We start from the raw sequence: 142,019 nt of genomic DNA, 5'->3' as shown, positions 1-142,019 counted from the left end.
AGGGTGCATTAGTCAGGGGTAAGTATAGGGTAGGGGGAATGGCTCTGGGTGGGTTACGTACTGTTCGGAGGGTCAGTGTGGAATTGTTGGGCCAAATGGCCTGTTTCCATACTGTTGGAAATCTACTCTAAAACTATGGAAATATTTGCTGCGAAAGCAGAGAATGTATTTTACATTGATGTGTTCAGACATATGCAGAGTTTATAAATTTGCAGAAGACATGAACTAGAGGATAACAGAGCACATTGTTTATTCAAACTGAAAATGGAGTAATATTTATTTTAATTAATATACTTGCATGATTATAGCAATGCACCAATCTGAAGGAGACTGCTCGCATTAGTTAAGTGTGACAATCATTTAGATGAGATTTCCTGCACTATGGAAATGGGCCATTTGGCCGAACAAGTCCACACCACTCCTCTGTAGAGTAACCCACCCAGACCCATTCCCCTACCCTATATTTATCCCTGAGTAATGCACCTAACATTATGGACAATTTAGCATGACCAATTCACCTAACCTGCACATCTTTGAGCTGTGGGAGGACACCAAAGCACCCGGAAGAAGCCCACACAGACTGTCGCCCAAGACTGGAATCAAACCTGGGTCCATGGTGCTGTGAGGCAGCAGTACTAACCACTGAGCTACTCCATGCCACCCACATTTATTTAGACATCAGTTAAAGCGGGCACCTCTGGACAGAAACATGTTTTCAATTCATACCTTTACTAACATTTTTGTTCATTACAAAGCAGCGAACAAGAAAATGAACTTGCCTTTGTGAAGCAAACCTGACAGGAAATACTTGCCCTAATTTCTTCAACAGAAATGCATTTCCACACTGGAATGCAGTATTGGCTTTATGCTGTGCATGCAAAATCTCCAAAGTTCAAGACATGTTTTAAGAATATGCAAAGATAATTTAGAGAATAATCCATTTCCTCCAGAGTTGTGCTTAAATTGGCAATATGTCCCACCTCAATAATTTTGTTGATTGCAGTGACTTACTCAGTTTATTAAGTCGGTGGTTATCTATGTTCATTGTGAACACATTCTCGTTCACATTAATGGCTATCCTCTGGTTAGTTCCTATGATGAATGTTAAATTACAGTGAATATATTTGACGTGAGGAATTGAGCAGATGTATCTGCTGGGATCAAGACTGTTGTCCAGTTTGTTTCAGTGCTATCTCCGACTAACTTGTCAACCGGTCCTGACCATTTTCACATTGTCCGGTTCAGATACCTGAATCTCAGGCAGTTCAATTTCATCTCATGCTTCAAAACCACTTATATCTGCCAGAAATGCAATATTTGATTAGGTGCCCCAGCATTGAGAGCCCTGACTAAGTTGTTCCAATCAGAACGAACACTTCAGTAACAAAAGGCAGATTGCAAGAGTTTTGAAATTGCTTGCTGGCAACAAGAGATATGTGATTGAGCGAGGCAAAGGGAAATATGTTGCTTATTTTCTTTGTGGCTGGGATGTGTTTAGTGGCACAGTGTAGAATCAGAAATTATTTTGCATCTTATTATTTGAAAACCTACCGTGAGCTTTTAATGTCACTGGCAACGGTCATGATACACTTCAAAACATTTTAATTATTTCAAACTAAGTAGACCATCTGGTGCAGCAACATTCACAGGGGTAAGAGGAAGGGAGTTCTAGGTTGAAATCCAGTGACAGTGAATTTATGGTAACACAATTCCTAGTTTTATTCCTCCGTAGTTCCCAGAGACTTTGAACAATTCAGAGATGCTGCCAAAGTATTCTTGGATAATTGTTGCAGTGCTACTTTGATTATGTAATCATTCTGGAACAATCTCGATTGTTGGAAGGTGTTAATGATTAACATGGTTTATGCACTGTCAAACAGGTGGGCTGTGTTCTCCAAGATAGTGTGGAGCTCATTGTGTTCAGATCTGTTGTGATGTTATAGTAATGTCCCTCACTCTGAGCCAGGTGGCCTGTATTCATTTACAACCTGTTAGAGAGATATGTAATACCATCTCTTATCAGGTTAATTCGTGAAAAAAAGAATATTGATTTATGTTGGGTGTTGTTAGAATTCCACTTTCAGAGGCTGGTGAAATCTATTCAATCACTGTTCTGACTTGTGTCTCTTAGATATTAAACAGAATTTTGGTGGTTAGCAGCTTTTTCCAAATCAATATTTGTTCACAAGCTTTTGGGCATCGCTAGCTGGGGTTAATGGAGTAAGTCCTCAAAAAAATCCCAGCTTTTTGACTTGCTGTTCAAACAATATAATTTATAACTAATCCACAATGAATTGTTTTCGAAGCATATTTGACGAGATTAGTCCTAGGCTGTGTTACATTATATTAAACCAGTGCTGTGGCTGAATGTGATTGTTCAGTACGGTGGGGTTTCCGCTGAATCCAATACTTGCAGCAGATGGTGATAGCTTTTCAAATGGTCTTCAATCGCTATCTCAGATCATCTAGTACCTCTGCTAAGAATCCTTTTCCAACAGGAGTCAAGCAAACGCAATCGCTGTCTAACTCAACAGGTGTGAGTTCTTGTGCTAAAAACATGAAAACAATTTGCTGAAGAGGGGGTCTCCAGGTGTGAAACGTTAACCTTGCTTTCTCTCCACAGGAGCCGCCAGACATGCTGAGTTTCTTCAGAAATTGCTGTCTTTATTTTCAGTTTTCTAGCATTCAAAGTTTATTGTTTCATTTTAAAAAAATGTTCTGTTCAATGAAACAAGTTGTTCAGAGAGAAAATGCATTTGAATAAATTGAGAATGTTCAGAAATATTTAATATCAGAGAATCGTTGAATGTGAGCGCACAGATCTCAAGCTGTAGTTTTACAAGAAACTAGCATGAAGGAACAACACGCTCCAGAGAGCAGTGGCTGCTGTAATTGGGTGGGAGTTATTATGATCACTCAAGTAGAGAATGTCAATACTCCCATTCCAAATACCTGTAATCAACAGAAGGTTTTTAAAGAATGTGTGAAACAATTAATTTGCTAAAATATTTTAATAAAAAGGGTTCACTGCCAGTGCTAGCCTAACGAATGACACAATGATAGGAAGGGGCAGGAGAAGGGCACTCAGTCCCTTGAGCTGTTCCACCACTTACTGAGATCATGGTGCCTCTGCGCGCTAACTCCACAGGCCTCCCTTTGGCTAAAACTCTTTACCACCTTTGATTAACAAGCACAAACTATTCCAGATTTAATGATTCGACTGCCCATAACAAAGGGAGACACCGTTTTTGAAAGACATTTCAGTGAGAAGCAAAAGTGACACAATGAGGCTGAAATTAATTGGTCATGAAAATAAGCTTTAAATGTCTGATAATTTCCCATTTAAACATCTCAGTCATCACATTCCAATAATTTAGCATTATAACTGCCTGGAATAAAGAAATATAATTTGTGTTGCCGTGCTAAAAATGAGGGAAGGTTCATTCCCATTATATGATTAAGAATTCCCGCTCTGTGTGGAGTTTGCACATTCTCCCCGTGTCTGTGTGGGTTTCCTCTGGGTGCTCTGGTTTCCTCCCACAATCCAAAAATGTGGGTGAATTGGCCATGCTAAATTGCCCATAGTGTTAGGTGAAGGGGTGAACATAGGGAATGGGTCTGGGTGGGTTGCGCTTTGGCGGGTCGGTGTGGACTTGTTGGGCCGAAGGGCCTGTTTCCACACTGTAAGTAGTCTAATCAAGTAGCACTGTTTGTTCAGTGAAAACACAGTCAAACCGCACAGAAGGAAACCATTCACAAGTCCCTCAAATAATTTTCAATTCTTCCAGTGATTATCTGCATCTCTAGACAGGTGTGGAAGTGCCGGACTTTTTATATCTCCTTGAGAAACCAGTCGTCATCAGCCAACTTGAATTGCTGAAGTTTGTGTGGTATGAGGACATTCACAGCACTGTTAGAAAGTGAGTCCCATGGCTGTGAGTAAGGAAGAGCAAAGGGGAAGGGAAATAGTTGCAAGTCAAGATGGAGTCTAATTTGGAAGAAAGCTCTCATTTACATGCATGCACGCCCTTATCCTCCAAGATCACAGTTTTGGAACATGCTGCCGAAGGGACATGTCAGCATACAAATTAGAAGCTGAAGAAGGCACCTCAGTCCCTCCAGAATGCTATTCCATTCATGGGACCATCCTAAATCTTGCTGCCCACCAGTCTTTCCAACACCTGATAAAATTGAAGACGATTGTTCAATGAAAGAATGGTGAACCTTTGGAGTTCTCCGCCACAGAAATTGATTGAGGTCAAAACATTAAATGATTTCAAGAAGGAGATAGGTTCCTTCAATCCTTAAAAAAAAAAGTTACAGATATGTGGGGAAAAAGGCAAGCAGGGTACAATATTGGTTAAAAGTCTTGAAAACATTGAATGGGGCATGATTTGTAAGTTTGCACATGACACCAAAATTGGTGGTATAATTGGCAGTGAAAGTTATCTAAAAGTACAACAAGATCTTGATCTGCTGGGCCAGTGGGTTGAGGAGTTGCAGATGGAGTTTAATTTAAATGAATATGACGTGTTGCTTTTTGAGAAGATAAATCAGGTCACAACTTACAGATTTAATGGTAGGGCACTGGGTAGTTTTGTCGAACAGAGACCTGGGGGTTCAGTTACACGATTCTTACAGAGTTAATGGTAGGGCACTGGGTAGTGATGTTGAACAGAGGGAAGTGGGGGATCAGATTCATAGATTCATGAAAGCATTGTCTCAAGTAGCTAGCATATTGAAGGTGTTTGGCACATGTGCCTTCATTGGTCAGAGCATTGAGTGCAGCGGTGAGGGCTTCATGTTGTAACTGTACCAGACATTGGAATGAACTGCCAGGAGAAGTGGTAAATGCAGAGATAGGTACAACATGTAGAAGACATTTGGACAGGTGCAGGAGCTGGATAGGTTTGGATGGATATGGGCCAAAGGGAGACAAATGGAATTAGTTTAATTTGGCTACTCTGGTCAGCATGAATGGGCTGGACCCAAAGTAGGCTCAAAGTTGGAAGCTGGTGAGCTAGTGAGGGGATAGATTGGGAATGTGGGAGGGTTTGGGCTGGTAGGTTGTGAGGTGTTGGGTGGCTGCTGGGTAAGCTTGCATGCACCATGTCTGGCAGGGTGGCATCAAGGCAAATGGTAATGGTCACAAGGATAATTTGGTCACATTGTGCTTGGTAGGTGAGGGATATTTGAGCTGAAATGTAGGAGGTCTGTCTTTGCAAAGCTTGTTAGTGGTGAGATTGGCAGGGTGCCAGGCTGGTTAGTGGAGAGATGGGCAGGGTGCCAGGCTGTTTCAGGGGGTAGAAGGTCACTGTAATGAAGTAGTAGGTGGACGTGATTTCAAAATGCAAAGCTCAGAGTCTGGCAAAATGGCAGGTGGTAAAGGACAGATGTGAAAGGAGCTAGGATGCAAAGTGCTCAGGTTGACTTGGGTAAGTTGAGATGTCAGTGACCAAGGGCTGAGGTCATGTCTGGGGGAGTGGGGTTCTGTCAGAAGTTGTGAAAATAATGGTGCCAGGTCCAGTAAGGGCCAGATTCAACCTGGACCAGGTGCAGGGTGGCAGGAGTGGAATTGAGTGAAAGGAATTGAGATTATATGTCCACCTGGATTATAGAACGTAGAATGTTCCAGTGCAGTATAGGCCCTTCGGCCCTCGATGTTGTGCCGACCTGTGGAACCAATCTGAAGCCTATCGATCCTGCACTATTCCATTTTCATCCATATGTTTATCCAATGACATTTTAAATGCCCTTAAAGTTGCGAGGATACTATTGTTGCAGACAGTGCATTCCACGTCCCTACTACTCTGAGTAAAGAAACAACCTCTGACATTTATCTACCAGCCCTCAATTTAAAGTTATGTCCTCTCCTGCTAGCCATCACCATCCAAGGAAAAAGAGCCTCACTGTTCTCCCCATCTAACCCTCTGATTATCTTATATGTCTCAATTAAGTCACCTCTCAACCTTCTTCTCTCAAACAAAAACAGCCTCAAGTCCCTCATCCTTTCCTCATAAGACCTTCCCTCCATACCAGGCAACATCCTGGTAAACCTCCTCTGAACTCTTTCCAAAGCTTCCACATTCTTCCTATAATGTGGTGACCAGAAGTGTACTCAAGACTCCAACTGCGGCCACACCAGAGTTTTGTACAGCTGCAGCATGACCTCATGGTTTTGAAATGCAGTCCTTCTACCAATGAAAGCCAACTCAAAGTATGCCTTCTTAACAACCCTATCAACCTGACTGGCAACTTTTCGGGATCTCTCTGCTCATCTACACTACCAATATGGATTGCCTTGGATGTGTTTCTTGTGATAGGGGATGGTGTATTCAGGACATGAATGGGTGAGTAACAGAGTAGGGTTTGTCAATGTGGGTGGGAATTTAGGTCGAGACAAACAGGGAATGGTTAGTCTGAGAGATGAGAGTTTTGGTGGTGAACTGCGTGTCAGTTTGATAGTTATTAAAGTTAAAGAATACTTGTTAATTTCTCAAATCATATTGACGTAAATAGTCAGCTCAGTTAGCTGTAATGCTTCAAAGTCTCTGACCTTAATGGTCCTCCATTTTTCAGAGACCTCCAGAATCAAGATAATTATAAATTAGAAGTTTCAACTTCCAGCCAATTGGCATGAGGTCAGTTGTGAGAGCCATCCTCCCAGTCCCAGTGCCCAGCTCCTGCCTGTGCTGCTGCTGCTGCTGCTGCTGCTGCAGTGACCTTCCTCCCAGAGAGAACATTCTGCCTTGTATTGCTACATGAGGAAGGCTCACTGGATCTGAACTGTTCACTCTGATTTCTGTCCAGAGATACTGCCAGCTGTTGGGGTTTTCCAGCAATTTCTGTTTTTGTTTCTGATTTCCAGCAGCACGGTGCCTAGTGGGGCGGCACGCTGGTTCCATGGTTAGCATTGCTGCCTCACAGCGCTAGGGACTCTGGTTCGATTCCAGCCTCGGGTGACTATCTGTATCGAGTTTGCACATTCTCCCCATGTCTGTGTGGGTTTCCTCCCAAAGTCCAAAGATATGCAATCTGGGTGAATTGGCCATGTTGTGTTCAGGGATTGGGAGGTTAGGTCCATTAGTCAGGGTTAAATGTAGAGTAATAGGGTAGGGGAATGGGTCTGGATGGGTTACTTTTCAGAGGGTGGGTGTGGATTTGTTGGGCCAAATGGCCTTTTTGCACACACTGTAGAATTTCAATGAATCAGCATTTCCTTGGTTTGTATTTTGTGAAACCTCTCTGCTCTTCACTTGCAATCCAGTGAAAGTGTCAGTTGGAGCGATTTTCAAACAATTACTGGTGGTGGATTCAGATGTTCTTCTTCCCAAATTATATGGTCATGGCCAAGGTAGAGGGAATGTTTCTGAAGAGGGAACCAATAGATCATGATCAGCACCTGGTAAGAAACAAAAATAACCGCCAGTTATACTGTAGACTTCAGCAGGAGCGTACTGCCAAACGTTTACAGCTGAGGATACATTTGAGTAACTGATAAGGTCAAATTAACAGGAACTAATGTTCTCAATTGGTCATTCTATCCTAGAGACATTGTCTTCCCCCATGCTTTATGGTCTGGTCTCCTCCTGTCAAGACCACAGCACCGGTTCTGTGATCTTTGGTTGTTTGGCGATGGACTATTCCCCTGCCGTAACCAAGGTAACCTGGAAGAAAGGTGGGGAGCTAATCACGACTGGATTGAGGACTTACACATCAGTGAGAAACAAGAAGGAAACCTACATCCAGAGCAGCTAGTTAACCCTGCCCGGGTCAGCGGTACATTGCCCCAGCAAAATCTACTGTGAGGTTCAACACAGCGGGTCACACGAGAGCAAAGAAATGTCATGTCCAGGTAAGTGTTGTGGGAACTGAGATAACAGAACATCTGTGATTAACATGAATAAGGCATTATTTATAACAGTTTTCACAGAATCACCTTATAGAGCACAGGAAAAGGCCCTTTGGTCACGGTGGTTAGTACTGCTGCCTCACAGTGCCAGAGATGCCTCATTATGATCCTCTATCTTATGATCTTGTGGTCTCAAAATGACATGGTAAAAATATGCAGTGACCTTTTACTTGAAAATAAATCAAAATTTATTCAATACTTCATTCCCTGCTCAGGAATGACTTGTTAGCCTTGGGCATTGTATGACACAGATTTTTTTTAATATCTGGTACTGAGCTCTTTAACTTCATTTATGGGATCAGACCACAGACCAAGTGGGTTTCACATTTGATTAACTGGGATAAACATGCTCTCACTGAGCTACTTTAAGACGCTCTCTGTAATTAGTGAGTGAGGCAGGAGAATAAATTCTGGTGGGAATGCTACACTTGGGATAAATGAACTAGGAATTCGAGACATGCTGATTCAGCCTGATTTGGGATGGAGATGTTTACACAGTGAGTATTGGACATCTGAATAAAACCTGTGCACATTTCCATCGAGTCTGTAGATTAATTTAAGATGCTTCTGCTTGTTTTTTTTGTTCAATGAAGAAAGTAAAAAATGCAACTTGGTAAAGAAAGTGAATGTACAGACCAGTTATGACCTCATTGAATGGAGGGAAAGACTTGAGGGGATGGGTGTCCTTCATGATGTCCAGTGCTGCACTCAGTGTCTTGTTTTCAGATCTCCTCCAAATTCAGCCCACGAGGAATAACCTCATAAATTAGAGAATGATCTCACACCAATAATGCCAAGTTTTTTGATCACATTAAATATAATGAACAGAATTTCCATGGCCATTCACCGCTCCTGTAACACTTTGGAACCTCTGCAAATGCAGGAAGACAAAGACAATAATTAGGATTAATTACAATTTGTCCGAAATTCGGGATCTGATTTGGCACTCAGCGTGACCAGCAGCATTTGCACGTAACGTTCATGAACATAGAAATGAACTCATTATATACAGATGACTCTTGTCCCAAGTATCAATAGATGGTCTTAAGTGAGAGACCAACTCTGAAAGAAAGGTAACTTCATGGATTACATTGTGGTATCTTCAATGATTTTACTTTATTCACAGGTTTCACTTGTTACAAAGCCAGTGTTCTTTAGGAATAATTACACAGGTTATGTTATAGGTAATCATGAATGCTTTCACAGATCAAAATACATAAACAATAGTAAGCATCATTTCAGCAATAGTTGGAAGTTGCCATTTCGAAGGTGGTTACTTCACCTTGTGAGGAAATAACCTGAAGAGTGGGTGTTTTCATCCTAAAGAGGCATTTTCCATTGATTTTGATTTCTGTTTCATAGGAGGTTCTGTGTGCCATGATTACACAGTTAAAATCCTCCCGCCGCCAGGAGAACAGGTCTTAGTGGAGGCGACGGTGACGGTAACCAGCATTGTGTCCAATCTTCCTTCTGGAGTCAGCGTCACCTGGATACAAGAAAAGAAGCCTCTGAAATTAGAAATTGCTGACCAGCCTGGACAGAATCCCGACAGCGTGTTCAGCAAATTAGACTTTTTTCTGAAGCCTGGCTAAGTGGCGTACCACAGAATCTACCGACTCCGCTGAGAGACTCCATCCACAAGGAGAAAGGTGAGCAGTGAGATTAAAACACAAAGAATCCCATGTATGATCCAGATCCAGTTACATCAATGGCAGGCTTTGATTGGTAATGAGCAAATACCGTTGGGAGCATTAATGATGCGTCTGATGGCAGGATAGCGAAGTAGCTGATTAAGAAAGAGACAGACCAAAGGATACTCTATTCTGGTTAAGTCAGACAAGGTGGGTAGAAGCCTGGGTTGTGAAGTCACCATCAGCAATGACAAATGGCCAGAGTGTCCTCGTTGTGGGCTGGAAACATGGAGGTGACTTTCAAATTAAACTTTTTACATCTTTTACTGAACATCATGGATACCATTCTGCTCCTTTTAGATAATGAAAGTGAATAAATCCCAAATTAAAAATGGCATATTTTAATATTTAGTGAAATCGCGATATTGATTCTGGATTTTTATAGTTGATTTATATTTGTCTCAAATATTTTGCAGTGATTAATCCACGGGAGCCATCAGTGTCTGTGCTCCTGCCACCAACAGAAGAAATCTCCGCTGAAAGGGTTCTCTCCCTCACCTGTTTAGTGAGAGGTTTCTCCCCCCGAGAGATCTTCGTCAAGTGGACAAACAATGGCGAGCCTGTAAATCCCAGTAACTACAAGAACACCGAGGTAATAGTGGAGAGCGACATCACCTCCTTCTCCATGTCCAGCCTGTTATCCATTACAGCGGAAGACTGGGCCAGCGGTGCTTCTTACTCCTGTGTGGTGGGACATGAAGTGATTCCGTTGAAGATCATCAACAGAACAGTCAATAAATCCAGCGGTAAACCGAGTTTTGTAAACATTTCGCTTGCACTGATGGACACTGTTAATTCATGTCAATAAAAATCTCAGTTTCATTTAATAATTCAACAAAAGTAATAAAGTTTTTTTTCGTCCAGTTTTGAGTTAAATACACAACCGCTGAATTAATTGTTTCCTACTCTTCTATTCCATCTGTGCAGTTGAGATGAGATTAGATTCCCTACAGTGTGGAAACAGGCCCTTCGGCCCAACAAGTCCACACCTGCCTCCGAAGAGCAACCCACCCAGACCCATTCCCCTACATTTACCCCTGACTAATGCACCTAACACTACGGGCAATTTAGCTTGGCCAATTCACCTAACCTGCACATCCTTGGACTGTGGGAGGAAACCAGAGCACCCGGAGGAAACCCACACAGACACGGGGAGAATGTGCAAACTCCACACAGTTAAATTGGATTATTAACAGGTCTGGGAAGTAATGTCTTGTGCAGTTAATGTTGCTGCTCAGATACACCCTGGGTGAGAAACAGAGTAAAGCTCACTCATTGCAGGATTTCACCAAGTACCTTATCCAACCTGCCACCTCGTGCTCCCGCGAGGAGGTTGAGCAATTCATCAACTTCACCAACACATTCCACCCTGACCTTAAATTTACCTGGACCATCTCTGACACCTCCCTCCCCTTCCTGGACCTCTCCATCTCCATTAATGACGACCGACTTGACACTGACGTTTTTTACAAAAACGCCGACTCCCACAGCTACCTGGATTACACCTCTTCCCACCCTACCTCTTGCAGAAATGCCATCCCGTATTCCCAATTCCTCCGCCTCCGCCGTATCTGCTCCCAGGAGGAGCAGTTCCACCACAGAACACTCCAGATGGCCTCCTTCTTTATAGACCGCAATTTCCCTTCCCACGTGGTTAAAGATGCCCTCCAACGCATCTCGTCCACATCCCGCACCTCCACCCTCAGACCCACCCCTCCAACCGTAACAAGGACAGAACGCCCCTGGTGCTCACTGTCCACACTACCAACCTTCGCATAAACCAAATCATCCGCCGACATTTCCGCCACCTCCAAACCAACCCCACCACCAGGAATATATTTCCCTCCCCATCCCATTCCTCCTTCCGCAAAGACCGTTCCCTCCGTGACTACCTGGTCAGGTCCACGCCCCCCTACAACTCATCGTCCCATCTTGGAACCTTCACCTGCCACCGCAGGAACTGTAAAACCTGTGCCCACACCTCCTCCCTCACCTCCATCCAAGGCCCTAAAGGAGCCTTCCACATCCATCAAAGTTTTACCTGCACATCCACTGATATCATTTATTGTATCTGTTGCTCCCGATGCGGTCTCCTCTATATTGGGGAGACTGGGCACCTCCTAGCAGAGCGCTTGAGGGTACATCTCCGGAACATCCGCACCAATCAACCACACCGCCCCGTGGCCCAACATTTCAACTCCCCCTCCCACTCTGCCGAGGACATGGAGGTCCTGGGCCTCCTTCACCGCCGCTCCCTCACCACAAGACGCCTGGAGGAAGAACGCCTCATCTTCCGCCTCGGAACACTTCAACCCCAGGGCATCAATGTGGACTTCAACAATTTCTTCATTTCCCCTTCCCCCACCTCATCCTAGTTCCAAACTTCCAGCTCAGCACTGTCCCCATGACTTGTCCAGACTTGTCCTACCTGCCTATCTCCTTTACCACCTATCCACTCCACCCTCTCCTCCCTGACCTATCACCTTCATCCCCTCCCCCACTCACCCATTATACTCTATGCTACTTTCTCCCCACCCCCACCCTCCTCTAGCTTATCTATCCATGCTTCAGGCTGTTTGCCTTTATTCCTGATGAAAGGCTTTTGCCCGAAACATCGATTTTGAAACTCCTTGGATGCTGTCTGAACTGTTGTGCTCTTCCAGCACCACTGATCCGGAATCTGGTTTCCAGCATCTGCAGTCATTGTTTTTACCTCTGAAATCGGACAATGTCCATTCTACGTTAAGGGTAGACCATGAGTTTTGAACTTCGTGTTCCTGATTCCCCGATTGGCCATTCTTACAAAATTTAGGCTAGAGTGTTGCTGGAAAAGCATAGCAGTTCAGGCAGCATCCGAGGAGTAGGAAAATCGACGTTTCGGGCAAAAGCCCTTGATGAAATGTCGATTTTCCTGCTCCTCGGATGCTGCCTGAACTGCCAGGCTTTTCCAGTACCACTCTAATCTAGAATCAGGTTTCCAGCATCTGCAGTCCTTGTTTTTATCCATTCTTACAAAATTCACGTCAGTTTTAAACTGCCACATTGCACCAATTGAAAACATAAATTTAAGAGACTTTTAATCTCTTAAAGAGATACCAATTGTAAAGAGTGCAGAGCAATTTGAATGTAAACTTTGTTTCTGGGAAACTGCCAGGATCTTGCCCCAGTGCATGAGTTGACAGAATGTATCTTCACTTTCACACCAAAGAGAACCAACAGATAAGTTGTTGTGGAGCACAGGGAAGAGGAGAGTGGAACGATGAACGGTCTGTACTCTTACTCCCAGTCCAGAGTTTTCACAGTAGAGGTCCTCTGTAATGTAACCCAGTTACTAACAGGAACATTCAGCTCCTTGCTTACTATTTGAAGATGTAAAATTTCCAAGCAAAATAATACCTTTGAAGCATGTTGGACATGCTTGGCCCTGTTAACAAATGATTAACAGTGACTCCCACAATCCGAAACTGTGTTTGCATCATCCCGATTTGTATCCCATAGTCTTGTCTCCATTTTCTGGAGGACATGGGATCAATTGTAGTATTCGAACACCCGATGTTGCATTGTTTAAAATACAGAACACGAGTCACTATTTTCTAATAAACATATTCAGAAATGTTATCTCTGGGGCAGTGGGGATTTGAACTCAGGACTTTTGTCTCAGAGACAGAAATTCTCTCACTGCAACAGAAGAGTTGCTCATAAAACGCTTATCTCTTCACGACGATGGGAAATGTTTCCTACAACACCAAGGTCAGATCCAATTGTGGGCAATCCATTAAAATTAGAACAATAAAATTAGAATAATAAAAATTGCAGTCTGGTATAAGAGCAGAAACACGCACAGATACAGAGAGATGCTCACAAATGACACACGTAAAGACACATATGCAGGCTCTCACCGAAAGACACATTTATGTACACACACACACACACACACACACACAGATGTGCATTCAATAAGACGTCACATACGCATACACGCACAGAGCCACACATGCAAATGGTACTTGAACATTCAGCTAAGCTCTTACAAAAACTGACATGCACTGAAAGAAAAGCTCATACACAAATGAACAGGGGTACTCACACATAACCATGAAAAACATAGACACACGGTAACACACAAATGGACACAAATACATATGCATTCATACAGCACAATGCATACAGACATAGATACATGAACACAGATACAACATGCCCTCCTGCATGTCGACTCACACAGGCACATAAATGCACAGAGATAAACATTAATATCATTATTCTCCCATTTTCATAATCACAAGCAAATGATGACAGAGGCACCTCAATTATTTATTTTTAAACCACTTTGATCAGCATGTATACGCGGTCACACATATACACATATTCAGACACGCAAGTGCACAGATCAACAAAACGTGGGGCATTTATTAAACAAGGATAATGGCACAAGCATCAGCAACCATCCACACACAATAACACAAACAAGCTTATCAGGATATGGTTTAGGATAGATTGCCACACAGGCAGACATCATCACATAAATATAAACATCCATCAAAACATGACGCTGCACGCTAACGTTTATTAATAACAAACATGAAAATAACCGAGTGTAGGTAGGATATGAAATAGACACATAAACACACATTTTAGATAGCACTAACGAAAAGTGAACAGTCACAAAGACGTTACCAGATAAACATAGGCATCAACAAAGTGGCATATTAGCATGATGATGCTTATAATTGTGAACTGAACAAAATGCACGTGCACAAACATGTGAGCACACCAGCAGTAAAGGAGCATGAATATGTTTATTCATGCACAGACTCCAACATGGGCAAGAGTGAAGTCAGAGTACCTCATAACCACATACACAAACATTAAAGGAAAACCATACACATCAAGTATAGATCAAATAAATTAAGGGACACATGAACAAAAACGTATTCCTAAATGTAGAGACCCGACAAACAAATATTTGAAGCAATGTCCTTACTGTGGATGTAACTTATATTCATGATCTTCTAGGAGAAAGTAAGGACTGCAGATGCTGGAGATCAGAGCTGAAAATGTGTTGCTGGAAAAGCGCAGCAGGTCAGGCAGCATCCAAAGCATCCTGAAGAAGGGTTCATGCCTGAAACGTCGATTCTCCTGCTCCTTGGATGCTGCCTGACATGCTGTGCTTCTCCAGCAACACATTTCCAGCTATATTCATGATCTGCCAAGCAATTAGCCACCAATAACTAAAGATGAAAATCACATTTGAATTTTTATCCAATGATGGCCACAATTTTCAACTAATTTGCTGTCACAGCCTATATTTAAAATATAATGATATAATTAAAATATTCGTTCCTAATAAGCATTCCTCAAATAATAATATCCTTCAATAATAGATTAAAAGAAAAAAATAATTTAAGATGTTCTGACAAGCACAATGAAGAAATAAAATGTGCAGTTAGTATTTGCAAGTTCTTGCTGAGAGTCAATAATGCACTGATACAGATAGTCACATTTGAGAAACATCTGACTGCGTTATGAAGATGTAATGGTCTCTAACTACATGACTTGGATGCAGATAGATCGGACTGGATCAATAAAGTATTTAAGTGCGTCCTCTCGGCTTTATATTTGTAGATTCAATAGATCGCACCTGGATTGAAGATTATGAGGATGATAATGGCAACTGCTTCCACATTCATCACCCTGGTTTTCCTGAGTGTTTTCTACAGCGCTGCTGTCACCCTGGTGAAAGTGAGAATAATCACATCTTTCACACGCCAAGCAGCCCAATATGTTTTGTGAAATCTCTAAGTATGAATAAAAATTAAAACGGGAATGCCCCTGACCATAAACATCTACGTCATTGCTTTCTCTCTCTTTTCCAGGTTAAGTGAATGAGTTGTGGACCCCGTCGGTTTTCCTGATCTGCTTATCAAGGTCTCTGAATTCCCAATCTACAATCTGTCCTGTTGCTGACTCTAACAGTGAGATCACTTCAGTTTAACAGCGTGTAACTGAGACAATTTTTGATGGATTGTCCTTTTTACTTTGATATCGTTGAGATGGTTGTGGTTGGAAGAATTTGTAGTTTTCCAGTTGTTTGAAACCTATTTATTTTGTTTTTATTTGTTCCTTATCCAGAATGGTTGCCTACCCTTTATGATGAGCCTTTGTATTCCCTTTCTGTTGACTGTTACAGATGTACAGAAAACTCAGCTCACAGCACACACGATCTCGTCTCAATGTGGCATCCAGTCTTTGTATTCACTTCTGTTAACTTTAACATAAATTGTTGGATAAAAATGCTCTCTGAGCATTTTTATCAAGATTTCTTCAAGGTTAATAAATCTTGAATGAATGTGCACTAACCTTGAGTTTGCCTAATTCTTTCTTCAAGGCCAGTCAGTAATAATACATTTTCCCACGTCCCACTCCTTTCCCAGCCAAGTACTTTCACTTGTTCTGTTTGGTTGTGTTTCATCCAGTCATGTAGGCTAATACTGCGTCACCATGCGGCTCACTAATGTCAATGTATCTTTCACACGGTACGCCTTCTGATACACTCCAGAGGCAGAATGATCAGTCAGCATTTCATCTTATGCACCAAAGGTACTGACTGGCCTTGGGTCACGTAATGGTACAAATGAGGAGCTTTGCTCCACCAGAAGCCTATAAAAGGCAGGCAACGGAGTTTGAAAGTTTACTCTGCTCTGTCGAAACGAAAAGTCCTCCCAATGTGGGGACAGCCTGGGTTAGTAAGGCAGAAATTGCCACCTAAAGCGCCCAACGAAACATTCATCAGCAAAACGACAACCTTCAGTCAGGTATTCAGGCACAACACGTGCACAATCCCAGGGTGGATTCTCAGAACTGGAGTGTTTCCTCATACGTAAATCTCATGGAGCACAAATCCTGGAACTTATTTGATACAGCACACCTGTCAAGTCCCAGGAAATGAGGCTGAGTTATATCTGATAGAGGGATATTACTGAACAGCAACCCTCAAAAAGAATAAATCAGAGGTCGATGTCGATCAGGCAAGGCAGAGCTCAGAAGTACTGGAAATATTCAACCAGTGGATTCTATATGATGCAAGACGGAATTGAGAACCAATCGTAGCAACTGCTCACAGAGTCTGGAAACTATCAGCAGAGGAGAAAAGTCCATTTCTCAAAGTCAGTGAAGTCCATCATCCCGGGAACAGTGTTGTGAAGCGGTTGCGCAGCCTGTCTCATAGATTTACATTTTTTCAATACTGTGGCACCTGAAACTGGATGCAATATTCCAGGTGAGACAAGTGACTGTTTTATTTCAGTTTAACATAATTGCTTTGTGTTTGTTCTCTACAGCGTTATTGATGAAGTTGTGTTGATTTGCTCTTCTGTCCACATTCCCTGATTAGTGCACATATACATGGAGGATCCTCTGCTCCTGCACCCCTTTGGGTTTACACCCTTACTATTCGATGTTCCCCTGAGCTCATCACAAAACAAAGAAGCACGTCACCCCTCCCTGAGACTGAGATCTATCTGACACACCAATATTAATGAATAACAACCCTCAAACATTATAAATCACAGGTCGATTTCAATCAGGGAAGGCTGTGATCCGAAGTACTGGAAACTTTGCTGCTTTCCATGTCCTTTCCCACAAACCCTCAATAAGACTTTGAAGCTCTTAGCTGTTCTTCCAATATCCTAATATTTTACTTTAAATTGTTAATATTTTTCTGTAATTTTGCCTTATAGACCAAAGCACAGGTTGAAACAATAAGAACTCCAAACACTGAACTCCAAGAACATACACAATAAAACAACCTACATTCTGAAACGGCTAACACCCATGAACAGATGGTTGACAAGTATAAAACAGCCATGGTCTTAATAGCTTGGATGCTGACGAATTTGTTAAGTGTTCAAGAAAAGTTTCCTCATTAATATGTCGATGTAACTACCACAGAAGGAGCAAAACCTGACCTACTCTTGTGACCTATGGCGGGGCAAATGACTGAAGTGTCAGTAGCGGAACAGTTTGGTGCCAGGGATAATAATTTGATTAGTTGTAAAGTATCTATGGAAAGGATTGGCATTGTTTACAAGATAAAGTTCTTAATTGGACTCAGGCAAATGTTGATAGTATGATACACAAACTTTCAAGGGTTGCTTGAAGTAGACTGTTTGCAGCTAAAGTGTTGGCCAGCAAGTGGGAAGCTTTCAGAAATAAGATAACGAGAGTTCACAGGCATTATGTTCCCGTTAAAGTGAAGGTAAGGCTTGAAAGAGGTGGGAACACTGGAGGAATAAAGATATTGAGGCTCTGGTTAAGAATAAGAAGCAGTCATATGTAAGACATAGATAACTGAGATCAAGTGAATCTCTTGAAGAGTACAAGAGGTGTAGGGACATTCTAAAGAGGGAAATGAGGAGGGAAGAAGAGGAGTATTGGATAGCCTTGGTAGATAATGTAAAGAACAATCCAAAGAGCAAAGGAATAGAGTCATAGAGATGTACAATACGGAAACAGACCCTTTGGTCTCACTCGTCCATGCTGACCAGATATCCTAAACTAATCTCGTCCCATTGCCAGGACTTGGCCCATATCCCTCTAAATCCTTCCTATTCATATACCATTCCAGATGTCTTCTAAATGTTGTAATTGCACCAGTCTCTGCCACTTCCTCTGGCAGTTCATTCCATACACACCACCCTCTCCATGAAAAGTTGCCCCTTAGGTCCATTCAACTTTTTCCCTTCTCCCCATAAACCTATACTCTCTAGTTCTGGACTTGCTCATCTCAGGGAAAAGATCTTGTCTGTTTACCATATCTATGCTCCTCATGATTTTATAAACCTTTATAAAGTCACCCCTCAGCCTCCAGGGAAATCAACCCCAGCCTATTCAGCCTCTTCCCATATTACTGTACGTGGCTGTGAATATGTAACAGCCAAGAGGGATGGCTTCACAGATCATGCTGCGTTTTATACAAATGCTGGGGGTTTTTCGTAGCAGTTGGTTTAAAATCGTGGATGGGTGCCTTTTTAATTTGATACCAGGAGCACAGAAAGACATGGGGAAATAAACTACAACAAGAAAGGAAATGGTCAAAAAGTAATTGCACTATGGATAACCTCACCATATGATTCATGTAAAATAAAATTCCTGCTTTGACCTTGCAGCTAATTGAGCCTATTAATTATTCCTGTGTTTGTAATAATTTTCATCTATCCATCATTCTACATTTAATTGTCATCGTTACCATGAGGATTACTGCACCTCCCTAAGGACTTAACTAAAAATTCAAAATAAACTAAAAATGTAAATTAAATATTGTCTCTCATTATTACAAAAAAAGCAATACAATGACATCAAATTGGAAGAGAAATGTGATAAGATAGTCAACTTTGAGGACTGCAAGAAGTTGCAAGAGGTCATTAATCAATTTACAGGATGGTCGAATAATTAGCAAATGAAGTTCCACACAGATAAATATAAGGTGTTACATCTTGGTAGGAATAATGTGCAGGCCACTTATTCGAAGATGCACATCTAAGTGGGGGAGACGAATTAAGGGATCGTCTTTGTGGTAAAAAGGTAATTCCATCAGTCACTAACAATTTCACCACAAGTTCTGCAGGCCATAAAAAACGCAGACAAAGCTCAAAGGTTTATCTCTAAAAGGTTACATTTGAAAGTAGGGTCCCTATAAAAATGTGGTCAACAATAATTTAGAATATTGCCTGCAGTTCCAGTTGGCATGCTATAGATTGGATACGGTAGCATGAGAGAGAGTGAAGAGAAGGTTTCTAAGAATGATACACAAGTTTCTGGCTGTGTATGTCCAGGAAGAAATGTCATGCTGTTCAGTTCTCTCTTGAAAAGAAGGCTGACGTTTCTAAAATTATGAAATGTTTTGATAAGAGAAGGTACAGAGAAAACATTTCCATTCATTCTTTAGCTACCTTTTCATTGTTCAAGACTAACGATGACTTTTGGATTCCCGTTTAATGTTAGTTGCCAGTTTCATTTACTTCTTCACTTCCCCTCTGAACTGCCTATATTTAGTTCGGTTCCCACTGACATTATCAATAATCCTCATCCTTTGTTACATCGTGCAGGGAATTAGGGTTTTGTTTTTGCCACCATTTCCTGCTTGTGGAAACACTAAGACTGTAGCTGAACAATCTCCTCTTGGAGGACAGACTATTATTTCATTGTAGTTTTGCCCAAACTTATGCTCAAATGTACTTGCTGCAAATGTCCTCTTGCCACATTGAAATCGGCCCTCCTCCAATTCAGAATTCTTCTGGATTGTTCCTTGAGCATTTTATACCCAAGCTAAAATCTTATGATACAATGATCAATGGTTCCTTAAATGATCCCAATCAGGTATTTAATATATTTTACACATATTGTGTGTGCATGCAAATTATGAAGGTGGGAGTGTAGGTTGAAGAAATTATTAGGATTCTGAACTTTATATATAGGACCTTCACATGCAAAATATGGAAGTTATGATAAATGGTTATAAAATGTCCCGCTTTTCCCTCATGCCCACTATTTATGCAGCATGCTTCAGGAAGGGATTTGAGAGGATGCAGAAAAGATTCTTGAGATGAGCAACTGGATAAACGTGTGGAAAGATTGAAGAAGCAAGGGCTGCTCTTTATGGAGAAGGGAAGACAAAGAAGACATTTTACGTGTGTTCAAAATCATGAGGGAGTTGGATAGAGCAGGTAAGAACAAACAAACAATCGGTGGCCCAGTGGTTAGCACGACTGCCTCACAGTGCCTGGGCCCTGGGATTGATACCAATATCAGGTGGCCGTCTGTGTGGAGTTTGCACATTCTCCCTGCGTCTGCATGGCTTTCCTCCGGTTGTGTAGGCCATGCTAACTTGCCCACAGTTCATGGATGTGTAGGTTAGGTGCATTAGTCAGGGGTAAATGTAGGGGAATGCATCTGGATGGGTTACTCTTTGGAGGGTCGGTGTGGACTTGTTGAGCCAAATGACCTGTTTCCACACTGTAGGGCTTCTATTTAAAAAAAGCCTTGAGAAGAAAAGGGCACTGATTTAAGATGATCAGCAAAAGAAAAACAACAGTTTGGTTGGTTTTTGTTTAAAATAACATAGTTCCGAACTGGAATGCTCTGCTTAATAGAGTAGTGGTGGAGACAGCTTCAACTGAGGTCTTCAAAAGGGAGCTACCATTTTCTGAAGGAGACGTTTTGCAGTAGTACTTAGTAGAGAGACTTGGGAGTGAATGGAGGCAAGTTCCTATTTGAGAGCTGGTACAAACACAATCAAACCATTGCCTCCGAGCTGTTACCATTGATAGTTGTATAACATTGTACAAACTGCCAGCTCTCCAGCTATTTCCTAAAGGTTTGCTATATTCTGAAATATGACAAACTTAGTCATGCATGGAACTAAAGTTACTTTGTAAACACTTCACTTGATCCTGGAGAAACTGCATTCCCATTTTCCTCACCGTTTGCACTGAAAATGTTTCCAGAAAAGCAATTGATCAAAGAGCACAAATTAAGTCATTTAACATTAGTAAACTTATCCAGAATTAAGTCCAAAGCAATTTAACAACAAAAAATCACAGACTTGAGATTCAGTATTTCAAACCTGGTCAACTAGTTTTCTTAAGTTAGTCAATGACTGTGTAAAGATTAGAGTAATGCTGAAAAAGCACAGCAAGTCAGGCAGCATCCGAAGAGCAGGAAAATCGATGTTTCAGGCAAGAGCCCTTCATCAGGAATGGTTGTGTAAGATGGTCATGTTGGTATAGGGTTCCTTTGACTTCCACAGGATGTCTACAGGACATGACGATGAGGCAATGCCTGGGGTTGGGGCGTGGAATAGACAGTACAGAATAAAAAGAAGAGAAAACAATTTCTTCAGTACGTCACCCTTGTTTATAGCTGTTTGTGGGCTATGCAAGACCTTCACACTGAAAGACAAGCAACATTCAACTGACCATTGAAAAACTTTGGATGTTTTATGCTGATTCAACATTGTCTACTCTCTCAAAATAAGCCAAACATTTCAGAACCAGTCAAGTAGTTGTTTTCTGAAATTGCTGTAGCCTGGATTGATGCCTCCCTGAGGCAATCCTGGCATAATCTTACAAGAACTGCCAGCAGTTCCCTTTCATATTATTGGATCCCAAATACACATCAAGTTTAATCTGATATCAGACCAAACTTATTTGCCACTTAGTTTCCTTTAGTTTCTGACAATCTTCGGTTTCCACCTACTTCACAGGGTGAGCTATCGACATTTTCACAGCTGCAACTGGTCATAAAGTACCAGTTACAACATTTTAAATATGTGCATGATCACAAAGTTAATATTCGGTACTTCTTATCAACATCCAGATTTTTGGCTGAGGGCAGTAGCTGGTGGCTGGGGAGTAAAGAGGTCAAACGAAGAACCTCTGTACTGAGACGGAGGGAAAACATCCCAAATGCAAGGATTTAAGTTTCATTTCCTTATCTTGGAAAAAGAAACTCAAGTTCTTTATAAACTATTGCTAATTTAACCCTGAACTTGTAACTCAATGTTTGATTCAGAATGTAATATAGTAATTTCTCATTGCTCAAATTCATTGATGGTGCATGTCATATTAGTCAGTATTGGCTGTTCTGCTGAAAGGAGAATTTTATTCCTTTTACTTTTCTGCTGCTTTAATAATTCTACGTTTAGTGAAAGATCTGGCCATAATAAACCCAGGAGTAATTACAGGTCTCTGACCCAGAGCAGTGTAATGACCTCAGTATTTAGGCTTCTATTAATTGATGACATCAGTGAAACGGTGTGGATGTGATGTTCCCTCTATTAAATTCACCATGAAAGCACTTTATAAGCTTGATTCAAACAAATAGCCATTAACTGGGAAAATGCCTGACTCCATGGATACACAAGACAGCTGGCCAGCACAGATTATAAAAAATACAAAGTATTCAATGGAGATATTCCAAAGCTCGGAGACCAGGAGCAGGTCACACTCGTTTTGTTTTATATCATATATTTTTATTAAGAAAAAATAGATTTTTAAATATTGCAACAACTACAAAACAATGCAATTCAAAACAGTACAAAAATAGTACAAAACTAAACCCAAATAATAAAAAAGAAATTCCCCAACCCACCCTCCTATACGAATGTATAAACACATATAGAGAAGTATAAAATTTAAAAGAAACCTAAACTAGCTATTTAACTAACTAAATAAATACCTAAGAACAAACAAATAAATAGTAATAACTCAGCCCAGCCAAACAAAACACTCATACATTCACAGTTCCTCCTCCCTGGATATTGGACTCATGAAACACAATCGTTACGGCTATATAAAAGCCCTTGTTAGTGTGGCAGATAAACCTGTGTCCAGGTATTTCAAAAGGGGTTGCCATGTCTTGTAAAAATTCTCAGTTTTGTGGTGTACCATATTTGTGAGAAAATCCAGGGGAATGTGCTCTATAACAATCTTCCACCAACCTGACAGGCCTGGGGGGTTTTCTGATATCCAACCGAGCAAGATATTCTTTCTTGCACAGAACGTAAGAATATTGAAAACTTTTCCTTATGTGAGTTTGCAGGAAATGCAATGGGTAGGCCCAAAAGGAGCGAAATAGGGTCTTTCTCCACCCCTACACCTAAAATCCTCTCCATTGCACCCACCACAGCGCTCCAATATGTTTGAAGCCTGTCACAAGACCAAAGACAAAGGGTAAGAGTACCCGTCCAGACCTTGCACTTGGGACATGCTGAAGATACCCCTGGTTTAAATTTTGACAAACGGTCTGGGGCTAAGTGGACCCTGTGGAGAATTTTCAACTGTAAAGCATGGGTCCTATTGCAAATTGATATCTTCCTTGCATTCTCCCAAATATCCTCCCATGCCTCTGAAGAAACTTCAACACCCAGCTCTCTTTCCCACATCTTGCAGAGTCGATCAGACTCATCTGAGGTGGCACCCACCAATTGGTGATATAGAGTACTGACAGAGAGTGTACTCTTAGCCCTTAGTACCCCTCTTTCTATGTCAGATTTGTAGGGATCAGTCAAAAGTGTGGTCTTTTTTTGAATAAAATCCCTAACTTGAAAAAAACGAAAGAGGTCTCTATTAGGTAACTCGTATTTCCGTACTAACTGATCGAAGGACATCATTACATCTCCCTCAAGTAAATCACCCATGCAAGATGTACCCCTAGCTGCCCAACGTTTAAATCCTGAATCTATCATACCCGGTTGAAAACTCGGCATACCCACTAAAGGTGTAAACAAAGATGTTTTGCCAATATTACCTTCCCTCTGCCGAATTGCCCTCCATGCTTTAACAGTATTGATGACTATTGGGTTATGGCAATATTCCCTAACTGTCCTCACTTTGTCCAAAAACAGCAAACTGGTAAGGGGGCACCTTGCCTGGGAGACTTCGCTATCTAGCCATATTGAAAGAGGGTCCCCACAAACCCAATCACTTACCTAGGTCAAAAGCGAGCTTAATTGGTAATTTTTAATGTCTGGAAGGTCTACTCCCCCCAATCTGTGAGGCAACTGCAGTTTGGCTAATTTAATGAGGGGCCGTTTACAGTGCCGGATAAAGGAGCTGAACCAACCGTTCAGTCTCCTGAGTATTTGTTTATTGAAAATCAGGGGGAGCATCCGTATAGGTATAGCAAACGAGGAAGAATATTCATCTTAATAAGTACAATCCGACCCAACTATGAGACTGGAAGTGCCTCCCATCTTTGGAGATCTTGTTTAATTTTTTCAAATAATTGAGTAAAATTGGCTTTGAACAGCCAATCCAGAACTGGAGTAATGAATATGCCCAAATACACAAACCCCCCCTGTGACCACCTAAATGGGAATCTATAGTCACTCTCAAGAGCCAACTCTTTCGTAAGACCACCCATAGGCATAGCCTCTGATTTAGCAAAATTAATCTTATACCCTCAAAAGGTGCCAAACATGTGAATGCATTGTATCAGGCAAGGCGCTGAGACTGCTGGATCTGTCAAGAAAATTAGAACATCATCTGCATACAGCGAGATCTTATGTAATTTTGACCCCACTTCTGGAGCTGATATATTGAGATCCCCACGAATGGCCTCTGCCAACGGTTCAATCACCAACGTAAAAAGTAATGGTCAAAGGGGACAGCCCTGCTGGATGCCTCTAGAAATATTAAAATTGCTTGATCGTAAAAAAGGATTCCATTTTGGCCTGCCCCTCCTCACACTTCTCAGACTGATATAACTTAGAGTAGAATCTCTGGAACGCCACATTAATCTTTTTAGAATCACATGTTAGGTTCCCAGACCCTTCCCTAATTGCTGTAATGGTTTGTGGGGTACTTCTCTTTCTGGCAAGGTATGCTAAGTATTTGCCTGGCTTGTCACCATGCTCGTATAACCTTTGCTTTGCAAAAGCCAGCTCCTTCTTTGCCGTCTGCGTGAGCACGGAATTTAGTGTAGACCGCAGTGCTGTAATCCTCTGCAGTTTGACCAACGAGGATCTGTCTAAATAGGCCTTCTCGGCTGCCGTCAGCCATGCTTCAAGGAGACGTTGCTGCTCACCCTTCTGCCGCTTCCAACTGGTGGAATATGAAATAACTAACCCTCTGGCAGAAGCTTTGGCAGTTTCCCAGAGAACAGATGAGCTATCAACCCAGCCTATGTTAATGTGTAGGAATGCCCGAAATTCCCGAGAGAAATACTCCACAAGCTTGCTGTCCACGAGAATAAAGGGGTCCATTCACCAGTACCTTGAACCCAATGTAACATCCTTAATTTTAACCATGAGGTACACTGGAGCATGATCAGAGATGGAAATATTACCAATCGTACAGGATGCCACCAGATCCAGGGTTACCGTAGGGGTCAGAAAAAAATCAATCCTCGTGTGACATCTATGTGGATTGGAGAAAAATGTGAAATCCCTACCTGAAGGGTGGAGACGCCTCCAGACGTCCACCAACCCTAATTCCCCACACAGACCCAATAACTGTTTAGTTTGTGCAGAGGGTATTGAGGGACCTTTAGGCAACCTGTCTACTGTGGGGTCCATGAGGCAGTTAAAATCTCCCCCCATAATGATGTGCCAAGGCTTGAGACTTATCAGTTTAGAAAAAGCATCTAACAAGAATTTAAGAGGATGAGCTAGGGGACAATAAACATTAAAAGTGCCATATTCTTCCCCATTTATCAAGGCTTTAAGAATTACAAACCTCCCGTATGTGTCTTTAACACATTCCAACAATTTAAATGAGAGATTTTTCCTTACCAATATAGCCACTCCCCTACTTCTGGTATTAAATTATGAAAAATAAACTCGGTCAAAGCCATTCTGCTGTAATTTCAGATGCTCCTTGTCATCCAAATGTGTCTCCTGTAACAGAGCAATATCCACCTGCTCCTTTCTAAGACTCAAGAGTACCTTCTTCCTCTTAATTGGTGAGTGACTTCCCTTGATATTCCAGGTACATCATTTCATAAAATCATTAACCATAATCTTCTGCAATTACATTTAAATTCCAGAGAGGAGGAACCCGAACCACAAATTGCTGAGCCTTAGTGTTGCATGGTCCACAAAATATAAAAACTACATAAACTAAAACCACTACATTTAACAAACATACAAAATTATTAAAAATAAAAAACAACAAAAACTAGAAGACAAACCAACATACAAAGCGCCAATAGCGCTGAGTAGGGGAACTCACCCCCTGCCCGGAGGGGGCAACTACCCCTCCCAAACTGCATATAAATAGGCATCTAGCCATCTCAACCACCTTCACTTCTCCCAGCTAGAGCCACATTGCAAGCACAAGCTAAAAAGTATAAACACCCCGTAGAATATCAATATGAATAAAAAAACATTCTTTCATAAACAAAAAGGGGGAATAAATACCCAACCCATCCTTTGGTACGTTCTAACTTAGAAATTTAAAATGTTCATCTTGACCACCGCCAGACATAGTTTGAACCAAATTATAATCAATAGAGGAAAAAAAGGGGAAAAACAAAGCTCCAACCGGATTTCCTCCATTTCTTTTACAGGATGATAAATGCATACCCAAGCAACAATATTTATACATACTACAATTGTTTAAATTAGGTTAGTTTGTCCACAAAGTCTCTTGCCTTCTCCAAAGAGTGCATGGATCCATCTAAGGTGATCCGAAGCACTGCCGGATATCTCAGGGAGTACTGAATCCCAAGCTCCTTCAATCTTCTCTTGACACCATCATACAATTTTCGTTTCTGGATCACCACCACTGAAAAGTGCTGAAAAAACATGATCTTAGGGCCCTCGTAAATTAGGGCCTTTGGATCATTCCCCTGGAGTCAGGAAGCCTCCATGATTCTCTCCTTATCCTGGTAATGATGGAACTGCACCAGGAAAGGACGAGGGCGTTGACCCAGACCTGACCTCCGTGCTGTGACCCGGTGAGCCCTCTCTATCTTCAATCCTCTCATGCCAGTCTCCAAGTCAAGGAATTTCGGAAGCCAATCTTCAACAAATTCCGCAGGCTGCTCACCTTCCTTACCCTCAGGCAGACCGATGATCCGAATGTTTTTTCTCCTGCCCCTGTTTTCAAGATCATCCACTTGGTCACGCAAATTACGAACCTGCGTCTTCAGGGCTTGGATCTCTTCCTTGAATGAACTGGCATCAGCTTCCACCACTGTGACCCTGTGCTCCACCTCATCCGTCCTCTTCTCCAGGTCTCCCAGCTGCTGCTCATGCTTCTGCAGCATGAGAGAGACTGGAGCCAGCTTCTCTTCAATCTGTTTCCCCAACACCTCACAAGATTTCGAGAGCTGGTTCACCAGGTCCTGGAGAGTAATCGGCTCCGAGGCTGCTGCAGGCTGAGCTGCAGGCCCGGTCTCAGATGCTCCTCCTCCCTTTTTAGGCATTTCTGGACAGCTGAAAATACAGGTAAGTCAATTTTTAAATGTTTCTTGGGGCTTCACAATCTTTCCAACACCCCAAGAAATCCTGATGACCTGGGTTGGGTGGGTTAAAGGACCGTCCTGCTCCTGCTGCGATGTGAAGCTCTGCAGTGTGATCTTCTCAGATCGACGCCATCTTCGATCCCCAGGTCACACTCTTAATTGTAGCCATACTTCTTCAAATTTCACCAAACTCTGGAGACCACGGCAATGAATTTGGAGGAACTTTGGGGTTAGGGAGGTGGTGAGGACAAGTGGAAAGAGGAACAAAGAGAAGCGATGAGGTGGGGTGAAGGAGAGGAGCCATTTCTTCAGTTTTTTCACTTTGGCAGCATTGTCCAGAAATAGAACCTCAATATTGATCAGCAAGTAATTTCCCATCTCAGCGTTTTGGATGCTTCAATGTTGGTGCTATTGTTTAAGACAACTCTGTCTCTAATATTAAACTCTTAGGGAGGCAGTCCAGCAGCCTCCTTAATGTGGCTGCTGTTGTCTGGGGACTGGTGTTCATTGTATTGCGCGGAACATTTTGAAGGAATCAATGGTTCTCCAACATTCCCTTTTCACACAGCTGTATTGCAAACGAAGCATAATTAAACCACATCAAAATCCGATCAAACCAAACTTGCTTCCTCATGGTTGGACTCAGGTCTGGCAAACTTTGATTCCCATCCTCCTGACAATTAAAATGTCCCCAGCCACAAGTCCTCATGGAGCACAAATTAAACAAAGCAGTTACACCAATAAATGACTTGCATCTTATGAAAATATGAAAATCAAAAGGCTCTATTGAGTTGATACAGCATTTTTTAAAAATCACTCGAAATCACCAGGAATAATGCAAATATTGGGAGACGCTGTGATCTGGAATGGTGGTGTTTGGGAGACACTGTGATCTGGAATGGTGGTGTTTGGGAGACGCTGTGATCTGGAATGGTGGTGTTTGGGAGACGCTGTGATCTGGAATGGTGGTGTTTGGGAGACACTGTGATCTGGAATGGTGGTGTTTGGGAGACACTGTGATCTGGAATGGTGGTGTTTGGGAGAAGCTGTGATCTGGAATGGTGGTGTTTGGGAGACGCTGTGATCTGGAATGGTGGTGTTTGGGAGACACTGTGATCTGGAATGGTGGTGTTTGGGAGACGCTGTGATCTGGAATGGTGGTGTTTGGGAGACGCTGTGATCTGGAATGGTGGTGTTTGGGAGGCGCTGTGACCTGGAATGGTGGTGTTTGGGAGACGCTGTGATCTGGAATGGTGGTGTTTGGGAGACACTGTGATCTGGAATGGTGGTGTTTGGGAGACGCTGTGATCTGGAATGGTGGTGTTTGGGAGACACTGTGATCTGGAATGGTGGTGTTTGGGAGACGCTGTGATCTGGAATGGTGGTGTTTGGGAGACGCTGTGATCTGGAATGGTGGTGTTTGGGAGACACTGTGATCTGGAATGGTGGTGTATGGGAGACGCTGTGATCTGGAATGGTGGTGTTTGGGAGACACTGTGATCTGGAATGGTGGTGTTTGGGAGACGCTGTGATCTGGAATGGTGTTTGTTATAGCACTGGGAGATGTTTTCAAGAGGAAGTTCCTACAGAAATCTTACAAGAAACTGCTTGCTCTCCCTAAATTCCTTTAACATCACTTTTTGTTAAAAAAGTCATTTTCTAATGATATAACTGCAGTATATGCTGATTTTTTTCAACTTTCACACAGGTTTGCAGGACACCATGGTCTGTTCTTTTTTTGAGGAATAGGGTGAGGGGAGGTGGGCCATGCAATAGCATTGGCAAACAAAGAGTTAAGTAGTCAATGTCTTCCATATGCCTACCCTCATTGTTTAGAAATGAACAACTGAAGACCTGAACATTGATGGGCAAGAAATATTGAATTAAAGACTATGTGTTAATGCATGGTCAATTATTCACTGGCAAATAACTGGGAGGTGGGAGAATTGGTAAAATGACAGGGAGGGAGTCTGGCACCTTCCCATTGCTAAGCCATGCTGACATAGACCAGTTCTCTTTGACATCTTGACACTCCATGAGCCCTCATTTCCCTGATTGCGCCCACCTTTGCAGTCTCAGCGATGGTCAGTATGATTAGAAGGGCTCACTAATGTGCTGATCTGTCCTCCCTCTTACTGGACTAGCAGATCTTGAAACTCAGCCGTACCATCAACTGATGAGTAACCCTGGCAAGAATCTCTTCATTGGTCACTGTTGGCAACATACCATCCTTGGCACAGGCCAAAGCCTCCAGGTTTCAGTCCCAGCATCAGGTCTGCCGCATTAACTGCAAGCTTCCACCTAAAATGTCATTTTACAACACTAACGATAGAGCAAAGATTATATGCCAGTCAATAATTTATTTACTGTAAAAGAACAAACTGTGGAAGTTGACAATCTGAAAGAAATGCAGAGGTTGCTGGTGAAACTCAACATATTTTGCATTATCTATGGAGAGAAAGCAGAGTTCACGTTGAGTCGTGACCCTTCTGCAGAGAGACCTGAAGTTCTGAACATGAGTCATTCAACTAAAAACATTAACTCTGCTTTCTCTCCACAGATGCAGCCAGACCTGCTAGCTTTTAGTAGACAGTCACACATTGTGTTCAGCTTACTTTTCAATGACCTCCTCAGTTTCTGGAGAAGCAGAATCACCAGCTCCCTTGCACTTTCAACAGTTTATGTTTTAAGAGATGCAAATTGTCATCAAGTGCTATTAAGTCAATTTAAGCAAACATTAACGTGCAGAATAAAAACATTTTTATAAACTTGAATCGGAGTGTCAGGATGTCAAGCCACTGACAGTCAGGCTGGAACATGGAAACGAAGGATGTGACAAACCCATTTCTTCAATACTTTACACGTATTGCATAGTCTATAAAAGTCTCAGATAAAGAGCTTAGGGCAATTATAGAATGGCAACTAACTGTCCAATTTCTCCAGTGAAGAGCTTTGGATACTGGATCTACACACAGGATTGAACTTTCCTCATCAATGGATATTGGCTCAGCAATTGCAAACAGTAATGGTGGCACAGAAAGGTTTGCCATTCTGTTATTGTTCCAATTACACCATTACCTCTTTAGATTGGGCCATTTCTTTCTTAGAATAGTGACCCAGCAACAGCTTCTTGATCAGGCCACATCAGCAGCATGCCAACATTAATGGTGCCATCATTCACAGCAGCACGGCTCCAGCTCTCAGTCCATTTTGCTGCAAAAGTCTTGTTTGAAAAAAACACCACAATCCAACTTCTAGGAAAAACACACACTTGGGAGGCAGAGCCCAGCAGGTTCTGTAATCTGCTAACTATGGCCTGGAATAGCGTATTTGACATTATTCCTGCATGTATGCAGAAGGAAATGCCTACATAACTTCACAGGAATTGCTGGTTCTCCAGCAATAACCTTTATTCCAAATACAATATTAATCAGTAATTAAATTGTACTTTGGATCAAACTGACACTTCAATTTCTTCAGTTGTTCCTGACAGACTATCAGTTTTATTTCCATCGCAGTTTGGATTTTCACACTTAAAATGCCTGCAATTGGTCATAATAGATAAATGTAGTTATTTAAATGAGTATTTGCCTCCATCCCACAATTAGAACATAGAACATAGAACATAGAACAATACAGCACAGAACAGGCCCTTCGGCCCACGATGTTGTGCCGAACTTCTAACCTAGATTAAGTACCCATCCATGTACCTATCCAAATGCCGCTTAAAGGTCGCCAATGATTCCGACTCTACCACTCCCACGGGCAGCGCATTCCATGCCCCCACCACTCTCTGGGTAAAGAACCCACCCCTGACATCTCCCCTATACCTTCCACCCTTCACCTTAAATTTATGTCCCCTTGTAACACTCTGTTGTACCCGGGGAAAAAGTTTCTGACTGTCTACTCTATCTATTCCTCTGATCATCTTATAAACCTCTATCAAGTCACCCCTCATCCTTCGCCGTTCCAACGAGAAAAGGCCGAGAACTCTCAACCTATCCTCGTATGACTTCCTCTCCATTCCCGGCAACATCCTGGTAAATCTTCTCTGCACCCTCTCCAAAGCTTCCACATCTTTCCTAAAGTGCGGCGACCAGAACTGCACACAGTACTCCAACTGTGGCCTAACCAAAGTCCTGTACAGCTGCAACATCACTTCACGACTCTTGAATTCAATCCCTCTGCTAATGAACGATAATACTCCATAGGCCTTCTTACAAACTCTATCCACCTGAGTGGCAACCTTCAAAGATCTATGTACATAGACCCCAAGATCCCTCTGTTCCTCCACCTGACTAAGAACCCTACCATTAACCCTGTATTCCGCATTCTTATTTGTTCTTCCAAAATGGACAACCTCACACTTGGCAGGGTTGAACTCCATCTGCCACTCCTCAGCCCAGCTCTGCATCTTATCTAAGTCCCTCTGCAGCCGACAACAGCCCTCCTCACTGTCCACAACTCCACCTATCTTCATATCATCTGCAAATTTACTGACCCACCCTTCGACTCCCTCATCTAAGTCATTAATAAAAATTACAAACAGCAGAGGACCCAGAACTGATCCCTGCGGAACTCCACTTGTAACTGGGCTCCAGGCTGAATATTTACCATCTACCACCACTCTCTGCCTTCGACCGGTTAGCCAGTTTTCTATCCAATTGGCCAAATTTCCCTCTATCCCATGCCTCCTGACTTACCGCATAAGCCTACCATGGGGAACCTTATCAAATGCCTTACTAAAATCCATGTACACTCCATCCACTGCTCTACCCTCATCCACATGCTTGGTCACCTCCTCGAAGAATTCAATAAGACTTGTAAGGCAAGACCTACCCTTCACAAATCCGTGCTGGCTGTCCCTAATCAAGCAGTGTCTTTCCAGATACTCATAAATCCTATCCCTCAGTACCCTTTCCATTACTTTGCCTACCACAGAAGTAAGACTAACAGGCCTGTAATTCCCGGGGTTATCCCTATTGTGTGCCAGCTGTTTGAAAGACTGAAGATTCTGGATTCCGGACTGCAGCCTGCATTCAGCCGTTTGTGTGAAACTGGCCACACTCCAGATGGGGGACTGCAATAGATGGTGAATGTGTTCTTCAAAACATTTCAAGGATTTGAAGAGCACTGTTGCTGGTGATAACAATTAGAGACAGAAATGGGATCTCAAGTTCTTGGATATAGTCATATTCAGAATTTAGAAACGTAAACAACAAAATGCAAGCAAACTTCCAATGAAGTGTCTTTGATGTTCTCTCCTCATACAATATTTTTGAAAAATAATTCTGAAGCCCTCATAATGATACAGATAACAGAGAGACAGTGATACAAACACTAGCCTGGAGTGATGTTCCCTGCCTGCTGTGTGATGTTTCCTGAAAAGTCCCGACGATATCTTACAGTAACTGCCAGCTCACCAGTAACTCCCTTTCTATTTTTTGTACTCTGAAGGAAGCCAAACGTTTATCACATATTGTTTTCAAACTTACTTTTTCATGATAGATTTTGAATTGTAGAGTTTTCCATCGACCTTGTACTTTGGACTGTCAGGTGATCTGCAAATGGTCAGAAAAGTGCTATTCCGTCATTTTAAGCAAACATCCGCATGCACAATAAAATCATTATAAATATGAAAAATTGAGTAAGTATTTCAAGCCATTGACAGCCATTGTAAAACCACTTCAAGACACAATTACAGTAGATGGTGATTTATTTCCCCAAAAGCTTCATTCGCTGTTTGAAAGACAAGATGTTGTGGTTCTGTTCGCCGAGCTGGGAATTTGTCTTGCAAACGTTTCGTCCCCTGTCTAGGTGACATCCTCAGTGCTTGGGAGCCTCCTGTGAAGCGCTTCTGTGATGTTTCCTCCGGCATTTATAGTGGCCTGTCCCTGCCGCTTCCGGTTGTCAGTTCCAGCTGTCCGCTGTAGTGGCCAGTATATTGGGTCCAGGTCGATGTGTTTGTTGATAGAGTCTGTGGATGAGTGCCATGCCTCTAGGAATTCCCTGGCTGTTCTCTGTTTGGCTTGCCCTATAATGGTAGTGTTGTCCCAGTCGAATTCATGTTGCTTGTCATCTGCGTGTGTGGCTACTAAGGATAGCTGGTTGTGTCGTTTCGTGACTAGTTGGTGTTCATGGATACGGATCGTTAGCTGTCTTCCTGTTTGTCCTATGTAGTGTTTTGTGCAGTCCTTGCATGGGATTTTGTACACTACATTGGTTTTGCTCATGTTGAGTATCGGGTCCTTCGTTCTGGTGAGTTGTTGTCTGAGAGTGGCTGTTGGTTTGTGTGCTGTTATGAGTCCTAGTGGTCGCAGTAGTCTGGCTGTCAGTTCGGAAATGCTCCTGATGTATGGTAGTGTGGCTAGTCCTTTGGGTTGCGGCATGTCCTCGTTCCGTTGTCTTTCCCTTAGGCATCTGTTGATGAAATTGCGAGGGTATCCGTTTTTGGTAAATACATTATATAGGTGTTCCTCTTCCTCTTTTTGCAGATCTGGTGTGCTGCAGTGTGTTGTGGCCATTTTGAATAGTGTCTTGATGCAACTTTGTTTGTGTGTGTTGAGGTGGTTGCTTTCGTAGTTCAGGACTTGGTCTGTGTGTGTGGCTTTCCTGTGCACCTTTGTGGTGAATTCTCTGTTCGGTGTTCTCTGTACCATCACGTCTAGGAATGGGAGATGGTTGTCCTTTTCTTCCTCTCTAGTGAATCGGATTCCTGTGAGTGTGGCGTTGATGATCCGGTGTGTGTTCTCTATTTCTGTGTTTTTAATTATTACAAAGGTATCGTCAACAAGACGACAAGATAGTGAGGCTGGAGTGTGGAAGCAAAGAAAGGGAGATACGATGCAACAAATTCATTTCTTCAATGCTTTATACTTGTTGCAACGTCTTGAAATATTTCAACTAAAGAGCTCTAGGCTCAAATAGAGAGCAGGCAACCAATTTTCCAATGTCTCCAATGAAGACCTTTGGCACTGTCTGTACATACAGGGTTGAATTTTCCAAGTCAACTGGCATTTGCCAAGATTGCCATGAGTCAGGCCAAGTGGAGGGGAGTTCAGGAGGAAAGCCCAACTCCCTTCTGCACCATTATATTATCTTATCAGTGGGGGGCAAATTAAGTCACCAACTGAGAGCCACTCATGTCAGTCTGAGTTGTGAATAATAGAACTCCTCAACTCCCACAGTGGGTTTTGGCCGGCAAATCTCTTTAGGACAGGCTCAGCAGTACCCACCACTAATGGCAGCAAAGAAAAGGTCGCTGCTCTGTCTTCACTCTGTTGATTCCTGATGAAGGGCTTTTGCCCGAAACGTCGATTTTCCTCTCCTTAGATGCTGCCTGACCTGCTGTGCTTTTCCAGCACCACTCTAATCTAGACTGTTTCTGTTGGCTCCTGGGATCATGCCATTTCAATAATGGTTTGTGAGCACGCAGCAACTTCTGTATTAGCTACTGTCAGTAGCATGCCACCTTTGGTGCTGCCAACCGTCACGTTTGACTCCAACTCTCGGTTCAAGCAGCAGGGCTTCACGAGAATTCATGAAATTATGACTGCAAATGTCGCTGTGTGAGAAAGAACACCACCTTCCAACTTCTGGATGTAATACATATTTTATGGGTTAAACTTACTGGGGTAACTAGTGCCTGGAATGAGGTTTGCGACATGGTTCCTGGATGCAGAAGGAAATATCCACATAACTTCACAGGAACTCTGTGTTCTCCAGTAACTGCCTTTGAGAATATCTTCTCAAATGAAATACGAATTATACAAAAGATCAAACATATTTTCTAGTTATTGCAAACAATCATGGAGAAATATTTTCCATATTCCTTGCAGTTTGGATTGTTAACCTTACCATGTCTGCAACTAGTTAGACAAGATAAATTAAGTCCTTAAGTTAGCATTTGCCACCAGATACTACTGAGTGCCAGCTGCTTGAATGGCTGAAGACTCTGGATTCAGTATTGAGTTCAGCTTGAGCTCATCTGCTTTTGTTAAACTTCTCGCAATCCAGATGGATACTGCAATCAGTACTGATTTTGTTCTTCAACCCGTTTCGTAGGTTTAATGGACACAATAGCTGGTGATAAGGGTAAGAGAGTGATGGGATGCACATTTCTTGAATATATTCATTTTAAGCAACTAAAATGATCAGGGACAAGTAACCCAATTTGAATTCTGAAAGGCAAGCAATTTTGAATTCAGGCTTTTTTGATGTTCTCTTCTAAAACTGTCTGTTTTGAAAAAAACTCTCTGACCCGAAGAATAATGTAGATAATAGAGAGGCATGCTATGGTCGGGAATGGTATTCTCCGCATTGCTGTGTGATGTTTTCATGAGGAGTCCCTACGTTATCTTACAATAACTGCTAGCCCACCAGCAATTTACTTTCACTTTCTTGTACTCGGAATGAAGCAACATCATGGTCACATATTGTATTAAATATCCTTTTTTGTGACCGCCTTAGATTTGGATGGCACGGTTTGCCATCTCCACCGCAGTTTAGGCTGTAAAGCTTACCAGGCCTGCAATGGAACAGACAGGTTTAGTCACTGACATCAGCATTTGCCTCCATCTACAATTATGTACCAGCTGTTGGAATGGCTGAAGGATCGGGATTCAATATTGCAGCTCTGTTTCAGCTGCTTTTGTTAAACTGCTCACACTGCAGAAGGATGACTGCATGAGTTGGTGATTTTTTGTGTCAAACGTACATAACTGGTTTGCAAGAAAGCAGAGTACAGGTAGGGGGCGGGGCAGAGAATGTCTGGGAGAAGGGATTTTTCCTTGCAGTATAGACGAGAGAGGACAATGGGAGGTAAACCGTTCAGGGCCAGGCTGGGGAAGGGGAAATATTTCACTGAAGAGATTTGGATGCTTTCCAGCAATGGCTTTTCCAGCAACTCTGTTTTTCTTTCTGATTTTCAGCATTTGCAGTTCTTTCGGGTTTTATTCGGATTCTTTCTGTTGTTTTAGTTAAATAAGAGCTTCAATAGGAACAAAGCAAGCATTAGAGATTGCTGTGGTCTAGTCTGTAAAGGTGTTTGTTGCACTGCTGTCACATGCTTTCAAGAGGAAGCCCCTGAACAATCTAAACAACAGCTCTTTAGCAATACCCTTTCACGTCTTTGAATTCTGAATCAAGGATCATTTGTACACAAATTGGAGCAAACTTACTTTGTGATCACTGCAACTGTCCCTGGAGACATTAGGTTTCCAGGTCCTTGACAGTGTCCACAGCTGAAATTAGTCATGAAAAAACACTAGGTCTTGTGTCCACAATTGGCTGACGGCTGGTATGAAATTGCTGGATACTCAGGGATTCAGTATCACATTCTTTGATCAACCCTTTTAGTGAAATAGATCAACTTCCAGACGTAGCGGGACAATGGAAAACAATAGGGTTCTCTTTAAAACTTTCAAAGGGGATTTGAAAGACGCCACAGGCACAATGAAGGGAGCGGAGGAGATTGGAACCCTAATTGTTCAATATATTTGTCCTTGTTTCAGCGTTCAGCAATCTAAATGTTCAACTACAAATTGAGATCTGAACATTGAATGGACAAGCAATTTTCCACTGACCACTTTTGAATGTTTTGAATTGATGCAGTTATTTTTTTAAGCAAACAAAATCTCTAATCTCTCAGAAAAATGCAAACATTATAGACATATTAAAGCAACTTTGTTAATGTGACTGCTGTGGGCTAGTGTTTGTTGCATTGCTCTGGCATGTCCTCACACAGAAGCCCCACCAGAGAACTTCCAGGGAGTGGCACGAATTTTCTTTCACATTGCTGTGTTCTGGATGAAGCTTAATTAAGTCACACATTGGACTAAAACTTGTGATCACCTCATTCATTACTGGAATCTCTTCTGCCGTGGAAATGTCACAGTTTTCATATCTGCAATTGGTGTCACAGCGCAAATTCATTGATTTTAAACAAACACTTGAAAAATTCAACCACTGGAAAAATCCCTGAAGATTGAGGATTTCAGCATTAGAAACGTGTTTGTTGAAACTTCATCTTGAAACTCCAGTGTGGCATTTTAATCAACCTACCACATCCCGTACAAACCGGGATGATTTAGATATTCAACACGAGTATGTCTCATCGAATTGTAACTTTAAATCCACATTCCTGCCTCCTCTGAAAACCTTCCACCACCCCTCTCTCAACAAGAATCTATTTATCTTTGCCTTTAAAATATCCCATAGCTCTGCTTTAATGACTTTTCAGATATTCCACATTTTGAGAGAACAAAAAATCACCTCATCTGTTTTAAAAGGACAACCACTGACGTTTAGACAGTAACCCTTCATTCTCGTCTCTTCTGTCAGAGGAAACATCTTATTTCAATCAAGTTTCCTCTTCCTCCCCTAAACACAAACTGACCCAAGCCGAGCCTATCCAAATTTCCTTTGGGCGACAAGTCGCTCAGTCAGTATCATTCTGGTCAACATTTTTCCGAACTGCCTCCAATGTATTTACTTCCTTCCTTAAACAGGGGGACCAATAGGAATTAGAGCATTCAAGATATAGGCTCACCAGTGCTCTCCACATTTGTGTTTAAATTCCCCATGATAAAATGAAAACATTTATTCGCTTTACTAATTACTTACTGTACCTATATTCTAGCACCTTGTGATTCATGTGCTGTTACACTGATCTCACGGCATTACAGTGGGAGATTTTTTAAAATGAAATCTCCCCCATTAAAAAAAACTTTGCTTTTCTTCCTGTCAAATGGACAACTTCACATTTATCCCCGTAAAACTCTATTTGTCAGGTCTTTGACTAGTCACTTAACCTATATTTCTCTATAGCATCCCAATGTCCTCTTAGGTTAATTTTTTAACCCTTCTTTGTCTCATCAGCAAATCTGTCAGTTGCATATTCATTCCTTTGTAAGTCATGGACTGTTAGTCAATACCTGAAAAATTTGAGCAGAAACAGATTTTTTAAAAATGGCTGCTCAAGTTGTATGTTCCTAATCATTCTGAACTCCGGTTAATTCTCAGTTCCAAATAAGCAGCAAAGTAAATGTGAACATTCGTGTAAAACAGGATGAATTCCCTGGAACTAATTAGCGAATAACAAAGTAACAACAACATCCTAGTAAGCCTCTCTCTCTCTCACCATGGATAAGGGAAAATCTTGAAATGTAAGATGCCTGTCAGGCAAATGGATACTATAAACTCACACTGTACCATGGTAACCCTTTTAGTGAAACTACACTGGCTGACTCAAACACCAATGTTAAACACAGCACCCCTCTGGTTGGAAAAGGCATTTGAAGTTTTGAATGTCACTTGACAAGGAAACTATTTAGTTGTTGACTTCGTAAAAATGCCAAGGTGCTACTTGCAGATGGAGAATTCTATCAAAAGCCAATAAACCAGTCAAGGATCCAAGAATCCAAAGTAATAAACAGCTACATCATGAAACGAAGCCACAGTAAATGCAAGAAATGATTGTCTTAACCTTAGCCACCATTGAGTTTAGTGAGAACCACCCTCCTGAAATTTGAACAAACCTCCATTTGCTGAGATTCCTTGGTTTTACAAGATTTTCACTTCACCTTTACAGGAGTACCACCATCTAAGACGACTACAAGCTGAACACAAAAGTGAGTGAGAAAGTAATAACCAGCACTGTGTTTTTTAATCCACTATCTAACTGTTGAGAGATAATGTGAGATACATGAGTAAGCTGTCATGTTTAAAAATCAGGTCCTCCGTCAATCTTCTTTTTTCTAATGAAAGCAATCCGAATGTACTCAATCTCTCTTCATAGCTAGCACCTTCCATATCAGGCAACATCCTCGTAAACCCTCTCTGCACCCTCTCCCAAGTGTCCACATCCTTTTGGTAATGTGGTGACCAGAACCATAAACACTAAATGCGGTCAAACCAATGTCCAATTTTAACATGACCTGCCACCTCTTATACTGAATACACCGTCTGATGAAGGCAAGCATCCCATATGCCTTCTTGACCACTCTATCCACCTGTGCAGCAACCTTCAGGGTACAATGGACGTGAACACCCAGATCTCTCTGCCCATCAACTTATCCCAAGGCTCTAGAATTAGACTTCCCAAAATGCATCACCTCACATTTGTCTGGATTGAATTCCATAACTTCACTTTCCACTGGCAGCTTAATGTTCCAGGATACAAATGGTACAGGAAGGATAGAAAGGGAGGCAAGAGAGGAGGGGGAGTGGCATTTTTGATAAGTGATAGCATTACAGCTGTTCTGAGGGAGGATATTCCCGGAAATACATCCAGGGAAGTTATTTGGGTGGAACTGAGAAATAAGAAAGGGATGATCACCTTATTGGGATTGTATTATAGACCCCCAATAATCAGAGGGAAATTGAGAAACAAACTTGTAAGGAGATATCAGCTATCTGTAAGAATAATAGGGTAGTTATGGTAGGGGATTTTAACTTTCCAAACATCGACTGGGATTGCCATAGTGTTAAAGGTTTAGATGGAGAGGAATTTGTTAAGACAATAGACAATAGGTGCAGGAGTAGGCCATTCTGCCCTTCGAGCCTGCACCACCATTCAATATGATCATGGCTGATCATCCTTAATCAGTATCCTGTTCCTGCCTTATCTCCATTACCCTTGATTCCACTATCCTTGACAGATCTATCCAACTCTTTCTTAAATGAATGCAGAGACTGGGCCTCCACTGTCCTCTGGAGCAGAGCATTCCACACAGCCACCACTCTCTGGGTGAAGAAGTTTCTCCTCATCTCTGTCCTAAATGGTCTATCCCGTATTTTTAAGCTGTGTCCTTTGGTTCGGCACTCACTCATCAGCTGAAACATGTTTCCTGCCTCCAGAGTGTCCAATCCTTTAATAATCTTATATGTCTCAATCAGATCCCCTCTCAGTCTTCTAAACTCAATGCGTACAAGACAATTTTCTGATTCAGTATGTGGATGTACCTATGGGAGAAGGTGCAAAACTTGACCTACTCTTGGGAAATAAGGCAGGGCAGGTGACTGAGATGTCAGTGGGGGAACACTTTGGAGCCAGCAACCATAATTCTATTCATTTTAAAATAGTGATGGAAAAGGATAGACCAGATCTAAAAGTTAAAGTTCTAAATTGGAGAAAGGCTAATTTTGACGGTATTAGGCAAGAACTTTCAAAAGCTGATTGGGGCAGATGTTCGCAGGTAAAGGGACGGCTGGAAAATGGGAAGCCTTGAGAAATGAGATAACAAGAATCCAGAGAAAGTATATTCCTATCAGGGTGAAAGGGAAGGCTGGAAGGTATAGGAAATGTTGGATGACTAAAGATATTGAGGGTTTGGTTCAGAAAAAGAAGGAAGCATATGTCAGGTATAGACAGGATAGATCGAGTGAATCCTTAGAAGAGTATAAAGGAAGTAGGAGTATACTTAAGAGAAAAATCAGGAGGGCAAAAAGAGCTCATGAGATAGCATTGGCAAATAGAATTAAGGAGAATCCAAAGGGTTTTTACAAAGCCCCTCAAAGATCAGTAAGGCGGCCTTTATGTGGAGCCACAGAAAATGGATGAGGTACTAAATAAATATTTTGCATCAGTATTTACTGTGGAAAAGGATATGGAAGATATAGACTGTAGGGAAATAGATGGTGACATCTTGCAAAATGTCCAGATTACAGAGGAGGAAGTGCTGGATGTCTTGAAATGCTTAAAGATGGATAAATCGTCAGGACCTGATCAGGTGTACCCGAGAACTCTGTGGGAAGCTAGAGAAGTGATTGCTGGGCCTCTTGCTGAGACATTTGTATCATCGATAGTCACTGGTGAGGTGCTGGAAGACTGGAGGTTGGCTAACGTGGTGCCATTATTTAAGAAGGGCGGTAAAGACAAGCCAGGGAACTATAGACCGGTGAGCCTGACCTCAGTGGTGGGCAAGTTGCTGGAGGGAATCCTGAGGGACAGAATGTATATGTATTTGGAAAGGCAAGGACTGATTCGGGATAGTCAACATGGCTTTGTGCGTGGGAAATCATGTCTTACAAACTTGATTGAGTTGTTTGAAGAAGTAACAAAGAAGATTGATGAAGGCAGAGCAGTAGATGTGATCTATATGGACTTCAGTAAGGCGTTTGACAAGGTTCCCCATGGGAGACTGATTAGTAAGGTTAGATCTCATGGAATAGAGGGAGAACTAGCCATTTGGATACAGAACTGGCTCAAAGGTAGAAGGCAGAGGGTGGTGGTGGGGGGTTGTTTTTCAGACTGGAGGCCTGTGACTAGTGGAGTGCCACAAGGATTGGTGCTGGGCCTCCATGTTTTGTCATTTACATAAATGATTTGGATGCGAGCATAAGAGGTACAGTTAGTAAGTTGACAGATGACACCAAAATTGGAGGAGTAGTGACAGCGAAGAGGGTTACCTCAGATTACAATAGGATCTGGACCAGATGGGCCAATGGGCTGAGAAGTGGCAGATGGAGTTTAATTCAGATAAATGCGAGGTGCTGCATTTTGGGAAAGCAAATCTTAGCAGGACTTATAGACTTAATGGTAAGGTCCTAGGGAGTGTTGCTGAACAAAGAGACCTTGGAGTGCAGATTCATAGCTCCTTGAAAGTGGAGTCGAAGGTAGGTAGGATAGTGAAGAAGGCGTTTGGTATGCTTTCCTTTATTGGTCAGAGTATTGAGTACAGGAGTTGAGAGGTCATGTTGCGGCTGTACAGAACATTGGTTAAGCCACTGTTGGAATATTGTGTGCAATTCTGGTCTCCTTCCCAGCGGAAAAATGTTGTGAAACTTGAAAGGGTTCAGAAAAGATTTACAAGGATGTTGCCAGGGTTGGAGGATTTGAGCTGTAGGGAGAGGCTGAACAGGCTGGGGCTGTTTTCCCTGGAGCATCGGAGGCTGAGGGTAACCTTATAGAGGTTTACAAAATTATGAGGGGCATGAATAGGATAAATAGACAAAGTCTTTTCCCTGGGGTCGGGGAGTGCAGAACTAGAGGGCATAGGTTTAGGGTGAGAGGGGAAAGATATAAAAGAGACCTAAGGGGCAACTTTTTCACGCAGAGGGTGGTACATGTATGGAATGAGCTGCCAGAGGATGTGGTGGAGGTTGGTACAATTGCAACATTTAAGAGGCATTTGGATGGGTATATGAATAGGAAGGGGTTGGTGGAAAATGGGCCAGGTGCTGGCACGTGGGACTAGATTGGGTTGGGATATCTGGTCGGCATGGACAGGTTGGACCGAAGGGTCTGTTTCCATGCTGTACATCTCTATGACTCTATGACTTGAACCTCCAATTTGGTGTCATTCGCAAACTTACTAACTGTACCTCCTGTGTTCACATCCAAATCATTTATACAAATGACAAAATGTAGTGGACCCAGCACCCATCCTTGTGGCACTCCACTGGTCACAGACTTCCAGTCTGAAAAACAACCTCCACCACTACCCTCTGTCTTCTTCCTTCAAGCCAGTTCTGTATCCAAATGGCTAGTAGTTCCTGTATTCCATGTGTTCAAACCTTGCTAACCATCTACCATGAGGGAATTTGTCAAACACCTTACTGAAGTCCACATAGATCATGTTCACCGCTCTGACCTTATCAATCCTCTCTGTTACTTCTTCAAAAAAAATTTAGTCAAGGAATTGAGACAAAGCCATGTTGACTATTCCTGATCAGTCCTGGCATATAGAACACAGAACATTACAGTGCAGTACAGGCCCTTTGGCTCTTGATGTTGCTCTGACCCGTGGAACCAATCTGAAGGCTATCTCTCCTGCACTATTCCATTTTCATCCACTTTTTATCCAATGACTATTTAAATGCCCTTAAAGTTGGCAAATCTACTTCAGTTGCAGGCAGTGCATTCCACACTCCTACTACACTCTGAGTAAAGAAACTACCACTGACATCTGTCCTATATCTGTCACTCCCCAATTTATAATGCCTTTCCAAATATATATAAATCTTCTTCCTCAGGATTTCCTCCAACAACTTGCTCATCACCAATGTCAGGCTCACTGGTTTATAGTCCCTTGGCTTGTCCTTGCCACGTTTCTTAAATAGTGGCACCATGTAAGGTATCCCACAGTCTTCTGGCACTTCACCTAGAACATAGAACATAGAAGAATACAGCGCAGTACAGGCCCTTTGGCCCTCGATGTTGCGCCGATCCAAGCCCACCTAACCTATACTAACCCACTATCCTCCATATACCTATCCAATGCCCGCTTAAATGCCCATAAAGAGGGAGAGTCCACCACCTGTGACTATTGATGATACAACTATCTCAGCAGGGGCCCAGCAATCACTTCCCTAGCTTCCCACAGAGGTCTAGGTTACTCCTGATCAAGTCCCAGAGATTTATCCGACTTCATGCATTTTTAAGATATCCAGCACCTCCTCCTCTGTCATGTGGACATTTTTCAAGATGCCGTTATTTATTCCCCAAGCTCTTTATCTTCCATGTCCTTCTCCACAGTAAATACCAATGCAAAATACACATTTAGTATGTCCCCATCTCCTGCGGTTCTACACATAGGCTGCCTTGCTGATCTTTAAGGGGTCCTGTTGTCTTACCCTTTTGTTCTTAATATATTTGTGGAATCTCTTTGAATTCTCCTTAACCCTATTTTCCAAAGCTATCTCATGTCCCCTTTTTGCCCTCCTGATTTCCCTCTTAAGTATACTCCGATTGCCATTATACTCTTGTAAGGATTCACTCGATCGCTCCTGTCTGTACCTTAGGTATGCTTCCTCCTTTTCCTTGACCAAAACCTCAATTTCTCTAGTCATTCATGATTTCATACACCTACCAGTCTTGCCCTTCACCCTAACAGGAATATACTGTCTATAGACTCCCATTATCTCATTTCTGAAGGCTTCCCATTTTCCAGCCGTCCCTTTACCTGTGAACATCTGCCCCCAATCAGCTTTTGAAAGTTCTTGCCCGAATACCATCAAAATTACCCTTCCTCCAATTTAGAGTTTTAACTTTTAGATCCGGTCTATTCTTTTCCATCACTATTTTAAAACAAATAGAATTATGGTCACTGGCCCAAAGTGCTCTCTTATTGATACCTCAGTCACCTGCTCTACCTTATTTCTCAAGAATAAGTCAGAGTTTGCACCTTCTCTCGTACTTATATCCACATACTGAGTCAGGAAATTTTCTTCTCCACGCTTTGAAAGTTCCTCTTTAAGGAGAAAGTGAGGTCTGCAGATGCTGGAGATCAAAGTTGAAACTTTATTGCTGGAACAGCACAGCAGGTCAGGCAGCATCTAGGGAACAGGAGATTCGACGTTTCGGGCACAGGCCCTTCCTCAGGAATGAGCAGAGAGTGTTCAGCAGGAGAAGATAAAAGGTAGGGAGGAGGGACTTGGAGGAGGGGAGTTGGAAATGTGATAGGTGGAAAGAGGTCAAGGTGAGGGTGATAGGTCAGAGTAGGGTGGAGGCGGAGAGGTCAAGAAGAAGACTGCAGGTCAGGAAGGCGGTGCCGGGCTGGAAGGATCCGGCTGAGACAAGGTGGGGGGAGGGGGGATGAAGAAACTGGTGAAGTCCTCTCTTTATCCAAGCCTTAACTCTATAGCAGACCCAGTCTATGTTTGGAAACTAAAAGCCCCGACCATAACCACCCTATTATTCTTACAGGTAACTGAGATCTTCTTGCAAATTTGTTTCTCAATTTCCTGCTGACTATTGGGGGTCTAAAGTACAATCCATCTAATGTGATTATCCCTTTTTTAATTTCTCAGCTCCATCAAATAGCTTCCCTGGATATATTCCCAGGGGATATCCTCCCTAAGTATATCAGCAATGTTATCCCTAATTTATGGAAAGAAATGAATAAAGAAAGGGAGTGATATTATCTATCAGGCCAGAGTGAATGGAGAAACAAAGTAAAGTGTTTCTAAATATATATTTGTAATCCAAAGACACAGATCTTTTTTCCAGTATATTATTCAGCCTTCATAACAGGAAACCTCTCAGGTTTTTTGCTTTTGCCCAGATGTATGGATCAGACAATTTTGTGAGTCACAGTGCACAGGAGTGCGTCATAGCAGGCCAGAGAGGGAACAGCAGTGAACGATGATGCTTTCCTCCAGATCATTTATTTTTGTATCCAGTCACTTCGAGAATGGATTGCTTGGGATGAATTCTTTTTCCCCACGTCTGATTCCTCTTTCAGTTATTCTTTTGTTGTTCCACTTCCGACTAATTGTTGCTGATTGCTAACAGCACTTTACACTGGCTTTACACCTCCAGTCTCTGTCATTTTGCTCCTCAGATGGAGTCAGTCCTTGCCCATGAGGAAAGGAGTGTTATCATGTTGCTGCTCCTCCTTCTCCTTTCGGTCCATTCCTCACGTGGACTCCTCGTTCCGTTATCTGCTGCATCCAACGTTGGCTCTGAGTTACTTGGATTTATTCATCAATTGAATAAATTTTATCAGTGATATTTCACTGCATAATTTAACTGGTCTCTGAAACTATTCTTTGTCACCACATAAATAAATGCATTTCATAGAATCCCTACTGTGTAGAAACAGGCCCTTTAGCCCAACAAGGCCACACTGACCCTCTGAACAGTACCTCACCCAGACTGATTCCCCAACCCTATTATCATACATTTACCCTGCTTAATGCACCTGGCTGATGCATTCCTGAACACTATAGGCAATTTAGCATGACCAATTCACCTAACCTGCACATCTTGGATTGTGGGAGGAAAACAGAGAACTCGGAGGAAACCCACACAATATTGGGAGAATGTGCAAACTCCACACAGACACCCACCCAAGGCTGGAATCAAACCCAGGTCCCTGGTGCTATGAGGCAGCAGTGCTAACCACTGCATTTGTGCAGCAACTTAGGTTCCGCAGCAAAAAAATCAACTTGTACAAAGAGATAATTAGCCGTGGAACCCAAGGCATAACCAGCATTACAGAAATATAAAATATACCAGCATGAAGCTGGCAGATATGGCAAAGAGTAACATCACAGATTTCTTTCTGCTTTCTGTCTGTCTGTCTGTCATTCAGAAGCTTTAACCTCTGTGTTACTGGACAGAATTGCTTCAAGGTGCTTTACATTATTAAACTAATGACCTTGCTTTGTACAGACTGCATTCTGTTAATTATTTGACCAATCCCAAACCAAAAGACCCCTGAAGAAGGGTCCATATCTTCATTGCCTCCAGGCATATACACCCAAAATGTATTATATACAGTACAGGTCAATGAATCACTCCACAGTGCCTTTGAATGGAGGCCCTCAACAATATGAATGAACAAATGCTAGGGTATTGAGTCCCTCCCTTGCAATGTCCTGACCATCTGAATTAAGAAAATATTCAGCAGTGTCCCAGTTTGGATACTCACTGCAATCAGAAGAACTTCAACATTTAGCATGGACTCCTCACCTCCACACCTGTTCAAGACTAAACCACAGCCTCAACCCAAACAAAACCTGAATCCATGAAACGTTGGTGATTATGACTTCCAGTTTAGAAATTCATACTTTATCGGGGATTCAGCAAAGCTTCCTGCCTGATGTCCAGGCTCCCACCCCAAGCTCCTCTCCTTGGCCTCCTACTTGTGAACAGAGTGCCTCCTCCGAGATTTGGAGAACACACTGGGGCTAGAAATCTCCACAGTTTAACCAGCACTTTCCAAAGAAACCACCAGAATTGTGTGCAGCTTGTACGAGGAGACCCAAACATTGTACCATTGCTTAGTATCATAGATTGCTTCTATAAATACAGGTCAAAACTAAAGATTTGAAGACAATGGCCTCACAGTCTTATCACGAGACTATTAATTCAGGAACCTGGGCACCTGGGTTCGATGTCTACCATGGCAGATGTGGAACTTAATTCAATAATAATCTGGAATTCTGATGTCGAATAATGATGATTGTAACGATATTGTCACTTTACGAGGTTATTTTGACCAGGATTTTCTTCTGAAGAGCAGTTGCAAGAGAGAGGTACAGAGCTGTCTCTAAGAAAGTAAACAATTTGTGAGGCCTTGAGGTGATTTGTAAAATTGGGACAATGGAAACATGGGTGTGGCCAGCTCTCACAGATCAGGATTTCTGTGTTTTATAGTTTTTAGGTTTAGTTTTAAGCAGAAGCATTGGGTTGTCAAAAGAGTGGCCCCAAAAATAGAGTTTCAGTGAATGTCTCTGAACTGCTACTTTCTCTGATTTTCTCTTGATGTTTCTTTCCTCCTGGATTAGAGAACTGCATGCAATAATCTGTGTTTGAATTTGCTTTTTTGCCAAGAGAGATGTTTGTGGAATACTATATTGGAACAGTTAATTAGTAACAGGCACTGTATCAATTATTTCATCAAGATTTCCAATCATTAAGTTTTTTTTCCCAAATTCACCTTTCCTTGTTTTACTTAAACACCATTGTTAAAATACAATTGTGTTTTGCTTCACATTGAGTCGTTTGACCAGTTGCATTGCATCTGGAGTATGGCACTTCACATTTGGGGGTGGCATGGTGGCTCAGTGGTTAGCACTGCTGCCTCACAGCACCAGGGTCCCAGGTTTGATTCCAGCCTTGGGCAACTGTCTGGAGTTTGCACATTCTCCCAGTGTCTGCAGGGGTTTCCTCCGGGTGCTCCGGTTCCCTCCAGTCCAAAGATGTACAGGTCAGGTGATATTGCCCATGCTAAATTGCCTAATATGTTAGGTGCATTAGTCAGAGGGAAATGAGTCTGGGTGGGTTACTCTTTGGAGGGTTGGGTTGGGCTGAAGGGCCTGTTTCCACACTGTTAGGGAATCTAATCTAATCTAATTCACCTTTAAAATAAGAAAAGATTAGTGTCTAGGCGACCTTCTTGAAATATTTTGAAGAGTTCTGGTCAAGTCCATGAAAAATTAGGGGCTCTTGTCGAGGTTGAAATCTATAATTCCAAGTTGGGTTTAGGATCGTTGCACTCAAAGGCAGCAAGTGGTAGTTGTTTGTGTCTTTAGTTTCGGGTATTGAATTGGGTTGGTTTAAATAGGGTGTGCTTTGTGTAATTATGACTCTTTCAGTCACTGCGTGTTTTCTGGGGTGGACAAAGTGCCTTTGAGAGTTTTACAAAAAGTGAGCAAGGTAAAGCCATTGAAATTGGCAAGCAAGATGGAGTTGGGGATGCATGGGTCTATGATACAACAGCATTTAAGATTGTAGGACATGCACTTAGAATCTTTGAAAATGGCTAAAATGTAATTAGAGGCACAAGGAAAGCAAAGGATAGCCCTGGCAGAACAACAAGAATGAGAAAAGAAAATGAAACAGTTCAAATTCCAATTAAAGGCCAGGAAAAAAGAAAAGGAGAGGAAAGCCCTAGCAGAAGAAAGAGAGAGAAGGAGAGCAGAAAGGGAACGAATTTGAACTTCCAAAGTTGGCAATTAAAGAGGAAAGTCAACTTAAAAGGGCAATTAAAATAGATCAAATATGACGCTCTTCGACGATTATTTTGGAGGAGTTCAAAAATTCATTTCCTCAGGTATTGAGAACTCACGTGGAAGAGCAGACACTTAAAATGGCAAGATTAGCAGCTGAAATGGCCAATCATTATAAGTTGACTCATGAATCTGAGCTTGGCTTCCGACATCAATTTCAGTCTGTGAGGAAGAGAGATTGGGAAAAAGAGAAATACTCAGGTGTTAAGGGAAAAGCAGATCTCGGTGAATATCATAAAGACGATTTATCAGAGGGTAAAAAGGAAACCCATGAAAAGGAAAGAGAAGTTAAAAGACTCAGGTGTTTTCACTGCCACATTAAATCGCAGTACTGGTGCTTTAGAAAAAGCACTGGGGAGACAGATGGAGGAAAACAGGAGAAGCCAGTGAATTTTGTTTGAGTGGGAAAGAAAAACCCAGTGGAAACTAAAAAGCTGCACCAGAATGTGTAGCCCAGTCAGGGGTTGGTTGAGAAGAAAGTGTCAGATCTTCTTAAATCATCTATTTGTGAGGGTATGTCAGGAGCAGCAGGTAAAGAAATTGCAATTTTAAAAGATACGGGATCACGTCAATCTTTGATTTTGAGAAATGAGGAGATATGTAATTCAGGAAGACTATTGCCTGAAGTAGTGGTACTATGTGGAAGTCATGGTGAGATGAGAAGTGTTCCATTATGTAAAGTAAGATTGGAGTGTCAGGTGAAAAGTGAAGTGGTGGTAGGAATACTGGAGAAACTCTCAGCTCCAGGAATACCGCTTGACCTTGATGATGTAGCTGGATCATGGTTGGGTGTGCTGCCTACTGTGGTTGAAAAGCCAATACAAAATCAAGAAACAGAGATATTACAGGAAGTGTATCCTGAGATGTTTCCTGACTGTGTGATAACAGGGTCACATAGCCACAGTTGGAAGCAGGAATAAACAAAGAATAAGCAAAATGAAGTTGAAGTACTGAATTGAGTTGAATCTGAATTTAATTTATTATCACGTGTACCGAGACACAGTGAAAAGCTTTGCGCTTGTGAGCAATACAGGCAGATCACATAGTTAAATAGCATTGATAAGCAAATAATAGGTAAACAGTGGCAAAAACAAACACACAGGTACAGGCGAATGCTAAGAGTTTGTGAGTCCATTCAGTATTCTAATAACAGCAGGGTAGAAGCTTTTTCGAAACCGGCTGGTGCATGTGTTCAGGTTTTTGCACCTTCTCCCCGATGGTAGAGGTTGTAGGAAAACATTGCCAGGGTGGGATAGATCTTTGAGAATGCTGGCGGCCTTTCCTTGACATCGGGCCTGGTAGATGGATTCTATAGATGGGAGGTTGGCCTTTGTGATTGTCTGGGCTGAGTTCACCACTCTCTGTAACTGTCTCCGATCTTGAATGATACAGTCACCATACCAGGTAGTGATACATCCAGACAGAATGCTCTTGATGGTGCACTTATAAAAGTTGGTAAGGGTATTCATCATCATGCCAAATTTTCTCAGCTACCTGAGGAAGAAGAGACATTGTTGGGCCTTTGTAACTAGTGCGTCCATACATGAAGAGTCCAAGATAGTTTGTTGTGGTTGACTACTCCCAGGAGCTTGACACTGTCCACTCATTCCACCTCTGTGCTGTTAATGTGTCGGGGAGCATGAGTAACATCCCGTCGAAAGTCAATAATGAGCTCCTTGGTTTTGCCAGCATTGAGAGCGAGGTTGTTCTCAGTACACCATTTTTCCAGGTCTTCGACCTACCATCTGTAGTTTGTTTCATCACCATCTGAGATTTGACCGACGGTGGTGTCATCAGCGAACTTGTAAATGGCATTAGTCTGGTATTTGGCGACATAGTTGCAGCTTTACAATGATTACAGTAGGGGGCTGAGTATGCACTGCTGGCAGGCTCCAGTGTTGAGTGTTAGCGAGGATGAAATATTGTCCCCAGTCTTCACTGATAGTGACCTGTGGGTCAGGAAACTGAGGATCCAGTTGCAGAGAGGGGGGCTCAGTCCGAGATCACTAAGTTTAGTAATCAGTCTTGAGGGGATAATAGCGTTGAAGACTGAACTGTAGTCAATGTGTAAGATTCTTACGTTAGCTGTCCTTGGTGTCAAGATGTTCTGGGGAGAAGTGAAGGGCAAGTGATATGGCATCTGATGTGGATCTGTTGGTCCAACAGGCAAATTGGAGTGGGTCAAGAGTAGTGGGGAGGCTGAAGTTGACTAATGCCATGACCAGACTTTCAAAGCAGCTCCTGACCACTGAGGTTAGGGCCACTGGGTGGTAGTCATTGAGACATGCTGCACGAGCCTTCTTAGGCAGAGGGATGATGCTGGCCCTCTTGAACAGGCAGGGACAGTGGCCTGGTGCAGGGAGAGGTTGAAGATGTCCAAGAAGACCTCTACCAATTGATCTGCACATGTTCTGAGTGCACGGCCTGGTACCCTGTCTGGTACCATAGCTTTCCTTGGATTCACACGAAGGAAAACTGATCTGACCTCCGATGCAGTGACTGCTGGGATAGGTTTGTCATGACTTGTCTGAATAGGTGTTACCTCTCTGCCAAAAGTCTGCTCAAAGCAAGCATAGGAGGCATTAAGACGATCTGGGAGGGACATGTCATCGTCTGCTATCTTGCACCGTCTCTTTTTAGAATCTGTGATGTCATTCCATCCTTGCCATAATTGCCAGGTGTCTGTCTGGGTCTCTGGATTGGTCCTTGACTGTCTTAATGGCTCTATGAAGGTCAGACTTGGATTCCTTATGTTTGAGTGGGCCTCCTGATCTGAAGGCCTCACGCCTGGTTTTTAGCAGGTTCCGTATGTCCTGATTCATCCAGGGTTTCCTGTTGGCGAACACCCAGATTGACTTCCTCAGTATACAGTCCACCACACACTTGCTGATAAAGTCTGTGACGGTGGTGGCGTCGTCATCCAAGGTACCTGCGGCCTGTTTGAACATGGCTCCATCAGCTGATTCCAGACAGCACTGGAGTTGATCCTCTGCCTCCTCCGACCAGCACTGGACCTGTACCCGTGAGGGGGTCTTCTGTTTGAGCTTTTGCCTTTTGGCCGGAAGATGAAACACCGCAATGTGGTCGGAGTTTCTGAAATGAGGGCGGGGTTGGAGCAGTAGGTACCTTTCACAGGGGTGTAGCAGTGGTCTAAATTGTTCAGGCCCCTGGTGGGACAGGTAATGTTCTGGTGGTACTTGGGCAACACCTTCCTTAGATTGGCTTGATTGAAGTCACCAGTTACAATAAACAGGGCCTCGGGCTGTTCCGTCTCCAGGGTGGTAGTGGGGGAGTACAGCACATGCAGAGCTTCCTCAACCTTTGCTTGTGGTGGTATGTACACAGCAGTTAGTATCGCAGCAGGAAATCCCCATGGGAGAATTATCAGATTGTTTTAAAAAAAAACAAGGGCAGATCGAGGTCAAAGTGGATTTTTTTAGTTCAGAGAAATTAATTGACTTAAACATAAAGATGAAAAACTGAGGTATTTGTTTTAAAAAGTGTACATAGCAGAAGAATCTGAGTATATGCCCAAATGTTATTCTCTTAAAAATGATGCCTTGGTGAGAAAATGGAGACCATGATATATTCAGGTGGATGAGAAATGGACAGAATTTCATCAAGTCGTATTACCGGTGGGTTATAGAAAGGTGTTGAGGGAAGCATGTGAATTACCAAGAGGAGGTCACTTGGGAGCAAGGAAAACTCAAGCCAAAATACAAAAACATTTTTACTGACCTGGACTACACAAGGATGTAGTTGAGTTTTGACAGACATATCATATGTGTCAGGTTATTGGAAAATCTCAGGCAGTGATAAAACAAGCACCTTTAATACACATTCACGTATTTGAGAAACCTTTCATAAGGGTCTTAATTGATTGCATAGGATCCCTACCAAAAACAAAAAGTGGGAATTAGTATTTGTTTACCATATTGGATGTGTGCCCTAGATTTCCAGAGGCCAGTCTATTATGCAATATCATAACAAAAAGAATTGTGGAAGTGTTACTCAATTTTTTTACTTGCTCTGGTTTCCTCTTATAATCTAAAAATGTGCAAGTTAGTTGAATTGGCCTTGCTAAATTGCCCCATAGTGTTCAGGGATGTGTAGGTTAGGTGTATTAGGCAGGATTAAATGTAGGGTAGGGGAATGGGTCTGGGTGGGGTAAACTTCAGAGGATTGCTGTTGGATGGAAGGACCTGGTTCCACACTGTCGGATTTCTAAAAAAGAAATCTGGCATTTGATTATCTGAATATTGGACTATCCAGCAATATCACCAAACTATATTATCTGGCATTCCATTATCCAGAATTCGATTAACCAAATGAAATACTCCCTGCCCGTGCCCTTCCGATAATCGAGGTTCCTCTGTAACAAGATGATGTAAATACTAACAATGGCAACAATACAGCCTCCTATTAAACACATCCTGGCCCATTAACACAAGGTTATGAGAATAATCCTGTAAGATGCTTAGGTGAACAATATGGTATTTGCAACAGGATGGCAGCAATAATTAGTCATGGAAGGTTGGGAAATACTGTTTAATGATGTACTAGCGATTAACCATGTGATGTTAAGAAATTTGTATTGGTCACCCCCATAAGGAATATAACGTATACTGCTTGCATGTAATGTTCAGAGATCTGTGGAGGAGTGCCATCCCAAGGAGGCTCTGAGGCTCCTTTGATGTTACTCGGATCTCTCGCTGGCTGACGAGGAATAAAGTGTGTTTCAAAACTGAACTTTGTGTGGTCTAGAATCAAGAGTCAACCCTAGTGGAGAGCCTGTCGCTAACTGACACTAATGGTAAACCATCATCCCAATGGAGGCCGTGACATTAGCAGGGACCATTACACTAATGGAGCCCCTGCTTAACAAATCTCTTTAAGAAAGGACACTTGCAAAGAAGCATCACTTAAATAATCCTGCTCTTAGCCCAAAAAGGCCCGTTTTTTTAATGTGCCAACGTTATTGACAGTGATTTCACTTTGACTATCTCCTGCTCCTTTGTCATGTCAGGTGGGTGGATAGGGTCGACCTGTCAGTGTCCAGTGGAGAGATTAAAGGGTCTTTCCAGGCCATTGCTATCATCCACGAAACATGAGTTTGTTGAGTTAAGAAAGGGAAAAAAGTGGGAGTAATGTGTGCATTTTAGTCAGACATCTTCATGCTGGAATCTCCCACTCAGCTTCCTCCTGGACAGGCCACATTGCCCTGAGTGAAGATGAGTTGGTGTTGAAAGGTAAAGGATCGAAGGGAATAACTCAGGAGAGAACGCTGAGAACCTTTCGATCTTTATGTGTAGAAAATTTCAAATTCACAGCAACGTATTCATTTTGCTCTCATTGAAGTAGTCGGATTCTAGTTCAAAAAGTAAAATTTTGTGAATATGTTATTCTTAGTCATATATTCTGCAGTTTTGATTGGGTAAGTGAATAATCACATTTACAGAGCAAGTTACAGCCACAGAGCAGCCCCAGACTACAAGAGAGTGTGAGGGAGACAGGGACAGAGAGATAAACAAAGAAAGAGAAAACACAGTGTTAGACACACCAGCAGGGAGAGAGAGAAATAAAAAAACAGATAGCGAAGTAGACTGATCGACAGAGAGGTGTTGGGGGAAGACAGAAAGACAGAGAGAGAGAGGTACACATGGAAAAATGAAGTGTTGCAGACAGACTGCTGGAGAGACAGAGAGCTACAGAGAGACAGAGTGAGAGATAGACGTAACGACAGGTAGGGAAAAAGTCTTGACCACATACAATTTAATGACTGAATGGCCAGAACGAAAGGATGAACAATTAGCAGTAAAATTGTGTTGTTTTTGAATGAATCATTTGATTCAACAGCATTAATGTCATCAGGATCCAACTCCCAAATTTCATTGGCCAATTAGCATAATGGGATTGTACTTTGGAGTTTCAGCCCAAAATAATTTTAATCACAAAAGGGAATTGACTCACTATCGTCATCTCTTTGTTCATTACAAAATAAGCCGAAGAGTGGCGATGATGTGACCTGAATGTGACCGCACAAGTTATAACAGAAAAGATCTGTGAATTCATCACCTCAGAGAAAATTGGCAAGACACCGGTGACGGCGGGAATAAACTCCTCAAAACAAATGAACATGGTTGAAACATTCAACAGTGTCAGGAAATTATATGACCTGATCCTGGCCATCATTGGTGTACCAGGTAGGAGAATCAATGAATGTCTCTGATTATTTTTGGGCACTGGTCTGGAGGCGGTGACTGACAATGTGACCTGGTAACCTATTGGTCACCTTTCAACAGTCATCTACTCAACACAACACTTTCTAATGTCAAATATCCGGAATTAACTTGGAGGATTCATTTTAATGTTAGAACAAAATCATTTTATGTTTAAATTTGCAATATCATTGAAACGTTATAAAAATTGATCTATTTGGAATTGTGTGCATTTGAATGGGACATGAGCGTAGAAACACTCAGAAATAGTGCAGAACAGGTACAATCCATCGGTGTTGAAATGAACTGCGAGGGAGCGCGATCTACCTGCAATACTTTGTCCAAATGAACAAGTATGTCTGGAAGTATTTGTGAGTTTTGGTTTGAATCTAGCGTTGGTCAACAGCCGCAGGCGAAACCCTGGTTCCACTGTCCCTGTACAACGGTGAATATCTTTCTTTTCCTATTGAATGTAGGTGCGGAGCTGGAGTTAAATTAGTTATTCCATTTTGAAATCGCCCTTTCCATTGGAGCTGATCCTCTGTTTTACCAGATGTGGGCGGCACGGTGGCACAGTGGTTAGCACTGCTGCCTCGCAGCGCCTGAGACCCGGGTTCAATTACGCCTCAGGCGGCTGACTGTGTGGAGTTTGCACGTTCTCCCCTTTTGTGCGTGGGTTTCCTCCGGGTGCTCCGGTTTCCTCCCACAGTCCAAAGATGTGCAGGGCCAGGTGAATTGGCCATGCTAAATTGTCCGTAGTGTTAGGTAAGGGGTAAATGTAGGGGTATGGGTGGGTTGCGCTTCGGCGGTTCGGTGTGGACTTGTTGGGCCGAAGGGCCTGTTTCCACACTGTAATCTAATCTAAAAAAATCTAATCTAATCTAATGAGGCACTTAACAGAAGAAGACTTTTACTTTACACATGCCCGATAGTTAATGAGGGTATATGGGGATATGCCTCAGTATTTCTCACCTTTCTGTTGAACTGTGCTATAGGGAACAGGCATGAATTCATTCCTGACTTTTAGAGAACCGAGCTGTCCTCAAACTATTCAAATCTCCGGTAGAATGTCTGTGCAGTCACTGCAAACACGCTCTCTCTATATATACATTCTTTACCTGTCAATCCCCTAACACTGAGGGGATTCTAACTCTCCTTTTCTTTTCTTTTACACCAGCCAACAGAGTCAGTGTTCGAAACTGTGGAGACTCGAAATCCCCTGTTTACGTATTTTATTCTTACCGCCACAGTCCCGCCTAACTGCGGTAGTGCTTATATTTTCCCCAGCCCCATGTTGTGTGTGTGCAGGTGTGAGACACAGAGAAAGACACAAGGTGCACGAATCTTTATTCAATTTCCACCACCAGGAAGAAAGGAAACTCCAGGGTGTCCAGTGACAAGCAGTGCCTTCTCAGAGGGCTGTATGATCAAACAGTGAGAGGGGAGGGCAGGGATCAAATAAAAATAGAGTGAGAAGGGGGAATAATATACTCCACTTCCTGCGACGCCCATCTCTCCCTGAACAACTCCAGGGTGTCGGTGGAGACCGCGTGCTCCTTCTCCAGAGACACACGGGCTCTAACGTAACAACGGAAGAGGGGCAGGCAGTCAGCCCTAATTACCCCCTCCACGGCCCGCTGCCTGGACCTGTTTATGGCCAGGCCCAGGAGCAGACCCATGAGGAGGTCTGCAAACCCTCCATTGGTTTAATTACTGATTGAGTCCCTTCCCCTGCACGGAGCTGCGAGTCCAAGGGCGATGAGAGCTCAATTGTTCATGATTAATACTGAGTTCGATTTACTAAATTGTGCTCCCTTTTCTGACTCAGATTTTAAAGTTCAGTTCTTACCAAAGATTCAGAACGGTGGTATCGCCCATCCCAATATCTGGCCTTAGTTCGAATGTTGTGACCTTTTGAAAAGAGTCACCTAAAACTGAAGAACAGGTAAAATGGGTTATCGTAATAGTGATCACAACGAGAGCAGTAAATAAGAAACTATTTAATACACTAAACCCGACGGAGAGAAATGGATCACAAATTTCAATTTGAATGAGTCACATTTGATTGGAGACATTAATTCTGTTTCTGTCAACAGTCGCTGCCTGAGATGACTATTTAAACACTTTTAAAGAAAAAAATTAGATTTGGAGCATTTGCAGTAATTTGCTGATATTTCTTACCTTAAACGATCGTATGAACATATTCTTAATGACAAAATCGAGGTTTCATTCCTCCCACTCTGGGCAACATTGTTTGTGTTGGTAACACCCTGCGTGGTGCATCGCTAAACTCCAAACACTCTCAACACACAAATCAGTTTGTAAATCTGATATTCTGTGTTGATCAGTTTCAGATCTTTCACTGTTAGTGTTCCATTCCTTGGGGGAAAAAACACTCAGAATTTGTTTGGTGTTTGGTGTTTTGGTGTCTCGTTACCATGTGTAGCTATATTCAATCCATGATAAATCTGCTCCAACAAACCCTCGAATCCCTCAGCATCATCGAAGTTCCTAATGTCTCTTTAGGAAACTTAGAATTCCCACTGAAATGCAGCAGCTGCTGCTCAACAATAATAAAATGTTGTGCAGGTGCCATTGTTGGACAGAGGTGGACAAAGTTAAAAATCACACAACACCAGGTTATAGTCCAACAGGTTTATTTGGAAGCACGAGCTTCCGGAGCGCCACTCCTTCATCAGGTGGTTGTGGGAAGTGCACCCAATTCCAGCTCCTTGAAAACTGTTAGTGAACTAGAGCTGGAGCTGCATGAGTTTCGGATCTTTCGGGAGGCAGAGGGCATATTGCGAGGGAAGACAGTTACATCTCAGGTACAAGAGAAAGGTAGCTGGGTTACAGTCAGGGATAGAAAGGGAACTGGCAGACAATGCAGGAATCCCTTGTGGCCATTCCCCTCAATAACAAGTACACCATTTTGGATACTGTTGGGGGGAGGTACGACTTACAAGGGATAATCCATGGGGTACAGATCTCTGGCACAATGTCTGTCCCTGTTGCTCAGAAAGGAAGGGGCAAGAGGAGCAGAGCATTAGTCACTGGGGCCTCCATAGTTCAGGGGTCAGACGTGAGGTTCTCTGGGAATGAAAGAGATTCATGGTTGGTGTGTTTACTCCCAGGTGCTAGGGTTCGTGATATCTGTGATCGTGTTTTGGGATCCTTGATGGGGAGGGGGATCAGCCCCAAGTGGTGGTCCACATAGGCGCTAACGACATCGGTAGGAAAAGGGATGGGGATTTAAGGCAGATAGTCATGACGTTAGGGTGGAAGTTTAGTGCTCGAACAAACATAGTTGTTATCTCTGGTTTGTTATCTGTGCCACAGGCGTGGAATAGGGAGAGAGAGGAGCTGAATAAGTGGCTACAGGGATGGTGCAGGAGGGAGGGATTCAGATATCTGGACTATTGGGGCTCATTATGGGGTAGGTGTGATCTCTATAAACAGGATGGTCTTCACTTGAACCAAAGGGATACCAATATCTTGGGGGGAAAATTTGCAAATGGTCTTCGGTAGGATTTAACCTAATTCAACTGGGGAATGAGACCTAAAATGTAGTTCCAGTGTCCAGGATGTTGAGAGTAGTGAGGTCAGAAATGAGGTTTCAAGGTTGCAAGAGTGCACTGGCAAGTAGGAAGTTGGTTTGAATTGTGTCTACTTCAATTCCAGGAGCATCCGGAATAAGGTGGGTGAACTTGCAGCATTGGTTGGTACCTGGGACTTCAATGTTGTGGCCATTTCAGAGACATGGATAGGGACAGGAATGGTTGTTGCAGTTTCCAGGATTCAGATGTTTCAGTAAGAAGAGAGAAGATGGTAAAAGAGGGGGAGGTGTGGCATGTTAGTCAAGGACAATATTACAGTTGCAGAAAGGACGTTTGCGGATTCGTCTACTTATGTAGTTTGGGCTGAGGTTAGAAACAGGAAAGGAGAGGTCACCCTGTTGGGAGCTTTGTATCCTCCGAATAGTTCCAGGGATGTAGAGGAAAGGACAACAAAGATTATTCTGGACAGGAGTGAGAGTAACAGGGTAGTTGTTATGGGGGACTTTAATTTTCAAAACATTGACTAGAAATATTATCGTTTGAGTACTTTAGATGGGTCAGTTTTTGTCCAATATGCACAGGATGGTTTCGTGACACAATATGTAGATAGGCCAACAAGAGGCAAGGTCCCATTGGATTTGGCACTGGGTAATGAACCTGGCCATTTGTTAGATTTGGAGGTAGGTGAGCACTTTGGTGATAGTGACCACAATTTGGTTACGTTTACTTGAGCAATGGAAAGGGATAGGTATATACCGCAGGGCAAGAGTTATTGCTTGGGGAAAGACAATTATGATGCAATTAGGCAAGATTGAGGATGCAAAGGAAGCTCCAAGGTATGGGCAGAATAGAACTGTGGAGCTTATTCAAGGAAAAGCTACTGTGCGTCCTTGATAAGTATGTACCTGTCAGGCAGGGAGGAAGTAGTTGAGCAAGGGAGCCGTGGTTTACTAAATAAATTGAATCTCTTGTCAAGAGGAAGATGAAGGCTGATGTTAGGATGAGACGTGAAGGCTAGTTAGGGCGTGTGAAAGTTACAAGTTAGACAAGAAAGACCAAAAGAGAGAGCTAAGGAGAACCAGGAGGGGACATGAGAAGTCATTGGCAGATAGGATCAAGGAAAACCCAAAAGCTTTCGATAGATATATGAGGAATGATCTCGAGAAAAATTAGTGCCAATCAAGTATAATAGTGGGAAGTTCTGTGTGGAGTCTGAGGAGATCAGCGAAGTGCTAATTTAATATTTTTCATCAGTATTCACACAGGAAAAAGACAATGCGGTCGAGGAGAATACTGAGATACAGGCGACTAGGCTAGATGGGATTGAGGTGCACAAGGAGGGGGTGTTAGCACTTCTGGAAAGTGTGAAAATAGATAATCCCCTGGGCCGAATGGAATTTATTCTAGGATTCTCTGGGAAGCCAGGGAGGAGATTGCAGAGCCTTTGGCTTTGATCTTTATGTTGTTATTGTCGGCAGGAATAGTGCCAGAAGATTAGAGGATAGCAAATGTTGTCCCCTTGTTCAAGAAGGGGAGTAGAGACAACCCTGGAAATTATAGACCAGTGAGCCTTACTTCAGTTGTGGGTAAACTTTTGGAAATGGTTATAAGAGATAGGATTTATAATTATCTAGAAAAGAATAAGTTGATTAGGGACAGTCAACGCGGTTTTGTGATGGGTAGGTTGTACCTCACAAACCTTATTGAGTTCTTTAAGACGGTGACCAAACAGGTGGATGGAGTTAAAGCAGTTGATGTTGTGTACAGGGGAACCTCAATTATATGAACAGCAATTATCCGAAATTTGGATTATCCGAAGGAGATCTCGAGGTCCCAATAGAAAAATTACATCAAAGACGTGTTTCCAACTGTGATCGTGTCTTTTGTTTACAGTGATTAAACAGACACCGTCTCCAAATGACTGACCTCCCACCCTCTCTCTCTCCGCATACATTCCCTGGAGTTCTACAGAGGGGTGTACCCTAAACCGCTCCCCCCTCTTCACCAGATAATCTGAACAATATTGTCCTGTCCAGGGCAAAGGTGGAACCTGTCAAAAAGGTGCAGTATAAAGGTGTGTGTGTGTGTGTGTGTGTGTGTGTGTATGTGTGTGTGTGTGTGTGTGTGTGTGTTTGTGTATGGGTCTGTGTGTGTGTGGCTGTGGCTGCGTGTGTGTGCATGTGTATGTGTGTGTGTAGCTCTGTGTGTGTGTGTATGTGGCTGTGGCTGTGTGTGTGCGTGTGCGTGTGTGTGGCTGTGGCTGTGTGTGTGTGCATGTGCGTGTGTGCATCCGTGTGGCTATAGCTGTGTGCGTGTGTGTGTGTCTGTGTGTGTCTCTGTGCATATGTTTGTGTATCTGTGTGTATGTGGCTGTGTGTGTGTGCATGTGTATGTGTGTGTAGCGCTGTGTGTGTGTGTGTGTATGTGGCTGTGTGTGTATGCGTGTGTCTGTGTGTGTAGCTGTGTGCATGTGGCTGTAGCTGTGTGTGTGCACGTGTGTGAGTGTCTGTGTGTGTGCATGTGTGTGTATGTGTGTGTGCGTGTGTGTGTCTCTGTGTGTGTGAATCTGTGTGTCTGTGTGTGTGCGTGTCTGTGTGAGTGTGTCTGTGTGTGTATGTGTGTGTGTCTGTGTGTGTGTCTGTATGTGCGCGTGTGTGTGTGTCTGCATGTCTGTGTGTGTGTGTCTGTGTGTATGTGTGTGTGCGTGTGTGTGTCTCTGTGTGTGTGAATCTGTGTGTCTGTGTGTGTGCGTGTCTGTGTGAGTGTGTCTGTGTGTGTATGTGTGTGTGTCTGTGTGTGTGTCTGTGTGTGCGCGTGTGTGTATGTCTGCGTGTCTGTGTGTGTCTGTGTCTGTGTGTATGTGTGTATGCGTGTGTGTGTCTGTGTCTCTGTGTGTGTGCCTGAGTGTGTATGTCTGCGTGCGTGTGTCTATGTGTATGTGTGTGTGTCTGCGTGCACGTGTGTGTCTGTGTGTGTGTGTCTGTGTGCATGTGTGTGTGTGCCTGTGTGTGTGTGTTTGTGTATGTGTGTCTGTGAGTGGGTGCATGTGTCTGTGCGTGTGTGTCTGTGCATGTGTGTCTGTGTGTGTGTGTCTGTGTGGCTGTGTGTCTGTGTAGCTGTGTGTGTGTCTGTGTGCATGTGTGTGTGTGTCTGTGTGCGTGTCTGTGTGAGTTTGTGTGTTTGAGTGAGTGTGTGCGTGTCTGTGTGTGCGTCTGTGTGCGTGTGTGTGTATGTGTGTGGGACTGTGTGTGTGTCTGTGTGTGCGTGCATGTGTATGTCTGTGTGTGTATCTGTGTGTGTGTGTGCATGTGTGTTTTTGTGTGTGTGTGTCTGTGTGCGTGTGTGTGTGTGTGTCTGTGTGTGTGTCTGTGTGTGTGTGTCTGTGTGTGTGTCGGTGTGTGTGTTTCTGTGTGTGTGTGTGTGTGTCTGTATGTGTCTCTGTGTGTGTGTCTGTGTGTGTCTGTGTGTGTGTCTGTGTGTGTGTGTCGGTGTATCTGTGTTGTTGTTGGTGTCCGGTCCAGCTGCCCCGGAGAGAGTGTCAGGGGTGAACTGGGGGGCACACGGGATGGGAGGTGGGGGGATGCAGTGTTGGATGGAATTGGGGTGGGAGCAGTGATGGACGGGGGCGGGGGGCAGGGGACGGTGTTGGGGGCTAGGGGTCATGCGTTGTGTGCTGCTACAGTCTCCTGAATGGGGAGCAGACTTTAAAAACTCCAAGCCCCAGTGGAAAGGCATTTAATCGATGAACCGAATAATCGATTATCCGAACGAAATAGTGCCCGCCCATCTTGTTCCGATAATCGAGGTTCCCCTGCATATGGATTTCAGTAAGATGTTTGATAAGGTTCCCCATGGTCGGCTATTGCACAAAATGCGGAGGTATGGGATTGAGGGTGATTTAGCAGTTTGATCAGAAATTGGCTCGCTGATAGAAGACAAGAGGGTAGTGGTTGATGGGAAATGTTCATCCTGGAGTTCAGCTACTAGTGGTGTTTTGCAAGGATCTGTTTTGGGGCCACTGCTTTTTGTCATTTTTACAAATGACCTGGATGAGAGAGTATAAGGATGGGTTAATAAATTTGCAGAAGATACTAAGGTCAGTGGAATTGTGGATACTGCTGAAGGAAGCTGCAGGTTACAGAGGAACGTAAGTAAGCTGCAGAGCTGGGCTGACAGGTGGCAAATAGAGTTTAATGTGGAAAAGTGTGAGGTGATTCACTTTGGAAGGAGCAACAGGAATAAAGAACACTGGGCTAATGGTAAGATACTTGGTAGTGCAGATGAACAGAGAGGTCTCGGTGTCCGTGTACATAGATCCCTGAAAGTTGCCACCCAGGTTGACAGGGTTGTTAAGAAGGCATACAGTGTGTGAGCTCTTATTGGTAGAAGTTTAGGGTGTAGATTTGCTCGCTGAGCTGTAGGTTTGATATCCAGACATTTCATTACCTGGCTAGGTAACATCATCAGTGGCGACCTCCAAGTGAAGCGAAGCTGTTGTCTCCTGCTTTCTATTTATATCTTTCTCCTGGATGGGGTTCCTGGAGTTTGTGGTGATGTCATTTCCTGTTTGTTTTCTGAGGGGTTGATAGATGGCATCTAGATCGATGTGTTTATTTATGGCATTGTGGTTGGAGTGCCAGGCCTCAAGGAATTCTCTGGCATATCTTTGCTTAGCACGTCCCAGGATAAATGTGTTGTCCCAGTCGAAATGGTGGATTTTTTTTCATCCGTGTGTAAGGCTACGAGGGAGAGAGGGTCGTGTCTTTTTGTGGCTAGCTGGTGTTCATGTATCCTGGTGGCTAACTTTCTTCCTCTTTGTCCTATGTAGTGTTTGTGGCAGTCCTTGCATGGAATTTTGTAGATGACGTTGGTTTTGTCCATGGGTTGTACTGGGTCTTTTAAGTTTGTTAGTTTTTGTTTGAGAGTGTTGGTGGGTTTGTGTGCTACTAGGATTCCGAAGCGTCTTAGTAGTCTGGCTGTCATTTCTGAAACTTCTTTAATGTATGGTAAGGTGGTTAGGGTTTCTGGCTGTGTTTCTGACCAACAGCTTCACTTCACTTGGAAGTCACCACTGATGATGTTACCGAGCCAGGTAATGAAACGCCTGGATATCAAACCTACAGCTCAGCGAGCAAACCTACACCCTAAACCTCAACCTGAACTACAAACCTTCACAAACCTTGCATTGGTGGAAGTATTGAGTTTCGGAGACATGAAGCCATGCTGCAGCTGTACAAAACTCTGGTACAGCCGCACTTAGAGTATTATGTACAGTTCTGGTAATTGCATTATAGAAAAAACGTGTAAGCATTGAAAAAGCTCAGAGGAAATTTACGAGGATGTTGCCTCGTATGGATGGAAGGTCTTATGATGAAAGGCTGAGGGGCTTGAGGCTGTTTTCATGCGAGAGAAAATGGTTGAGAGATTACTTAATTGAAACTTATAAGATAATCAGAGGGTTAGATAGTGTGGACATTGACAGCTTTTTTCCTAGGATGGTGATGGCTTGCAGGAGGGGTCATAGCTTGAAGTTGAGGGTGATAGATATAGCTGAAAATGTGTTGCTGGAAAAGTGTAGCAGGTCAGGCAGCATCCAAGGAGCAGGAGAATCGATGTTTCGGGCATAAGCCCTTCTTCAGGAATGAGGAAAGTGTGTCCAGCAGGCTAAGATAAAAGGTAGGGAGGAGGGACTTGGGGCAGGGGCATTGGAAATGTGATAGGTGGAAGGAGGTCAAGGTGAGGGTGATAGGCCGGAGTGGGGGTGGGGGCGGAGAGATCAGGAAAAAGATTGCAGGTTAGGAAGGTGGTGCTGAGTTTGAGGGATTTGACTGAGACAAGGTGGGGGGAGGGGAAATGAGGAAACTGGAGAAATCTGAGTTCATCCCTTGTGGTTGGAGGGTTCCTAGGCAGAAGATGAGGCGCTCTTCCTCCAACCGACGTGTTGCTATGGTCTGGCAATGGAGGAGGCCAAGGACCTGCATGTCCTTGGTGGAGTGGGAGTGGGAGTTGAAGTGTTGAGCCACGAGGTGGTTGGGTTGGTTGGTCCGGGTGTCCCAGATACAGGACAGCTGTCAAAAGTAGTTTCTTTACTCAGAGAGTAGTAGGGGTCTGGAACACACTGCCTGCAAAAGTAGTAAACTCACCAACTTTGAGGGCATTTAAATGGTCATTGGATAATCATATGGATAAAAATGGAATAGTGTAGGAGGGATAGGCTTCAGATTGGTTTCACAGGCTGGTGCAACATCGAGGGCCAAAGGGCCTGTACTGCTCTGTAATGTTCTATGTTCTGCGTCCATACATCTTCTGTCTTTACACTCTTCTAAGGACTCACTCGATCTCTGCTATCCATACCTGACATGTGCTTCCCTTTTTTCTTGACCAAAACCTCAATTTCTCTAGTCTTCCAGCATTCCCTGCATCTACCAGCCTTTACTTTTGCCCTAACAGGAATATACTGTCTCTGGACTCTTATTATCTCATTTTTAAATTTTTCAGCCATCCCTTTATCTGTGAACATCCGCACCCAATCAACTTTTGAAAGTTTTAGATTAGATTAGATTCGATTACAGTGTGGAAACAGGCCCTTCGGCCCAACAAGTCCACACCGACCCGCCGAAGCGAAACCCACCCGTACCCCTACATTTACCCCTTACCTAACACTACAGGCAATTTAGCATGGCCAATTCACCTGACCCTGCACATCTTTGGATGGTGGGAGGAAACCGGAGCACCCGGAGGAAACCCACGCAGACACGGGAGAACATGCAAACTCCACACAGTCAGTCGCCTGAGGCGGGAATTGAACCCGGGTCTCTGGCGCTGTGAGGCAGCAGTGCTAACCACTGTGCCACCGTGCCGCCCACTGTTCTTCCCTGATACTGTCAAAATTGGCCTTTCACCAATTTAGAACTTTAACGAGAACTTTAGATCTTCTCTATCCTTTTCCATCACTATTTTAAAACTACTATAATTATGGTCGCTGGCCCCAAAGTGCTCCTCTACTGACACCTCAGTCACCTGCCCTTACTTCCCAAGAGTAGGTCAAGCTCTGCACCTTCTCCAATAGGTACATCCACATACTGAATCAGAAAAATCTCTTTTACATACTTCAGAAATTCCTCTCCATCGAAACCCTGAATACTATGGTATTCCCAGTCAATGTTTCGAAAGTTAAAATCCCCTACTATAACCACCCTATTATTCTCACAGATCACTGAAATCTCCTTACAAATTTGTTTCTCAATTTCCCACAGACTATTTGGGGGTCCATAATCCAATCCTTATAACGTGATCATCCCTTTCTTATTTCTCAGTTCCACTCAAAGATTTTCCCAAGGTTGGAGAGCCTGTATTTGTTTCTACTGGAGTTGAGAAGAGTGAGGTGTGGATGTGGGAACAATATTTATCCTTGTGGGGGAACCCAGAATTTGGGTACACTATTTTGAAAATAAGATGGAGATGAGGAGAATATTTCGAAGAGTGAGAAGGGTCCCCATTGAAGTATTGTCGTGAATTGTCTTGCCAACATGAAGGTTGAAAAGGTGTTCGCTTGTGTAGTGAATCCAGAACTAAGTGGCAGAGTTTAGAAATCAGGGCTCCCATTTTCAGCACAGGGATGCTGAAAATTATTCTCCCTTGGAGTGGTGTGAGAGGTCGGAACTCCCTGCCTCAGAAGGTAGTAAAGATGGGGAGACTTTCATCAGATAGCAGAGGATAGTTTTGTGTTGGACATAATAAATGGGATTAGTGGAAAGTCAAATTTGAAGGTTAAATGGAACAGCTCCAAACTTTTAAAATTATAGGTAAATTCATGGACATCAGTGGCATAATTCTGCTTCTCATCTATATGCGTGTTTGTGTGTTTGTCTCTGAGATTAATCAGGAGATTGTTATCTTATAAATTATTCAATTCCTTAACAAAACCAAACTATAATTTTGAACAGTTATTCCATAATTCAATAGTTAATAAAGTTTGCTATTTAGATTTATGATGTCAGTTCTTTATTTTACTTTGTATTTCTAGGCATTTTCATTCCATAAAGCCAACTTATGTTAATGTATAAAAACTCACATCAGCTGTCTTTTATTTCATTGATGATGTTTAAATGATTATTGATGAACAAATAAATCTCTCTTTGTCTCTCCCTACTGTGTTCTTTAAATGCTTTGCTGCCATCCAATCACTTTTTGACCTGGTCTTTGATTACTTCATCAAGTATCTATCTTAAAAGTATGGAGGCTTTTGGTTTAAACTTATTCATATTGATTTGAGTTTTGTTCCTCCTGAAGAGATCTCCCTTCCTTCTTCAGTCTCGGAATCTGCAACCATTGCTTCGTTCCACCTCCACTGTCCCATAATACAATCCACTTTCTGAGCCTGAAGCTGTGCTCAAGGATCAAACAGTTTTCACAGAGCAGGAGGAAGGCCTTCAGGCCATAGATTCTGTGCCAGCTTGCTGAATGATGTGATGATAAGACATGTGTTCTATCCTGTTTCTCTTGCAGAGGTGTGTTGTCTCCTTCAGACAGGGAGTTGGTAAACAGCTTTTGAGTTCTCCCTGGCTGGTTTTCTTTGAAATGTGAGTGGGTGAGGCCAGGGCTCACACAGAACCAAGAAGATCCATAGTTTGGCTTTCTGTTAGTTTAGTAAGTTTTTGCTGCCTGCTGGAGCTGAAGGCTTGAGTTCTCTGCAGCTCGAGTGAAGTCTTAGACAGCAAGGGTGCCCCTTAAAATTCAAAAAGTGCAAATGCTTTCCTCTAGACTGGAGACAGACAGCGTGTGAGAATTATAACTGATTGGCTGAATTGCATTTTACCCAAAGGGTTTGTTTACAGGATGCTGCCTATTGTCCCGATGCAGAGGTCCAACCCCTGTGCTAATTAAAATTTAAAAGCCCAGAAAAGCTCATCTCCCATTGTTGAGTTGTGTTGCCATAGTCTTCCCAGACCATAGGGGCTGCTCTCTCATTAGAGAGAAGTGACCGGTGGAGATTTAACCTGAGGGTCACCAACCCTGAGGCGAGGGAAGAGGTTGAGAAGGAGAGTCCCTCAAATCGGTGATGGGAATTGAACCCATACTGTTGGCATTTGCTAAAAGTGTAAATGAGTGAAAGAAAACCCTGACTTTCCACCTTTTAATGAAAAATAAAATTTATTTTCCGAACTCTAATAATAAAAACCAAACAAAAACTATAAACAAATCCAAGCCCCCTAGGGCAGTATGGTGGCTTAGTGGTTAGCACCATTGCCTCTCAGCACCAGGGACCTGGGTTCGATTCCAGCCTCAGGCGACTGTCTGTGTGGAGTTTGCACATTCTCTCCGTGTCTGTGTGGGCTTTCTCCGGGTGCTCCGGTTCCCTCCCACAATCCAAAGATGTACAGGTTAGGTGAATTGGCCATGCGAAATTGCCCGGAGTGTTCAGGGATGTGTAGGTTAAGTGCATTAGTCAGGGGTAAATATGGGATAGTACGGGAGGGGAATCGGTCTGGGTGGGTTACTCTTCGAAGGGTGGGCATGGACTTGTTAGCGGAAGGGCCTGTTTCACAACTGTCGGGATTCTGTGATTCTTACCTAATCACTATCTGACCCCATCTCTATTAAAATGCTGCTCCAGTAACACAATCATTAAATATTACATTAACTTAATCTCTCAAAGTCCATACTGGCTCTTACACTGTCTTCCTTCTGTCCTTCTGAATCTACTGTTTCCTTCTGTCCTTCCGAATCTGCTGTTTCCTTCTGTCCTTCCGAATCTGCTGTTTCCTTCTGTACTTCCGAATCTGTTGTTTCCTTCTGTCATTCCGAATCTGCTGCTTCCTTCTGTCCTTCCGAATCTGCTGTTTCCTTCTGTCCTTCCGAATCTGCTGTTTCATTCTGTCCTTCCGAATCTGCTGTTTCCTTCTGTCCTTCTGAATCTGCAGCTTCCTTCCGAATCTGCTGTTTCCTTCTGTCCTTCTGAATCTGCTGTTTCCTTCTGTCCTTCCGAATCTGCTGTTTCCTTCTGTCCTTCCGAATCTGCTGCTTCCTTCTGTCCTTCCAAATCTGCTGTTTCCTTCTGTCCTTCTGAATCTGCTGTTTCCTTCTGTCCTTCCGAATCTGCTGTTTCCTTCTGTCCTTCTGAATCTGCTGTTTCCTTCAGTCCTTCCGAATCTGCTGCTTCCTTCTGTCCTTCCGAATCTGCTGTTTCCTTCTGTCCTTCCGAATCTGCTGTTTCCTTCTGTCCTTCCGAATCTGCTGCTTCGTTCTGTCCTTCCGAATCTGCTGTTTCCTTCTGTCCTTCTGAATCTGCTGTTTCCTTCTGTCCTTCCGATTCTGCTGTTTCCTTCTGTCCTTCCGAATCTGCTGTTTCCTTCTGTCCTTCTGAATCTGCTGTTTCCTTCTGTCCTTCCGAATCTGCTGCTTCCTTCTGTCCTTCCGAATATGCTGTTTCCTTCTGTCCTTCTGAATCTGCTGCTTCCTTCTGTCCTTCCGAATCTGCTGTTTCCTTCTGTCCTTCCGAATCTGCTGTTACCTTCTGTCCTTCCGAAACTGCTGTTTCCTTCTGTGCTTCTGAATCTGCTGCTTCCTTCTGTCCTTCCGAATCTGCTGCTTCCTTCTGTCCTTCCGAATCGGCTGTTTCCTTCTGTCCTTCCGAATCTGCTGTTTCCTTCTGTCCTTCCGAATCTGCTGTTTCCTTCTGTCCTTCTGAATCTGCTGCTTCCTTCTGTCCTTCCGAATCTGCTGCTACCTTCTGTCCTTCTGAATCTGCTGTTTCCTTCTGTCCTTCCGAATCTGTTGTTTCCTTCTGTCCTTCTGAATCTGCTGCTTCCTTCTGTCCTTCCGAATCTGCTGTTTCCTTCTGTCCTTCCGAATCTGCTGCTTCCTTCTGTCCTTCCGAATCTGCTGCTTCCTTCTGTCCTTCCGAATCTGCTGTTTCCTTCTGTCCTTCCGAATCTGCTGCTTCCTTCTGTCCTTCCGAATCTGCTGTTTCCTTCTGTCCTTCCGAATCTGCTATTTCCTTCAGTCCTTCTGAATCTGCTGTTTCCTTCTGTCCTTCTGAATCTGCTGCTTCCTTCTGTCCTTCCGAATCTGCTGCTTCCTTCTGTCCTTCTGAATCTGCTGTTTCCTTCTGTCCTTCCGAATCTGCTGCTTCCTTCTGTCCTTCTGAATCTGCTGCTTCCGTCTGTCCTTCTGAATCTGCTGTTTCCTTCTGTCCTTCCGAATCTGCTGCTTCCTTCTGTCCATCCGAATCTGCTGCTTCCTTCTGTCCTTCTGAATCTGCTGTTTCCTTCTGTCCTTCCGAATCTGCTGTTTCCTTCTATCCTTCCGAATCTGCTGCTTCCTTCTGTCCTTCCGAATCTGCTGTTTCCTTCTGTCCTTCCGAATCTGCTGTTTCCTTCTGTCCTTCTGAATCAGCTGTTTCCTTCTGTCCTTCTGAATCTGCTGCTTCCTTCTGTCCTTCTGAATCTGCTGTTTCCTTCTGTCCTTCCGAATCTGCTGTTTCCTTCTGTCCTTCCGAATCTGCTGTTCCCTTCTGTCCTTCTGAATCTGCTGCTTCCTTCTGTCCTTCCGAATCTGCTGCTTCCTTCTGTCCTTCCGAATGTGCTGTTTCCTTCTGTCCTTCTGAATCTGCCGTTTCCTTCTGTCCTTCCGAATCTGCTGCTTCCTTCTGTCATTCCGAATCTGCTGTTTCCTTCTGTCCTTCTGAATCTGCTGTTTCCTTCTGTCCTTCTGAATCTGCTGCTTCCTTCTGTCCTTCCGAATCTGCTGCTACATTCTGTCCTTCTGAATCTGCTGTTTCCTTCTGTCCTTCCGAATCTGCTGTTTCCTTCTGTCCTTTTGAATCTGCTGCTTCCATCTGTCCTTCCGAATCTGCTGTTTCATTCTGTCCATCTGAATCTGCTGCTTCCTTCTGTCCTTCCGAATCTGCTGCTTCCTTCTGTCCTTCCGAATCTGCTGTTTCCTTCAGTCCTTCTGAATCTGCTGTTTCCTTCTGTCCTTCTGAATCTGCTGCTTCCTTCTGTCCTTCCGAATCTGCTGCTTCCTTCTGTCCTTCTGAATCTGCTGTTTCCTTCTGTCCTTCCGAATCTGCAGTTTCCTTCTGTCCTTCTGAATCTGCTGCTTCCGTCTGTCCTTCTGAATCTGCTGTTTCCTTCTGTCCTTCCGAATCTGCTGCTTCCTTCTGTCCATCCGAATCTGCTGCTTCCTTCTGTCCTTCTGAATCTGCTGTTTCCTTCTGTCCTTCCGAATCTGCTGTTTCCTTCTATCCTTCCGAATCTGCTGCTTCCTTCTGTCCTTCCGAATCTGCTGTTTCCTTCTGTCCTTCCGAATCTGCTGTTTCCTTCTGTCCTTCTGAATCAGCTGTTTCCTTCTGTCCTTCTGAATCTGCTGCTTCCTTCTGTCCTTCTGAATCTGCTGTTTCCTTCTGTCCTTCCGAATCTGCTGTTTCCTTCTGTCCTTCTGAATCTGCTGCTTCCTTCTGTCCTTCCGAATCTGCTGCTTCCTTCTGTCCTTCCGAATCTGCTGTTTCCTTCTGTCCTTCTGAATCTGCCGTTTCCTTCTGTCCTTCCGAATCTGCTGCTTCCTTCTGTCATTCCGAATCTGCTGTTTCCTTCTGTCCTTCTGAATCTGCTGTTTCCTTCTGTCCTTCTGAATCTGCTGCTTCCTTCTGTCCTTCCGAATCTGCTGCTACATTCTGTCCTTCTGAATCTGCTGTTTCCTTCTGTCCTTCCGAATCTGCTGTTTCCTTCTGTCCTTTTGAATCTGCTGCTTCCATCTGTCCTTCCGAATCTGCTGTTTCATTCTGTCCATCTGAATCTGCTGCTTCCTTCTGTCCTTCCGAATCTGCTGCTTCCTTCTGTCCTTCCGAATCTGCTGTTTCCTTCTGTCCTTCTGAATCTGCTGCTTCCTTCTGTCCTTCCGAATCTGCTGTTTCCTTCTGTCCTTCTGAATCTGCTGCTTCCTCCTGTCCTTCCGAATCTGCTGTTTCCTTCTGTCCTTCTGAATCTGCTGCTTCCTTCTGTCCTTCCGAATCTGCTGCTTCCTTCTGTCCTTCTGAATCTGCTGTTTCCTTCTGTCCTTCCGAATCTGCTGTTTCCTTCTGTCCTTCTGAATCTGCTGCTTCCTTCTGTCCTTCTGAATCTGCTGTTTCCTTCTGTCCTTCCGAATCTGCTGCTTCCTTCTGTCCTTCCGAATCTGCTGCTTCCTTCTGTCCTTCTGAATCTGCTGCTTCCTTCTGTCCTTCCAAATCTGCTGTTTCCTTCTGTCCTTCCGAATCTGCTGCTTCCTTCTGTCCTTCCGAATCTGCTGTTTCCTTCTGTCCTTGCGAATCTGCTGTTTCCTTCTGTCCTTCTGAATTAGCTGTTTCCTTCTGTCCTTCTGAATCTGCTGCTTCCTTCTGTCCTTCTGAATCTGCTGTTTCCTTCTGTCCTTCCGAATCTGCTGTTTCCTTCTGTCCTTCTGAATCTGCTGTTTCCTTCTGTCTTTCCGAATCTGCTGGTTCCTTCTGTCCTTCTGAATCTGCTGCTTCCGTCTGTCCTTCTGAATCTGCTGTTACCTTCTGTCCTTCTGAATCTGCTGTTACCTTCTGTCCTTCCGAATCTGCCGTTTCCTTCTGTCCTTCTGAATCTGCTGCTTCCTTCTGTCCTTCCGAATCTGCTGTTTCCATCTGTCCTTCTGAATCTGCTGTTACCTTCTGTCCTTCCGAATCTGCTGTTTCCTTCTGTCCTTCCGAATCTGCTGCTTCCTTCTGTCCTTTCGAATCTGCTGTTTCCTTCTGTCCTTCTGAATCTGCTGTTACCTTCTGTCCTTCCGAATCTGCTGTTTCCTTCTGTCCTTCTGAATCTGCTGTTACCTTCTGTCCTTCCGAAACTGCTGCTTCCTTCGGTCCTTCTGAATCTGCTGTTTCCTTCTGTCCTTCTGAATCTGCTGCTTCCTTCTGTCCTTCCGAATCTGGTGTTTCCTTCTGAATCTGCTGTTACCTTCTGTCCTTCCGAATCTGCTGTTTCCTTCTGTCCTTCTGAATCTGCTGTTACCTTCTGTCCTTCTGAATCTGCTGTTTCCTTCTGTCCTTCCGAATCTGCTGCTTCCTTCTGTCCTTCTGAATCTGCTGCTTCCTTCTGTCCTTCCGAATCTGGTGTTTCCTTCTGAATCTGCTGTTACCTTCTGTCCTTCCGAATCTGCTGTTTCCTTCTGTCCTTCTGAATCTGCTGGTACCTTCTGTCCTTCTGAATCTGCTGTTACCTTCTGTCCTTCCGAATCTGCTGCTTCCTTCTGTCCTTCTGAATCTGCTGTTACCTTCTGTCCTTCCGAATCTGCTGTTTCCTTCTGTCCTTCTGAATCTGCTGTTACCTTCTGTCCTTCCGAATCTGCTGTTTCCTTCTGTCCTTCCGAATCTGCTGTTTCCTTCTGTCCTTCTGAATCTGCTGCTTCCATCTGTACTTCCGAATCTGCTGTTTCCTTCTGTCCTTCCGAATCTGCTGTTTCCTTCTGTCCTTCTGAATCTGCTGTTACCTTCTGTCCTTCCGAATCTGCTGTTTCCTTCTGTCCTTCCGAATCTGCTGTTTCCTTCTGTCCTTCCGAATCTGCTGTTTCCTTCTGCCCTTCTGAATCTGCTGTTTCCTTCTGTCCTTCCGAATCTGCTGCTTCCTTCTGTCCTTCTGAATCTGCTGTTTCCTTCTGTCCTTCCGAATCTGCTGTTTCCTTCTGTCCTTCCGAATCTGCTGCTTCCTTCCGTCCTTCGGAATCTGCTGTTTCCTTCTGTCCTTCCGAATCTGCTGCTTCCTTCTGTCCTTCCGAATCTGCTGCTTCCTTCCGTCCTTCCGAATCTGCTGCTTCCTTCTGTCCATCCAAATCTGCTGATTCCTTCTGTCCTTCCGAATCTGCTGCTTCCTTCTGTCCTTCCGAATCTGCTGTTTCCTTCTGTCCTTCCGAATCTGCAGCTTCCTTCTGAATCTGCCGTTTCCTTCTGTCCTTCTGAATCTGCTGTTTCCTTCTGTCCTTCCGAATCTGCTGTTTCCATCTGTCCTTCTGAATCTGCTGTTTCCTTCTGTCCTTCCGAATCTGCTGCTTCCTTCTGTCCTTCTGAATCTGCTGTTTCCTTCTGTCCTTCCGAATCTGCTGCTTCCTTCTGTCCTTCTGAATCTGCTGTTTCCTTCTGTCCTTCTGAATCTGCTGCTTCCTTCTGTCCTTCTGAATCTGCTGTTTCCTTCTGTCCTTCCGAATCTGCTGTTTCCTTCTGTCCTTCCGAATCTGCTGCTTCCTTCTGTCCTTCCGAATCTGCTGCTTCCTTCCGTCCTTCCGAATCTGCTGCTTCCTTCTGTCCATCCAAATCTGCTGATTCCTTCTGTCCTTCCGAATCTGCTGCTTCCTTCTGTCCTTCCGAATCTGCTGTTTCCTTCTGTCCTTCCGAATCTGCAGCTTCCTTCTGAATCTGCCGTTTCCTTCTGTCCTTCTGAATCTGCTGTTTCCTTCTGTCCTTCCGAATCTGCTGTTTCCATCTGTCCTTCTGAATCTGCTGTTTCCTTCTGTCCTTCCGAATCTGCTGCTTCCTTCTGTCCTTCTGAATCTGCTGTTTCCTTCTGTCCTTCCGAATCTGCTGCTTCCTTCTGTCCTTCTGAATCTGCTGTTTCCTTCTGTCCTTCCGAATCTGCTGTTTCCTTCTGTCCTTCTGAATCTGCTGCTTCCTTCTGTCCTTCTGAATCTGCTGTTTCCTTCTGTCCTTCCGAATCTGCTGCTTCCTTCTGTCCTTCCGAATCTGCTGTTTCCTTCTGTCCTTCCGAATCTGCTGCTTCCTTCTGTCCTTCCGAATCTGCTGCTTCCTTCTGTCCTTCCGAATCTGCTGTTTCCTTCTGTCCTTCTGAATCTGCTGTTTCCTTCTGTCCTTCCGAATCTGCTGCTTCCTCCTGTCCTTCCGAATCTGCTGTTTCCTTCTGTCCTTCGGAATCTGCTGTTTCCTTCTGTCCTTCCGAATCTGCTGCTTCATTCTGTCCTTCTGAATCTGCTGTTACCTTCTGTCCTTCCGAATCTGCTGTTTCCTTCTGTCCTTCCGAATAAGCTGCTTCCTTCTGTCCTTCCGAATCTGCTGTTACCTTCTGTACTTCCGAATCTGCTGTTTCCTTCTGTCCTTCTGAATCTGCTGTTACCTTCTGTCCTTCCGAATCTGCTGCTTCCTTCTGTCCTTCCGAATCTGCTGCTTCCTTCTGTCCTTCCAAATCTGCTGTTTCCTTCTGTCCTTCCTAATCTGCTGCTTCCTTCTGTCCTTCCGAATCTGCTGTTTCCTTCTGTCCTTGCGAATCTGCTGTTTCCTTCTGTCCTTCTGAATCAGCTGTTTCCTTCTGTCCTTCTGAATCTGCTGCTTCCTTCTGTCCTTCTGAATCTGCTGTTTCCTTCTGTCCTTCCGAATCTGCTGTTTCCTTCTGTCCTTCTGAATCTGCTGTTTCCTTCTGTCTTTCCGAATCCGCTGGTTCCTTCTGTCCTTCTGAATCTGCTGCTTCCTTCTGTCCTTCCGAATCTGCTGCTTCCTTCTGTCCTTCCGAATCTGCTGCTTCCTTCTGTCCTTCTGAATCTGCTGTTTCCTTCTGTCCTTCCGAATCTGCTGTTTCCTTCTATCCTTCCGAATCTGCTGCTTCCCTCTGTCCTTCCGAATCTGCTGTTTCCTTCTGTCCTTCCGAATCTGCTGTTTCCTTCTGACCTTCTGAATCAGCTGTTTCCTTCTGTCCTTCTGAATCTGCTGCTTCCTTCTGTCCTTCTGAATCTGCTGTTTCCTTCTGTCCTTCCGAATCTGCTGTTTCCTTCTGTCCTTCCGAATCTGCTGTTTCCTTCTGTCCTTCTGAATCTGCTGCTTCCTTCTGTCCTTCCGAATCTGCTGCTTCCTTCTGTCCTTCCGAATCTGCTGTTTCCTTCTGTCCTTCTGAATCTGCCGTTTCCTTCTGTCCTTCCGAATCTGCTGCTTCCTTCTGTCATTCCGAATCTGCTGTTTCCTTCTGTCCTTCTAAATCTGCTGTTTCCTTCTGTCCTTCTGAATCTGCTGCTTCCTTCTGTCCTTCCGAATCTGCTGCTACATTCTGTCCTTCTGAATCTGCTGTTTCCTTCTGTCCTTCCGAATCTGCTGTTTCCTTCTGTCCTTTTGAATCTGCTGCTTCCATCTGTCCTTCCGAATCTGCTGTTTCATTCTGTCCATCTGAATCTGCTGCTTCCTTCTGTCCTTCCGAATCTGCTGCTTCCTTCTGTCCTTCCGAAGCTGCTGTTTCCTTCTGTCCTTCTGAATCTGCTGCTTCCTTCTGTCCTTCCGAATCTGCTGTTTCCTTCTGTCCTTCTGAATCTGCTGCTTCCTCCTGTCCTTCCGAATCTGCTGTTTCCTTCTGTCCTTCTGAATCTGCTGCTTCCTTCTGTCCTTCCGAATCTGCTGCTTCCTTCTGTCCTTCCGAATCTGCCGTTTCCTTCTGTCCTTCTGAATCTGCTGCTTCCTTCTGTCCTTCCGAATCTGCTGTTTCCATCTGTCCTTCTGAATCTGCTGTTACCTTCTGTCCTTCCGAATCTGCTGTTTCCTTCTGTCCTTCCGAATCTGCTGCTTCCTTCTGTCCTTCCGAATCTGCTGTTTCCTTCTGTCCTTCTGAATCTGCTGTTACCTTCTGTCCTTCCGAATCTGCTGTTTCCTTCTGTCCTTCTGAATCTGCTGTTACCTTCTGTCCTTCCGAAACTGCTGCTTCCTTCTGTCCTTCCGAATCTGCTGTTTCCTTCTGTCCTTCCGAATCTGCTGTTTCCTTCCGTCCTTCTGAATCTGCTGTTTCCTTCTGTCCTTCTGAATCTGCTGCTTCCTTCTGTCCTTCCGAATCTGGTGTTTCCTTCTGAATCTGCTGTTACCTTCTGTTCTTCCGAATCTGCTGTTTCCTTCTGTCCTTCTGAATCTGCTGTTACCTTCTGTCCTTCTGAATCTGCTGTTACCTTCTGTCCTTCCGAATCTGCTGTTTCCTTCTGTCCTTCTGAATCTGCTGTTACCTTCTGTCCTTCCGAATCTGCTGTTTCCTTCTGTCCTTCTGAATCTGCTGTTACCTTCTGTCCTTCCGAATCTGCTGTTTCCTTCTGTCCTTCCGAATCTGCTGTTTCCTTCTGTCCTTCTGAATCTGCTGCTTCCATCTGTACTTCCGAATCTGCTGTTTCCTTCTGTCCTTCCGAATCTGCTGTTTCCTTCTGTCCTTCCGAATCTGCTGTTTCCTTCTGACCTTCCGAATCTGCTGCTTCCTTCTGTCTTTCGAATCTGCTGCTTCCTTCTGTCCTTCCGAATCTGCTGTTTCCTTCTGTCCTTCCGAATCTGCTGCTTCCTTCCGTCCTTCGGAATCTGCTGTTTCCTTCTGTCCTTCCGAATCTGCTGCTTCCTTCTGTCCTTCCGAATCTGCTGCTTCCTTCCGTCCTTCCGAATCTGCTGCTTCCTTCTGTCCATCCAAATCTGCTGATTCCTTCTGTCCTTCCGAATCTGCTGCTTCCTTCTGTCCTTCCGAATCTGCTGTTTCCTTCTGTCCTTCCGAATCTGCAGCTTCCTTCTGAATCTGCCGTTTCCTTCTGTCCTTCTGAATCTGCTGTTTCCTTCTGTCCTTCCGAATCTGCTGTTTCCATCTGTCCTTCTGAATCTACTGTTTCCTTCTGTCCTTCCGAATCTGCTGCTTCCTTCTGTCCTTCCGAATCTGCTGTTTCCTTCTGTCCTTCCGAATCTGCTGCTTCCTTCTGTCCTTCTGAATCTGCTGTTTCCTTCTGTCCTTCCGAATCTGCTGCTTCCTTCTGTCCTTCTGAATCTGCTGCTTCCTTCTGTCCTTCCGAATCTGCTGCTTCCTTCTGTCCTTCCGAATCTGCTGCTTCCTTCTGTCCTTCCGAATCTGCTGTTTCCTTCTGTCCTTCCGAATCTGCTGCTTCCTTCTGTCCTTCCGAATCTGCTGTTTCCTTCTGTCCTTCTGAATCTGCTGTTTCCTTCTGTCCTTCCGAATCTGCTGCTTCCTCCTGTCCTTCCGAATCTGCTGCTTCCTTCTGTCCTTCGGAATCTGCTGTTTCCTTCTGTCCTTCCGAATCTGCTGCTTCCTTCTGTCCTTCTGAATCTGCTGTTACCTTCTGTCCTTCCGAATCTGCTGTTTCCTTCTGTCCTTCCGAATAAGCTGCTTCCTTCTGTCCTTCCGAATCTGCTGTTACCTTCTGTACTTCCGAATCTGCTGTTTCCTTCTGTCCTTCCGAATCTGCTGTTTCCTTCTGTCCTTCTGCATCTGCTGTTACCTTCTGTCCTTCCGAATCTGCTGCTTCCTTCTGTCCTTCCGAATCTGCTGTTTCCTTCTGTCCTTCCGAATCTGCTGTTTCCTTCTGTCCTTCCGAATCTGCTGCTTCCTTCTGTCCTTCCGAATCTGCTGTTTCCTTCTGTCCTTCTGAATCTGCTGTTTCCTTCTGTCCTTCCGAATCTGCTGTTTCCTTCTGTCCTTCTGAATCTGCTGTTTCCTTCTGTCCTTCCGAATCTGCTGCTTCCTTCTGTCCTTCCGAATCTGCTGCTTCCTTCTGTCCTTCCGAATCTGCTGCTTCCTTCTGTCCTTCCGAATCTGCCGTTTCCTTCTGTCCTTCCGAATCTGCTGTTTCCTTCTGTCCTTCCGAATCTGCTGCTTCCTTCTGTCCTTCCGAATCTGCTGCTTCCTTCTGTCCTTCGGAATCTGCTGTTTCCTTCTGTCCTTCCGAATCTGCTGCTTCCTTCTGTCCTTCTGAATCTGCTGTTACCTTCTGTCCTTCCGAATCTGCTGCTTCCTTCAGTCCTTCCGAATCTGCTGTTTCCTTCTGTCCTTCCGAATCTGCTGTTTCCTTCTGTCCTTCCGAATCTGCTGCTTCCTTCTGTCCTTCCTAATCTGCCATTTCCTTCTGTCCTTCCGAATCTGCTGTTTCCTTCTGTCCTTCTGAATGTGCTGATTCCTTCTGTCCTTCCGAATCTGCTGCTTCCTTCTGTCCTTCCGAATCTGCTGCTTCCTTCTGTCCTTCCGAATCTGCTGTTTCCTTCTGTCCTTCCGAATCTGCTGCTTCCTTCTGTCCTTCCGAATCTGCTGTTTCCTTCTGTCCTTCCGAATCTGCTGAGTCCCTCTGTCCTTCTGAATCTGCTGTTACCTTCTGTCCTTCCGAATCTGCTGTTTCCTTCTGTCCTTCCGAATCTGCTGCTTCCTTCTCTCTTTCTGAATCTGCTGTTACCTTCTGTCCTTCCGAATCTGCTGCTTCCTTCTGTTCTTCCGAATCTGCTGTTTCCTTCTGTCCTTCTGAATCTGCTGTTTCCTTCTGTCCTTCCGAATCTGCTGTTTCCTTCTGTCCTTCCGAATCTGCTGCTTCCTTCTGTCCTTCCGAATCTGCTGTTTCCTTCTGTCCTTCCGAATCTGCTGCTTCCTTCTGTCCTTCCGAATCTGCTGTTTCCTTCTGTCCTTCCGAATCTGCTGCTTCCTTCCGTCCTTCGGAATCTGCTGTTTCCTTCTGTCCTTCCGAATCTGGTGCTTCCTTCTGTCCTTCCGAATCTGCTGCTTCCTTCCGTCCTTCCGAATCTGCTGCTTCCTTCTGTCCATCCAAATCTGCTGATTCCTTCTGTCCTTCCGAATCTGCTGCTTCCTTCTGTCGTTCCGAATCTGCTGTTTCCTTCTGTCGTTCCGAATCTGCTGCTTCCTTCTGTCCTTCCGAATCTGTTGTTTCCTTCTGTCCTTCCGAATCTGCTGCTTCCTTCTGTCCTTCCGAATCTGCTGCTTCCTTCTGTCCTTCTGAATCTGCTGTTACCTTCTGTCCTTCCGAATCTGCTGTTTCCTTCTGTCCTTCCGAATCTGCAGCTTCCTTCTGAATCTGCCGTTTCCTTCTGTCCTTCTGAATCTGCTGTTTCCTTCTGTCCTTCCGAATCTGCTGTTTCCATCTGTCCTTCTGAATCTGCTGTTTCCTTCTGTCCTTCCGAATCTGCTGCTTCCTTCTGTCCTTCTGAATCTGCTGTTTCCTTCTGTACTTCCGAATCTGCTGCTTCCTTCTGTCCTTCTGAATCTGCTGTTTCCTTCTGTCCTTCCGAATCTGCTGTTTCCTTCTGTCCTTCTGAATCTGCTGCTTCCTTCTGTCCTTCTGAATCTGCTGTTTCCTTCTGTCCTTCCGAATCTGCTGTTTCCTTCTGTCCTTCCGAATCTGCTGCTTCCTTCTGTCCTTCCGAATCTGCTGTTTCCTTCTGTCCTTCCAAATCTGCTGCTTCCTTCTGTCCTTCCGAATCTGCTGTTTCCTTCTGTCCTTCTGAATCTGCTGTTTCCTTCTGTCCTTCCGAATCTGCTGCTTCCTCCTGTCCTTCCGGATCTGCTGCTTCCTTCTGTCCTTCGGAATCTGCTGTTTCCTTCTGTCCTTCCGAATCTGCTGCTTCCTTCTGTCCTTCTGAATCTGCTGTTACCTTCTGTCCTTCCGAATCTGCTGTTTCCTTCTGTCCTTCCGAATAAGCTGCTTCCTTCTGTCCTTCCGAATCTGCTGTTACCTTCTGTACTTCCGAATCTGCTGTTTCCTTCTGTCCTTCCGAATCTGCTGAGTCCCTCTGTCCTTCTGAATCTGCTGTTACCTTCTGTCCTTCCGAATCTGCTGTTTCCTTCTGTCCTTCCGAATCTGCTGCTTCCTTCTGTCCTTCTGAATCTGCTGTTACCTTCTGTCCTTCCGAATCTGCTGCTTCCTTCTGTTCTTCCGAATCTGCTGTTTCCTTCTGTCCTTCCGAATCTGCTGCTTCCTTCTGTCCTTCCGAATCTGCTGCTTCCTTCTGTCCTTCCGAATCTGCTGCTTCCTTCTGTCCTTCTGAACCTGCTGTTTCCTTCTGTACTTCCGAATCTGCTGTTTCCTTCTGTCCTTCCAAATCTGCTGCTTCTTTCTGTCCTTCCGAATCTGCTGTTTCCTTCTGTCCTTCCGAATCTGCTGCTTCCTTCTGTCCTTCCGAATCTGCTGTTACCTTCTGTCCTTCTGAATCTGCTGTTTCCTTCTGTCCTTCCGAATCTGCTGCTTCCTTCTGTCCTTCCGAATCTGCTGTTTCCTTCTGTCCTTCCAAATCTGCTGCTTCCTTCTGTCCTTCCGAATCTGCTGTTTCCTTCTGTCCTTCTGAATCTGCTGTTTCCTTCTGTCCTTCCGAATCTGCTGCTTCCTCCTGTCCTTCCGGATCTGCTGCTTCCTTCTGTCCTTCTGAATCTGCTGTTTCCTTCTGTCCTTCCGAATCTGCTGCTTCCTTCTGTCCTTCTGAATCTGCTGTTACCGTCTGTCCTTCCGAATCTGCTGTTTCCTTCTGTCCTTCCGAATACGCTGCTTCCTTCTGTCCTTCCGAATCTGCTGTTACCTTCTGTACTTCCGAATCTGCTGTTTCCTTCTGTCCTTCCGAATCTGCTGAGTCCCTCTGTCCTTCTGAATCTGCTGTTACCTTCTGTCCTTCCGAATCTGCTGTTTCCTTCTGTCCTTCCGAATCTGCTGCTTCCTTCTGTCCTTCTGAATCTGCTGTTACCTTCTGTCCTTCCGAATCTGCTGTTTCCTTCTGTCCTTCCGAATCTGCTGCTTCCTTCTGTCCTTCCGAATCTGCTGCTTCCTTCTGTCCTTCTGAACCTGCTGTTTCCTTCTGTACTTCCGAATCTGCTGTTTCCTTCTGTCCTTCCAAATCTGCTGCTTCTTTCTGTCCTTCCGAATCTGCTGTTTCCTTCTGTCCTTCCGAATCTGCTGCTTTCTTCTGTCCTTCCGAATCTGATGTTACCTTCTGTCCTTCTGAATCTGCTGTTTCCTTCTGTCCTTCCGAATCTGCTGCTTCCTTCTGTCCTTCCGAATCTGCTGTTTCCTTCTGTCCTTCCGAATCTGCTGCTTCCTTCTGTCCTTCCGAATCTGCTGTTTCCTTCTGTCGTTCCGAATCTGCTGTTTCCTTCTGTCCTTCCAAATCTGCTGTTTCCTTCTGTCCTTCCGAATCTGCAGCTTCCTTCTGAATCTGCCGTTTCCTTCTGTCCTTCTGAATCTGCTGTTTCCTTCTGTCCTTCCGAATCTGCTGCTTCCTTCTGTCCTTCCGAATCTGCTGTTTCCTTCTGTCCTTCCGAATCTGCTGTTTCCTTCTGTCCTTCTGAATCTGCTGTTTCCTTCTGTCCTTCCGAATCTGCTGCTTCCTTCTGTCCTTCTGAATCTGTTGTTTCCTTCTGTCCTTCCGAATCTGCTGTTTCCTTCTGTCCTTCTGAATCTGCTGTTTCCTTCTGTCCTTCCGAATCTGCTGCTTCCTTCTGTCCTTCCGAATCTGCTGTTTCCTTCTGTCCTTCCGAATCTGCTGCTTCCTTCTGTCCTTCCGAATCTGCTGTTTCCTTCTGTCCTTCCGAATCTGCTGTTTCCTTCTGTCCTTCTGAATCTGCTGTTTCCTTCTGTGCTTCCGAATCTGCTGTTTCCTTCTGTCCTTCTGAATCTGCTGCTTCCTTCTGTCCTTCCGAATCTGCTGTTTCCTTCTGTCCTTCCGAATCTGCTGTTTCCTTCTGTCCTTCCGAATGTGCTGCTTCCTTCTGTCCTTCCGAATCTGCTGTTTCCTTCTGTCCTTCCGAATATGCTGCTTCCTTCTGTCCTTCTGAATCTGCTGTTTCCTTCTGTCCTTCCGAATCTGCTGTTTCCTTCTGTCCATCCGAATCTGCTGTTTCCTTCTGTCCTTCCAAATCTGCTGCTTCCTTCTGTCCTTCCGAATCTGCTGTTTCCTTCTGTCCTTCCGAATCTGCTGTTTCCTTCTGTCCTTCCGAATCTGCTGCTTCCTTCTGTCCTTCTGAATCTGCTGTTTCCTTCTGTCCTTCCGAATCTGCTGGAACCTTCTGTCCTTCCGAATCTGCTGTTTCCTTCTGTCTTTCCGAATCTGCTGCTTACTTCTGTCCTTCTGAATCTGCTGTTTCCTTCTGTCCTTCTGAATCTGCTGTTTCCTTCTGTCCTTCCAAATCTGCTGCTTCCTTCTGTCCTTCTGAATCTGCTGTTACCTTCTGTCCTTCCGAATCTGCTGTTTCCTTCTGTCCTTCCGAATCTGCTGTTTACTTCTGTACTTCCAAATCTGCTGTTTCCTTCTGTCCTTCCGAATCTGCTGCTACCTTCTGTCCTTCCGAATCTGCTGCTCCCTTCTGTCCTTCCAAATCTGCTGTTTCCTTCTGTCCTTCCAAATCTGCTGCTTCCTTCTGTCCTTCTGAATCTGCTGTTTCCTTCTGTCCTTCCAAATCTGCTGCTTCCTTCTGTCCTTCTGAATCTGCTGTTACCTTCTGTCCTTCCGAATCTGCTGTTTCCTTCTGTCCTTCCGAATCTGCTGTTTCCTTCTGTCCTTCCAAATCTGCTGCTTCCATCTGTCCGTCCAAATCTGCTGTTTCCTTCTGTCCTTCCGAAACTGCTGTTTCCTTCTGTCCTTCCGAATCTGCCGTTTCCTTCTGTCCTTCTGAATCTGCTGTTTCCTTCTGTCCTTCCAAATCTGCTGCTTCCTTCTGTCCTTCCGAATCTGCTGTTTCCTTCTGTCCTTCTGAATCTGCTGCTTCCTTCTGTCCTTCCGAATCTGCTGTTTCCTTCAGTCCTTCCGAATCTGCTGTTTCCTTCTGTCCTTCCGAATCTGCCGTTTCCTTCTGTCCTTCTGAATCTGCTGTTTCCTTCTGTCCTTCCAAATCTGCTGTTTCCTTCTGTCCTTCCGAATCTGCTGCTTCCTTCTGTCCTTCTGAATCTGCTGCTTCCTTCTGTCCTTCCGAATCTGCTGTTTCCTTCAGTCCTTCCGAATCTGCTGTTTCCTTCTGTCCTTCCGAACCTGCCGTTTCCTTCTGTCCTTCCGAATCTGCTGTTTCCTTCTGTCCTTCCGAATCTGCCGTTTCCTTCTGACCTTCTGAATCTGCTGTTTCCTTCTGTCCTTCCGAATCTGCTGCTTCCTTCTGTCCTTCCTAATCTGCCGTTTCCTTCTGTCCTTCCGAATCTGCTGTTTCCTTCTGTCCTTCCGAATCTGCTGCTTCCTTCTGTCCTTCCGAATCTGCTGTTTCCTTCTGTCCTTCGGAATCTGCTGTTTCCTTCTGTCCTTCCGAATCTGCTGCTTCCTTCTGTCCTTCCGAATCTGCTGTTTCCTTCTGTCTTTCCGAATCTGCTGCTTCCTTCTGTCCTTCCGAATCTGCTGTTTCCTTCTGTCCTTCCGAATCTGCTGTTTCCCTCTGTCCTTCCGAATCTGCTGCTTCCTTCTGTTCTTCCGAATCTGCTGTTTCCTTCTGTCCTTCTGAATCTGCTGCTTCCTTCTGTCCATCCGAATCTGCTGTTTCCTTCTGTCCTTCCGAATCTGCTGTTTCCTTCTGTCCTTCCAAATCTGCTGTTACCTTCTGTCCTTCCGAATCTGCTGCTTCCTTCTGTCCTTCTGAAACTGCTGTTACCTTCTGTCCTTCTGAATCTGCTGTTTCCTTCTGTCCTTCCGAATCTGCTGTTTCCTTCTGTCCTTCCAAATCTGCTGCTTCCTTCTGTCCTTCTGAATCTGCTGTTTCCTTCTGTCCTTCCGAATCTGCTGTTTCCTTCTGTCCTTCCGAATCTGCTGTTTCCTTCTGTCCTTCTGAATCTGCTGTTTCCTTCTGTGCTTCCGAATCTGCTGTTTCCTTCTGTCCTTCCGAATCTGCTGCTTCCTTCTGTCCTTCCGAATCTGCTGTTTCCTTCTGTCCTTCCGAATCTGCTGTTTCCTTCTGTCCTTCCGAATGTGCTGCTTCCTTCTGTCCTTCCGAATCTGCTGTTTCCTTCTGTCCTTCCGAATCTGCTGTTTCCCTCTGTCCTTCTGAATCTGCTGTTTCCTTCTGTACTTCCGAATCTGCTGTTTCCTTCTGTCCTTCCGAATCTGCTGTTTCCTTCTGTCCTTCTGAATTTGCTGTTTCCTTCTGTCCTTCCGAATCTGCTGCTACCTTCTGTCCTTCCGAATCTGCTGTTTCCTTCTGTCCTTCCGAATCTGCTGCTTCCTTCTGTCCTTCTGAATCTGCTGTTTCCTTCTGTCCTTCCAAATCTGCTGCTTCCTTCTGTCCTTCTGAATCTGCTGTTACCTTCTGTCCTTCCGAATCTGCTGTTTCCTTCTGTCCTTCCGAATCTGCTGTTTACTTCTGTCCTTCCAAATCTGGTGTTTCCTTCTGTCCTTCCGAATCTGCTGCTACCTTCTGTCCTTCCGAATCTGCTGCTACCTTCTGTCCTTCCAAATCTGCTGTTTCCTTCTGTCCTTCCAAATCTGCTGCTTCCTTCTGTCCTTCTGAATCTGCTGTTTCCTTCTGTCCTTCCAAATCTGCTGTTACCTTCTGTCCTTCTGAATCTGCTGTTACCTTCTGTCCTTCCGAATCTGCTGTTTCCTTCTGTCCTTCCGAATCTGCTGTTTCCTTCTGTCCTTCCAAATCTGCTGCTTCCTTCTGTCCTTCCAAATCTGCTGTTTCCTTCTGTCCTTCCGAATCTGCCGTTTCCTTCTGTCCTTCTGAATCTGCTGTTTCCTTCTGTCCTTCCAAATCTGCTGCTTCCTTCTGTCCTTCCGAATCTGCTGTTTCCTTCTGTCCTTCTGAATCTGCTGCTTCCTTCTGTCCTTCCGAATCTGCTGTTTCCTTCAGTCCTTCCGAATCTGCTGTTTCCTTCTGTCCGTCCGAATCTGCCGTTTCCTTCTGTCCTTCTGAATCTGCTGTTTCCTTCTGTCCTTCCAAATCTGCTGCTTCCTTCTGTCCTTCCGAATCTGCTGCTTCCTTCTGTCCTTCTGAATCTGCTGCTTCCTTCTGTCCTTCCGAATCTGCTGTTTCCTTCAGTCCTTCCGAATGTGCTGCTTCCTTCTGTCCTTCCGAATCTGCTGTTTCCTTCTGTCCTTCCGAATATGCTGCTTCCTTCTGTCCTTCTGAATCTGCTGTTTCCTTCTGTCCTTCCGAATCTGCTGTTTCCTTCTGTCCATCCGAATCTGCTGTTTCCTTCTGTCCTTCCAAATCTGCTGCTTCCTTCTGTCCTTCCGAATCTGCTGTTTCCTTCTGTCCTTCCGAATCTGCTGTTTCCTTCTGTCCTTCCGAATCTGCTGCTTCCTTCTGTCCTTCTGAATCTGCTGTTTCCTTCTGTCCTTCCGAATCTGCTGGAACCTTCTGTCCTTCCGAATCTGCTGTTTCCTTCTGTCTTTCCGAATCTGCTGCTTACTTCTGTCCTTCTGAATCTGCTGTTTCCTTCTGTCCTTCTGAATCTGCTGTTTCCTTCTGTCCTTCCAAATCTGCTGCTTCCTTCTGTCCTTCTGAATCTGCTGTTACCTTCTGTCCTTCCGAATCTGCTGTTTCCTTCTGTCCTTCCGAATCTGCTGTTTACTTCTGTACTTCCAAATCTGCTGTTTCCTTCTGTCCTTCCGAATCTGCTGCTACCTTCTGTCCTTCCGAATCTGCTGCTCCCTTCTGTCCTTCCAAATCTGCTGTTTCCTTCTGTCCTTCCAAATCTGCTGCTTCCTTCTGTCCTTCTGAATCTGCTGTTTCCTTCTGTCCTTCCAAATCTGCTGCTTCCTTCTGTCCTTCTGAATCTGCTGTTACCTTCTGTCCTTCCGAATCTGCTGTTTCCTTCTGTCCTTCCGAATCTGCTGTTTCCTTCTGTCCTTCCAAATCTGCTGCTTCCATCTGTCCGTCCAAATCTGCTGTTTCCTTCTGTCCTTCCGAAACTGCTGTTTCCTTCTGTCCTTCCGAATCTGCCGTTTCCTTCTGTCCTTCTGAATCTGCTGTTTCCTTCTGTCCTTCCAAATCTGCTGCTTCCTTCTGTCCTTCCGAATCTGCTGTTTCCTTCTGTCCTTCTGAATCTGCTGCTTCCTTCTGTCCTTCCGAATCTGCTGTTTCCTTCAGTCCTTCCGAATCTGCTGTTTCCTTCTGTCCTTCCGAATCTGCCGTTTCCTTCTGTCCTTCTGAATCTGCTGTTTCCTTCTGTCCTTCCAAATCTGCTGTTTCCTTCTGTCCTTCCGAATCTGCTGCTTCCTTCTGTCCTTCTGAATCTGCTGCTTCCTTCTGTCCTTCCGAATCTGCTGTTTCCTTCAGTCCTTCCGAATCTGCTGTTTCCTTCTGTCCTTCCGAACCTGCCGTTTCCTTCTGTCCTTCCGAATCTGCTGTTTCCTTCTGTCCTTCCGAATCTGCCGTTTCCTTCTGTCCTTCTGAATCTGCTGTTTCCTTCTGTCCTTCCGAATCTGCTGCTTCCTTCTGTCCTTCCTAATCTGCCGTTTCCTTCTGTCCTTCCGAATCTGCTGTTTCCTTCTGTCCTTCCGAATCTGCTGCTTCCTTCTGTCCTTCCGAATCTGCTGTTTCCTTCTGTCCTTCGGAATCTGCTGTTTCCTTCTGTCCTGCCGAATCTGCTGCTTCCTTCTGTCCTTCCGAATCTGCTGTTTCCTTCTGTCTTTCCGAATCTGCTGCTTCCTTCTGTCCTTCCGAATCTGCTGTTTCCTTCTGTCCTTCCGAATCTGCTGTTTCCCTCTGTCCTTCCGAATCTGCTGCTTCCTTCTGTTCTTCCGAATCTGCTGTTTCCTTCTGTCCTTCTGAATCTGCTGCTTCCTTCTGTCCATCCGAATCTGCTGTTTCCTTCTGTCCTTCCGAATCTGCTGTTTCCTTCCGTCCTTCCAAATCTGCTGCTTTCTTCTGTCCTTCCGAATCTGCTGCTTCCTTCTGTCCTTCTGAAACTGCTGTTACCTTCTGTCCTTCTGAATCTGCTGTTTCCTTCTGTCCTTCCGAATCTGCTGTTTCCTTCTGTCCTTCCAAATCTGCTGCTTCCTTCTGTCCTTCTGAATCTGCTGTTTCCTTCTGTCCTTCCGAATCTGCTGTTTCCTTCTGTCCTTCCGAATCTGCTGTTTCCTTCTGTCCTTCTGAATCTGCTGTTTCCTTCTGTGCTTCCGAATCTGCTGTTTCCTTCTGTCCTTCCGAATCTGCTGCTTCCTTCTGTCCTTCCGAATCTGCTGTTTCCTTCTGTCCTTCCGAATCTGCTGTTTCCTTCTGTCCTTCCGAATGTGCTGCTTCCTTCTGTCCTTCCGAATCTGCTGTTTCCTTCTGTCCTTCCGAATCTGCTGTTTCCCTCTGTCCTTCTGAATCTGCTGTTTCCTTCTGTACTTCCGAATCTGCTGTTTCCTTCTGTCCTTCCGAATCTGCTGTTTCCTTCTGTCCTTCTGAATTTGCTGTTTCCTTCTGTCCTTCCGAATCTGCTGCTACCTTCTGTCCTTCCGAATCTGCTGTTTCCTTCTGTCCTTCCGAATCTGCTGCTTCCTTCTGTCCTTCTGAATCTGCTGTTTCCTTCTGTCCTTCCAAATGTGCTGCTTCCTTCTGTCCTTCTGAATCTGCTGTTTCCTTCTGTCCTTCCGAATCTGCTGTTTCCTTCTGTCCTTCCAAATCTGCTGCTTCCATCTGTCCGTCCAAATCTGCTGTTTCCTTCTGTCCTTCCGAAACTGCTGTTTCCTTCTGTCCTTCCGAATCTGCCGTTTCCTTCTGTCCTTCTGAATCTGCTGTTTCCTTCTGTCCTTCCGAATCTGCTGCTTCCTTCTGTCCTTCCGAATCTGCTGTTTCCTTCTGTCCTTCTGAATCTGCTGCTTCCTTCTGTCCTTCCGAATCTGCTGTTTCCTTCAGTCCTTCCGAATCTGCTGTTTCCTTCTGTCCTTCCGAATCTGCCGTTTCCTTCTGTCCTTCTGAATCTGCTGTTTCCATCTGTCCTTCCAAATCTGCTGTTTCCTTCTGTCCTTCCGAATCTGCTGCTTCCTTCTGTCCTTCTGAATCTGCTGCTTCCTTCTGTCCTTCCGAATCTGCTGTTTCCTTCAGTCCTTCCGAATCTGCTGTTTCCTTCTGTCCTTCCGAACCTGCCGTTTCCTTCTGTCCTTCCGAATCTGCTGTTTCCTTCTGTCCTTCCGAATCTGCCGTTTCCTTCTGTCCTTCTGAATCTGCTGTTTCCTTCTGTCCTTCCGAATCTGCTGCTTCCTTCTGTCCTTCCTAATCTGCCGTTTCCTTCTGTCCTTCCGAATCTGCTGTTTCCTTCTGTCCTTCCGAATCTGCTGCTTCCTTCTGTCCTTCCGAATCTGCTGTTTCCTTCTGTCCTTCGGAATCTGCTGTTTCCTTCTGTCCTGCCGAATCTGCTGCTTCCTTCTGTCCTTCCGAATCTGCTGTTTCCTTCTGTCTTTCCGAATCTGCTGCTTCCTTCTGTCCTTCCGAATCTGCTGTTTCCTTCTGTCCTTCCGAATCTGCTGTTTCCCTCTGTCCTTCCGAATCTGCTGCTTCCTTCTGTTCTTCCGAATCTGCTGTTTCCTTCTGTCCTTCTGAATCTGCTGCTTCCTTCTGTCCATCCGAATCTGCTGTTTCCTTCTGTCCTTCCGAATCTGCTGTTTCCTTCCGTCCTTCCAAATCTGCTGCTTTCTTCTGTCCTTCCGAATCTGCTGCTTCCTTCTGTCCTTCTGAAACTGCTGTTACCTTCTGTCCTTCTGAATCTGCTGTTTCCTTCTGTCCTTCCGAATCTGCTGTTTCCTTCTGTCCTTCCAAATCTGCTGCTTCCTTCTGTCCTTCTGAATCTGCTGTTTCCTTCTGTCCTTCCGAATCTGCTGTTTCCTTCTGTCCTTCCGAATCTGCTGTTTCCTTCTGTCCTTCTGAATCTGCTGTTTCCTTCTGTGCTTCCGAATCTGCTGTTTCCTTCTGTCCTTCCGAATCTGCTGCTTCCTTCTGTCCTTCCGAATCTGCTGTTTCCTTCTGTCCTTCCGAATCTGCTGTTTCCTTCTGTCCTTCCGAATGTGCTGCTTCCTTCTGTCCTTCCGAATCTGCTGTTTCCTTCTGTCCTTCCGAATCTGCTGTTTCCCTCTGTCCTTCTGAATCTGCTGTTTCCTTCTGTACTTCCGAATCTGCTGTTTCCTTCTGTCCTTCCGAATCTGCTGTTTCCTTCTGTCCTTCTGAATTTGCTGTTTCCTTCTGTCCTTCCGAATCTGCTGCTACCTTCTGTCCTTCCGAATCTGCTGTTTCCTTCTGTCCTTCCGAATCTGCTGCTTCCTTCTGTCCTTCTGAATCTGCTGTTTCCTTCTGTCCTTCCAAATCTGCTGCTTCCTTCTGTCCTTCTGAATCTGCTGTTACCTTCTGTCCTTCCGAATCTGCTGTTTCCTTCTGTCCTTCCGAATCTGCTGTTTACTTCTGTCCTTCCAAATCTGGTGTTTCCTTCTGTCCCTGCGAATCTGCTGCTACCTTCTGTCCTTCCGAATCTGCTGCTACCTTCTGTCCTTCCAAATCTGCTGTTTCCTTCTGTCCTTCCAAATCTGCTGCTTCCTTCTGTCCTTCTGAATCTGCTGTTTCCTTCTGTCCTTCCAAATCTGCTGTTACCTTCTGTCCTTCTGAATCTGCTGTTACCTTCTGTCCTTCCGAATCTGCTGTTTCCTTCTGTCCTTCCGAATCTGCTGTTTCCTTCTGTCCTTCCAAATCTGCTGCTTCCTTCTGTCCTTCCAAATCTGCTGTTTCCTTCTGTCCTTCCGAATCTGCCGTTTCCTTCTGTCCTTCTGAATCTGCTGTTTCCTTCTGTCCTTCCAAATCTGCTGCTTCCTTCTGTCCTTCCGAATCTGCTGTTTCCTTCTGTCCTTCTGAATCTGCTGCTTCCTTCTGTCCTTCCGAATCTGCTGTTTCCTTCAGTCCTTCCGAATCTGCTGTTTCCTTCTGTCCGTCCGAATCTGCCGTTTCCTTCTGTCCTTCTGAATCTGCTGTTTCCTTCTGTCCTTCCAAATCTGCTGCTTCCTTCTGTCCTTCCGAATCTGCTGCTTCCTTCTGTCCTTCTGAATCTGCTGCTTCCTTCTGTCCTTCCGAATCTGCTGTTTCCTTCAGTCCTTCCGAATCTGCTGTTTCCTTCTGTCCTTCCGAACCTGCCGTTTCCTTCTGTCCTTCCGAATCTGCTGTTTCCTTCTGTCCTTCCGAATCTGCCGTTTCCTTCTGTCCTTCTGAATCTGCTGTTTCCTTCTGTCCTTCCAAATCTGCTGCTTCCTTCTGTCCTTCCGAATCTGCCGTTTCCTTCTGTCCTTCTGAATCTGCTGTTTCCTTCTGTCCTTCCGAATCTGCTGTTTCCTTCTGTCCTTCCGAATCTGCTGCTTCCTTCTGTCCTTCCGAATCTGCTGTTTCCTTCTGTCCTTCCGAATCTGCCGTTTCCTTCTGTCCTTCTGAATCTGCTGTTTCCTTCTGTCCTTCCAAATCTGCTGCTTCCTTCTGTCCTTCCGAATCTGCTGTTTCCTTCTGTCCTTCCGAATCTGCTGTTTCCTTCTGTCCTTCCGAATCTGCCGTTTCCTTCTGAATCTGCTGCTTCCTTCTGTCCTTCCGAATCTGCTGCTTCCTTCTTTCCTTCCAAATCTGCTGTTTCCTTCTGTCCTTCCGAATCTGCTGTTTCCTTCTGAATCTGCTGTTTCCTTCTGTCCTTCCGAATCTGCTGCTTCCTTCTGTCCTTCCGAATCTGCTGTTTCCTTCTGTCCTTCCAAATCTGCTGCTTCCAGCTGTCCTTCCAAATCTGCTGCTTCCTTCTGTCCTTCCGAATCTGCTGTTTCCTTCTGTCCTTCCGAATCTGCTGTTTCCTTCTGTCCTTGCGAATCTGCTGTTTCCTTCTGTCCTTCCGAATCTGCTGCTTCCTTCAGTCCTTCCGAATCTGCTGTTTCCTTCTGTCCTTCCGAATCTGCTGTTTCCTTCTGTCCTTCTGAATCTGCCGTTTCCTCCTGTCCTTCCGAATCTGCTGCTTCCTTCTGTCCTTCCAAATCTGCTGTTTCCTTCTGTCCTTCCGAATCTGCCGTTTCCTCCTGTCCTTCCGAATCTGCTGCTTCCTTCTGTCCTTCCAAATCTGCTGTTTCCTTCTGTCCTTCTGAATCTGCTGCTTCCTTCTGTCCTTCTGAATCTGCTGTTACCTTCTGTCCTTCCGAATATGCTGTTTCCTTCTGTCCTTCCGAATCTGCTGTTACCTTCTGTCCTTCCGAATCTGCTGTTACCTTCTGTCCTTCCGAATCTGCTGTTTCCTTCTGTCCTTCCGAATCTGTTGTTTCCTTCTGTCCTTCTGAATCTGCTGTTACCTTCTGTCCTTCCGAATCTGCTGCGTCCTTCTGTCCTTCTGAATCTGCTGTTTCCTTCTGTCCTTCTGAATCTGCTGTTACCTTCTGTCCTTCCGAATCTGCTGCTTCCTTCTGTTCTTCCGAATCTGCTGTTTCCTTCTGTCCTTCTGAATCTGCTGTTTCCTTCTGTCCTTCCGAATCTGCTGTTTCCTTCTGTCCTTCCGAATCTGCTGCTTCCTTCTGTCCTTCCGAATCTGCTGTTTCCTTCTGTCCTTCCGAATCTGCTGTTTCTTTCTGAATCTGCTGCTTCCTTCTGTCCTTCCGAAACTGCTGTTTCCTTCTGTCCTTCCGAATCTGCAGCTTCCTTCTGAATCTGCTGTTTCCTTCTGTCCTTCCAAATCTGCTGTTTCCTTCTGAATCTGCTGTTTCCTTCTGTCCTTCCGAATCTGCTGTTTCCTTCTGTCCTTCCGAATCTGCAGCTTCCTTCTGAATCTCCTGTTTCCTTCTGTCCTTCCGAATCTGCTGTTTCCTTCTGTCCTTCCGAATCTGCAGCTTCCTTCTGAATCTGCTGTTTCCTTCTGTCCTTCCGAATCTGCTGTTTCCTTCTGTCCATCCGAATCTGCAGCTTCCTTCTGAATCTGCTGTTTCCTTCTGTCCTTCCGAATCTGCTGTTTCCTTCTGAATCTGCTGTTTCCTTCTGTCCTTCCGAATCTGCTGTTTCCTTCTGTCCTTCCGAATCTGCAGCTTCCTTCTGTCCTTCCGAATCTGCTGTTTCCTTCTGTCTTCCGAATCTGCTGTTTCCTTCTGTCCTTCCGAATCTGCTGTTTCCTTCCGAATCTGCTGTTTCCTTCTGTCCTTCCGAATCTGCTGTTTCCTTCCGAATCTGCTGTTTCCTTCTGTCCTTCTGAATCTGCTGTTTCCTTCCGAATCTGCTGTTTCCTTCTGTCCTTCCGAATCTGCTGTTTCCTTCTGAATCTGCTGTTTCCTTCTGTTCTTCCGAATCGGCAGCTTCCTTCTGTCCTTCCAAATCTGCTGTTTCCTTCTCTCCTTCCGAATCTGCTGTTTCCTTCTGTCCTTCCGAATCTGCTACTTCCTTCCGAATCTGCTGTTTCCTTCTGACCTTCCGAATCTGCTGTTTCCTTCCGAATCTGCTGTTTCCTTCTGTCCTTCCGAATCTGCTGTTTCCTTCCGAATCTGCTGTTTCCTTCTGTCCTTCCGAATCTGCTGTTTCCTTCTGTCCTTCTGAATCAGCTGTTTCCTTCTGTCCTTCCGAATCTGCTGTTTCCTTCTGTCCTTCCGAATCTGCTGTTTCCTTCTGTCCTTCCGAATCTGCCGTTTCCTTCTGTCCTTCTGAATCTGCCGTTTCCTTCTGTCCTTCCGAACCTGCTGTTTCCTTCTGTCCTTCCGAATCTGCTGTTTCCTTCTGTCCTTCTGAATCTGCCGTTTCCTTCTGACTTTCCGAATCTGCTGTTTCCTTCTGTCCTTCCGAATCTGCTGTTTCCTTCCGAATCTGCTGTTTCCTTCTGAATCTGCTGTTTCCTTCTGTCCTTCCTCTCTGCTGTTTCCTTCTGTCCTTCCGAATCTGCTGTTACCTTCTGTCCTTTCGAATCTGCTGTTTCCTTCTGTCCTTCTGAATCTGCTGTTTCCTTCTGTCCTTCTGAATCTGCTGGTTCCTTCTGTCCTTCTGAATCTGCTGTTTCCTTCTGTCCTTCCGAATCTGCTTCTTCCTTCTGTCCTTCTGAATCTGCTGTTTCCTTCTGTCCTTCCGAATCTGCTGTTTCCTTCTGTCCTTCCGAATCTGCAGCTTCCTTCTGAATCTCCTGTTTCCTTCTGTCCTTCCGAATCTGCTGTTTCCTTCTGTCCTTCCGAATCTGCAGCTTCCTTCTGAATCTGCTGTTTCCTTCTGTCCTTCAGAATCTGCTGTTTCCTTCTGTCCTTCCGAATCTGCAGCTTCCTTCTGAATCTGCTGTTTCCTTCTGTCCTTCCGAATCTGGTGTTTCCTTCTGAATCTGCTGTTTCCTTCTGTCCTTCCGAATCTGCTGTTTCCTTCTGTCCTTCCCAATCTGCAGTTTCCTTCTGTCCTTCCGAATCTGCTGTTTCCTTCTGTCCTTCCGAATCTGCTGTTTCCTTCCGAATCTGCTGTTTCCTTCTGTCCTTCCGAATCTGCTGTTTCCTTCCGAATCTGCTGTTTCCTTCTGTCCTTCCGAATCTGCTGTTTCCTTCCGAATCTGCTGTTTCCTTCTGTCCTTCCGAATCTGCTGTTTCCTTCCGAATCTGCTGTTTCCTTCTGTCCTTCCGAATCTGCTGTTTCCTTCTGTTTTTCCGAATCTGCTGTTTCCTTCCGAATCTGCTGTTTCCTTCTGTCCTTCCGAATCTGCTGTTTCCTTCCGAATCTGCTGTTTCCTTCTGTCCTTCCGAATCTGCTGTTTCCTTCCGAATCTGCTGTTTCCTTCTGTCCTTCCGAATCTGCTGTTTCCTTCTGTCCTTCCGAATCTGCCGTTTCCTTCTGTCCTTCTGAATCTGCCGTTTCCTTCTGTCCATCCGAATCTGCTGTTTCCTTCTGTCCTTCCGAATCTGCCGTTTCCTTCTGTCCTTCTGAATCTGCCGTTTCCTTCTGTCCTTCCGAATCTGCTGTTTCCTTCTGAATCTGCTGTTTCCTTCTGTTCTTCCGAATCGGCAGCTTCCTTCTGTCCTTCCAAATCTGCTGTTTCCTTCTCTCCTTCCGAATCTGCTGTTTCCTTCTGTCCTTCCGAATCTGCTACTTCCTTCCGAATCTGCTGTTTCCTTCTGACCTTCCGAATCTGCTGTTTCCTTCCGAATCTGCTGTTTCCTTCTGTCCTTCCGAATCTGCTGTTTCCTTCCGAATCTGCTGTTTCCTTCTGTCCTTCCGAATCTGCTGTTTCCTTCTGTCCTTCTGAATCAGCTGTTTCCTTCTGTCCTTCCGAATCTGCTGTTTCCTTCTGTCCTTCCGAATCTGCTGTTTCCTTCTGTCCTTCCGAATCTGCCGTTTCCTTCTGTCCTTCTGAATCTGCCGTTTCCTTCTGTCCTTCCGAACCTGCTGTTTCCTTCTGTCCTTCCGAATCTGCTGTTTCCTTCTGTCCTTCTGAATCTGCCGTTTCCTTCTGACTTTCCGAATCTGCTGTTTCCTTCTGTCCTTCCGAATCTGCTGTTTCCTTCCGAATCTGCTGTTTCCTTCTGAATCTGCTGTTTCCTTCTGTCCTTCCTCTCTGCTGTTTCCTTCTGTCCTTCCGAATCTGCTGTTACCTTCTGTCCTTTCGAATCTGCTGTTTCCTTCTGTCCTTCTGAATCTGCTGTTTCCTTCTGTCCTTCTGAATCTGCTGGTTCCTTCTGTCCTTCTGAATCTGCTGTTTCCTTCTGTCCTTCCGAATCTGCTTCTTCCTTCTGTCCTTCTGAATCTGCTGTTTCCTTCTGTCCTTCCGAATCTGCTGTTTCCTTCTGTCCTTCCGAATCTGCAGCTTCCTTCTGAATCTCCTGTTTCCTTCTGTCCTTCCGAATCTGCTGTTTCCTTCTGTCCTTCCGAATCTGCAGCTTCCTTCTGAATCTGCTGTTTCCTTCTGTCCTTCAGAATCTGCTGTTTCCTTCTGTCCTTCCGAATCTGCAGCTTCCTTCTGAATCTGCTGTTTCCTTCTGTCCTTCCGAATCTGGTGTTTCCTTCTGAATCTGCTGTTTCCTTCTGTCCTTCCGAATCTGCTGTTTCCTTCTGTCCTTCCCAATCTGCAGTTTCCTTCTGTCCTTCCGAATCTGCTGTTTCCTTCTGTCCTTCCGAATCTGCTGTTTCCTTCCGAATCTGCTGTTTCCTTCTGTCCTTCCGAATCTGCTGTTTCCTTCCGAATCTGCTGTTTCCTTCTGTCCTTCCGAATCTGCTGTTTCCTTCCGAATCTGCTGTTTCCTTCTGTCCTTCCGAATCTGCTGTTTCCTTTCGAATCTGCTGTTTCCTTCTGTCCTTCCGAATCTGCTGTTTCCTTCTGTTTTTCCGAATCTGCTGTTTCCTTCCGAATCTGCTGTTTCCTTCTGTCCTTCCGAATCTGCTGTTTCCTTCCGAATCTGCTGTTTCCTTCTGTCCTTCCGAATCTGCTGTTTCCTTCCGAATCTGCTGTTTCCTTCTGTCCTTCCGAATCTGCTGTTTCCTTCTGTCCTTCCGAATCTGCCGTTTCCTTCTGTCCTTCTGAATCTGCCGTTTCCTTCTGTCCATCCGAATCTGCTGTTTCCTTCTGTCCTTCCGAATCTGCCGTTTCCTTCTGTCCTTCTGAATCTGCCGTTTCCTTCTGTCCTTCCGAATCTCCTGTTTCCTTCTGTCCTTCCGAATCTGCTGTTTCCTTCCGAATCTGCTGTTTCCTTCTGAATCTGCTGTTTCCTTCTGTCCTTCCGAATCTGCTGTTTCCTTCTGTCCTTCCGAATCTGCCGTTTCCTTCTGTCCTTCTGAATCTGTCGTTTCCTTCTGTCCTTCCGAATCTGCTGTTTCCTTCAGTCCTTCCGAATCTGCTGTTTCCTTCTGTCCTTCCGAATCTGCCGTTTCCTTCTGTCCTTCTGAATCTGACGTTTCCTTCTGTCCTTCCGAATCTGCTGTTTACTTCTGTCCTTCCGAATCTGCTGTTTCCTTCCGAATCTGCTGTTTCCTTCTGTCCTTCCGAATCTGCTGTTTCCTTCTGTCCTTTCGAATCTGCTGTTTCGTTCTGTCCTTCTGAATCTGCTGTTTCCTTCTGTCCTTCCGAATCTACTGTTTCCTTCTGTCCTTCTGAATCTGCTGCTTCCTTCTGTCCTTCTGAATCTGCTGTTTCCTTCTGTCCTTCCGAATCTGCTGTTTCCATCAGTCCTTCCGAATCTGCAGTTTCCTTCTGTCCTTCCGAATCTGCTGTTTCCTTCTGAATCTGCTGTTTCCTTCTGTCCTTCCGAATCTGCTGTTTCCATCAGTCCTTCCGAATCTGCAGTTTCCTTCTGTCCTTCCGAATCTGCTGTTTCCTTCCGAATCTGCTGTTTCCTTCTGTCCTTCCGAATCTGCTGTTTCCTTCTGTCCTTTCGAATCTGCTGTTTCGTTCTGTCCTTCTGAATCTGCTGTTTCCTTCTGTCCTTCCGAATCTACTGTTTCCTTCTGTCCTTCTGAATCTGCTGCTTCCTTCTGTCCTTCTGAATCTGCTGTTTCCTTCTGTCCTTCCGAATCTGCTGTTTCCATCAGTCCTTCCGAATCTGCAGTTTCCTTCTGTCCTTCCGAAAATGCCGGTTCCTTCTGTCCTTCTGAATCTGCTGTTTCCTTCTGTCCTTCCAAATCTGCTGCTTCCTTCTGTCCTTCCGAATCTGCTGCTTCCTTCTGTCCTTCCGAATCTGCTGTTTCCTTCAGTCCTTCCGAATCTGCTGTTTCCTTCTGTCCTTCCGAACCTGCCGTTTCCTTCTGTCCTTCCGAATCTGCTGTTTCCTTCTGTCCTTCCGAATCTGCCGTTTCCTTCTGTCCTTCTGAATCTGCTGTTTCCTTCTGTCCTTCCAAATCTGCTGCTTCCTTCTGTCCTTCCGAATCTGCCGTTTCCTTCTGTCCTTCTGAATCTGCTGTTTCCTTCTGTCCTTCCGAATCTGCTGTTTCCTTCTGTCCTTCCGAATCTGCTGCTTCCTTCTGTCCTTCCGAATCTGCTGTTTCCTTCTGTCGTTCCGAATCTGCTGTTTCCTTCTGTCCTTCCGAATCTGCCGTTTCCTTCTGTCCTTCTGAATCTGCTGTTTCCTTCTGTCCTTCCAAATCTGCTGCTTCCTTCTCTCCTTCTGAATCTGCTGTTTCCTTCTGTCCTTCCGAATCTGCTGTTTCCTTCTGTCCTTCCGAATCTGCCGTTTCCTTCTGAATCTGCTGCTTCCTTCTGTCCTTCCGAATCTGCTGCTTCCTTCTTTCCTTCCGAATCTGCTGTTTCCTTCTGTCCTTCCGAATCTGCTGTTTCCTTCTGAATCTGCTGTTTCCTTCTGTCCTTCCGAATCTGCTGCTTCCTTCTGTCCTTCCGAGTCTGCTGTTTCCTTCTGTCCTTCCAAATCTGCTGCTTCCATCTGTCCTTCCAAATCTGCTGCTTCCTTCTGTCCTTCCGAATCTGCTGTTTCCTTCTGTCCTTCCGAATCTGCTGTTTCTTTCTGTCCTTCCGAATCTGCCGTTTCCTTCTGTCCTTCTGAATCTGCCGTTTCCTTCTGTCCTTCCGAATCTGCTGCTTCCTTCTGTCCTTCCGAATCTGCTGTTTCCTTCTGTCCTTCCGAATCTGCTGTTTCCTTCTGTCCTTCCGAGTCTGCTGTTTCCTTCTGTCCTTCTGAATCTGCTGCTTCCTTCTGTCCTTCCGAATCTGCTGTTTCCTTCTGTCCTTCTGAATCTGCTGCTTCCTTCTGTCCTTCCGAATCTGCTGTTTCCTTCTGTCCTTCCGAATCTGCTGTTTCCTTCTGTCCTTCTGAATCTGCTGCTTCCTTCTGTCCTTCCGAATCTGCTGTTTCCTTCTGAATCTGCTGCTTCCTTCTGTCCTTCCGAATCTGCTGTTTCCTTCTGTCCTTCTGAATCTGCTGTTAACTTCTGTCCTTCCGAATCTGCTGTGACCTTCTGTCCTTCCGAATCTGCTGTTACCTTCTGTCCTTCCGAATCTGCTGTTTCCTTCTGTCCTTCCGAATCTGTTGTTTCCTTCTGTCCTTCTGAATCTGCTGTTACCTTCTGTCCTTCCGAATCTGCTGCTTCCTTCTGTCCTTCTGAATCTGCTGTTTCCTTCTGTCCTTCTGAATCTGCTGTTACCTTCTGTCCTTCCGAATCTGCTGTTTCCTTCTGAATCTGCTGTTTCCTTCTGTCCTTCCGAATCTGCTGTTTCCTTCTGAATCTGCTGTTTCCTTCTGTCCTTCCGAATCAGCTGTTTCCTTCTGTCCTTCCGAATCTGCAGCTTCCTTCTGAATCTCCTGTTTCCTTCTGTCCTTCCGAATCTGCTGTTTCCTTCTGTCCTTCCGAATCTGCAGCTTCCTTCTGAATCTGCTGTTTCCTTCTGTCCTTCCGAATCTGCTGTTTCCTTCTGTCCATCCGAATCTGCAGCTTCCTTCTGAATCTGCTGTTTCCTTCTGTCCTTCCGAATCTGCTGTTTCCTTCTGAATCTGCTGTTTCCTTCGGTCCTTCCGAATCTGCTGTTTCCTTCTGTCCTTCCGAATCTGCCGTTTCCTTCTGTCCTTCTGAATCTGCCGTTTCCTTCTGTCCTTCCGAATCTGCTGTTTACTTCTGTCCTTCCGAATCTGCTGTTTCCTTCCGAATCTGCTGTTTCCTTCTGTCCTTCCGAATCTGCTACTTCCTTCCGAATCTGCTGTTTCCTTCTGTCCTTCCGAATCTGCTGTTTCCTTCCGAAACTGCTGTTTCCTTCTGTCCTTCCGAATCTGCTGTTTCCTTCCGAATCTGCTGTTTCCTTCTGTCCTTCCGAATCTGCTGTTTCCTTCTGTCCTTCTGAATCAGCTGTTTCCTTCTGTCCTTCCGAATCTGCTGTTTCCTTCTGTCCTTCCGAATCTGCTGTTTCCTTCTGTCCTTCCGAATCTGCCGTTTCCTTCTGTCCTTCTGAATCTGCCGTTTCCTTCTGTCCTTCCGAACCTGCTGTTTCCTTCTGTCCTTCCGAATCTGCTGTTTCCTTCTGTCCTTCTGAATCTGCCGTTTCCTTCTGTCTTTCCGAATCTGCTGTTTCCTTCTGTCCTTCCGAATCTGCTGTTTCCTTCCGAATCTGCTGTTTCCTTCTGAATCTGCTGTTTCCTTCTGTCCTTCCAAATCTGCTGTTTCCTTCTGTCCTTCCGAATCTGCTGTTTCCTTGTGTCCTTTCGAATCTGCTGTTTCCTTCTGTCCTTCTGAATCTGCTGTTTCCTTCTGTCCCTCTGAATCTGCTGGTTCCTTCTGTCCTTCTGAATCTGCTGTTTCCTTCTGGCCTTCCGAATCTGCTGCTTCCTTCTGTCCTTCTGAATCTGCTGTTTCCTTCTGTCCTTCCGAATCTGCTGGTTCCTTCTGTCCTACCGAATCTGCAGCTTCCTTCTGAATCTCCTGTTTCCTTCTGTCCTTCCGAATCTGCTGTTTCCTTCTGTCCTTCCGAATCTGCAGCTTCCTTCTGAATCTGCTGTTTCCTTCTGTCCTTCCGAATCTGCTGTTTCCTTCTGTCCTTCCGAATCTGCAGCTTCCTTCTGAATCTGCTGTTTCCTTCTGTCCTTCCGAATCTGGTGTTTCCTTCTGAATCTGCTGTTTCCTTCTGTCCTTCCGAATCTGCTGTTTCCTTCTGTCCTTCCGAATCTGCAGCTTCCTTCTGTCCTTCCGAATCTGCTGTTTCCTTCTGTCCTTCCGAATCTGCTGTTTCCTTCCGAATCTGCTGTTTCCTTCTGTCCTTCTGAATCTGCTGTTTCCTTCCGAATCTGCTGTTTCCTTCTGTCCTTCCGAATCTGCTGTTTCCTTCCGAATCTGCTGTTTCCTTCTGTCCTTCCGAATCTGCTGTTTCCTTCTGTCCTTCTGAATCTGCCGTTTCCTTCTGTCCTTCCGAATCTGCTGTTTCCTTCTCTCCTTCCGAATCTGCTGTTTCCTTCTGTCCTTCTGAATCTGCCGTTTCCTTCTGTCCTTCCGAATCTGCTGTTTCCTTCTGTCCTTCCGAATCTGCTGTTTCCTTCCGAATCTGCTGTTTCCTTCTGAATCTGCTGTTTCCTTCTGTCCTTCCGAATCTGCTGTTTCCTTCTGTCCTTCCGAATCTGCCGTTTCCTTCTGTCCTTCTGAATCTGCCGTTTCCTTCTGTCCTTCCGAATCTGCTGTTTCCTTCAGTCCTTCCGAATCTGCTGTTTCCTTCTGTCCTTCCGAATCTGCCGTTTCCTTCTGTCCTTCTGAATCTGCCGTTTCCTTCTGTCCTTCCGAATCTGCTGTTTCCTTCAGTCCTTCCGAATCTGCTGTTTCCTTCTGTCCTTCCGAATCTGCCGTTTCCCTCTGTCCTTCTGAATCTGCCGTTTCCTTCTGTCCTTCCGAATCTGCTGTTTACTTCTGTCCTTCCGAATCTGCTGTTTCCTTCCGAATCTGCTGTTTCCTTCTGTCCTTCCGAATCTGCTGTTTCCTTCTGTCCTTTCGAATCTGCTGTTTCCTTCTGTCCTTCTGAATCTGCTGTTTCCTTCTGTCCTTCCGAATCTGCTGTTTCCTTCTGTCCTTCTGAATCTGCTGGTTCCTTCTGTCCTTCTGAATCTGCTGTTTCCTTCTGTCCTTCCGAATCTGCTGCTTCCTTCTGTCCTTCTGAATCTGCTGTTTCCTTCTGTCCTTCCGAATCTGCTGTTTCCTTCTGTCCTTTCGAATCTGCTGTTTCCTTGTGTCCTTCCGAATCTGCTGTTTCCTTCTGTCCTTCCGAATCTGCTGCTTCCTTCTGTCCTTCCGAATCTGCTGTTTCCTTCTGTCCTTCCGAATCTGCTGTTTCCTTCTGTCCTTCCGAATCTGCTGTTTCCTTCTGTCCTTCTGAATCTGCTGCTTCCTTCTGTCCTTCCGAATCTGCTGTTTTCTTCTGTCCTTCTGAATCTGCTGCTTCCTTCTGTCCTTCTGAATCTGCTGTTTCCTTCTGTCCTTCCGAATCTGCTGTTTCCTTCTGTCCTTCTGAATCTGCTGCTTCCTTCTGTCCTTCCGAATCTGCTGTTTCCTTCTGAATCTGCTGCTTCCTTCTGTCCTTCCGAATCTGCTGTTTCCTTCTGTCATTCTGAATCTGCTGTTACCTTCTGTCCTTCCGAATCTGCTGTTTCCTTCTGTCCTTCCGAATCTGCTGTTACCTTCTGTCCTTCCGAATCTGCTGTTACCTTCTGTCCTTCCGAATCTGCTGTTTCCTTCTGTCCTTCCGAATCTGTTGTTTCCTTCTGTCCTTCTGAATCTGCTGTTACCTTCTGTCCTTCCGAATCTGCTGCTTCCTTCTGTCCTTCTGAATCTGCTGTTTCCTTCTGTCCTTCTGAATCTGCTGTTACCTTCTGTCCTTCCGAATCTGCTGTTTCCTTCTGAATCTGCTGTTTCCTTCTGTCCTTCCGAAACTGCTGTTTCCTTCTGTCCTTCCGAATCTGCAGCTTCCTTCTGAATCTGCTGTTTCCTTCTGTCCTTCCAAATCTGCTGTTTCCTTCTGAATCTGCTGTTTCCTTCTGTCCTTCCGAATCAGCTGTTTCCTTCTGTCCTTCCGAATCTGCAGCTTCCTTCTGAATCTCCTGTTTCCTTCTGTCCTTCCGAATCTGCTGTTTCCTTCTGTCCTTCCGAATCTGCAGCTTCCTTCTGAATCTGCTGTTTCCTTCTGTCCTTCCGAATCTGCTGTTTCCTTCTGTCCATCAGAATCTGCAGCTTCCTTCTGAATCTGCTGTTTCCTTCTGTCCTTCCGAATCTGCTGTTTCCTTCTGAATCTGCTGTTTCCTTCTGTCCTTCCGAATCTGCTGTTTCCTTCTGTCCTTCCGAATCTGCAGCTTCCTTCTGTCCTTCCGAATCTGCTGTTTCCTTCTGTCTTCCGAATCTGCTGTTTCCTTCTGTCCTTCCGAATCTGCTGTTTCCTTCCGAATCTGCTGTTTCCTTCTGTCCTTCCGAATCTGCTGTTTCCTTCCGAATCTGCTGTTTCCTTCTGTCCTTCTGAATCTGCTGTTTCCTTCTGAATCTGCTGTTTCCTTCTGTCCTTCCGAATCTGCTGTTTCCTTCTGAATCTGCTGTTTCCTTCTGTTCTTCCGAATCTGCAGCTTCCTTCTGTCCTTCCAAATCTGCTGTTTCCTTCTGTCCTTCCGAATCTGCTGTTTCCTTCTGTCCTTCCGAATCTGCTACTTCCTTCCGAATCAGCTGTTTCCTTCTGACCTTCCGAATCTGCTGTTTCCTTCCGAATCTGCTGTTTCCTTCTGTCCTTCCGAATCTGCTGTTTCCTTCCGAATCTGCTGTTTCCTTCTGTCCTTCCGAATCTGCTGTTTCCTTCTGTCCTTCTGAATCAGCTGTTTCCTTCTGTCCTTCCGAATCTGCTGTTTCCTTCTGTCCTTCCGAATCTGCTGTTTCCTTCTGTCCTTCCGAATCTGCCGTTTCCTTCTGTCCTTCTGAATCTGCCGTTTCCTTCTGTCCTTCCGAACCTGCTGTTTCCTTCTGTCCTTCCGAATCTGCTGTTTCCTTCTGTCCTTCTGAATCTGCCGTTTCCTTCTGTCTTTCCGAATCTGCTGTTTCCTTCTGTCCTTCCGAATCTGCTGTTTCCTTCCGAATCTGCTGTTTCCTTCTGAATCTGCTGTTTCCTTCTGTTCTTCCAAATCTGCTGTTTCCTTCTGTCCTTCCGAATCTGCTGTTTCCTTGTGTCCTTTCGAATCTGCTGTTTCCTTCTGTCCTTCTGAATCTGCTGTTTCCTTCTGTCCTTCTGAATCTGCTGGTTCCTTCTGTCCTTCTGAATCTGCTGTTTCCTTCTGTCCTTCCGAATCTGCTGCTTCCTTCTGTCCTTCTGAATCTGCTGTTTCCTTCTGTCCTTCCGAATCTGCTGGTTCCTTCTGTCCTTCCGAATCTGCAGCTTCCTTCCGAATCTCCTGTTTCCTTCTGTCCTTCCGAATCTGCTGTTTCCTTCTGTCCTTCCGAATCTGCAGCTTCCTTCTGAATCTGCTGTTTTCTTCTGTCCTTCCGAATCTGCTGTTTCCTTCTGTCCTTCCGAATCTGCAGCTTCCTTCTGAATCTGCTGTTTCCTTCTGTCCTTCCGAATCTGGTGTTTCCTTCTGAATCTGCTGTTTCCTTCTGTCCTTCCGAATCTGCTGTTTCCTTCTGTCCTTCCGAATCTGCAGCTTCCTTCTGTCCTTCCGAATCTGCTGTTTCCTTCTGTCCTTCCGAATCTGCTGTTTCCTTCCGAATCTGCTGTTTCCTTCTGTCCTTCCGAATCTGCTGTTTCCTTCCGAATCTGCTGTTTCCTTCTGTCCTTCTGAATCTGCTGTTTCCTTCCGAATCTGCTGTTTCCTTCTGTCCTTCCGAATCTGCTGTTTCCTTCCGAATTTGCTGTTTCCTTCTGTCCTTCCGAATCTGCTGTTTCCTTCTGTCCTTCCGAATCTGCCGTTTCCTTCTGTCCTTCTGAACCTGCCGTTTCCTTCTGTCCTTCCGAATCTGCTGTTTCCTTCTGTCCTTCCGAATCTGCTGTTTCCTTCTGTCCTTCTGAATCTGCCGTTTCCTTCTGTCCTTCCGAATCTGCTGTTTCCTTCTGTCCTTCCGAATCTGCTGTTTCCTTCCGAATCTGCTGTTTCCTTCTGAATCTGCTGTTTCCTTCTGTCCTTCCGAATCTGCTGTTTCCTTCTGTCCTTCCGAATCTGCCGTTTCCTTCTGTCCTTCCGAATCTGCTGTTTACTTCTGTCCTTCCGAATCTGCTGTTTCCTTCCGAATCTGCTGTTTCCTTCTGTCCTTCCGAATCTGCTGTTTCCTTCTGTCCTTTCAAATCTGCTGTTTCCTTCTGTCCTTCTGAATCTGCTGTTTCCTTCTGTCCTTCCGAATCTGCTGTTTCCTTCTGTCCTTCTGAATCTGCTGGTTCCTTCTGTCCTTCTGAATCTGCTGTTTCCTTCTGTCCTTCCGAATCTGCTGCTTCCTTCTGTCCTTCTGAATCCGCTGTTTCCTTCTGTCCTTCCGAATCTGCTGTTTCCTTCTGTCCTTTCGAATCTGCTGTTTCCTTCTGTCCTTCTGAATCTGCTGTTTCCTTCTGTCCTTCCGAATCTGCTGCTTCCTTCTGTCCTTCTGAATCTGCTGTTTCCTTCTGTCCTTCCGAATCTGCTGCTTCCTTCTGTCCTTCCGAATCTGCTGCTTACTTCTGTCCTTCCGAATCTGCTGTTTCCTCCTGTCCTTCCGAATCTGCTGCGTCCTTCTGTCCTTCCGAATCTGCTGTTTCCTTCTGTCCTTCCGAATCTGCTGCTTCCTTCTGTCCTTCCGAATCTGCTGTTTCCTTCCGAATCTGCTGTTTCCTTCTGTCCTTCCGAATCTGCTGTTTCCTTCCGAATCTGCTGTTTCCTTCTGTCCTTCCGAATCTGCTGTTTCCTTCTGTCCTTCTGAATCAGCTGTTTCCTTCTGTCCTTCCGAATCTGCTGTTTCCTTCTGTCCTTCCGAATCTGCTGTTTCCTTCTGTCCTTCCGAATCTGCCGTTTCCTTCTGTCCTTCTGAATCTGCCGTTTCCTTCTGTCCTTCCGAACCTGCTGTTTCCTTCTGTCCTTCCGAATCTGCTGTTTCCTTCTGTCCTTCTTAATCTGCCGTTTCCTTCTGTCTTTCCGAATCTGCTGTTTCCTTCTGTCCTTCCGAATCTGCTGTTTCCTTCCGAATCTGCTGTTTCCTTCTGAATCTGCCGTTTCCTTCGGTCCATCCGAATCTGCTGTTTCCTTCTGTCCTTCCGAATCTGCCGTTTCCTTCTGTCCTTCTGAATCTGCCGTTTCCTTCTGTCCTTCCGAATCTGCTGTTTCCTTCTGTCCTTCCGAATCTGCTGTTTCCTTCCGAATCTGCTGTTTCCTTCTGAATCTGCTGTTTCCTTCTGTCCTTCCGAATCTGCTGTTTCCTTCTGTCCTTCCGAATCTGCCGTTTCCTTCTGTCCTTCTGAATCTGTCGTTTCCTTCTGTCCTTCCGAATCTGCTGTTTCCTTCAGTCCTTCCGAATCTGCTGTTTCCTTCTGTCCTTCCGAATCTGCCGTTTCCTTCTGTCCTTCTGAATCTGACGTTTCCTTCTGTCCTTCCGAATCTGCTGTTTACTTCTGTCCTTCCGAATCTGCTGTTTCCTTCCTCTCTGCTGTTTCCTTCTGTCCTTCCGAATCTGCTGTTTCCTTCTGTCCTTTCGAATCTGCTGTTTCGTTCTGTCCTTCTGAATCTGCTGTTTCCTTCTGTCCTTCCGAATCTACTGTTTCCTTCTGTCCTTCTGAATCTGCTGCTTCCTTCTGTCCTTCTGAATCTGCTGTTTCCTTCTGTCCTTCCGAATCTGCTGTTTCCATCAGTCCTTCCGAATCTGCAGTTTCCTTCTGTCCTTCCGAAAATGCCGGTTCCTTCTGTCCTTCTGAATCTGCTGTTTCCTTCTGTCCTTCCAAATCTGCTGCTTCCTTCTGTCCTTCCGAATCTGCTGCTTCCTTCTGTCCTTCTGAATCTGCTGCTTCCTTCTGTCCTTCCGAATCTGCTGTTTCCTTCAGTCCTTCCGAATCTGCTGTTTCCTTCTGTCCTTCCGAACCTGCCGTTTCCTTCTGTCCTTCCGAATCTGCTGTTTCCTTCTGTCCTTCCGAATCTGCCGTTTCCTTCTGTCCTTCTGAATCTGCTGTTTCCTTCTGTCCTTCCAAATCTGCTGCTTCCTTCTGTCCTTCCGAATCTGCCGTTTCCTTCTGTCCTTCTGAATCTGCTGTTTCCTTCTGTCCTTCCGAATCTGCTGTTTCCTTCTGTCCTTCCGAATCTGCTGCTTCCTTCTGTCCTTCCGAATCTGCTGTTTCCTTCTGTCGTTCCGAATCTGCTGTTTCCTTCTGTCCTTCCGAATCTGCCGTTTCCTTCTGTCCTTCTGAATCTGCTGTTTCCTTCTGTCCTTCCAAATCTGCTGCTTCCTTCTCTCCTTCCGAATCTGCTGTTTCCTTCTGTCCTTCCGAATCTGCTGTTTCCTTCTGTCCTTCCGAATCTGCCGTTTCCTTCTGAAGCTGCTGCTTCCTTCTGTCCTTCCGAATCTGCTGCTTCCTTCTTTCCTTCCGAATCTGCTGTTTCCTTCTGTCCTTCCGAATCTGCTGTTTCCTTCTGAATCTGCTGTTTCCTTCTGTCCTTCCGAATCTGCTGCTTCCTTCTGTCCTTCCGAGTCTGCTGTTTCCTTCTGTCCTTCCAAATCTGCTGCTTCCATCTGTCCTTCCAAATCTGCTGCTTCCTTCTGTCCTTCCGAATCTGCTGTTTCCTTCTGTCCTTCCGAATCTGCTGTTTCTTTCTGTCCTTCCGAATCTGCCGTTTCCTTCTGTCCTTCTGAATCTGCCGTTTCCTTCTGTCCTTCCGAATCTGCTGCTTCCTTCTGTCCTTCCGAATCTGCTGTTTCCTTCTGTCCTTCCGAATCTGCTGTTTCCTTCTGTCCTTCCGAGTCTGCTGTTTCCTTCTGTCCTTCTGAATCTGCTGCTTCCTTCTGTCCTTCCGAATCTGCTGTTTCCTTCTGTCCTTCTGAATCTGCTGCTTCCTTCTGTCCTTCCGAATCTGCTGTTTCCTTCTGTCCTTCCGAATCTGCTGTTTCCTTCTGTCCTTCTGAATCTGCTGTTTCCTTCTGTCCTTCCGAATCTGCAGCTTCCTTCTGAATCTGCTGTTTCCTTCTGTCCTTCCGAATCTGCTGTTTCCTTCTGTCCATCCGAATCTGCAGCTTCCTTCTGAATCTGCTGTTTCCTTCTGTCCTTCCGAATCTGCTGTTTCCTTCTGAATCTGCTGTTTCCTTCGGTCCTTCCGAATCTGCTGTTTCCTTCTGTCCTTCCGAATCTGCCGTTTCCTTCTGTCCTTCTGAATCTGCCGTTTCCTTCTGTCCTTCCGAATCTGCTGTTTACTTCTGTCCTTCCGAATCTGCTGTTTCCTTCCGAATCTGCTGTTTCCTTCTGTCCTTCCGAATCTGCTACTTCCTTCCGAATCTGCTGTTTCCTTCTGTCCTTCCGAATCTGCTGTTTCCTTCCGAAACTGCTGTTTCCTTCTGTCCTTCCGAATCTGCTGTTTCCTTCCGAATCTGCTGTTTGCTTCTGTCCTTCCGAATCTGCTGTTTCCTTCTGTCCTTCTGAATCAGCTGTTTCCTTCTGTCCTTCCGAATCTGCTGTTTCCTTCTGTCCTTCCGAATCTGCTGTTTCCTTCTGTCCTTCCGAATCTGCCGTTTCCTTCTGTCCTTCTGAATCTGCCGTTTCCTTCTGTCCTTCCGAACCTGCTGTTTCCTTCTGTCCTTCCGAATCTGCTGTTTCCTTCTGTCCTTCTGAATCTGCCGTTTCCTTCTGTCTTTCCGAATCTGCTGTTTCCTTCTGTCCTTCCGAATCTGCTGTTTCCTTCCGAATCTGCTGTTTCCTTCTGAATCTGCTGTTTCCTTCTGTCCTTCCAAATCTGCTGTTTCCTTCTGTCCTTCCGAATCTGCTGTTTCCTTGTGTCCTTTCGAATCTGCTGTTTCCTTCTGTCCTTCTGAATCTGCTGTTTCCTTCTGTCCCTCTGAATCTGCTGGTTCCTTCTGTCCTTCTGAATCTGCTGTTTCCTTCTGTCCTTCCGAATCTGCTGCTTCCTTCTGTCCTTCTGAATCTGCTGTTTCCTTCTGTCCTTCCGAATCTGCTGGTTCCTTCTGTCCTACCGAATCTGCAGCTTCCTTCTGAATCTCCTGTTTCCTTCTGTCCTTCCGAATCTGCTGTTTCCTTCTGTCCTTCCGAATCTGCAGCTTCCTTCTGAATCTGCTGTTTCCTTCTGTCCTTCCGAATCTGCTGTTTCCTTCTGTCCTTCCGAATCTGCAGCTTCCTTCTGAATCTGCTGTTTCCTTCTGTCCTTCCGAATCTGGTGTTTCCTTCTGAATCTTCTGTTTCCTTCTGTCCTTCCGAATCTGCTGTTTCCTTCTGTCCTTCCGAATCTGCAGCTTCCTTCTGTCCTTCCGAATCTGCTGTTTCCTTCTGTCCTTCCGAATCTGCTGTTTCCTTCCGAATCTGCTGTTTCCTTCTGTCCTTCTGAATCTGCTGTTTCCTTCCGAATCTGCTGTTTCCTTCTGTCCTTCCGAATCTGCTGTTTCCTTCCGAATCTGCTGTTTCCTTCTGTCCTTCCGAATCTGCTGTTTCCTTCTGTCCTTCTGAATCTGCCGTTTCCTTCTGTCCTTCCGAATCTGCTGTTTCCTTCTCTCCTTCCGAATCTGCTGTTTCCTTCTGTCATTCTGAATCTGCCGTTTCCTTCTGTCCTTCCGAATCTGCTGTTTCCTTCTGTCCTTCCGAATCTGCTGTTTCCTTCCGAATCTGCTGTTTCCTTCTGAATCTGCTGTTTCCTTCTGTCCTTCCGAATCTGCTGTTTCCTTCTGTCCTTCCGAATCTGCCGTTTCCTTCTGTCCTTCTGAATCTGCCGTTTCCTTCTGTCCTTCCGAATCTGCTGTTTCCTTCAGTCCTTCCGAATCTGCTGTTTCCTTCTGTCCTTCCGAATCTGCCGTTTCCTTCTGTCCTTCTGAATCTGCCGTTTCCTTCTGTCCTTCCGAATCTGCTGTTTACTTCTGTCCTTCCGAATCTGCTGTTTCCTTCCGAATCTGCTGTTTTCTTCTGTCCTTCCGAATCTGCTGTTTCCTTCTGTCCTTTCGAATCTGCTGTTTCCTTCTGTCCTTCTGAATCTGCTGTTTCCTTCTGTCCTTCCGAATCTGCTGTTTCCTTCTGTCCTTCTGAATCTGCTGGTTCCTTCTGTCCTTCTGAATCTGCTGTTTCCTTCTGTCCTTCCGAATCTGCTGCTTCCTTCTGTCCTTCTGAATCTGCTGTTTCCTTCTGTCCTTCCGAATCTGCTGTTTCCTTCTGTCCTTTCGAATCTGCTGTTTCCTTGTGTCCTTCCGAATCTGCTGTTTCCTTCTGTCCTTCCGAATCTGCTGCTTCCTTCTGTCCTTCCGAATCTGCTGTTTCCTTCTGTCCTTCCGAATCTGCTGTTTCCTTCTGTCCTTCCGAATCTGCTGTTTCCTTCTGTCCTTCTGAATCTGCTGCTTCCTTCTGTCCTTCCGAATCTGCTGTTTTCTTCTGTCCTTCTGAATCTGCTGCTTCCTTCTGTCCTTCTGAATCTGCTGTTTCCTTCTGTCCTTCCGAATCTGCTGTTTCCTTCTGTCCTTCTGAATCTGCTGCTTCCTTCTGTCCTTCCGAATCTGCTGTTTCCTTCTGTCCTTCCGAATCTGCTGTTTCCTTCCGAATCTGCTGTTTCCTTCTGTCCTTCCGAATCTGCTGTTTCCTTCTGTCCTTCTGAATCTGCCGTTTCCTTCTGTCCTTCCGAATCTGCTGTTTCCTTCTCTCCTTCCGAATCTGCTGTTTCCTTCTGTCATTCTGAATCTGCCGTTTCCTTCTGTCCTTCCGAATCTGCTGTTTCCTTCTGTCCTTCCGAATCTGCTGTTTCCTTCCGAATCTGCTGTTTCCTTCTGAATCTGCTGTTTCCTTCTGTCCTTCCGAATCTGCTGTTTCCTTCTGTCCTTCCGAATCTGCCGTTTCCTTCTGTCCTTCTGAATCTGCCGTTTCCTTCTGTCCTTCCGAATCTGCTGTTTCCTTCAGTCCTTCCGAATCTGCTGTTTCCTTCTGTCCTTCCGAATCTGCCGTTTCCTTCTGTCCTTCTGAATCTGCCGTTTCCTTCTGTCCTTCCGAATCTGCTGTTTACTTCTGTCCTTCCGAATCTGCTGTTTCCTTCCGAATCTGCTGTTTTCTTCTGTCCTTCCGAATCTGCTGTTTCCTTCTGTCCTTTCGAATCTGCTGTTTCCTTCTGTCCTTCTGAATCTGCTGTTTCCTTCTGTCCTTCCGAATCTGCTGTTTCCTTCTGTCCTTCTGAATCTGCTGGTTCCTTCTGTCCTTCTGAATCTGCTGTTTCCTTCTGTCCTTCCGAATCTGCTGCTTCCTTCTGTCCTTCTGAATCTGCTGTTTCCTTCTGTCCTTCCGAATCTGCTGTTTCCTTCTGTCCTTTCGAATCTGCTGTTTCCTTGTGTCCTTCCGAATCTGCTGTTTCCTTCTGTCCTTCCGAATCTGCTGCTTCCTTCTGTCCTTCCGAATCTGCTGTTTCCTTCTGTCCTTCCGAATCTGCTGTTTCCTTCTGTCCTTCCGAATCTGCTGTTTCCTTCTGTCCTTCTGAATCTGCTGCTTCCTTCTGTCCTTCCGAATCTGCTGTTTTCTTCTGTCCTTCTGAATCTGCTGCTTCCTTCTGTCCTTCTGAATCTGCTGTTTCCTTCTGTCCTTCCGAATCTGCTGTTTCCTTCTGTCCTTCTGAATCTGCTGCTTCCTTCTGTCCTTCCGAATCTGCTGTTTCCTTCTGAATCTGCTGCTTCCTTCTGTCCTTCCGAATCTGCTGTTTCCTTCTGTCATTCTGAATCTGCTGTTACCTTCTGTCCTTCCGAATCTGCTGTTTCCTTCTGTCCTTCCGAATCTGCTGTTACCTTCTGTCCTTCCGAATCTGCTGTTACCTTCTGTCCTTCCGAATCTGCTGTTTCCTTCTGTCCTTCCGAATCTGTTGTTTCCTTCTGTCCTTCTGAATCTGCTGTTACCTTCTGTCCTTCCGAATCTGCTGCTTCCTTCTGTCCTTCTGAATCTGCTGTTTCCTTCTGTCCTTCTGAATCTGCTGTTACCTTCTGTCCTTCCGAATCTGCTGTTTCCTTCTGAATCTGCTGTTTCCTTCTGTCCTTCCGAAACTGCTGTTTCCTTCTGTCCTTCCGAATCTGCAGCTTCCTTCTGAATCTGCTGTTTCCTTCTGTCCTTCCAAATCTGCTGTTTCCTTCTGAATCTGCTGTTTCCTTCTGTCCTTCCGAATCAGCTGTTTCCTTCTGTCCTTCCGAATCTGCAGCTTCCTTCTGAATCTCCTGTTTCCTTCTGTCCTTCCGAATCTGCTGTTTCCTTCTGTCCTTCCGAATCTGCAGCTTCCTTCTGAATCTGCTGTTTCCTTCTGTCCTTCCGAATCTGCTGTTTCCTTCTGTCCATCAGAATCTGCAGCTTCCTTCTGAATCTGCTGTTTCCTTCTGTCCTTCCGAATCTGCTGTTTCCTTCTGAATCTGCTGTTTCCTTCTGTCCTTCCGAATCTGCTGTTTCCTTCTGTCCTTCCGAATCTGCAGCTTCCTTCTGTCCTTCCGAATCTGCTGTTTCCTTCTGTCTTCCGAATCTGCTGTTTCCTTCTGTCCTTCCGAATCTGCTGTTTCCTTCCGAATCTGCTGTTTCCTTCTGTCCTTCCGAATCTGCTGTTTCCTTCCGAATCTGCTGTTTCCTTCTGTCCTTCTGAATCTGCTGTTTCCTTCCGAATCTGCTGTTTCCTTCTGTCCTTCCGAATCTGCTGTTTCCTTCTGAATCTGCTGTTTCCTTCTGTTCTTCCGAATCTGCAGCTTCCTTCTGTCCTTCCAAATCTGCTGTTTCCTTCTGTCCTTCCGAATCTGCTGTTTCCTTCTGTCCTTCCGAATCTGCTACTTCCTTCCGAATCAGCTGTTTCCTTCTGACCTTCCGAATCTGCTGTTTCCTTCCGAATCTGCTGTTTCCTTCTGTCCTTCCGAATCTGCTGTTTCCTTCTGTCCTTCTGAATCAGCTGTTTCCTTCTGTCCTTCCGAATCTGCTGTTTCCTTCTGTCCTTCCGAATCTGCTGTTTCCTTCTGTCCTTCCGAATCTGCCGTTTCCTTCTGTCCTTCTGAATCTGCCGTTTCCTTCTGTCCTTCCGAACCTGCTGTTTCCTTCTGTCCTTCCGAATCTGCTGTTTCCTTCTGTCCTTCTGAATCTGCCGTTTCCTTCTGTCTTTCCGAATCTGCTGTTTCCTTCTGTCCTTCCGAATCTGCTGTTTCCTTCCGAATCTGCTGTTTCCTTCTGAATCTGCTGTTTCCTTCTGTTCTTCCAAATCTGCTGTTTCCTTCTGTCCTTCCGAATCTGCTGTTTCCTTGTGTCCTTTCGAATCTGCTGTTTCCTTCTGTCCTTCTGAATCTGCTGTTTCCTTCTGTCCTTCTGAATCTGCTGGTTCCTTCTGTCCTTCTGAATCTGCTGTTTCCTTCTGTCCTTCCGAATCTGCTGCTTCCTTCTGTCCTTCTGAATCTGCTGTTTCCTTCTGTCCTTCCGAATCTGCTGGTTCCTTCTGTCCTTCCGAATCTGCAGCTTCCTTCCGAATCTCCTGTTTCCTTCTGTCCTTCCGAATCTGCTGTTTCCTTCTGTCCTTCCGAATCTGCAGCTTCCTTCTGAATCTGCTGTTTCCTTCTGTCCTTCCGAATCTGCTGTTTCCTTCTGTCCTTCCGAATCTGCAGCTTCCTTCTGAATCTGCTGTTTCCTTCTGTCCTTCCGAATCTGGTGTTTCCTTCTGAATCTGCTGTTTCCTTCTGTCCTTCCGAATCTGCTGTTTCCTTCTGTCCTTCCGAATCTGCAGCTTCCTTCTGTCCTTCCGAATCTGCTGTTTCCTTCTGTCCTTCCGAATCTGCTGTTTCCTTCCGAATCTGCTGTTTCCTTCTGTCCTTCCGAATCTGCTGTTTCCTTCCGAATCTGCTGTTTCCTTCTGTCCTTCTGAATCTGCTGTTTCCTTCCGAATCTGCTGTTTCCTTCTGTCCTTCCGAATCTGCTGTTTCCTTCCGAATTTGCTGTTTCCTTCTGTCCTTCCGAATCTGCTGTTTCCTTCTGTCCTTCCGAATCTGCCGTTTCCTTCTGTCCTTCTGAACCTGCCGTTTCCTTCTGTCCTTCCGAATCTGCTGTTTCCTTCTGTCCTTCCGAACCTGCTGTTTCCTTCTGTCCTTCTGAATCTGCCGTTTCCTTCTGTCCTTCCGAATCTGCTGTTTCCTTCTGTCCTTCCGAATCTGCTGTTTCCTTCCGAATCTGCTGTTTCCTTCTGAATCTGCTGTTTCCTTCTGTCCTTCCGAATCTGCTGTTTCCTTCTGTCCTTCCGAATCTGCCGTTTCCTTCTGTCCTTCTGAATCTGCCGTTTCCTTCTGTCCTTCCGAATCTGCTGTTTCCTTCAGTCCTTCCGAATCTGCTGTTTCCTTCTGTCCTTCCGAATCTGCCGTTTCCTTCTGTCCTTCTGAATCTGCCGTTTCCTTCTGTCCTTCCGAATCTGCTGTTTACTTCTGTCCTTCCGAATCTGCTGTTTCCTTCCGAATCTGCTGTTTCCTTCTGTCCTTCCGAATCTGCTGTTTCCTTCTGTCCTTTCAAATCTGCTGTTTCCTTCTGTCCTTCTGAATCTGCTGTTTCCTTCTGTCCTTCCGAATCTGCTGTTTCCTTCTGTCCTTCTGAATCTGCTGGTTCCTTCTGTCCTTCTGAATCTGCTGTTTCCTTCTGTCCTTCCGAATCTGCTGCTTCCTTCTGTCCTTCTGAATCCGCTGTTTCCTTCTGTCCTTCCGAATCTGCTGTTTCCTTCTGTCCTTCCGAATCTGCTGTTTCCTTCTGTCCTTCTGAATCTGCTGTTTCCTTCTGTCCTTCCGAATCTGCTGCTTCCTTCTGTCCTTCTGAATCTGCTGTTTCCTTCTGTCCTTCCGAATCTGCTGCTTCCTTCTGTCCTTCCGAATCTGCTGCTTACTTCTGTCCTTCCGAATCTGCTGTTTCCTCCTGTCCTTCCGAATCTGCTGCGTCCTTCTGTCCTTCCGAATCTGCTGTTTCCTTCTGTCCTTCCGAATCTGCTGCTTCCTTCTGTCCTTCCGAATCTGCTGTTTCCTTCCGAATCTGCTGTTTCCTTCTGTCCTTCCGAATCTGCTGTTTCCTTCCGAATCTGCTGTTTCCTTCTGTCCTTCCGAATCTGCTGTTTCCTTCTGTCCTTCTGAATCAGCTGTTTCCTTCTGTCCTTCCGAATCTGCTGTTTCCTTCTGTCCTTCCGAATCTGCTGTTTCCTTCTGTCCTTCCGAATCTGCCGTTTCCTTCTGTCCTTCTGAATCTGCCGTTTCCTTCTGTCCTTCCGAACCTGCTGTTTCCTTCTGTCCTTCCGAATCTGCTGTTTCCTTCTGTCCTTCTGAATCTGCCGTTTCCTTCTGTCTTTCCGAATCTGCTGTTTCCTTCTGTCCTTCCGAATCTGCTGTTTCCTTCCGAATCTGCTGTTTCCTTCTGAATCTGCTGTTTCCTTCTGTCCTTCCAAATCTGCTGTTTCCTTCTGTCCTTCCGAATCTGCTGTTTCCTTGTGTCCTTTCGAATCTGCTGTTTCCTTCTGTCCTTCTGAATCTGCTGTTTCCTTCTGTCCCTCTGAATCTGCTGGTTCCTTCTGTCCTTCTGAATCTGCTGTTTCCTTCTGTCCTTCCGAATCTGCTGCTTCCTTCTGTCCTTCTGAATCTGCTGTTTCCTTCTGTCCTTCCGAATCTGCTGGTTCCTTCTGTCCTTCCGAATCTGCAGCTTCCTTCTGAATCTCCTGTTTCCTTCTGTCCTTCCGAATCTGCTGTTTCCTTCTGTCCTTCCGAATCTGCAGCTTCCTTCTGAATCTGCTGTTTCCTTCTGTCCTTCCGAATCTGCTGTTTCCTTCTGTCCTTCCGAATCTGCAGCTTCCTTCTGAATCTGCTGTTTCCTTCTGTCCTTCCGAATCTGGTGTTTCCTTCTGAATCTGCTGTTTCCTTCTGTCCTTCCGAATCTGCTGTTTCCTTCTGTCCTTCCGAATCTGCAGCTTCCTTCTGTCCTTCCGAATCTGCTGTTTCCTTCTGTCCTTCCGAATCTGCTGTTTCCTTCCGAATCTGCTGTTTCCTTCTGTCCTTCTGAATCTGCTGTTTCCTTCCGAATCTGCTGTTTCCTTCTGTCCTTCCGAATCTGCTGCTTCCTTCCGAATCTGCTGTTTCCTTCTGTCCTTCCGAATCTGCTGTTTCCTTCTGTCCTTCTGAATCTGCCGTTTCCTTCTGTCCTTCCGAATCTGCTGTTTCCTTCTCTCCTTCCGAATCTGCTGTTTCCTTCTGTCCTTCTGAATCTGCCGTTTCCTTCTGTCCTTCCGAATCTGCTGTTTCCTTCTGTCCTTCCGAATCTGCTGTTTCCTTCCGAATCTGCTGTTTCCTTCTGAATCTGCTGTTTCCTTCTGTCCTTCCGAATCTGCTGTTTCCTTCTGTCCTTCCGAATCTGCCGTTTCCTTCTGTCCTTCTGAATCTGCCGTTTCCTTCTGTCCTTCCGAATCTGCTGTTTCCTTCAGTCCTTCCGAATCTGCTGTTTCCTTCTGTCCTTCTGAATCTGCCGTTTCCTTCTGTCCTTCCGAATCTGCTGTTTACTTCTGTCCTTCCGAATCTGCTGTTTCCTTCCGAATCTGCTGTTTCCTTCTGTCCTTCCGAATCTGCTGTTTCCTTCTGTCCTTTCGAATCTGCTGTTTCCTTCTGTCCTTCTGAATCTGCTGTTTCCTTCTGTCCTTCCGAATCTGCTGTTTCCTTCTGTCCTTCTGAATCTGCTGGTTCCTTCTGTCCTTCTGAATCTGCTGTTTCCTTCTGTCCTTCCGAATCTGCTGCTTCCTTCTGTCCTTCTGAATCTGCTGTTTCCTTCTGTCCTTCCGAGTCTGCTGTTTCCTTCTGTCCTTTCGAATCTGCTGTTTCCTTCTGTCCTTCTGAATCTGCTGTTTCCTTCTGTCCTTCCGAATCTGCTGCTTCCTTCTGTCCTTCTGAATCTGCTGTTTCCTTCTGTCCTTCCGAATCTGCTGTTTCCTTCTGTCCTTCCGAATCTGCTGCTTCCTTCTGTCCTTCCGAATCTGCTGTTTCCTTCTGTCCTTCCGAATCTGCTGTTTCCTTCTGTCCTTCCGAATCTGCTGTTTCCTTCTGTCCTTCTGAATCTGCTGCTTCCTTCTGTCCTTCCGAATCTGCTGTTTTCTTCTGTCCTTCTGAATCTGCTGCTTCCTTCTGTCCTTCTGAATCTGCTGTTTCCTTCTGTCCTTCCGAATCTGCTGTTTCCTTCTGTCCTTCTGAATCTGCTGCTTCCTTCTGTCCTTCCGAATCTGCTGTTTCCTTCTGAATCTGCTGCTTCCTTCTGTCCTTCCGAATCTGCTGTTTCCTTCTGTCATTCTGAATCTGCAGCTTCCTTCCGAATCTCCTGTTTCCTTCTGTCCTTCCGAATCTGCTGTTTCCTTCTGTCCTTCCGAATCTGCAGCTTCCTTCTGAATCTGCTGTTTCCTTCTGTCCTTCCGAATCTGCTGTTTCCTTCTATCCTTCCGAATCTGCAGCTTCCTTCTGAATCTGCTGTTTCCTTCTGTCCTTCCGAATCTGGTGTTTCCTTCTGAATCTGCTGTTTCCTTCTGTCCTTCCGAATCTGCTGTTTCCTTCTGTCCTTCCGAATCTGCAGCTTCCTTCTGTCCTTCCGAATCTGCTGTTTCCTTCTGTCCTTCCGAATCTGCTGTTTCCTTCCGAATCTGCTGTTTCCTTCTGTCCTTCCGAATCTGCTGTTTCCTTCCGAATCTGCTGTTTCCTTCTGTCCTTCTGAATCTGCTGTTTCCTTCCGAATCTGCTGTTTCCTTCTGTCCTTCCGAATCTGCTGTTTCCTTCCGAATTTGCTGTTTCCTTCTGTCCTTCCGAATCTGCTGTTTCCTTCTGTCCTTCCGAATCTGCCGTTTCCTTCTGTCCTTCTGAACCTGCCGTTTCCTTCTGTCCTTCCGAATCTGCTGTTTCCTTCTGTCCTTCCGAATCTGCTGTTTCCTTCTGTCCTTCTGAATCTGCCGTTTCCTTCTGTCCTTCCGAATCTGCTGTTTCCTTCTGTCCTTCCGAATCTGCTGTTTCCTTCCGAATCTGCTGTTTCCTTCTGAATCTGCTGTTTCCTTCTGTCCTTCCGAATCTGCTGTTTCCTTCTGTCCTTCCGAATCTGCCGTTTCCTTCTGTCCTTCTGAATCTGCCGTTTCCTTCTGTCCTTCCGAATCTGCCGTTTCCTTCTGTCCTTCTGAATCAGCCGTTTCCTTCTGTCCTTCCGAATCTGCTGTTTACTTCTGTCCTTCCGAATCTGCTGTTTCCTTCCGAATCTGCTGTTTCCTTCTGTCCTTCCGAATCTGCTGTTTCCTTCTGTCCTTTCAAATCTGCTGTTTCCTTCTGTCCTTCTGAATCTGCTGTTTCCTTCTGTCCTTCCGAATCTGCTGTTTCCTTCTGTCCTTCTGAATCTGCTGGTTCCTTCTGTCCTTCTGAATCTGCTGTTTCCTTCTGTCCTTCCGAATCTGCTGCTTCCTTCTGTCCTTCCGAATCCGCTGTTTCCTTCTGTCCTTCCGAATCTGCTGTTTCCTTCTGTCCTTTCGAATCTGCTGTTTCCTTCTGTCCTTCTGAATCTGCTGTTTCCTTCTGTCCTTCCGAATCTGCTGCTTCCTTCTGTCCTTCTGAATCTGCTGTTTCCTTCTGTCCTTCCGAATCTGCTGCTTCCTTCTGTCCTTCCGAATCTGCTGCTTACTTCTGTCCTTCCGAATCTGCTGTTTCCTCCTGTCCTTCCGAATCTGCTGCGTCCTTCTGTCCTTCCGAATCTGCTGTTTCCTTCTGTCCTTCCGAATCTGCTGCTTCCTTCTGTCCTTCCGAATCTGCTGTTTCCTTCCGAATCTGCTGTTTCCTTCTGTCCTTCCGAATCTGCTGTTTCCTTCCGAATCTGCTGTTTCCTTCTGTCCTTCCGAATCTGCTGTTTCCTTCTGTCCTTCTGAATCAGCTGTTTCCTTCTGTCCTTCCGAATCTGCTGTTTCCTTCTGTCCTTCCGAATCTGCTGTTTCCTTCTGTCCTTCCGAATCTGCCGTTTCCTTCTGTCCTTCTGAATCTGCCGTTTCCTTCTGTCCTTCCGAACCTGCTGTTTCCTTCTGTCCTTCCGAATCTGCTGTTTCCTTCTGTCCTTCTGAATCTGCCGTTTCCTTCTGTCTTTCCGAATCTGCTGTTTCCTTCTGTCCTTCCGAATCTGCTGTTTCCTTCCGAATCTGCTGTTTCCTTCTGAATCTGCTGTTTCCTTCTGTCCTTCCAAATCTGCTGTTTCCTTCTGTCCTTCCGAATCTGCTGTTTCCTTGTGTCCTTTCGAATCTGCTGTTTCCTTCTGTCCTTCTGAATCTGCTGTTTCCTTCTGTCCCTCTGAATCTGCTGGTTCCTTCTGTCCTTCTGAATCTGCTGTTTCCTTCTGTCCTTCCGAATCTGCTGCTTCCTTCTGTCCTTCTGAATCTGCTGTTTCCTTCTGTCCTTCCGAATCTGCTGGTTCCTTCTGTCCTTCCGAATCTGCAGCTTCCTTCTGAATCTCCTGTTTCCTTCTGTCCTTCCGAATCTGCTGTTTCCTTCTGTCCTTCCGAATCTGCAGCTTCCTTCTGAATCTGCTGTTTCCTTCTGTCCTTCCGAATCTGCTGTTTCCTTCTGTCCTTCCGAATCTGCAGCTTCCTTCTGAATCTGCTGTTTCCTTCTGTCCTTCCGAATCTGGTGTTTCCTTCTGAATCTGCTGTTTCCTTCTGTCCTTCCGAATCTGCTGTTTCCTTCTGTCCTTCCGAATCTGCAGCTTCCTTCTGTCCTTCCGAATCTGCTGTTTCCTTCTGTCCTTCCGAATCTGCTGTTTCCTTCCGAATCTGCTGTTTCCTTCTGTCCTTCTGAATCTGCTGTTTCCTTCCGAATCTGCTGTTTCCTTCTGTCTTTCCGAATCTGCTGGTTCCTTCCGAATCTGCTGTTTCCTTCTGTCCTTCCGAATCTGCTGTTTCCTTCTGTCCTTCTGAATCTGCCGTTTCCTTCTGTCCTTCCGAATCTGCTGTTTCCTTCTCTCCTTCCGAATCTGCTGTTTCCTTCTGTCCTTCTGAATCTGCCGTTTCCTTCTGTCCTTCCGAATCTGCTGTTTCCTTCTGTCCTTCCGAATCTGCTGTTTCCTTCCGAATCTGCTGTTTCCTTCTGAATCTGCTGTTTCCTTCTGTCCTTCCGAATCTGCTGTTTCCTTCTGTCCTTCCGAATCTGCCGTTTCCTTCTGTCCTTCTGAATCTGCCGTTTCCTTCTGTCCTTCCGAATCTGCTGTTTCCTTCAGTCCTTCCGAATCTGCTGTTTCCTTCTGTCCTTCCGAATCTGCCGTTTCCTTCTGTCCTTCTGAATCTGCCGTTTCCTTCTGTCCTTCCGAATCTGCTGTTTACTTCTGTCCTTCCGAATCTGCTGTTTCCTTCCGAATCTGCTGTTTCCTTCTGTCCTTCCGAATCTGCTGTTTCCTTCTGTCCTTTCGAATCTGCTGTTTCCTTCTGTCCTTCTGAATCTGCTGTTTCCTTCTGTCCTTCCGAATCTGCTGTTTCCTTCTGTCCTTCTGAATCTGCTGGTTCCTTCTGTCCTTCTGAATCTGCTGTTTCCTTCTGTCCTTCCGAATCTGCTGCTTCCTTCTGTCCTTCTGAATCTGCTGTTTCCTTCTGTCCTTCCGAGTCTGCTGTTTCCTTCTGTCCTTTCGAATCTGCTGTTTCCTTCTGTCCTTCTAAATCTGCTGTTTCCTTCTGTCCTTCCGAATCTGCTGCTTCCTTCTGTCCTTCTGAATCTGCTGTTTCCTTCTGTCCTTCCGAATCTGCTGTTTCCTTCTGTCCTTCCGAATCTGCTGCTTACTTGTGTCCTTCCGAATCTGCTGTTTCCTTCTGTCATTCCGAATCTGCTGCTTCCTTCTGTCCTTCCGAATCTGCTGTTTCCTTCTGTCCTTCCGAATCTGCTGTTTCCTTCTGTCCTTCCGAATCTGCTGTTTCCTTCTGTCCTTCTGAATCTGCTGCTTCCTTCTGTCCTTCCGAATCTGCTGTTTTCTTCTGTCCTTCTGAATCTGCTGCTTCCTTCTGTCCTTCTGAATCTGCTGTTTCCTTCTGTCCTTCCGAATCTGCTGTTTCCTTCTGTCCTTCTGAATCTGCTGCTTCCTTCTGTCCTTCCGAATCTGCTGTTTCCTTCTGAATCTGCTGCTTCCTTCTGTCCTTCCGAATCTGCTGTTTCCTTCTGTCATTCTGAATCTGCTGTTACCTTCTGTCCTTCCGAATCTGCTGTTTCCTTCTGTCCTTCCGAATCTGCTGTTACCTTCTGTCCTTCCGAATCTGCTGTTACCTTCTGTCCTTCCGAATCTGCTGTTTCCTTCTGTCCTTCCGAATCTGTTGTTTCCTTCTGTCCTTCTGAATCTGCTGTTACCTTCTGTCCTTCCGAATCTGCTGCTTCCTTCTGTCCTTCTGAATCTGCTGTTTCCTTCTGTCCTTCTGAATCTGCTGTTACCTTCTGTCCTTCCGAATCTGCTGTTTCCTTCTGAATCTGCTGTTTACTTCTGTCCTTCCGAATCTGCTGTTTCCTTCTGAATCTGCTGTTTCCTTCTGTCCTTCTGAAACTGCTGTTTCCTTCTGTCCTTCCGAATCTGCAGCTTCCTTCTGAATCTGCTGTTTCCTTCTGTCCTTCCAAATCTGCTGTTTCCTTCTGAATCTGCTGTTTCCTTCTGTCCTTCCGAATCAGCTGTTTCCTTCTGTCCTTCCGAATCTGCAGCTTCCTTCTGAATCTCCTGTTTCCTTCTGTCCTTCCGAATCTGCTGTTTCCTTCTGTCCCTCCGAATCTGCAGCTTCGTTCTGAATCTGCTGTTTCCTTCTGTCCTTCCGAATCTGCTGTTTCCTTCTGTCCATCAGAATCTGCAGCTTCCTTCTGAATCTGCTGTTTCCTTCTGTCCTTCCGAATCTGCTGTTTCCTTCTGAATCTGCTGTTTCCTTCTGTCCTTCCGAATCTGCTGTTTCCTTCTGTCCTTCCGAATCTGCAGCTTCCTTCTGTCCTTCCGAATCTGCTGTTTCCTTCTGTCTTCCGAATCTGCTGTTTCCTTCTGTCCTTCCGAATCTGCTGTTTCCTTCCGAATCTGCTGTTTCCTTCTGTCCTTCCGAATCTGCTGTTTCCTTCCGAATCTGCTGTTTCCTTCTGTCCTTCTGAATCTGCTGTTTCCTTCCGAATCTGCTGTTTCCTTCTGCCCTTCCGAATCTGCTGTTTCCTTCTGAATCTGCTGTTTCCTTCTGTTCTTCCGAATCTGCAGCTTCCTTCTGTCCTTCCAAATCTGCTGTTTCCTTCTGTCCTTCCGAATCTGCTGTTTCCTTCTGTCCTTCCGAATCTGCTACTTCCTTCCGAATCAGCTGTTTCCTTCTGACCTTCCGAATCTGCTGTTTCCTTCCGAATCTGCTGTTTCCTTCTGTCCTTCCGAATCTGCTGTTTCCTTCCGAATCTGCTGTTTCCTTCTGTCCTTCCGAATCTGCTGTTTCCTTCTGTCCTTCTGAATCAGCTGTTTCCTTCTGTCCTTCCGAATCTGCTGTTTCCTTCTGTCCTTCCGAATCTGCTGTTTCCTTCTGTCCTTCCGAATCTGCCGTTTCCTTCTGTCCTTCTGAATCTGCCGTTTCCTTCTGTCCTTCCGAACCTGCTGTTTCCTTCTGTCCTTCCGAATCTGCTGTTTCCTTCTGTCCTTCTGAATCTGCCGTTTCCTTCTGTCTTTCCGAATCTGCTGTTTCCTTCTGTCCTTCCGAATCTGCTGTTTCCTTCCGAATCTGCTGTTTCCTTCTGAATCTGCTGTTTCCTTCTGTCCTTCCAAATCTGCTGTTTCCTTCTGTCCTTCCGAATCTGCTGTTTCCTTGTGTCCTTTCGAATCTGCTGTTTCCTTCTGTCCTTCTGAATCTGCTGTTTCCTTCTGTCCTTCTGAATCTGCTGGTTCCTTCTGTCCTTCTGAATCTGCTGTTTCCTTCTGTCCTTCCGAATCTGCTGCTTCCTTCTGTCCTTCTGAATCTGCTGTTTCCTTCTGTCCTTCCGAATCTGCTGGTTCCTTCTGTCCTTCCGAATCTGCAGCTTCCTTCTGAATCTCCTGTTTCCTTCTGTCCTTCCGAATCTGCTGTTTCCTTCTGTCCTTCCGAATCTGCAGCTTCCTTCTGAATCTGCTGTTTCCTTCTGTCCTTCCGAATCTGCAGCTTCCTTCTGAATCTGCTGTTTCCTTCTGTCCTTCCGAATCTGGTGTTTCCTTCTGAATCTGCTGTTTCCTTCTGTCCTTCCGAATCTGCTGTTTCCTTCTGTCCTTCCGAATCTGCAGCTTCCTTCTGTCCTTCCGAATCTGCTGTTTCCTTCTGTCCTTCCGAATCTGCTGTTTCCTTCCGAATCTGCTGTTTCCTTCTGTCCTTCCGAATCTGCTGTTTCCTTCCGAATCTGCTGTTTCCTTCTGTCCTTCTGAATCTGCTGTTTCCTTCCGAATCTGCTGTTTCCTTCTGTCCTTCCGAATCTGCTGTTTCCTTCCGAATCTGCTGTTTCCTTCTGTCCTTCCGAATCTGCTGTTTCCTTCTGTCCTTCCGAATCTGCCGTTTCCTTCTGTCCTTCTGAACCTGCCGTTTCCTTCTGTCCTTCCGAATCTGCTGTTTCCTTCTGTCCTTCCGAATCTGCCGTTTCCTTCTGTCCTTCTGAATCTGCCGTTTCCTTCTGTCCTTCCGAATCTGCTGTTTCCTTCTGTCCTTCCGAATCTGCTGTTTCCTTCCGAATCTGCTGTTTCCTTCTGAATCTGCTGTTTCCTTCTGTCCTTCCGAATCTGCTGTTTCCTTCTGTCCTTCCGAATCTGCCGTTTCCTTCTGTCCTTCTGAATCTGCCGTTTCCTTCTGTCCTTCCGAATCTGCTGTTTCCTTCAGTCCTTCCGAATCTGCTGTTTCCTTCTGTCCTTCCGAATCTGCCGTTTCCTTCTGTCCTTCTGAATCTGCCGTTTCCTTCTGTCCTTCCGAATCTGCTGTTTACTTCTGTCCTTCCGAATCTGCTGTTTCCTTCCGAATCTGCTGTTTCCTTCTGTCCTTCCGAATCTGCTGTTTCCTTCTGTCCTTTCAAATCTGCTGTTTCCTTCTGTCCTTCTGAATCTGCTGTTTCCTTCTGTCCTTCCGAATCTGCTGTTTCCTTCTGTCCTTCTGAATCTGCTGGTTCCTTCTGTCCTTCTGAATCTGCTGTTTCCTTCTGTCCTTCCGAATCTGCTGCTTCCTTCTGTCCTTCTGAATCCGCTGTTTCCTTCTGTCCTTCCGAATCTGCTGTTTCCTTCTGTCCTTCCGAATCTGCTGTTTCCTTCTGTCCTTCTGAATCTGCTGTTTCCTTCTGTCCTTCCGAATCTGCTGCTTCCTTCTGTCCTTCTGAATCTGCTGTTTCCTTCTGTCCTTCCGAATCTGCTGCTTCCTTCTGTCCTTCCGAATCTGCTGCTTACTTCTGTCCTTCCGAATCTGCTGTTTCCTTCTGTCCTTCCGAATCTGCTGCGTCCTTCTGTCCTTCCGAATCTGCTGTTTCCTTCTGTCCTTCCGAATCTGCTGCTTCCTTCTGTCCTTCCGAATCTGCTGTTTCCTTCTGTCCTTCCTAATCTGCTGTTTCCTTCTGTCCTTCTGAATCTGCTGTTTCCTTCTGTACTTCTGAATCTGCTGTTTCCTTCTGTCCTTCCGAATCTGCTGTTTCCTTCTGTCCTTCTGAATCTGCTGTTTCCCTCTGTCCTTCTGAATCTGCTGTTTCCTTCTGTCCTTCCGAATCTGCTGTTTCCTTCTGTCCTTCTGAATCTGCTGTTTCCTTCTGTCCTTCCGAATCTGCTGTTACCTTCTGTCCTTCCGAATCTGCTGTTTCCTTCTGTCCTTCTGAATCTGCTGTTTCCTTCTGTCCTTCCGAATCTGCTGTTTCCTTCCGTCCTTCTGAATCTGCTGTTTCCTTCTGTCCTTCCGAATCTGCTGTTTCCTTCTGTCCTTCCCAATCTGCTGCTTCCTTCTGTCCTTCTGAATCTGCTGTTACCTTCTGTCCTTCCGAATCTGCTGCTTCCTTCTGTCCTTCCGAATCTGCTGCTTCCTTCTGTCCTTCCGAATCTGCCGTTTCCTTCTGTCCTTCTGAATCTGCCGTTTCCTTCTGTCCTTCCGAATCTGCTGCTTCCTTCTGTCCTTCCGAATCTGCTGTTTCTTCTGTCCTTCCGAATCTGCTGTTTCCTTCTGTCCTTCTGAATCTGCTGTTTCCTTCTGTCCTTCCGAATCTGCTGTTTCCTTCTGTCCTTCCGAATCTGCTGCTTCCTTCTGTCCTTCCGAATCTGCTGTTTCCTTCTGTCCTTCCGAATCTGCTGTTTCCTTCTGTCCTTCCGAATCTGCTGCTTCCTTCTGTCCTTCTGAATCTGCTGTTACCTTCTGTCCTTCCGAATCTGCTGCTTCCTTCTGTCCTTCCGAATCTGCTGCTTCCTTCTGTCCTTCCGAATCTGCCGTTTCCTTCTGTCCTTCTGAATCTGCCGTTTCCTTCTGTCCTTCCGAATCTGCTGCTTCCTTCTGTCCTTCCGAATCTGCTGTTTCTTCTGTCCTTCCGAATCTGCTGTTTCCTTCTGTCCTTCTGAATCTGCTGTTTCCTTCTGTCCTTCCGAATCTGCTGTTTCCTTCTGTCCTTCCGAATCTGCTGCTTCCTTCTGTCCTTCCGAATCTGCTGTTTCCTTCTGTCCTTCCGAATCTGCTGTTTCCTTCTGTCCTTCCGAATCTGCTGTTTTCCCTTGGCAGACTGCTATGATTTTTCTTTTTTTACAGAGTGTCTTTGTATAAAATTTCTTGATATCTTTAATATCTTTTACAGGGGCCCTGTAAGAGATTTCTTTGAGAGTGTTGCGAGCCCTTTCAGATGCCATGTACTCTCATGTTCGATGGACTAATTTTCAAACTGCCCTTTTTTTAATCCCCAAGACTCATAGCCTCTCATTAATCCACTGTTGTCAAATTCAATTGTTTTTTTTGGTATCCCCGGCAATATTTAAATGAATTGGTTAAATTCAAATACGGTTGCCTTCACATCAAAGCACGACCCGAAGGTGGTTCCACATGATCAATTCTCAGCACTGTCTGCACCTGTCAGCTAGTCACAGGCTCATGTACTATCACAACCTGTGCTGTCACAAGCTCAGAAAAGGCACCTCTCTCTTTCAGTGACCATACACTCTTTTGACTTCATAATACTATCTTGGAATAGTTTATAATTAGTGGTTAAATAACATATGATGTTGTTAAGTATTGCAATAAAGTGAAGTTATGCTAATTCTTTTTGTTATATTTTAACTGTGTTATAAGAATAAGGTGTGTTTTGATTAAAGGTCAATGGTGGACCAATCAATTGAATCTGGAAAACAGCATCTTACACTTGCCTTTTAAAGACAATAGGAAGTAAGGTCTAGGTTATCTCCTTAATGTATTTTGGAGTCTGGTGTCATCCACAACAAGGCATAATTAGCTTTCACCATTCTCCTGCTGACTGCCATGTAACACTGAGCCATCTAATTTCCTTTGAAAACCTTAATTGAAACTGCCTACAAGACAGTCACTGACATTGCATTTTAGACCCAACCACAAGCAGCAATATGAAGTATTTCCACACATCACTTCTGCTTCTTTTACCAAAGACTTCAAATCTATGTCTTGTCGTTTTCAATCCTGTCAGCATTCTGCCAAGGTCCACCCTGTCTGTGGTATCCTGACTTCTTGTGATTTTGAAACTGCCATCAAATCTCTTGTCAGGCCTTTTATCTCCAAGGCCAACAATCCATCTGAGATTCATTGGTCTTCTAGAGACAGATTGAATAGTTTAGGTTCAAACTCTATTGAGTTTCGAGGGAGAGGAGATCTAGTTAAGGCATTTAAGATGCTAAATGGGATCGAAAAAGTAAATGTAGAGAAGATGTTTCTCCATGTAGGGCAATTCAGATGAGAGGTCACAGTTTTAGGATAATGGCAGCACAATTAAAACTGGAGAAATTATTTATCTTAAAGGGTCATGAGTCCATGGAAATAATGACCTCAGGGTGCAGTGGATGTCAGAATTTTGGCTTAATTTAAGGAGGCGATAAAAAAGTTATGAATTAGTAATGTGTTGAAGAGAATGGGTAGGAAAGTGGACTTGAGGCTGAGATGAGATCAGCTGTGACTGTATTAAATTATGGAATAGGCTCAGGGGACTAAATTGCTGACTCCTGCTCCTATTTCTTATGTTCCTTTTTTCATTATAGCTCAGAGCGAGGTATGTTGACCAGTGGCCATGTCAGTCAATGACAATCTACTGACACAAATCCATTTTACAGCTTTTGGCCCAATTTCCTGGAGTTTATGGCAGTGGAAAATACTGCGTAGGCAAGATGAAAGCTTTTGACTCAAACACCCATTCTAGCAGTGAGTGTGAGTCTTTTATGTTCCTCTGGGTGCAAATAATTCTCCTTGATTGAGCTTTTAGCTTTCTGCTTGTTATCTTAAATCAATCCCATCTTTGTTATAGACCAGTCTACTGTTGGAAAAGGTGCCTCCTTTCCCAACTATATGTGGCCCTTATAAATTTATGCACTTCGATTCGTTCTCTGAGCAACAGTCTACAGTCCAAAGGGAACAACCCCAGTCTCTTCAATTATTCCTCATAGCTCAGAGCATCCTGATGAATCTCTTTGCCATTGTCCTGTGTAATCACTCCCTCCTATAAACTGGGGATAAGATATGGCCTAACCAGCATTTTACGAAGTTCCAGTTAACCTCCTTGCTCCTGCAGTTGATAAAATAAGGTAGCCCATCTACCATCTTAACCACCTTACCTACCAGTCCTGCTCCCTTCAAGATCTGTGTATATGTACAACAAACTCCCACAGATCTTCAGTTCCTCCAGAGTCTGACCAATCAGGATGTGATCTCTTCCCTTGTCATCCCTCCCCAAGAGCATTATATCAGGCTTTTCTATGTTGAATTATATTTGCCACTGCTCTCTCCATGTAACCAGTCCATTGAGGTGTGTGAGCAATTTATGGATATTGTCCTAACTACTCAACACTCACAATTTTTGTGTCATCTGAGAACTTATTGATCTTATCCACTACGCACATCACAAACAACCATGGACCCAGCACTGAATCTATTGCAAACAAACATCCATTCTACCATTAGGCCAGTTTTAGAATACTGCATTCAATTCAGCTCTTCATGCTATAGAAAATTTGCTGTTAAACTTGAAATGGTTCAGAAAGGATTTACAAGGATGTTGCTGGAATTGATGGGTTTAGGCTATGGGGAGAGGCTGAACAGGCTGGGGCTTTTCCACCCTGGAGCACGGGAGGCTGAGGGGTGATCTTGTAGAGGTAGATAACATCATGAGGTGCATGCATCGAGTGATTAGCCAAGGTCTTTTAGTGAGGGTTGGAGATTCCGAAACTGGAGGGCATAGATTTAAGGTGAGAGGGGAAAATCTGAAAAAAGACCTGAGGGGTATCATATTAATGCAGACCGCAGTGTGCATATGGAATGAACTGCCAGAGGAAATGGTGGAAGTGGGCACAACTACACCATTTAAAATGCATCTGAATGAGTAGGAAGAGTTTCGAGGTTTATGGACCAAATGCTGGCAAATGGGACGAGGTCAAACTGGGATGTGTGGTTGGCATAGATGCGTTGGACTGAAGAATTTGTTTCTGTGCTGTATGACTCTATGAGTAAGAGGTGACTTGAAAGCATGAAATTTGATCTACAACTAAGAGACCATTGTCTAAAAGTAAGGTATCGCATCATTAAGCCAGATTTAAATGGTTGTGTTTAAGGGGAGTATATTTTCTTTTCTCACAGAGGCTCATGAGTCTTTGGAAATTCCTTTGCAATGGAAACAGAGTCCTTGAATATTTCTAAGATCGAAGTTGATATATTCTTGGCAAGGAAGGGGATCAAATGTTGGGGTAGATGACAATATCAGATCACTAAATCAGCCATAAATATATTGAGTCATTAGGCAGATTTGAAGGTCTTCTCCTGCTTTTGTCCATATGTTGTACATACTTTTTTTCCTAAAGCTACTGTTTCTAAGAGTTTTCAAGCTGAAGTAAAATGATCTGATCTGTCGTTCCTTGCTGTATCCCTCTCGCCTTTGTTGAGCAACAGTATAGCTATAATGTACATAATTTTCTGAATGTTTGGATTTCAATTGACTGTTATTTGGGGTAGCACCCAAATAATTTATTTTTGTAAGAGACTTTGAAAAAACTAGGTCAATCTTTCATAAACATACTTTCATTTCAGTATTCATAAGACATCAGGTGATTGAAAGTTTTTGGAACATTTAGTGTAGTTAATATGTACTTTGGGATTTTGTGACAGGAAAATTAAATAATAAAATAAGTTACCTAGTTTTAGGGTTGAAAATACTCAATAATTCCTTTCAACTTCTAAAGCTCGAAAGTTGGGAAATATTTTGGTTCTGTTTGAAGAAGACCTGACGAGTTTCAATGAGAGCTGAGAGATCACCCAAACTGGAAGGAAGAGAAACACGGAGAAAAGATGCTATGGAGGATCGACAACAGGACAAAGAAAGCTGAGCATTGATTATGCTGAGAAATCAGAATTATGTCAAAAAGACAAAGCTAAGGATGCTCCCCTTGCATGTTTATAGCATTCTCCAGGTAGATGACTTAAAGGCACAAATAGACATAGATGAGTATGGTTTTATTATCATTACAGATACATGGCAACCTAAATATTCAGGAATATTCAATGTTTAGGTAATACAGACAGGAAGGAGAAAGAGATCGAGTTGTGCTGATAATAAGAGTTAATAACTAAGTTATTTGGGGGAGATCTCAGATTTGAAGACCAATATATGTAATCTGTTTGAGTGGAGCTGGAAAACAGCAAATGACAGCAGATATTGGTCAGAATTATTTTTATCAGCCAACAAATGATACTGGCCGTGTGGATCATGGTATTAATCTGGTGATGGAGATGCGTTTAGCGTGGGCAACACAATTATCAGATGTGACTTCACTGCTCAAATCATTCCTAGTTTTTTTTCATCTCTGTTCCATTTAATCTGATATTGCAGTATTCCCAATTATCAGGGAGGTTTAAAAAATGGATTACAATACCCTTTTCATTTTGATAGGTGGCCTACTCTGCTAACAGAGGAGTGGAACGGGGTGAGGGCTGGTCTGGGGTGAGGTATCCACTACTTGGAGACAGTTGATAGGCTTTTCCATGCCCCTGGTTCAACTCCGTCTCCCCATTCCTGACACTTCACACTTCCAGTTGGAAGATTGTCCCAGATTTCCAAAAGCAAGAGGAGAGGTCTCCTCTACTTATGAGATCTGACCCCAGGGATGGACTGTTATTTTGGGAAAGCTGCCTGACCCTGGGAGGATCTCCTTTAGTGGGAGTGGGTCCTTGTCTGTTCCTGGCAGGGTGTGACACTAGGGAGGAGTCTGATCATGGCATTTCAGTGATTATACAATTGAATGTGGCCCAATCTCTCTAAGAGTGTTATCCCAGCAAGGGACTGCTTGTTTTTCAAGAGAGTGTTAATGGCTGAGATCACCAATCCTGGTTATCATTGTGTGGGATATGGGGTTTGATGGAGATACCAGGTGGGTCAGAGTTAAACCTGCCAAACAGATTGAATCAAACATTTGTGACCTCATGAAAGTAATTACATTTCCAATCTGCACTTATGGATAGCTGATTACCTGATCCCTATAAAAATGAAAATGGGTTTTTTGGTGGTTATGCTGTTTAAATTTCAAACTTCCATGCTGGGTTGTTGTCATAAAATCCTGGCATTATTGTCTGAGCTAGAAAATAAGTTTAGTAAATATATTCTCTCTTTTTCTCCCCTCTAATCTCTTACAGTTAATTTACTGGGAATTGTGATTCTATCCAGGGGAAAGTGTGGCCTCTCCAACTGCATCACTCGCTACTTGGTGGCCATGGCGACAGCGGATCTAATGTTCATTAGCATTGGAATCATACCTTTGCGAGTCTGTTTGTACTTTTCCCCAGGGCTCATCCTGCACATAACCCCTGTGTGTCATGTGAATTCTTTCCTACAGTCTGCAGTCACAGACCTTTCTGTCTGGTTCACCGTCACTTTCTCCTTCGATCGATTTGTGGCTATTTGTTGCAAGAAGCTGAAAACAAAATATTGCACTGAGAAAACTGCAGCTGTGGTTTTAGCAATCACTAGCTTCTTGCTCTGTATAAAGAATATTCCATACTATTTTATTTATGAACCTAGGATGATAATTGATGGTATACCATGGCACTGTACTGTGAAGCCAACCTCATACATTGACCCTTGGTGGGTGGCATTTGACTGGTTTGATACAGTCTTAATCCCATTGATCCCATTCGCGTTAATTCTGTTGGTCAATACTTTGACTGTCAGACACATTTTAGTGGCCAGTAGAGTGCGGAATGGACTCAGGGGTCAGAGCAATGGAGAGATTCGCAGAGATCCAGAGATGGAGAGCAGAAGGAAGTCTGTGATTTTACTTCTGGCCATATCAGGCAACTTCATTCTTCTGTGGTTGGTTAATGTTATAGAATTCATTTATTATAACATCCAAGGAACAGATCCTGCGGATTACACCCCACCTGAATATATATTTGAACAAGTTGGAGAAATGCTACTGAATTTAAGTTGCTGTACAAACACTTTTATTTATGCTGTGACTCAGTGTAAGTTCCGAGAGCAACTGAAGAATGCGATGAAATATCCAATCACAACAATTATTCAATTGATGAAGAAGCAAAACAACTGAGACTCATCCAGAGGAGGGTGGCAGCCAATTAGTGAGTGATGCCCAATGTTTGATAGCCAGTTGAACCAATCAAAGAGCTCTGAATGATGCCTACACAGCAGCTTCAACAATTCATGGAGATCTGACAATTACTGACAGCAATATCTACAAAGCTGGGCATGACTGACAGCCAAGTGAACCAATCCTATAATCCCATCATTGTCCACCATCAGCACATCTACTACAAACCCATAGCTCCTCCCACCCAATGTCCTACAAGAACTCCATCCCATTCTCCCAATTCTTTCACCTCCACTGCATCTGCTCGGACAAGGGGACATCCCAGATGTCCACCTATTTTGAGCATTGTGCTTTTCCTTCCTCCGTCATCCAGACAGCCCGCTGCCACACCACTTCCATTCCCCGTTCCACTGCTATAAACAACCCCCATCTCAATGCAATAAGGACAGAGACGCCTTTGTCCTCACCTACCACCCTACTAGTCTCAGCATGCAACACATCATCCTCAAACACTTCTGCCAGATCCATATAGACCTCACCTAGAACATCTTCCCCTCCCCTCCCCTCTCAGCTCTCTGCAAGGACCGTTCCCTCCAACAGTCCTTGGTTCAAGCCATCCCCACCGCCGAAACCCCAGGTACCTTCCCCTGCAACCAGAAAAGATACAAAACCTGCTGGTACACCGCCCTCCACCTTCACCTCCATTCAGGGCCCAAGACATTCCTTCCAGGTGAGACAGAGGTTCACTGTCTCTCCTCTAACCTGGTTTACTGCATCAGATGCACCCAATGTGGACTTCTCTACATTGGGGAGACCGAACATAAACTTAGGGAACGGTTCGCTGAGCATCCCATCCTGGTCAGCAGGAGCTGAAAGGACCTCCCAGTCTGAACCCATTTCAATTCCCCCAACCACTTCCTTTCCAACATGACCATCCTTGGCCTTCTCCATTGCCAAAACAAACCACGGCGTCTTTTGGAGGAACAGCACCTTATCTTCTGCCTGGGCACTCTGCAACCCGGAGGACACAATATTGAGTTCTCCAATTTCAAATAACCTCCCTCCCCATCTCCCAATTACCTTCAAAGCCACTTTCGCCCACCCTGCTCCCTCCCCACCCTTCTACTGCTCTCTGCCACCAACCGGATTCATTCCTCCCATTGACCAACTAGGTCATACCCTCTACCTGTCCTCACCTATCCCCACTTCACTACTCTGCTCCTGCCACCCCCTTTATTTGCAGGTCCCCCCACACCCACTTCCAGTCCTGAAGAAGGGTTAGACCCATTTCTCTACCTCCTGATGCTGCCTGGCTTGCTGTGTTCTTCCAGCCTCCTGTCTGTCTAATTAGCACATATCCTGTCAGCCATGTTATGACTTCAACAGTTTTAACCAATCAAAATGGGACAGGTTGTAATGGTTATTCCTTTTGTCCAATGGTTGCTGAGTTCTTACAGTGTAATGGCTGCTTTAACCAATCAGAAATCTCCAAACTCCCCAGCAGACCCAAGAACAGTAAGAAAGTAGCAAACACAAACAAAGCACTTTGATGCTGGAAATCAGGAACAACAAAAGAGGCTGGTTACTGCTGATGAGGATCGCTGGACCTGAAACATGAACTCTGCTTTCTTTCCACAGATGCTGCCAGACCAACTGAGTTTTTCCAGCAGTTTGTGCTTTTGCTTGTGACAATGAGAAAGATGTTTCAACATTGACACAGAAACATGAACAGAAAAGCTAGAAACATTGGGATCATTGTGTCCATGTGAACAAATAGCTGGCTACAATCATCCAATTTTCCAGGTTTGCTTACAAAGCCCTGGAGGTTGTGGTAAAGTAATTGAAAGTGGAATGAACCTCCTGAAGAAGTGGTGGATGTGGGGACAATTCCAACGTTTAAAAGCTATTTGGATAGATACATGAGTAGGAAAGGTTTGGAGGGATATGGGCCAGGTGCAGGCAGGTGGGACCTATGTAGTTTGGAATGATGTTCAGCATGGACTGGTTGGACCAAAGGGTCTGTATGACTCTATTTAGGTGCTGCTTAAATATCACATCAGTTTCCAACTCAAACACATCATCAGGCAGTGGCTTCCATTTTCCAACGACACTCTGAGTGATAAGCCTACTCCTAAACTGTCCTCTAAGCCGTCTTCATCGAAACATAAATCTGTGCCCCTGGTCGTTGAATCGTCTATTGATGGAAAAAGGAAATACCTTCTGATGCACCCTATCCATCCCCTCATGACCTTATAAAATTCTATCAGATCCCCTCACCAACATCCTATTCAGCTGCAGCATGCCCTCCCTGTTTTTAAGCACTATCCGTCTCGCAATAATGGCACTATTCTGTTTGCCCACTGCACCTGCATACTAACCTTCTGTGATTCATGCACAAGGACACACACATCCCTCTGCACAGCAGCATCCTGCAATTTTTCACTATTTAAATAGTAGCCTATTTTGACCAAAATGGATGTATTTGTATTGTGTCGCAACAGCCTTACCAGATCATAGGACTGTCCTCTCATTACAGAGAAGCAACTGGGGATGATTTCACCTGAGGGCCACCAGACCTTGAGCAAGGGAAGTGGTTGTGAAAGAGCATCCTCCATACTAACCTCAAACCACTGATGGGAATTGAACCCATACTGTTGGTATCACAATGCTCTACCAACCACCAATCCAGCCAAGTGAGCTAAACTGACTCCCACCAAAATGGATGACCTCACATTTACCAACATTGTACTTCATCTACCAGACCCCTACCCACTTACTTAACCTATTTATATCCCTTTGCAGACTTTCAGTGTCCTCTGCACTGTCCCACTCATTTCAGTGTTATCTGCGAACTTTGATGCACTACACTTGGTCCCCAACTCAAAATCACCTTGGCTAAATCATGCAAATATATCAGGAATTCCTGATGAAGGGCTTTTGTCCAAAACATTGATTTTCCTGCTCTTTGGATGCTGCCTGACCAGCTGTGCTTTTCCAGCACCACTCCAAAAATCACCAATCTGGCTTCTGAATCACTTTCCCTTCCTGCCCTCCACCTTCAGGGACCTGTGGATTTGTAGACCAAATACCCACTGATAGTCACTACTTTGCATGGTCCCACTGTTCATGGTTTCATCCTTGTTTGCCTTCCACAAATACACAGCCTCTCACTATTTCCCAAGTTGAATTCCATTTGCCATTGCTCTGCAAAGCCTTACAATCTGTTGGTGCTCTCCTCCTGTTTATGCCATTCTCCTCACTATTGATCACCTGGCCAATTTTCATGTCATATGCAACTTCTTCATCATAGCACCTGCAGTTATCTCCAAATTCTGAAGATACACCATAGATAGCAAGGGCCTCAGCACCAAGCTCTGTGGGATCCTATTGGAACACACTTCAAATAACGAGCTGCCAGAGGAATTGGTGGAGGCGGGTACAATTAAGACATTTAACAGGCACCTCTATAACTATTTGAGAAGGAAGGGTTGAGAGGGCATGAGGAAAATGCTGGCAAATGGAGCTGGATCAGTTTAGGATATCTGGTTGGCATATACGAATTTCTGTGGTATATAATTCTAATGCAGAGAAACATCATTCCGCCGTCTCCCTCAGTTTTTTTGCATCTCAACCAATTTTGCATCTAATATACAACTTTCCCTTGCATCACATTGTCCTTTACTTGATCAGTCTTCCATGAAGGAATTTATCAGAAGTTTGCTAAAATCCATGTAGCATTAATCAACTGCATTACCCGCGTCAACAATTGTGGTTCCCTCCTCAAGAAATCCAAGTCTGTCAAACACAGCCTAGCCTTATGAAATTCTTACTGGCTCTCCCTGACTAACATCAGTATTGACAAGAATTATTTTTAATAACTTCCCCATCACTGCTGTTACACTGATTGGCTCTAATTACCTGGTCTACCACTTTCTCCATTATTGTGACACTTGGATAATGCTAGCAGCTCCCCATTATCTTGCACTTCATCTGTGGACAGAGAGAATTTAAAATTATTGATAGGGCCTTTCATCTATCCTTTCTTGACTTCACTGACAGAACAGGATACAACTCAAACATGCATTCAGGTTAATCCTTTTTCAGGGCAACTGAACTCCCTAGTATTTTCACTCTATAGCAATTTCATTTAATTGCTCAGTCTATCCAATCTGATGTCCATAACTCTGATGTCCTTTTCAATTGTGAGTACAAATGCAAATTATTCACTGAAGACTGTGTCCATGTCTTATCCATCCACCAGCAGATTGCCACAGTGGTCTGTAATGGGTCCGAACACTTGCCCCAGTTATTCTCTTGCTCTTACAATATTAAACAGCTTCTATGAGTTTTCCTTTATTCAATCTGTCAATGGTTTCTCATGAATTATTTTGTTTTGATAATTTCCTTTCTAAAATCCTCTCATTGCACTGATTTTACTCCTCCAGATTGTTGTCCATGTTGAATGTTTCAATTTTGACCCAAGGTAAAGCTATTTAGAAATAAAGTCATTCTATTAAGCTCACCAATGCCTTATCCTCACTCAAAATATGTCAGTTGTTTCAAACTATCACAGAGTCATGGCATTTTACAGCATACGTTAACGCCCAGATTGGTCTCAGTCATTATAGTGTGTGTGTGTATTTGTGTGTGTGTGTGTGTGAGAGAGAGAGTATGGCTGTGTTTGTGTGTGTCTGCATAAGTCTACGTGAGTGCATCGTTATTTGAGCGTGTGGGTGTGAGAATTTGTGTGTATGTGTGAGTTAGCCTTTGTCTGTCTCAGTGTGATGTGGGCATTCCAATGAATCCAAGTGAATGATTTTAAAAGGATCAGCATATTCCATGTTAAGACACAAATGTCCATCTTGGGGATAAGTGAGAAAAGTTTAAATGTTGGTGGATGTAAGTTACCACATGTTAAAATAATTCCAGGTTGAAATTAATCTGACCACTGAGATTAGACGGGATAAACTGCCACTAATTTCCCCAGTCTGGCAGACTGCTGACTATAGATTCGCTAAGTACAATCCCAAATAAAGACTGAAGATCCATCGATACTGATACCGACAACACAGCGCTCAACTCCTCCTTGATGGATCCCTGACCCAACACGGTAATCCCCCCAACCTGACTGATCCCTACCCAACACTGTAATCCCCCCTCCCTGACTGATCCCTACCCAACACTGTAATCCCCCCTCCCTGACTGATCCCTCCCCAACACTGTAATCACCCCTCCCTGACTGATCCCTACCCAACACTGTAATCACCCCTCCCTGACTGATCCCTACCCAACACTGCAATCTCCCCCTCCCTGACTGATCCCTACCCAACACTGCACTCACCCCCTCCCTGACTGATCCCTCCCCAACACTGTAATCACCCCCTCCCTGACTGATCCCTACCCAACACTACAATCACCCCTCCCTGACTGATCCCTACCCAACACTGCAATCTCCCCCTCCCTGACTGATCCCTACCCAACACTACAATCACCCCTCCCTGACTGATCCCTACCCCACACTGCACTCACCCCCTCCCTGACTGATCCCTACCCAACACTACAATCACCCCTCCCTGACTGATCCCTACCCAACACTGCAATCCCCCCCTCCCTGACTGATCCCTACCCACACACTGCAATCCCCCCTCCCTGACTGATCCCTACCCAACACTGTAATCACCCCCTCCCTGACTGATCCCTACCCAACACTACAATCCCCCCACCCTGACTGATCCCTACCCAACACTGCAATCCCCCCTCCCTGACTGATCCCTACCCAACACTGCACTCACCCCTCCCTGACTGATCCCTACCCAACACTGTAATCACCCCTCCCTGAATGATCCCTACCCAACACTGCACTCACCCCTCCCTGACTGATCCCTACCCAACACTGTAATCTCCCCTCCCTGACTGATCCCTACCCAACACTGTAATCACCCCTCCCAGACTGATCCCTACCCAACAGTGTAATCACCCCACCCTGACTGATCCCTACCCAACACCGCAATCCTTCCTCCCTGACTGATCCCTCCCCAACATGGTAATCCCCCCCCCCGTGAGCGATCCCTACACAACACTGCACTCTCCCTCTCCCTGACTAATCCCGACCCAACACTGTAATCACCCCACCCTGACGGATCCCTACTCAACACTGCAATCCCCCCTCTCTGACTGATCCCTACCCAACACTGCAATTTCCCCTCCCTGGCTGATGTCTGCCTCAGCACTACATTACCCCCCTTACACCCTCTCTCCCCTCCCAAAGTTCTGTCCCGTCCCCTGTGTTTCTCTCTCTGTTTCCCCTTCATCTTTCTCTCCTAATCTCTGCTCTCTCTCTCCCTGTCCCCTTTCCCATTCTTTCTCTGTTCTTTCTCTCTCCTTTCCCTCTTCTTGTTGAGCCGAACATTTATCTCCTGAGTTGGATGATCCTGTCTTGGTCTTGGCTATCTAGCTAGCATAGTGACCAATAAGGTGGCTTTTCAGTCTTCAGCTGCAGTAGTTGGTCTGTTGTCAGTGTCAGTCGGTGAAGTCCTTCCCAAAATACCAGAGGAGGGCCGTACCCAGGTTAGGAAGTCACCGATACAACCACCAACACAAGTTAAAAAAAAGCTCAGAAGTACCTGAGAGGGAATTGGGAGAATGTGGCCACAGGGAGTGATGCTGATTGCCTGAAAGAGTGATGGAAGAAACTGACAATATTCTGCCATCATTCATTTTAAAATTGGAAGTGGATATATATTTAAAACAGGAAATGTGTGAGACTGCAGGAAATGAGCAGCAATGGAATGAAATGGTTCATTTAAAGAGCAAGCAGGAAGACAATGGGCCAAATGGCCTCTCACTGTGTGGGAAGATTCAATGAAACACCTGCAACAGAAACAGTCTCATAATATTAACAGGGCATCAAGTCCATTTTTAAGATTTAAAACTGACCATGATTTGTTCAGGAGCACCTAGTTATTTTGTTTGTATTGTGACACACGACAGAAGATGGGATTATTTAGTGTGGATTGGAACAGCATTTCCAACAACAGGATGAATTCTCAGTGCTGTCTCTTTCTTGTTCTCTCAATCAGCTGGTGTCAGACCCTGCCCTCTGCCTCCAGCTCCTGGACGTCTTCAGCAATAGGCCGATGTCGTTCTGATATTGACAAAACAGAATGGTGGGGGAGTTATACCCATATATCTGAAAGCAAGGCAACTATTTCTGTCAACTGTATTCACTCCTCACAATGTGGTCTCCTCTACATTTTGGAGACCAAATACTGATTGAGTGACTGCTTTGTGGATCACCCCCTTTCTGACTATGGCCTCCTGTCAATTTTAAATCTCCACTTTGGTCTCACACTAACATTTCTGTTCTTGATCTAGTGCACTGTTCCAGTGAGGCTCAACATAAACTTCAGAAACAGACCCTCATCTTTTAATGAGACACTTTCCAGCCTCTGGATGAAAACTGGGTTCTGCATTTTGACAGAAACTTTGTCTCCATTTGTTTCCATTTCTTTGTTTGTTTCTGTTTGATTTCCTTCAGTCAGCAGCACACCTACTCCATGCACATCTTTAGATTTTAAAGTGTCATAGACATGTACAGCATGGAAACAGACCCTTCGGTCCAACCCGTCCATGCCGACCAGATATCCCAACCCAATCTAGTCCCACCTGCCAGCACCCGGCCCATATCCCTCCAAACCCTTCTTATTCATATACCCATCCAAATGCCTCTTAAACGTTGCAATTGTACCAGCCTCCACCACTTCCTCTGGCAGCTTATTCCATACATTTGCGTTTCTTGTCTGGTCCATCATCATTCCCTTTGAGCCAGGAAGACTCACTCTTCTGTCATTCAATCTTTCTTGTCTTTACCCCAATCACAGACCTTCCTTTTGACCTTTTCACACCCAGCCCTTCCTCAAAACCTGTTACATCGCCGACTTTTCCCTGTTCTAATGAAAGGTTACAGACTCAAAACATTAACTCTGTTTCTCCCTACACAGATGCTTCACTGAACTCCCTCAATAGCAAGAATGTCCTTCCTCAGACTAGGAGACCTAAACTGCAAACAGTGTTCAAGGTGTGGCCTCACCAAGGCCCTGTATAACTGCAGCAAGACATCCTTACTCCAGCACTCAGATCCTCTCACTGTGAAGATTAGCATGCCATTAACTTCCCTCATTGCCTGTTGTACCTACGTGTCAATGCCTGTCCCACAGTGACACCCAGATCTTGTTGCACCTCACCTTTTTCCTAAACTGCCACCATCCAGATAACAGGCCTATTATTTTTGTGACCAAAGTGGAAAACCTCACATTTATCCACATTATTTTGCCTTTATCGAGTATTTGCCCAGTCAGCCAATCCATCCTGCAGCCTCTTAGCATCCTCCTCACAACACACACACTGCCACCCAGCTTAGAGTCATCTGCACATTTGGAAACACTGTTTTCAATGCTTTGTCCAAATTGTTAATGTATATTGTTAATAGCTATTGTCACTATCTGCCATTCTGAAAAGAACATGTTTATTCCAACTCTCTGCTTCTTGTCTGCCATCCAGTTCTCTAGCCATGTCAACACACTGCCTCTGATACCATGAGCTTTAATTTTCCTGACTAATCTCTTGTGTGAAGTCTTGTCAAAAGCCTTTTGAAAGTCCAGATACACAACATCTACTGATTCACCATTATCTACTCTACTGGTCACATCCTCAAAAATTTCCAGCAGATTTATCAAGCACTGTTTCCCTTTAATGAATCCATGCTGACTAGCACCGATTCTGTCACCATCTTCCAAATGCTCAATTATTACATCCTTAATGATTGATTACAGCATTTTTCCCACAACTGATATCAGGCAAACTGGCCTATAATTCCCTGTTTTCTCTCTCTCTCTCATATTCCTATTTACCAGCCTCACATTTTCTAGGTGGAGGATTCCCACTTCTGCTGTTTAAAGAGATGTCTCACTGAATGACACGTATCAGAAATCCTCTCAGTGTACTCTGCCTGTCAGTGACCACACTAATAGCTGGATACACTCAGCAGGTGAGAGTGAATAGATGTAAACAAACAGAATGAATGGTTCAAGCTGATGACTGTTCATCACAACTGATGGAAGCTGGGAATATAGTGAGCATTGCAGAGAGAGAGAGAGAGAGAGCAGAGGAATTCGGCATGGAATACTTTCTTCCATGTAGCTGTTTCTTGGACCAGCAGTCTCAAACCGACTGACTGCTTTCAGTAAACAGCCAAACTGCTAAAACCCAAGTAAAAACCAAACAAACTAAAAAAGCTGAGCCGGGAGAACTGGCTACTCCCCTTTCATTGTGCAAGTGTTTTTATAAACCTTTTCCCTGAAGCAGTATCTGTTAGCTACAATCACATTTGTCCTCAAACCCTTCAAACTTAGAATTTTCAGAATTGATGCTTTTATGACCTCTCTGACAAAAAAACAAGCCAAGGACAGCATAACCTTGCTCAAGGAGCAGCATTGTCACACTTGCAATTCTGACAAAACAAAGAACCACAATATGTACTCAGACAAGTTTGTGATGATCTGCATACCTGTCCTTGAAGTCAGCAAGAAAGAAAAAGGTCTTTGCTTATTTTTGAACATGCTTCTGTCCCTTTATTCCGTTTGGGTCTTCCGATGTTGATCACGTCATTGAGGAAGGAGCAGCATTCTGGACACATTCTTAATTCTATCACTGACTGGTTTGCTCTGTTATTGCATATGGCTCTCCAAGCCTCCCATAACCCACTCAGGGTCTGGATTCACACTGAATCGAGTCACAAATTAATTAATGAACAACTGGATTTTATTAACACATTCCATGATCATTGCATGGTTAGTATTGTGAGTAGGTTTATATTCGAGATTTCCACCATGATTGAAAACCATTAGATGAAGCCCAGAACAAGGGGTCGAACATCCAGTCTCTCCAGCACCAATGCTCAGTAGCAGCTGTGCGTTTCACGTTCAAGATGCAATGCTGAAAATCAACCTCGTTCCTTCAACACCACCTTCCAAATCTGTGACCACAATCATCAAGAGGGACAAGGGCAGTAGGTATTTGGGAACCCCACCCTTTGCAAGTTCCTCTCAAAACCACTCAGCATCATGACTTACAGATACATCACTATTCCTTCAGCGTCACTGCGTGTGTGCTTTTAACAACCAGTAATGAGTTGTGTGAAAGCTTGTGTTGATTTGTGTGAGAAAGCAAATCTTAGCAGGACTTATACACTTAATGGTAAGGTCCTAGGGAGTGTTGCTGAACAATGAGACCTTGGAGTGGAGGTTCATATGAATAGGAAGGGTATGGAGGGATATGGCCTGGGTGCTGGCAGGTGGGACTAGATTGGGTTGGGATATCTGGTCAGCATGGACAGGTTGGACCAAAGGGTCTGTTTCCATGCTGTACATCTCTATGACTCTCTGACTCTATGTGTGCTTTGTCTGCAAAAGGTTTGAAACTGCAGCTTTATATCTGGGTGTATAGCAAGTCAATGTCCGTGAGGGGGATGGGGGGGGGGGGGGAATGTGAAGGGCAGAAAGAGGCAGCCTGGGACAAACCATTTTTCTGCTGTTTCTTCCTTCAATCCCTCTAGGCCCACTCAAACTGGGGACTTTAACTTCCCCAATATTGACTGGAATACTGCAATGAGCAGGGATAGGTATATACCGCATGGAAAGAGGTACAACTAGAGAAAAGGCAACAATGATGTGATTAGGCAAGATTTAGGATGCATAGGATGGGGAAGGATGGATACACTGCAGGGGATGGATACGCTTAAAAGGTGGAGCTTATTCAAGGAACAGCCTATTCGGCAGGGAGATAGTTGTCGAGAGAGGGAGCTATGGTTTACGAAAGAAGTTGGAGCGCTTGTCAAGAGGAAGAAGAAGGCTTATGTGAGGATGAGGCTTGAAGGCTCTATTAGGGGGCTTGAGAGATATAAGTTAGCCAGAAAAGATCTAATGAGAGGGCTAAGAAGAGCCAAGAGGGGACATAAGATGTTGGTGAATAGGATCAAGGAAAACCCTGAAACCTTCCACAGGTATATCAGGACTAAAAAAATAACTGGAGTAAGATTAAGGCTAATCAAAGATAGTAGTGGAAAGTTGTATGTGGAATCTGAGGACATAGAGGATTCACTTAATGAATACTTTTAGTCAGTATTCATCTTGCAAAAGGACAATGTTAGTGAAAATACAGAGATACAGGTTACAAGATTGAGATTGACAAAGAGGAGGTTTCAGCAATTCTGGAAGATCTGAAAATAGATGAG

At 44.9% G+C, this 142,019-nt stretch overlaps 1 protein-coding gene and 1 pseudogene across 1 annotated transcript; one reads left to right on the top strand and one right to left on the bottom strand.

Annotated features, from left to right (window-relative positions):
* Positions 1-24,596: 24,596 nt before the first annotated feature.
* Positions 24,597-51,977, bottom strand: LOC148136123 (uncharacterized; annotated as a pseudogene).
* Positions 51,978-55,165: 3,188 nt separating this feature from the next.
* Positions 55,166-130,729, top strand: LOC148136122 (putative G protein-coupled receptor 139). The gene is made up of 2 exons (XM_087984032.1): positions 55,166-55,232; positions 129,819-130,729. Exons 1-2 carry the CDS (start codon positions 55,166-55,168, stop codon positions 130,727-130,729), a joined length of 978 nt encoding a protein of 325 aa, XP_087840158.1.
* Positions 130,730-142,019: the final 11,290 nt, after the last annotated feature.

Source organism: Chiloscyllium plagiosum, unplaced genomic scaffold, assembly GCF_037043375.1.
Source record: "Chiloscyllium plagiosum isolate Xiang-an unplaced genomic scaffold, Cpla_swu_hap1 HiC_scaffold_47, whole genome shotgun sequence".
In the NCBI taxonomy this organism is placed as follows: Eukaryota; Metazoa; Chordata; class Chondrichthyes; order Orectolobiformes; family Hemiscylliidae; genus Chiloscyllium; species Chiloscyllium plagiosum.
Note: the sequence above shows the minus strand (reverse complement) of the source record. Positions and strands in the feature narration are given on the sequence as shown.

Coding starts and splice junctions, on each gene's coding strand:
- LOC148136122 (XM_087984032.1), top strand. CDS start 55,166: ATGGTTGAAACATTCAACAGTGTCAGGAAATTATATGACCTGATCCTG. Junction 55,233..129,818: donor GGCCATCATTGGTGTACCAG/GTAGGAGAATCA, acceptor AATCTCTTACAG/TTAATTTACTGGGAATTGTG.